At 42.1% G+C, this 113,284-nt stretch overlaps 7 protein-coding genes across 10 annotated transcripts; 4 read left to right on the top strand and 3 right to left on the bottom strand.

Annotated features, from left to right (window-relative positions):
• The first annotated feature begins 4,330 nt into the window (after window positions 1-4,330).
• On the top strand, window positions 4,331-29,898 carry pdgfrb (platelet-derived growth factor receptor, beta polypeptide). 3 transcript variants are annotated; one of them, XM_054597560.1, is made up of 23 exons: window positions 4,331-4,730; window positions 14,377-14,451; window positions 15,026-15,343; window positions 15,750-16,007; window positions 16,671-16,801; window positions 17,148-17,313; window positions 18,061-18,241; window positions 19,389-19,504; window positions 19,665-19,788; window positions 19,930-20,141; window positions 20,594-20,688; window positions 20,836-20,968; window positions 21,913-22,017; window positions 22,328-22,438; window positions 23,379-23,535; window positions 23,815-23,981; window positions 24,421-24,533; window positions 24,870-24,992; window positions 25,214-25,325; window positions 26,236-26,335; window positions 26,440-26,545; window positions 26,908-27,194; window positions 28,427-29,898. In XM_054597560.1, the coding sequence occupies exons 2-23, from the start codon at window positions 14,403-14,405 to the stop codon at window positions 28,572-28,574; spliced, it is 3,312 nt and encodes a 1,103-aa protein (XP_054453535.1). In that variant the 5' UTR covers window positions 4,331-4,730; window positions 14,377-14,402; the 3' UTR covers window positions 28,575-29,898. The 3 variants fall into 3 exon arrangements, with proteins under 3 accessions (XP_054453535.1, XP_054453536.1, XP_054453534.1); XM_054597561.1 differs by having other exon boundaries at window positions 15,023-15,343; window positions 20,839-20,968; XM_054597559.1 differs by having other exon boundaries at window positions 15,023-15,343.
• Window positions 29,899-30,211: 313 nt separating this feature from the next.
• On the top strand, window positions 30,212-39,394 carry LOC129090441 (macrophage colony-stimulating factor 1 receptor 1-like). The gene is made up of 22 exons (XM_054598092.1): window positions 30,212-30,358; window positions 30,693-30,762; window positions 32,325-32,606; window positions 32,792-33,079; window positions 33,189-33,325; window positions 33,414-33,579; window positions 33,678-33,879; window positions 34,255-34,370; window positions 34,473-34,584; window positions 34,704-34,903; window positions 35,200-35,291; window positions 35,442-35,568; window positions 35,775-35,879; window positions 36,053-36,163; window positions 36,337-36,499; window positions 36,606-36,688; window positions 36,794-36,897; window positions 37,371-37,493; window positions 37,596-37,707; window positions 37,796-37,895; window positions 38,824-38,935; window positions 39,248-39,394. The coding sequence occupies exons 2-22, from the start codon at window positions 30,711-30,713 to the stop codon at window positions 39,392-39,394; spliced, it is 2,934 nt and encodes a 977-aa protein (XP_054454067.1). The 5' UTR covers window positions 30,212-30,358; window positions 30,693-30,710.
• A 3,799-nt stretch (window positions 39,395-43,193) lies between these two features.
• hmgxb3 (HMG box domain containing 3) lies at window positions 43,194-53,849 on the bottom strand. The gene is made up of 21 exons (XM_054598091.1): window positions 53,759-53,849; window positions 53,086-53,248; window positions 52,749-52,923; window positions 52,044-52,553; window positions 51,812-51,919; window positions 51,504-51,638; window positions 51,120-51,364; window positions 50,394-50,503; window positions 50,213-50,293; window positions 49,929-50,011; window positions 49,708-49,815; window positions 49,468-49,608; window positions 48,371-48,678; window positions 48,015-48,142; window positions 47,053-47,184; window positions 46,768-46,952; window positions 46,342-46,564; window positions 45,825-45,958; window positions 44,741-44,860; window positions 44,231-44,440; window positions 43,194-43,785 (listed from the first exon to the last, which is right to left on the bottom strand). Exons 2-21 carry the CDS (start codon window positions 53,223-53,225, stop codon window positions 43,210-43,212), a joined length of 3,852 nt encoding a protein of 1,283 aa, XP_054454066.1. The 5' UTR covers window positions 53,226-53,248; window positions 53,759-53,849; the 3' UTR covers window positions 43,194-43,209.
• A 377-nt stretch (window positions 53,850-54,226) lies between these two features.
• LOC129090443 (SLC35A4 upstream open reading frame protein) lies at window positions 54,227-55,334 on the top strand. Its single transcript, XM_054598095.1, has 3 exons — window positions 54,227-54,314; window positions 54,619-54,717; window positions 55,113-55,334. The coding sequence occupies exons 1-3, from the start codon at window positions 54,300-54,302 to the stop codon at window positions 55,308-55,310; spliced, it is 312 nt and encodes a 103-aa protein (XP_054454070.1). The 5' UTR covers window positions 54,227-54,299; the 3' UTR covers window positions 55,311-55,334.
• Window positions 55,335-55,879: 545 nt separating this feature from the next.
• slc35a4 (solute carrier family 35 member A4) lies at window positions 55,880-57,276 on the top strand. Its single transcript, XM_054598093.1, has one exon. The coding sequence runs from the start codon at window positions 55,904-55,906 to the stop codon at window positions 56,873-56,875; it is 972 nt and encodes a 323-aa protein (XP_054454068.1). The 5' UTR covers window positions 55,880-55,903; the 3' UTR covers window positions 56,876-57,276.
• Window positions 57,277-66,279: 9,003 nt separating this feature from the next.
• LOC129089845 (H-2 class II histocompatibility antigen gamma chain-like) lies at window positions 66,280-71,561 on the bottom strand. The gene is made up of 9 exons (XM_054597223.1): window positions 71,385-71,561; window positions 69,984-70,153; window positions 69,285-69,370; window positions 69,069-69,122; window positions 68,906-68,989; window positions 68,731-68,809; window positions 67,618-67,818; window positions 67,453-67,509; window positions 66,280-66,801 (listed from the first exon to the last, which is right to left on the bottom strand). The coding sequence occupies exons 1-9, from the start codon at window positions 71,471-71,473 to the stop codon at window positions 66,794-66,796; spliced, it is 828 nt and encodes a 275-aa protein (XP_054453198.1). The 5' UTR covers window positions 71,474-71,561; the 3' UTR covers window positions 66,280-66,793.
• Window positions 71,562-72,585: 1,024 nt separating this feature from the next.
• ndst1b (N-deacetylase/N-sulfotransferase (heparan glucosaminyl) 1b) lies at window positions 72,586-113,055 on the bottom strand. 2 transcript variants are annotated; one of them, XM_054597653.1, is made up of 15 exons: window positions 112,845-113,055; window positions 85,379-86,396; window positions 82,997-83,479; window positions 82,102-82,189; window positions 81,556-81,710; window positions 80,594-80,779; window positions 79,227-79,355; window positions 77,847-78,029; window positions 77,374-77,470; window positions 77,016-77,139; window positions 76,074-76,248; window positions 75,800-75,970; window positions 75,319-75,428; window positions 74,750-74,852; window positions 72,586-74,625 (listed from the first exon to the last, which is right to left on the bottom strand). In XM_054597653.1, the coding sequence occupies exons 2-15, from the start codon at window positions 85,922-85,924 to the stop codon at window positions 74,506-74,508; spliced, it is 2,670 nt and encodes an 889-aa protein (XP_054453628.1). In that variant the 5' UTR covers window positions 85,925-86,396; window positions 112,845-113,055; the 3' UTR covers window positions 72,586-74,505. The 2 variants fall into 2 exon arrangements, with proteins under 2 accessions (XP_054453628.1, XP_054453629.1); XM_054597654.1 differs by lacking the exon at window positions 112,845-113,055 and adding an exon at window positions 112,592-112,732.
• Window positions 113,056-113,284: the final 229 nt, after the last annotated feature.

Here is a 113,284-nt window from a genome sequence, read left to right as displayed (position 1 = left end):
AAATAGAGTCTTTCCACATTAAGGTTTTAATTATTTATTTTACACTGTCAGATATGAACAGTAATTAATACATCTAAAATATTTACACAATTGAAACCAGCAATAAGAAATCCATGTATCATACCGGAAATACATGTAACCTCCTTGACCTTAATGGTCAACGGTAGCTATTGGCTGTCTGCCAGTGCTATATATATATATATATATATATATATATATATATATATATATATATATATATATATATATATAATAAACTTGAAACAACTTACAACCTAAAACAGCCACATGAGAGCAGCAAAATACTAAAAAAGCGAAGTAATTTACCAGGTCTGAAGTTCTGCAGATACACAAACAGGCAGTTTACATATGATCCTTATTTTCCACATTCAGTTGATGTACTGAGGAGATCATGGCATAACGTATATTTTGTATTCCACATGTTGTGCTGGTCTGTGGGTCCTTCTGCATCTGAGTCCACCAAGCATTCATAAAATATTTATATTTTGGTCAGAACAGCCATTATAAGTTGTAACAGATAAAAGCAGGCACATGTTAATGGAGAGAAAGTGCAACATCAAACGCATATCACAAAAAGCTTGAAATACAATAGATCCTAGCCAACTTGGCTATAAAAACAAGAAACGCGGTTTTAGCACTTACAAAATACATTAGAGCATGTGTTGATGTACAAACTTGACTGTTAGGCTTTAAGTGACCCCAAAACTAAAATGTTTACAATAATTCAGACATTTATTCAAAGGAGGTTTAGTTTCAATTTAAAGCCCCTTGATCTTGTTTCATGCAGTACAAATCTTTAATATTTATCTAAATGACGGGTTACTGTAAGGAATTAAACATGTATATGGATCCAGTTTAAACAGTGGAGCATAAACAATGTTCCAATTGGTCTCCTTGTAGTCATCCTGAAGTTCAAGTGCATCGAGGGAGAACTAATAAGAGGCTTGTAGACTCTTTTCGCCAGTTCTAAAAGTTGACATGTGTTAAAATGAGAGCTGCCGTAGGTGCCCAGACACACCCAGAGCTTTCATCTTCCACAGTCAGGCTTCCTCTGAAACGTATTACAGTCCACAAAAAGCCTGCAAACAGTACTTATCAAGTGCTAAAAACACCTACAGCATGTCATTAAGATCTGTTTACCGTGACAGAGAAAGATTGCAAACTGGACAATGGTTTTTAATGCTGTACAAGAAGCATCATCACCATTATCAAGATCAACTAAACAACTGAGTGAAGTGACGAATCAACAAGCGGTCAATACAAGCTGAGTACTTTACTAAGTATCACATCTCAGCACCACAGTTTCGGTATTCAGGAACTGCCTCATTATCAGTAAAACAGCATCCAAACTTTGGTTTAAGTTATGACTGTGGTAACATTGTGCAGGACTGCATCAGGCCACTGTTCTTGATGCAAACAAAAATTATACCTTTTCAGTGAATCTCTTAAAAAAGATAGCGAAAGTGATAAAAGATGAATCCTTTTCTGTTCAGTCTGAATGCAAAAGGACCATTGTGTCCAAACAAAAACAACAAAAAAAAGATGATCGAGTGAGAAAAAATGATCGAATTGTATACTTAACTAGTGCTTCTGTCCCCTATTTTCTCTTTTTTGAAGCTATGTATTTCTTTCCTGAATTTTATTAGACAGTATGCAGTAGAGAGCTGACAGGAAATGAGAGACAAAGAGAGGAATGACATGCAACAAAGGTCCTGAGCCGGACTTGAACCAAAAACGTTGTGATCACATACTCATTGTCTCACATGCAAAGGTCAACAGAACGTCTCTAGTTTTTATCTATTGAAGCTTTTAATCTATTTTATGATATACTGTATGTAATTGAGTTAATAACTTTGCATTGATGTTTAATCTGCCAATTATTTTCTGTATTAATTGATTAACAATTTATCAACACAATCTAAGAAAATAGGACTAATACCAAAAATAATTTATCGATAAAATGTGTCTATAAATGTCTAAAATGATGTCCTCAGATTTCTTTTTGTGTCTGACCACAGTCAAAACCCCAAATGTAGTTAGTTTACTATTACTTTAGACAAAGACTCGTAACAAAGCATCACATTGGAGAAAAACAAGGGAGTGATATCACTCAATTAATCAATTTTTGTAAAATTACAATTATCAAAATAGTTCCCAATTAATCTTCACTCTATAGGCTAGTCATTAACTTATTAAACTATTTTATAAGCTCTAAATTGAGTTTCTCCTGTGTAGGCTTGCTGCTTGAAATGTTTTTTTTGAGAGGCGATGAAATGTGATGAAAGTGAAGATTGTTGTTGTTGTTGTTGTTGTTGTTGTTGTTGTTGTTGTTGTTGTTATTGTTAGAAACTTTCCAGTGTTTTCTGATTTTCAGTTTTAGGCCTGAGTCTTTAAGAGCCTCTGACTATTATATCCCTATATCTGTACAACTCATTATGGATCTGTCTCCAGATCAATTCTTGAAAGGCGTCATCCATCTTCATCTATCAGAGCAGTGTTGGGTTCAGCTCAAGTTCTCCTCAGCCCCAGTGTTTCCTGCTTCTAACTCCTCCCTGCTCTGCACCTTTGTTTTCAAGCTTCTGTTACTCTGAAACCCATTTACATACACTTTATAGTATCTGCCTGTCTGGATGCACTTTTCCTTGCCATATTCCTGCTATTCCTGCTGTTTGTACATGGCCAATATTTTTTTTTTTATTTACCTATGAAATAAATCCCTAAACTGTTGCTGTTTGGGTCTTTCCCCTGGTGCCCCTTCACACCTGCTTGACAGGTTGCACTAGTTGCACTCCAGCGATGGAAACAACCCAGATTTGCAGTGAGAGAAACCCCGCTTTAGCTGCTCTGATAGGCTGAATAGGCTGAGTATTGTTGAAGCAGAATTATTCCGGGTCCAGTTCATCGTGTGGTTTGCGACTTTGTCAAGTTGCATGGATAAACAAGGACAGCTGCCAAATATAAAGCCACTGCCACCCCTTTGCGTTCTCTTTCTCCACCCATCACTCCATTGTAAACAACATACTGCAAATATAGAAAATAGCAAAGTGCCACATTAGACATATCTTTCTTGGTACGCTTAAAACTTGAGAGATTTACACCCAGTGTGTCCTGTTAGAGCTGCAGGATGCTTAGACATAGAGTGTGTCATTTCTCAAGCTGATAAAGGATTGTGTTGCTGCATTATTACACATTATCTCTTGTAAACATTTTAATTTACTTTGCAACCACTAAAACATACAAAAGTAGATTCATGGGGCAGTGGATTTGGGGAAAATTCATTGCAAGAAGGTGTTAATCACATAGTTATAAATAGATTGATGTTAAAGTGGCACAGTCCTTTGTGGTGTTGCTCCCCTCCTATCTAATAACTGGGGCTTCACTGGCTCTCTAATTACTGCTAGCAGGGCTTTTAGATTTACCCTCACAATTAGAGGAGAACATGGTGATTGTCCAATTTAGCCCCTGTTCCCCCCTCCCCCTGTCTGCCCTCCCTGCCCCTTGTAAGAGAGAAAAAGCCTTCGTCAGCTGTGAGGCTGCGTTATGAATCTCAAGCCATACGCTCATATCCTGGGAAAGGAAGAAATTAGGCTGAGAGCCAATATAGATGTACTTGCATGGCATGAGTTTGAATAAGAGAGAGGCTGAAAGGGAAGGGACAGAAAAGGGTGAGGAAAGAAGGAGGTGTTGAATTATGTTATGTGGGATGAATGGAAAAAGAGAGGAAAAAAAGAAAAAAGAAAAAGAAAAATGCCATGTGAGAAAAATGGGTACCACCAAAACTAAATGTATCCTATCTGTTTACCTCTTATACATCTGATTCTTCCAGTGTGATTATGTAAGTGAAGTTATTCTGCTGAGAAAGTGAGACTTCCATGTTTGTTTCCAAAGCAGGCCACCTTAAGCTCTGCCAAAACCTTTTTTTTCTCCCTGTTTGGACCTCTCACTCACTCTCTCACTCTTTCTCTTCCTTCTTATTGTGTTTGTTGTTTTATGAAGGGGTTAGATGCGGTCCAGATTTCTGTTGCCAATAGAGACTGTCTCAGTTTACCTCCAGTTGCTCGCCACTCCATTCATAAACAAATCACTCCAGCTCGGGACCTCTGAGCTGCCATCGTACAACAACAAGCAGAACCCAACCTGCGTTTTGGAGTTTTCTCTCTCTGTCTTTTCTCTTTCTCCCTTCACTTCTTTATTTTTTTTTTTTCAAACTTCCCTCTATTGCTTTTTGCTCAACTCCCACTCAAAATTCCGTCCCTCCTCTCTCTCTCTCCAACTCACTCTTACTCTAGCTCCAGCAGGGCCGGGCCACTCGTTCCCTCCTCTGTGTGAATCTGTCAGGAAAGCAATGTGTATGTGTGTGCGCATGTCTCCCATTGAGAACACTTCTTTTTAAACTTACGGCACTCTCTTGGAGCGGTGGGCAGGCTTTTTCAGAGTGTGGGAGAGGAGTGGAGACACCCGTGGTGCTGTGATTTGACTAAACAAACAGCCGAGCTCAGAGTGGTACCTCCTCCAGCAGACTCCCGGGACAGCAGAGATTAACCTCAGACTCTGAACATCTGAGGGATCTATACATCTGAGGCAGCAGCCCCTGTACACAACCAGCTGGACATCTCTCCTCTGATTTCAGAAGGAGGGCCGACTGCTGTCCAGCAACCTCCTCGGACAGAGAGGGAAGACTCATCTATGCTTCTAAGATCACCCTGAAGGTAAGATGTTTTACTTCTCTGACACTGTCAAGGATTTTACTTTTAGTCATGGCTGTTTGGCAGCTGTTGACGGAAGTGAAGATGAACTATACAACGCAGTGAATATTCACTTAGCCTGCATGGGAAGCCCACTGTGACAGATTCAATTTCATAGCTGTCTGTCAGAGACAAGATGCACCTCATCCTTGCAACACTGCACTAATGGGTCATATAACTTAAACGGATAAAAATAATCTGATTTAATACCTCAAGACAATGTCTGGTTTTAACACTTGGGTCTGTTTTGTTGTGTGTCGTTGCTAGTTAGAGGTAATGTGTCTCTGTTGGTGGTATTTGTTACCCACATACTTGTATGTGTACACACCAGGAATTACAATGTGAAAGAGTGTGAGCAACCTGTTCAAACATCAACATGGTGACCGCTTGCATCTCTGTACATAGACACCTTTTCATTCTTTCCAAAGCGCAACTTTAACAATGTTTATCTTCTCACTAAGAGAATGCGTTTGACAAGGTATCCCGGGGTATCTCACACACACACACACACACACACACACACACACACACACACACACACACACACACACACACACACACACACACACACACACACACACACACACACACACACACACACACACACACACACACACACACACACACACACACACACACACACACTGGGCTTTATAGTACAAGCTGTTTGTATGCGCTCCACTTTGTGCTTCACTGCTAAAGAGCTTGTTTAAACAGCTCTCTTCAGTCACCCTAAGTGAACCAGCGGTCCTCACCGCTAGACCATCATTCTCTTTCCTCCCCTGTGAATGGCCCTCACAGGATCAATCTTCTCTGCAATGCTAAATGGAGAAGCTCATTGAAAAGCCGCGGCTGTGCGGTGATACTGGACCTGGCATCAGTCACCGTCACCAGCATCCTTCGGATCTCCTTTTAGTGATAACACTACCAGTGTCAATTTAAAACGTAATGCCTTTGTCACCTTTTTGTAAATGTTAATCTCTCATAAAGCTGTGATTCGGTCTTGTGTGAGGAACGCAGAGCCGAGCAGGCATAAACAATCGGTTGAATCATCTCCTCTCATTCATCACAGGAGAAGGTTTAAGTATCTGGAATGAGTTGCATTACAGCAATGCATGCTATTTCATGGCAGACACATGTGGCATGCATGTCTTTTCCCTCTAATGCGCCATATGTTTTGCACCTGAAAGCCTCCCCATTTCCCTGCTACAAACGGCTGCTGTGATGTTAAGTTGTTGGGTTGGTTAACTGCACATCCATCTTCTTTATACAGATGACCTTTCTGATATGGGGGCATCTGATTTAGCGTAAGCTGTAATCAAAACAATGTTGGCATGTGTTTTGAGTCTGCTGCTCTCCTCCTCTACAGTTAGTTCCTTTTGAAGTTTTTTAATCTTCACTGGCTCTGTGGATATTTCAGTCCAGGCATTTTCTAGTGATGTTGTTGCAGATGAGCCGTTGGAAAAATTGCATGCATGTCATACTTTTACCATCAACGGTATTAGACTGTATTCCATAGTTTCGCCATCAGCTGGACGTCTCCTGCTGAACATTTCACAGCACCACCTTAAATAACAGAGGAGGGACTCTGACAGATCTTTATAGCGAGGATTTGTAAAACATAGTGAAGTTTCCTTCGTCTCCCGACCCGTGGGGATTTTTCTCCCCGTGCGTCAGGCTGCTGGTATGTACCGCAGCAGAGCTCCTCTCCGCGGCCCTGATGCAGCGAGGCCCAGTCGGCTCGACTCCCCTGGCCCAGACCTAATCCTTCGTCATCAGCTGTTTCCTGGCTCTCTGGGCTCTCCGCATGCCAGCCGCTCTGAGAAAATGTGCTTCACATTATGACCATGCAGAAAACATGCCAGGAGTCTGATTTGGTTCACATGTAACAGCCTGAGCTCGGCAGCAAGTTTTGAAACACATTGATCCCATTCTGTCCTCCCGTGATTTATCCCCTGTGAGCTGAACACACAGCTGTTCGGCCATCGTGCTCTGAGAACTAGTGAGACGTTGTTTAGAAATGGATGAATTTTGTGAGTACACCTTTTTTTTTAGATGTATCAGTCTCTGACTCAGTCACTTATCGTGTGACTCATAATTCAGCCTTAATTCTTTTGAGCTGAGCTGTTGTCTCTTTGGAAGTCCATCAGTCTCATGCCCTTGACTATGGACCACTGTACTTTGACACTCATCGTATAGCTTTAATGATCAGAACTAAGTGGTGCTGCGATACAGCATCCTGTACGGCTGCCCGTCCATCTGGCCTCCCCCCGTTCCCTCCTTCTCTCCCTCCCTCCCTCCCTCCCTCCCACTCACACAGAGCTGACAGGCAGCTGCATCTCATCTTCAGCCAGAGAGCAGAGCCACTCCTACAGGACGACTCCTGGAGGAAATCTTTCTTTTTGATACCAAAGTGGTGTAAAGTTATTTTACTCAAATAAAAGAGAGGGAAATAATGTGCTGTTAACTGTACAGGACGACAATAGCTGCTATTACTGTTCGTAAACAAAACCCACAAAAACAAAGCTCTTTTATGTTTACTGTCAAACACATCAAACCATAAATTAGTTTTTGAATGTTAAACTCTTTATAACTGATAGCTAATGATGTTGTTTTTCCAACCTTTAACTTGAGTGCTGCTCATTTAGTCATACATATTTAATGTCATAGAGAATAACATGCCTACCAGCACCTTTTAAACTAATTAACACGCTATTTCATTAATCTGTATAAAGACCTACATGTAAAAAATGACAATTCACCAAGAGTCCACAGCTAGCTGTTTCCCCCTGTTTCAAGTCCTTGTGCTAAACTAAGTTTACTGGTCGCTGGCTCCAGCTTCATTTTACCAATCAAACATGAGAGTATTGATCTTCTCATGCAAGAAAGCATATAATTGCCTTTCACAAAATGTCAAACTATTCCGAAGATTTAAAACCAAGTTAAAGTACAGTTTTGCTTATAATACACTGTTTTTATATGTTACATTACAACCTTCACTCAAGTCAAAGATTAGATTACGTCTTCCTCCCATGTATACATATAATATCAAAGGATACGACAACCTCCTCTATGAATTTACTACATAAGGAAAAATCTAGATTTTAAGCAGGAAGTTTTTGTCTCCATCAGATTATTTTTAAGCACCACTCTTTCTCTGGTGTTTGTGTTGTCCTGAGTCCAACAAAAACATGCTGGAATTGATGACACAGGGCAGTGAGACAGGAGGACAAAAGAAAAACAGCCTTTGCTTTTACAAGATACGAAAATTTCACAGAATGGAAAATGGGGCCTTTATTCGGATTTCTCTCAGTTTGTCTCATGGTTTTGTGTTGCTTTCAGAGAAAGTCTGAACATCATTGAGCTACAGTGATATTTATCAGTGGCTGCAAGTGTCAAAGATAACATAACTTAACTGCACAAGTTGCATAAATTATCCCCAAGATTGATGCTTCTCCCTCACTCTTTTCCGTCCTTTTTCGCCTTCCTTCCAACATTATCAAGTTTAGGGAAACGAGTGGAATTTAAAGCCAGTCTGGCCTAATTGAATTCAGCTGTTTCTGTTTCTGTTCTTTCAGGGGGGTGTGGGTGTGTCACAGTGGAGGCTGGAAGTGTGTGTAGGCGTCCGCCATTTCTCACGGGGAAGGTTGGGGGGCTTATACCCTCAAGTGTTAGTGTGACGGCCGGTGTGCAGGAAAAAGAGAGGTGCAGAGGTCTGAGAAGAAAAACGTGGGAGGATGTGGCGCTGCTTATGCCAGCAAATATATCTGATATCCCTGTATTCCCTATGAGCACTTTGAATTGGGGCAAAGCACCCAGATAATTAGAGCCTGTCTGGTAGTAAACCCAAGGTTTACTGCTCAAGAACATGGGCAAAATGGACAGGACTTCAATGACAACAGCTGCTTTAGTTTTTTGACATCTTAATCATTTTTCCCTCATTTAGATTCCCAAATCACTAGAGTAGAAAATTAGATCATTAAACTGAAGTCAAACACTAGCCACATCTGAAGCTGTCATTCTACAACAGTCAGTTTTACCCAGAAGCCCTTTACATCCCCCCACCACCACTACAAACAGCATTTACAACTCTGTTTGAAAGGGAGCAAACCGAAATCCACAGTTTCCCAAACATGTGTTGCCTTAGCATGAGCAGTAGAGTTTGGTTGCTGAGGTAAGACCACTCACAGTCACTGTGTCTCAATGCTGAACCAAATTAAACCAGAGGGGCATTAATGAACAAGAATAATGTTGTTGTTTTTTTAATGCACCAGAATCTGTTATTGTTAACTTGAGATGGCTTAAGTGCAGCTTCAAGCTCTAGAGTTACAGCATACAAGCTTTTTTTTTTTGCTGATACAGAAGTCCTGTGTTTTGCTGTGTAACTGCAACTTCTTGTTGGGGGTCAGCATAACTGAACCACATCTGACTAACTATAGCAATTTCTGTCAGTAACTGCAATATTTATAGCAATCACAATTTTTGGGGCGGCTGTGGCACATGAGGTAGAGCGCTTGACCCGCAACCACAAGGTCGGTGGTTCAAACCCCTCCACAGGCAACATGCTGAGGTGTCCTTGAGTGAGACACCTAATCCCAAAATTGCTCCCCGGGCGCTTCACTGCAGCCCACTGCTCCTCCGGGATGGGTCAAATGCAGAGAACTGAATTTCCCCATTGTGGGACTAATAAAGGCTTAATTAAGACCTAATTTCAGCCTCAATCTGTTCTCTTAAACAGTTACTCAACATTTGCCAAAACTATACTGACACAGACACATTTTCGCAGTGTCGAAATATGTGACAGGTTTCTATTTTGGTGATAGATATTTTTAATTTGCTTGTGCTGACAAAACCACCGAGAATTAACATCTGACTCTGCAGCTCTGACCATGGAAACGTACATGAAGCACGTGACTTAGACTTCACTGAAGTCACCCAAGCTGTCTGTAACGTTACCCCAAATAAATACATGAAATAAACAAAAATTCCATATTTCCATCACCTTCTCTATATACTTTTCAACTTTAATTAAATCGTCTATCTTCTTCTGCAATGGTTTAATGGCACCAGTTTTGGAGAATTATCATTCGTTACTGAAGCACTTAATTGCATTATCTTATTGCAATTTGGAAAAAGTGTAAAAGTATTTAATTCACAGCCTGCTTCCCCATCTTGCTTTAAACATGGCACACATGCAGCAGATAGTGTTTTAACAAAGCAGATAAAATCCAACAGATTTATGTGCCACGTTGTCTTTAGACAAAGATGTCTGAGAGCTCAGTATCTAGAAGTGCACCGGTCGTCCTCCCTCCTCTTACATATGAAAGATGGATTATTATGAAACAAACACAGGCTCTATAATCAGACTGCAGACATTTCCTGTTTACAGTAACTCACACATTCTGACAGCATGTTGATGACATGTGTGCCCTCCCAGCTTAAAGTGTCTTTTACTCATGAGCCTGCAGTTTATCCGTCGTTCTTACAGCTCTGGTAATGTACAGTACATGTATTAACCATGTTGGGGGACAGCAGGGCCATCTGGGGTCGATGCAGTGCATCGTGGGTCTGCTGCCAAGGGACCAGAAGGTTTTCCTCAAGGGGCTCGGGGAGGGGGGGGTCTGGTCTGTCAAAGACGGGTGATAAAAATGGAGGTTTGTTTTAACAAAGACACTCTGGGTCATTTTTTTCCCACAGAGCTCGCCAAAGTTCTGGCTGTTCAGAGATATGTCAAGAAAACCTGTCATCCTGCTAAAAACTAAAAAAGAAGAGTATGGCACGTACATTTATTTCGCGCTGCAGCTATTATTGTGACGTGATTTAGTACATGTCCTAATAGACTGTTCAGCGTCAGTGATAGTCTGTTTTATCTAAGCTATAATTGTTTGCATTGGAAAGAAGCGACTGCTAAATTTGAGATGTTTGTTTTGCAGATCACAGCTTCCTGTGCACCTCAGCAGAGTAAACATCACTGTCTGTGATGCACGATTCCCTCTGCTGTCTCACTCTGTGCTTTGATGTGGCTTTTCCTTTAAATTGTATTCCGTATGTGTGCATGCTCCCTTTGTTGTCTTTTCCACTGTCTGGCGCTTTGTGCAGTCTTCTTGTGGTGTGTCGATGGTTTGTCATGCTCTGTCATTGGTCTAATTGGTCTGTTTTTGCATGTTGATTGTTTTCTCTCTTTCGTTTTCTTGGTTTCCCTCATTCCTGATTGTGAGTATACACCTCTTCGGTGCAGCTTGTTATTTAAAGCTGTTTTTCTCTTTGTAGAAGTGTCATTATTTGCAGATTGTCCTCTTCTCATTGTGGCATCTCTTGTTGTCTCCATGAGTATTTGGTTAGTGTTTGTGGTGGTCTGCTGGGTCACTGATGAATCACAGCCTTACACCCACACAAGCCCATATTTTCCCATACAGGAAGTCGGAGCTCTCCAGCTGCACTCAGGCTTTTTGGACATATTTCGCTCTTTTGTTATAAATTACACTTTCCCCCCTTTTTCTAAATTCAAACCCCTTGGGACACATTCGAGCAAACAGTTTGATGTAAAAGTGGTTCACAAAGCAGTTCCCACCTCATCGAGGAGTGCTTCATCGCTGCCAGATGTTAAGATAAAACATGCAGCTACATTATATATAGATAATCCCAGAAGTGGGATTGCAGGCCGCTGTGGGGTTTTGCGTGGGCTGTGTGCGTCCCGCTGAGGTCGATTTTGGCATTCTTCCTCATTAGCCGGTGACACTTTGAGTGTAGCAGCGCTTTTTATGAAAACCAGCAAGGGTCAATCTGCCACCGAATTCCCAGCATCTGTGGGAAAACTTATACAGTGGGGTAAGAGTTTATCCGTCATGGTGATTACTGCGCCATCACTTACATAAACACTGTTTGTTTTTGACCTCCACGATCATTGCAGGACTGGAGTATCCCATTTCAAAGATAACGAAGACAACAATAACCATCTGTGTTAGAAAAATGTTTTCAGATCCTTTAAATCATCTTTAAGGTCCTCCACAAGATCCTCAGTTTGAGAGCCACTTTACTTGATTTATTGATATCAATAATGCTTCTTACTGTAAATTGCCTCAAACACCACTCTGTTGTTTCTTTGAAAGACCTACTTTTTTGTTTTAGTGGTTACTGCTACAGAGTGCTTTTAAAAAGTGGGAAAAAAGTCACTGAAATGCTGCCAAACCTTCTTGGCATGTTCACCAGTGTCCTGACCATTTTTAACACTTCAAATTGTGTTTATTCACTTTCTTGCACAAAGACCTGACCATGACAGAGCACAAAACAGCCGTGTTTACAAATGTGTGCACCAAGACTTTGACTCAAATTTGCATGATTTGCATGTTCTTAGATCTTGGAGAAAATCTTGCTATAGTGTTCACTCTCCAAACTCCCTTTGGCCCTTTGATCCTAGTCAGCACATCCTATTTTAAGGGTCAGATTCCTTCTCCCCATTCAAAGTCCCCCCCTGCCCATCGGTCAACATAAAACCTCATCGTGTTGCAGTAGCCAAACATTATTTTTCCGTCCTTTTCAAAGACCCCCAAATAAGATTTGAGGACACTGAGATTCTTGTTCAGTTTTCTGCTGATGTCGATTTATATCCTGCTGTTGCTCTCTAAAGTAGCTCTTTGGCTGGTTTTAGCAGAAAGCACTATTAGCCAGTTACGATAAGATTTGTTAGTCCTCACGCTGCCAAGTGACACATGCCTCTGGCGTCAATGCATTTGGCTGTTGTCGCTCAAAGTCATCATCCCTGACACTGAGGTTACTGGTTCTCATAAGCACTGATGTATGGCTTCCTCAGTGAACGTTCCCTCCGTGCTGGTTGCTCGGGCCCACAGGGATAAGGTGACCCCCCCCCCCCTGCCCCTGCCGTCATCACCAGCAGTGTCCCAAGTGTATCAGCGGTCCTGGGAAAGTACTGTGGGAACGTGAACTGTACACAAACACCAGTGACACTAAAGGAAGAGGGGGAGAGATCTGTGTGTGTGGATGCAGTGGGTGAAGAAGATGGTGGGGTTGAAGTGTAATACAGCGTATGCTATGTGTGTACAGTGGGTGTGCTTTAGCGTGTGCATTATGTGCCAGAAAGGATGTGTCTATGTGCGCATGTCTGTGAACTACGGCAGAAAGAAAAAAAGTATCCCTCTCTCTCTCTGTGTCTGACTGCCTCTCCTTCACCCCTTTTTATTAGAACCAGGAGGCCAGGGAGGAAATGGACCAGTCATGTTTTTAGAGCAACTCAAGAGCTTTTGGTTTTGGGAGCGGAAGTGCCAAAGGCAGTTAAGAGAGACGTGTATCTCTGGTTTGAGTAACTGGCTTTGGGTTAGTCATGGAACTTCTGGTTCTATGACTCTCCCACAACTGCCAAAATGATCTTTCTTCTTCTTTTTGTCTCAAAAATAGCCATTTAAAAATCTGTAACCTTGATACACTTTTATAAATACGCTCTTGAGGTGGTGTTGCCAGACATGTTCAATTGATAAATGACAACTGACAGAGCTCCTAAGAGATGTAGATAAGATGGAACATTTTAATCTTTAAAACACTTTTTACATAATGCATAAAAATAGTCCAATTTCTTAAAATAGAGATTGTAAAATTGGATTGCATTATCGTGAAAAAACGTTAAATGGGGTAAGATTTCTCAATATACATTTCGCAATATTTTCCACTGCCTCCCTCCCACACTTCGTCCTCCACCCTCGCTCTTCCCAAGCCACGCTCTTCCGCCCTCTCTCTCTTTCCCACCCTCTTGCGTACATGCCTGTGATCCATCCTTAACTGTTTCCAGACGTCTGTGTGCTGCAAGGCTTAACCCCCATCCCAAACATAAAAACAAACCATTCCTCCCCTCCTTAATCTTTCCTTCTGCCTTCTTACTTGCACTGGCTAACTGTGGTTAATTATCAGTATGGGAGGATGGTATAGTAAGTATAAGTCACCTTTGACCTTAAATAACAATAATATCATGTTGGTGGACAACTTGATATTAGTATTACAAAACCAGAGCAACCTTTCAAAATCCTGAGTACTCCTGTGTCAGCAGCCTATGTGAATGTCCTCATTTTCACTTTTGTTTACACCAAAACCAATTAATGGCTCAGCACGGCTCTAGAATAGTTTGGACGCAGCATTGTTGCCAGTGAGCGTGTTACAAAGCTGCACACAGTGACCCATTTGTTAGTGGGCTGAATGCTGGTGGACCAGGACAAAAAGAGCCAGACATTGTCGCTCTGTCCTGGTGCAGCGAGGCATCAAATACCTCCAGAGTAAGCTGCATCTGCACCTCCGTGTGCCGGCCAGAAACCATTAAAGAAAGCAGTTTGACAACACACTAAATAATATTTGTTTCCTTTAGTATGAGCAGAGCATTTTTCTTTGATTGGAAGCAGATTGTCCTGATGTGCAATGTCAGCTTCCAGCTGACCCGCTGGAGCTCATGAGTCTCTTGAAGTTAACACAAACCAGCTTTTTCTGCATTTATTTTTAATTTGTGGACAGGATGATGAAAAATTGACAGAGGCAATGTGCAATGCATGACATTTCCAAAAAGGGAACATGAAGTTAACCAACATTTTTATAACTCTTGTTTGTTCACCAGAATAAAGTGCATTGAAGGCTTCCACCATGAGAGGCGTGACGGCATCCACGCTCCATCTGACAGTAACAGTAACAGGTGAGAGCTCAATTTCAATAAACAAACTAAAAATGAAAATGTATAACACAGGTTATTTTGCAGGGAAGCAAAGAGGATGATGCCAAGCTTAGGGGGAGTATTTAAGTATTTTTGACAACGTATCCAAATTAAACTTTATATGATTGAAAGGGTCATAACTGCAAAAAATCTTATTTGCAGTTATGACAAAGTATGCTTACTGAGGTGGTAGACTATTTCAAACGGTGTTATTTAGTTTATATACAGTAAAACAGTCAATCCTTGAAATATCTTAAAAAAATGATGTATCTTTTTGGATTATTTATTAGCCGTCCAGCTGGTGAGATAACACAATAACACAATACTTTGATGTAAAGGACAACTGATGAAATCAAACTGACCTATGTCATTTAAAATACATCTGTCACTGACAAGGCATCATTATCCTCCCACATATCCACTCCAGACAACTCATATCCTTCATCATTCAGAGATAGAACAGGATCTGGCATGTATTGTTGATTTAACCTCTGACCTCATGTTGCTGCCTCTTTGACCTCCAATCTGACCTCCTTTTTTGTTTTGCCAACAGCAGCTCTCCTCTATTTCTGCACTGAGCTGCGTTGTCTGGAGATCACACCCGATGACAGAGAGCTTGTCCTGGCAGAGGGCTCCTCTCTCACCCTCACCTGCTCCGGCTCAGAGGACACTAGGTGGGAGTTCAAGAGGGATGATGTGCCTTACTTCCAAGTGGAACAAGTTCAGAGCGATGGCCAAAGCTACCAAATTGTGCAAAGCAGCGTCACATCCAGTGTTTTGACCTTGAGGAACGTGAGCTGGAAGCACACAGGGGTGTATCAGTGCACCGATCGACACACTGAAGAAACTAAGGATGTGGCTGTTTTTGTACCAGGTGAGGCCTCATGTAACCAGTTTAGTATAAAACCGGCCTGACATCAAAGACAAATTAAGGCTGACTCACATTGTTAAAGTGACAGAATAAAGTACACTTAGAGAAGTCATGAGGCATGCTTAAAAAACAGCTGGACGCACTGATATTTAAGTGTGCTGTTCATGCACATTATTACCCCACAATGCAATGCACAGGAAACAGCTAAGAATTAAATCATCTGAAAAAAACATTTTGCTCACAATTCAAATGAGCCCATTTCTATCATTCTCTGTTTGTAGAAAATGCTGATGTCATGTAATCTAACTGTAAAAACAGGATGCTATAAAGATGAGTTATAGAACTGTACACACATTATTTGTTTGATCCAGAATTTAGATAATCAAACGTGTGGTGTTTCTGTCCGTAGACCCTGATGTGTGGTTCATAGAGAGCTCACACGGCATGGTAACAAAGACCAGTGAGGAGAGCACCATCCCCTGTGTGATCACCAATCCCAACATCAATGTCACCCTGTACGAGAGGGACACTGATCTGCCCGTCAGGGGGCTTTATGTGCCTAGTGAGGGGTACAAGGCATCGCTGGAGGACAGGACCTATGTGTGTCGGGGGGAGCTGAACGACGAGGTTAAAGAGTCTCAGGCCTTCTACGTCTTCAGCATTGTCGGTAAGGGTTGAAGTTGAAGAGTTTGGTTAGAGAAACAACTTTTCCCAAAATGAATGTGGTCATTATTGATATCACCCTCTGTATGTGCTGAAACTCCAGAGAGCTTAAAAAAAACATGCAGAGGTGGCCCCTTTAATTTAATCTCAGCCTACACCCAAACTATTAAAGTTAATGAGTCTATCTTTTTAAAGAATAACCATGAAATGTCCATCACATTACTTCAAACATCTTATGCAGCATAATCTGCAAGTAGTGTAGCCAAAGTATTGTATAAGTCCGAAAGTATTATTCATTCCCATATTATCACATACACTCTGGTTACATTACAACTCTGGTGGAAGACTCGCTACTGGAGGGTGTGTTGTTGTTTTTTTATGAGGAAATAATGAGGTAAATACTTTGCAATACTTTGCCAAGAAAACACATTAAAAAGAGCAGCTCAAGCTGATTTTTTTTTTTAACTTTTGTGGAGGTGTAAAGTTTTTGTTCTCTATCAAAGCCAGCTGCAGTTCAGTTCTGACCAATACTGATGAGATAAACAACATAAATGTTAATTATTTAACTATTCTATAATTGATTAGTAGTGAAGGAGATTTTTCTACATTTTGTTTTAGTAAACCATAAACCTCATCCTCTCTACCACACTCTCTCTTCCCGTCCCAGTCCCTGAGGCCATCGACGCCTACATCAATGCGTCACAGACCATCCTGAAACAGGGCGAACCGCTGACAGTAAACTGCACAGTGCACGGAGTGGAGCTGGTGTTTTTTTCCTGGGATATCCCCAACAGAGAGGTGAGTAGGAGTGGACCAGAACAAGCGCTTTTGTTCAGCTTTCCCTTCATGATCACTCTTGGGCCTCATGACCGATCCCAAATCGCATCAAGATGTAGAGACACACCTTGATTTTCATCCCCCAGTGAAATTCTACTGATAACATGTGGTGTTGGTATTATAATAACCTGTTAAAATGTTCTCTTGGGTTCATTTATGGATCGTGTTGAAGATAGTCTATCTCCACATGGAAGTTTCAGCTTTCTAGATTTGTTTCAGATTTTTACTGAAAATAATAATACTTAAGAAGGGAGCAAAGCAATGTCAGGAAGCCTCGTTATTCAAATGTTGTTCCTCTCTCTTCAAGGTTGTTAAGGTCGATCCACTGACAGAATTCCTACCTGTCATGTACATGCGCTCCTGCCTGATCTTCCCTCAGGCCACGGTGGCCCACAGCGGAAACTACGTCTGCCATGTCCACGAGAGCATCCAAGACCAGAAGGCCTCTGCCAGCATCAACATCACTGTGCTCGGTTAGACTAAACCCAAACATGCACACAAAACTAAAACAAACTGATGCTGGACCGATTATTATTGTGTTTCGCTGACAGAGAGAAGACCGCTCGTTATGTAAACCTTTACAAGTCAAGGTGAAAGAGGTGCTTCTTTTAAGGGAAATGAAGAAGACCGCTATTTATTTCTGTTCAAAGTGTGAAATAAACCGCTCACATTGTGCGGATGCCTTGTGGGACGTCTTGAAAAACAGAGCTTCAAATCAGGGGGTACAGCAGCTCTATATTTAGACTTTTGGGAATAAACACCAAGTAATCAGGGATTCATCTTGCTGAACTTCTCCTACTTGTTCTCTCTTGACAGTAACTGCGTTACGGTCTGTGACTGCTTATTCTATCTGCAGCGAGGTGTGCTATGTTTATGAAATCCTTGAATAACTTGAACCGCCATGCTCCGTGGAGACTAAAACAGTTTAGTAGTGCTCGCTGGACATCTCAGTGGAAAAGACAGATAATGTCTGGCCACAGAAGGTCAGCAGTGAACAGCAGCAGTACGGTACTGTCTCTAGCCTGCCGTGAAGAGAAGTAACTTAAATATAATAAATTAAATAGCTAGGCTTTGATCAATGATTTTAAATCATAATCAACAAGAAAGAGATCGCTCATAGTGTTAAACCTACACTATATTATACAACAAACATCTTGTGCAGAAGATCAAGTGCAGGACATTTAAAGTATGTTACTAATGATATTATTTCCTTTCTTCAGAGCGAGGCTTTGTGGATGTGAAGGATGCTCAGCAAAAAAACATTTCAGCAAAGCTGCAAGAGAACGTGGAGTTGAGAGTGGAGGTTGAGGCCTACCCTCCCCCTCAGGTCCGCTGGAGCAAAGACGGCGCCTACATCAAGGGAGATAAAACCATCACAACCAGAAGAGAGGATGAGATCAGGTGAAACATTCAGCCAAAACTCACTAAAATAACCTACACACCTTGGAGCAATTGAGGATGTCATACAAGTTGATACGTTTAGATAATTAGCTCTGGACCTCTGTTCGGGTGGCAGCCTCCGGAGGCGTCCCGCTCCTGTCAGTCATCACCAGATAAGGCCTCCACAGAGAGAAACACAATACTCTCCAGAGGGCAGGACTCCAATCATTCATCACACAGGAACCATAAGGATACCTGTCACAACTTACAAATGTCTTTAAAATAAAATGCAAAACACTGTTGTAATTGCAGGACCATGTTTCCACATTTTTGTGCAACACACACCAAAAGTGAAACATCACAGATGGAGAAATAAGCCTTCTGTTAACAAACATTACTCTATTTTTTATAGTCAAGTTTACTGGATTCAAACCATAACTTACAACAAATAGAACAGTGTATAACAGCATTGTCCCTGGAGTTTCCTGGAAATAAATGTAGAAATTAGTTTGCAGTCCCAAAAGGAGTGGAAACATGACCCCATATGTGAATGGTACTTTATTAATAGAGAGAGCAGGAATCCATTTAACAAGATAAACAGGGTGAAGTGCAGCTGTCTGTTGCATGTAAAAGTAGATCTACCAAATCTTTCGTCTGTTGGCAATCATCATTGATATATTCCATCCATCCATCTTCCGTAACCGCTTATCCAGTTAAGGGTCGCGGGGGTGCTGGAGCCGATCCCAGCTGTCAATGGGCGAAGGCAGGGTTCACCCTGGACAGGTCGCCAGCCTATCACAGGGCAGACATATAGAGACAAACAACCATTCACACTCACATCCACACCTACGGGCAATTTCAGAGTCATCAATTAACCTAACCTGCATGTCTTTGGACTGTGGGAGGAAGCCGGAGAACCCGGAGAGAACCCACTCTGACACGGGGAGAACATGCAAACTCCACACAGAAGGTTGTCTGGCCCGGGAATTGAACCCGGGCCCCTCTTGCTGTGAGGCGACAGTGCTAACCACTACACCACCGTGCAGCCTATTGATATATTCATTAATCTAATTTATCATCCCTTTGTTACAAATATTTGGCAGATCATACATGTTGTAGGAAAAGAGTAGGGAATACTCATCTATTTTTTATTACCAAACTGTCTCAGGTATGTCACTATGCTCACCTTGGTGAGGGTGAGGAAGGAACAGAAAGGCCGCTACACTGTCCTCGTCACAAACGGAGATGACACAGAGGAAGTGACCTTTGACCTAGAGGTCCAAGGTAAGAGGCTGTTTTAAGAGTCATCACAGTGAACATGGTGCTCTTATAGAATATGAGTTCTTAGACCGACGATTTGAAAGTGCATACGAAAAATCGAGGACAGCCTTTGTTTTTATCCACGTCAGTAATGAGTAATGTCCGTTGCACCCCCTGTGTGTAGTCCCCTCTCAGATTAAAGACCTGACTGACCACCACCTCCCTGGGAAGAGACACTTGGTGACCTGTGTAGCTGAGGGGGTCCCAACCCCGACCATCCAGTGGTACAGCTGTGACAGCATGCACCAGTAAGTCCCCCATTCATCACTGAACTGTCACATAACAAACACCAGTGCTGATCATTCACAGATATTTATTCAACTTTCAAATTCTGTGCGTCTGCTTTGACTTCTTTTGACTCCGTCCGCTGATCTCGTGTCCTGTTGCAGGTGTAGCAACCAAACAACGGTGTGGCAGCCGCTGATACCAGACCCCGAGCTGCTGAGCATCCGGACCAATGTCAGCTACAGCGAGACTCGAAAAACCAGCCAGGTGCGGAGCCAGGTGACCTTCCACAAGCCTCAGCAGGTCACAGTGCGCTGTGAGACCAGCAACCAGGCAGGACTCATCGACAGGAGAGACGTCAAACTGGTGTCAAGCAGTAGGTGTCTCCACGAGAATTTTAGTGTGTTTTTATATTTTAGTGCACTTTGAAGGACCAAAGGATGTGTAAATTGCTTGAAGCTGATGCATGTTTATCAGCTTCACTGTTTAAATGTGCAGATTATAAGTTAAATATAAGATAATTAAAACATGATAATAATAAAACTTAAAATGATATCACAGTTGGTTCAACTAAACAAACATGGCGAACAAGAGCAAGTCTGAAAATCTACATTTAAGAGATACAGGAAAAGGTTTCACTAAACAGTAAATAATGTGTATTTGTACTTAAGCTTTTAGTAGCAGTCTAACTAAATCTTTATTTATAAAATCATTCCCAACATGATTATAAAGGGAAGTTTAGTTTATATATTTGAGACAACTTGGTTAAATGTTTTTGTATACGACCTTCTCTTCATCTAATGCTGTGTGGACTTTTTCCTGTTGCAGCACTTTACTCCCAGGTGGCAGTATTGGCTGCTGTTTTAGCCTTAGTGGTCATCATCATCATATCTATCATCATCCTCATTGCTGTGTGGAGAAAGGTGAGACACACAGTTACAAACTCAGTGATCCATATTTTTTTTGTCCTTCACAAATCATTTGGGATTTCAAAGTAGAAGCCTTTTTGTTTTGGTGTTTAAGTTTTGCTTGTGTGTGTGTGTGTTGTTCGTCTTTACGTGTGTTCTCAGAAGCCACGCTATGAGATCAGATGGAAGGTGATAGAGTCAGTGAGCCAGGACGGTCATGAGTACATCTATGTGGACCCCATCCACCTGCCCTATGACCTGGCCTGGGAGATGCCACGAGACAACCTGGTGCTGGGTGAGTCCTCATGAGGGACAGAATTTAGAGATGTGAAGCCCACTGAGACACTTTATGTCACATAAGCTGGATGTGCTGCCACTTTATGCATTTATCATTTCTACAGGCCAAGTCAAAAATCAAGACAATTTATTAATAGATAGATTTTTTTTAAAAATATTAGTGAAAACATATCCTTTTCAAATACTGACATAAAAAGCCATTCATAATTTGACACTGAATTCAACAACAAAAAGAAAAACTGCAAAATATGTGATCTTTACATAATTTAAACAATCATTAATATCTACATAAACATCTACATTTCAAGCCTGTGTTTGCATGCATTAAATAGATGAATTAATTAATTAATTTATGTATTAGATTACTGTTAATTAATTATTCATCATTTTTTGGTTTTGTTTGTTTGTTTTGCTTTGGCTAAATAGTGTTTTATTTGAAATATTTATAATTGATTTAATCATATTTGTTTTTCATTGCTTCCTCTTTTATTGGTCTTATAACCATTTACTAGGGTCTTGTAGTGGTTGTTAGTTTAAACAAAAAATATGTCCATTTCACTTCGTAATCTCAGACTTAACAGGTTTAAAGAGCAAAGAAACGAGTATGTAGCCACCACCGGGTGATTAGAGTGGTGTGGGTGGTTTGGGTTGTCTGGGCGTAGTTGAGGCTGGAATACTAAGTGAGGTTTGTTAAACTTGTCTTCTTGGCTCTAATCCTGCCTAATTTTTAAAGGTCTTTGTTTTTGAGGATGTGTTGTTGGTAGTCAGCTGCTCCGTAAAAAAACAGGAAACTTTGATGGTTGGACCTTCTGCTCAAGCCTGTGACCAGAGAAATGTATTTGCATTGATATTTAAATGAACAGAGAGGATGTGGCTTCTGTTTCAGGTCTGCCATGTGCCCCGTTCACATTCTGTCCTACTGAGCCTTTCTTTGTGTTTCAGGTCGCACTCTTGGATCAGGAGCCTTTGGCAGGGTGGTCGAGGCAACTGCGTATGGACTCACTCATTCCCAGTCCAGCACAAAAGTGGCCGTGAAAATGCTGAAATGTAAGACATACAATGTAAAAGCACAGTCTAAAGACATGTGTGTACTTGTGTGAACAATGTGGAGAACTTGGTAGAGACCCCTGCATACAGTAGCTGTCAAATATTGTAAAACCAGTGCCATATTCCTGCGAGCACAGAGAGAGCAGAAGCCTGCTGAGCTTTAGTTTGGTTGTCAGCCTGGTTAAAGTTTCAGCCAAAGGGTCATTGAGCAGTTTGGCCTCGGTGTCCTGGCCTCATTATGTTAAGTTCTACTGTTGTCATACCTTCCTCATACGGCCCTACTTTGATACGTCTCTCTCTCTCCATCCAGCTACAGCCAGGAGGAGTGAGACTCAGGCTCTGATGTCAGAGTTGAAGATCATGAGTCACCTGGGTCCTCACCTCAACATCGTCAACTTGCTGGGAGCTTGCACCAAACATGGTGAGTACCAGGGCTATACTGTGCTAACACACATGATAATTAGGTCATTTTATAGTCTGTCTAGGCATTAACAGTAACGAAGATCAGTTGTGAGCATTTTCTTCATGCAAAACCTTCCTGGGGGTTTTGTTGTGTCTCTTTTCTTTGTCTGTGAACTCTCTGTGAAATTTTCTCAAAGAGGGAATATCTCAATTAGTTTGAGCTCTTTCCATTCCCATAATTACAGATCTAAAGTTAAGTGTCTCATGAGATGAGTAAAAGAAGAGTATTGAGATTAACTAATAAACAAGATGTAACCAAATAAAATGTATTTCCATATAAAATCAAATAATAATAAAACATGCAGTGCTTTTTGCCTGTTTTTCTCCATCTGATTGAGTTACAGACATCCTTTTTGCACTGTGAGCGCAGCAGAGCATAACGCAAGACAGTTACAATTTCATGCTAAGGGTTCAAAAATTCATGTGGCTTCATAGGTTGTTGAAGAGAGAAGGAATCATTTCAACAGATGTAAACATGTTGTGGAAAAGCTGCCGTCTACGTTCTACTTGGACTGGTTATAGAACTAATTGCAACACAAAGAATGTTAACTTTAATATCCATTGTTCAATAATTCACAAATATTAACTCTCTATTATTAAATTAAATTATTTTTAACAGACAAAAGAAAATCACATATTATGATTTATATATCAAAATGTCAGAAATATAATTGAATAACATTAAAGTGACTAATGTAATATATAATTATTGACAAATTTTGACAATTTCATACATTGATGTATACTCAATTTGTTTTTCGTTCAAATTAAAACTTCATTTGGCTTAATATTTGCTTTTAATGTTTATTTTGTTGGTTGAAAAGTAAATATGCCCTGACTGTAGTGAAATTAAAGTTTGGTAAATGCTAAATTTTGATTTATCTTCCTCCACCAATCAGGCCCTCTGTATCTAGTGACTGAGTACTGTCGCTATGGCGACCTGGTGGACTACCTGCACAGGAACAAGCACACCCTCCTGCAGTACCAAGCAGAGAAGAACCAAGACGACGGCTGCCTCATCTCTGGAAGAAGCACTCCGCTCAGCCAGAGGAAAGGGTGAGAAGAAAAGATAACACCTTGTATAATGTGTGTGTGTGTGTGTGTGTGTGTGTGTGTGTGTGTGTGTGTGTGTGTGTGTGTGTGTGTGTGTGTGTGTGTGTGTGTGTGTGTGTGTGTGTGTGTGTGTGTGTGTGTGTGTACACCTGCTGTCACATAGACACATACGTCTTCCTCACATAAATGAAATAAAAATAAAATAACTAATGGAGACCCATAAGTAAAAAATTGATTTAGGTCAGTTTATCACATTGCATTGTTTCATAATTGTTTATCCAGCTACGTGTCCTTCGGAAGTGAGAGTGATGGAGGTTACATGGACATGAGTAAAGACGAGCCCACCATCTACGTGCCCATGCAGGAGCAGATGGACACCATCAAGTACGCGGACATCCAACCCTCTCCATATGAGTCGCCCTACCAGCAGGACATCTATCAGGAACAAGGTTTGATTTTTGTGTCTATGTTAATGTGATGAGCAATGCTAATAATATATTGCAAATTATTTAAGTGTAGGATGAAGAATCCAGCACTTTTAACCCAGGAAACAAGGAAGGATAATATGTAGTATAATGTGAGGCCAACCAGTAACCATCATCACCATTTATGTGTGAAAATCAGTGAGCTTGAAATAGTGCATTTCATGAACACATGAATTGTTTTTGCCCCATAAATCAATGAATGCAGCTTGAATTTTCTCCGGTCTTTGATCAGAAAGCACTTACAAAAGTTACAGCATATGAAGGGCATGAGCTTGATTTCAGGCCATGCAGTCACAGGACGGCCGGAGTTCCCCCAATAATAAGACAATGTCCTCATTCATGAGACGCTCCTCACCTACTCTTCTCCTCATTGTTTGTCTTCTCACCTTGTTATCATGTTAAGATGGCAGCAGATCGGACCTGGCCATCAGTGACTCTTCCATTCTCACCTACGATGATCTGTTGGGCTTCAGCTATCAAGTGGCAAAGGGGATGGAGTTTCTCGCCTCCAAGAATGTAGGATATGAGAAATAATGGTGCTTAATATGTAGCTGGTGATATTTGACTCAAGATGCCACTAGATTATGTGACTTTGTTTGTTTCCATTTAAAGGGATAGTTTTTACATTTTTACTGCATGAGATTTACAAGAGGAAATCAACACCACTCACATGCCTGTACTCCAAATATAAAGCTACAGCAAACAGCCGGTTAGCTTAGCTTAGCATAAAGACTGGAAACAAGGGGGAAGAGCTAGCGTGACTCTGTCTGAAGATAACAAAAAGCCACCAACCAATAGCTCTACAAGTCACAAATTAACACTTAAATTCAATTTTATTTTATTCCACCACAGTGTGTCCATCGTGACCTCGCAGCCAGGAATGTGCTGATCTGCGAGGGCAAACTGGTGAAGATCTGTGACTTTGGACTGGCCAGAGACATCATGCATGATTCCAACTACATCTCTAAAGGCAGCGTAAGTGGCAAAATCATAAAGTTTAATAAACAAAATACACATTGTGCCACCTGGCTCTTGTTCCTATCAAGTTTGAATGCACTTATAGAAAGTCAAACCAGAGAACTGCCAAATGAATGTAGTGTAATTGATATAGTTTAACCAAAATGAGCTAAATAAAATGCTTCATACTAGACTTTTTAACCTGTTCGACTGTCTAATGTCCAACTTCTTTCATTCAGACCTTCTTGCCGCTGAAATGGATGGCACCAGAAAGTATTTTCCATAATTTGTACACCACCCTGAGTGACGTGTGGTCATACGGCATTCTTCTTTGGGAGATTTTCACTATGGGTCAGTCCAAACACACACATACTTACGCACATAAACACACAAAAAAGCCATTAACCCAAATCCAAATCAGAACTGGTTATACACACAAGAGGGATTCATCTTCTTTCTTGCTTATGTAGGTCACATTTAAACAGTTTTCACCTCCTTGTGAATTATCAAAGCCACTTTTGGTAAACTGTAAATTTGAATAACATGTGTCTTAAATGACAATGAATGTATGCAAAGCAAATTTCAAATTCCATGTCTGATTGAAAGTACATACCATTTTGTTTGAAGACTCATATGAGGTCTAAACCTTATTAAGCACAGTCAAGCTTTGAAATCAGCATTTCCTCTGAAAAGGAAAAAAGAAAAGCCTCTTCCCACGATTTTGGAAACTACCATGAAAACAAAGGAGACAGTTTATTTATTATGCAGCTGAAGCCAAAGTGGTGGAAAACAAACTCACAATCCAGCCTCTGTAAAAATAAAAACCAACAATTCTCTGCACTTCCTCATCTGAATCTAACTTTTATCAGACTTTTTAGATCCATTTTCCTTACAGATCTGTGTCAGAATAACAAATAGAATCAATTGGCCTATTTCTTCTCAGAAAAGAAATGTGCATGACTTCAAAATGTATGATTTTACATTTATAGCCTGTGCATGACTTTTTTGACCATTACGTAACTAAACTCGTGCTGTTTTCTCCAGCTAAGAAATATCGCAAAAAGCTGAATGTTATTATTTTTTTAAAGGCGTCTAAAAACCTTTCATCTCATCCCTGACAAATATACATTTGTTTCGTTCCAGTTTGGCCTGTCTCTCATTGTATTGCATCTCTTTTTCATTTTTCATGTGTGATTTATAAAGTGCTATTTAAATACAGCTTTACCTAATTACATGCTTACCTCTGGAACGCTTTCTGCAGGAGGAACCCCCTACCCTGATTTGCCCATGAACGAGTTGTTCTACAGCGCTTTGAAAAGAGGCTACCGAATGGCCAAACCTGCACATGCCTCTGAAGAAGTGTGAGTCTCATTGTCATCCTGCCACATATGTCACCTCTCCAGTAACTCAGACATGAAAACGTAGAATAAACTTATTAAGTAACTGCATGTTGTCTCTGTTGCAGTTATGACATCATGAAGAAGTGCTGGGATGAGAAGTTTGAGAAAAGGCCAGACTTCTCCTTTCTGGTCCACAGTGTTGGGAACATGCTGGCAGACAGCTACAAAAAGGTGAATCTACAGCTTCTGAACTGTGATCTTGGACTTTTAACTGTACGCCACATATTCCTAATCTTTAAATATTATTTGGGTGACGTACCAACTCATCTACTCTGTCAGCCTATCTGCCTCCCAGTAGCTGGTTAGAGGAAAGAAAAAAAACTCCAGTTCAGGAAGTAGACAAACTGTCCACCAGTTTGATTCCTCACTGATTCTTAAAGTAGATAGCAAGTGAATAGTTTTGTCAGCTGTGATGTAAAATCCTTTGTGATCTCAACATCTCATATCTGCACTCTGCAACCTCAAGCTTACAAACTGTTGACTGATCGATTCATCGTTGCTGAAATAATCAAACTATTGTCCCCTGGCAACAGAAATACAGCCAAGTCAACGATAACTTCCTGAAGAGTGACCACCCGGCAGTCGCCCGCACCAAACCCAGACTCTCCTCCCCATTTCCGATCGCCAACCCAGCATTCGGCACCCCGTCCCCCCATTACATCCCCCCGGACCCCTACAACCATAGCCCGAGCCCTGGAGAATTCAGACAAGAGGCAGACACACAGGAAGTCATGACTTCATACAACGAATACATCATTCCCATCCCCGACCCCAAGCCGGAGGACGTTTTCACTGACGCGCCATCAGAAAGCCCTGCAAGGTACAGAACCGCTAAAAGAAAAAATTGCAGATGTATGCCAAATGCTGGGGTTGCAAGACGGATGATGATGATAAACAAAAGCAGTGTTTTTTTCCACCACACACCCACCCATCCAGATGTTGAGCTGAGACAATAGCTGTATTATGGCGGCAGATATAAACATACAGTCGAATAAAGGCCAAGTAAATGTTCGACTGCAAAAAAATCCAGATATATTTACATCATCCGTTTTTTCCCCATAACTCATAATTAACTTGGATTTAGTTGTTGTTTATTATGTGTTTTCAAAGAGTTTGGGAGCTTTAGCAGATTCCAACCCTGTCTTTTGGATTTGGGCAGTGTTTTGAGGTGTTTCGAAGCCGTGTTGGTGATGAGCCTCATGCAGACTGATGGTGAAGATGTCATGGACACATCAGGCAGCATCTTAAAATCAAAATAAGAAATGCTCCCTACATGGGCCAATCAATAACAAGATTATTCAACAGTCAGCTGTCTACTTTTACTAAAAATGTTAAGTTACACTTAATTATTATAACAGAGTAATTTGCTGATTCATTTTCTAACTCATTTTTAGCAACCATATCAAAATCAATTAGATGCAGGCCTATTTATGGCCTCTACAAGTTTAAGCAGCTGTATTTAACACTCAGAGCATTAATACGGCAGCAAACAACTTTACCTTTACCTGAGCAGGGAATGAAGTAAAATTACGCTATCAAAGCCTGCGTGTCACCTATGATTTTTTTCTGAGCTTTTCAGACCTGACTGTCACAAATAGTTCACAGATTAGAGCACTTTTTCATGTCTAGGAATAACACAAAGAAGGCCGATTCGTTTTTAGATATTTAAGAAACACGAGGTATTAAAACTTTTTATTTGAGTATATATCTTGCCAGTCAAATCATATTGTTATGGATCCCAGTAGTTTAGTGCATTTTTAGAAGAGTACATAGGAAGTACTCATCATTTGTCTATACAAAGAGCTGCATTGGAAAAACTTTTCTAACACTTGAAAATACAGAAGAACAAAGCATTTAAATGTTCTCAAAATGGTATGAGTATTTTGATTTTTTAGTTGTGACTTGTGGTTGCTGGAAGGAAGAGGAAAAAATGAAGGAAGATATCAGAATGTATTATTAACATTAATAAATACAGACAGTGGTGTGTCTTTCTATGACTCCTGTGAGACTGAGAGCACAATGTGAAGTTGTGTTTTGTCTTCCCACCCTAAGCTCTCTGGCTCTGGAGGAGGAGACCGACTCCATGTCGCAGGACACTGCTGACACTCTCCCAGAGGAGGACCGGCTGGAGGAGACCAGTGAGAGAGATGCTCTGCTGGGTTTCTCTGGGACGCCCGAGGTAGAAGACAGCTTCTTGTAGCCTGATAGTAACGAAAACATCCTCTTTTCTGGTATTGAAACCTGCTAGAAAAAGTGAACGTGACTAAACTAGAATGTAGCAAAATTGAGACTGAGAAGGAAATCTTTGTATCTCCACTAAGCACCCGAAAGGTTTTGCCCTTGTTTTGAGTTTTGTATCAAACTTAGTACCTCTGAAACTAAAATGGTTAGAAATAATGAGCATGATGTTATCATTTAGTCATTCATAAGACACTTGCCATACTATAAATACGGTACTCTCCTCACACTCGGTAGAGAATCACTTTCCAGTAATGTGTTTACTGTATTTTTTATTGTAGCCAGAGACTCATGAGGCCTTATAAGATATTTGGTTTTCTAATGAGTTGTTTAGTTTAGTTATTCACAAAATACTGTCCACTCAAGAACAATATGTAATTCCCACATTAGTGGGAATAATTGACATTATATAATAGACTACAAGCAACCATGGAAAGTACGAAATTGGATTTTAACTTTGTGTTGCATTTTTTTTTCTTAAGTATGACCTACAGCTGCATTCACGGTATTGTAATATTTTGCAAAAATCTTATTTCTAAGAGGTGAAATACAGACATGCACTGTTTTACTATGACATGTACTTTCTTTTTATTTACATATACCATAGTGCCAGACATTTTCAGTTCTCTTTATTTTTTTGAGAGAATTATATGAAATCTATATGTCATTTGTGAATTTTGAATACTTGTTTTGCATAGGTTTAATTCTTAGCTCTGTGCCACATTTGCACTTTATTTAGACAAATATGGATATCCATTATGGAGATATAAATATACTCTAAAATATAGATTTAATAGTTCAACTTAAACAACTCAATCAGTTTCTGTGGTAAAAAGTGACTATCTCAAGGGAAACACACTAAATACAGCGTATCACTGCCTTAGCATACGATGAGTGCCTTTGTACAGACTGACTGATGTTTGCCTTCCAGCTAATGTTGCTCGCCGATTATGGAGTTTTTTTTATGGAGGGTTTAGCCAACATGAAGAGATACTCTACTCAAGAAACCTAGATAGCCTTATGTATACGTGTTAAACTGATGCTTTTAGTCTTCTACTGCATTGTTTATCATTCACTCACACAATGTTTCAACTGTCAGTCCTGTAATACTGACAATAGTCCACCATTTAAAACAAACACGTTGTCATTTTCTGTAGCAATTAAAAATGCACAAGATCACTGTTTCACAAGCTATGGTACCAAAGCTCTTCTTAACGTTTACAAATGTATTTTTTATATGTGCCATTTTGTGTGTTGTAAATGTGACAATAAATGTGTATTATCATAGAAGCACTGGTCGTCTTAGTCTTTTTTGGATCAAGTTAACGGCTCTCTTTTAGCTGCTTTAAATTGTCTTCATCATTAATTTGTTGAGCGTGATGTGCTGATCCGCCTCCCCACACACACACACACACACACACACACACACACACACACACACACACACACACACACACACACACACACACACACACACACACACACACACACACACACACACACACACACACACACACACAGACAGTTCCCTCCACCCTCCACCACTTGCTGTGTGAAAAAAGAATCATGTTCGCTGTGAGACTTCAGTGGTGAAAAGGCTGTAAACAAGTAGAAGGGAGAGGAAGGGCAGAGGCAAACAGAAAGGGAAGAAGGGACTCGTGTGTCAGCTCTGGATGCTGGAAACATCAAACCCTGCTGGGGAGCACTCATAGCCCTACCCCTTTGTTAAACTGAAGACATCTACAGGTAAGTACTTTTGAAATAAATGAGTGATGCATAATATGTCTGCTGTATTTTGAGATGAAGGGACTCGTTATTCCATAATTGTAAACCTGGAACGCTTTGTCAAAGTATTCCATACATTAGTCTATTTCCTTATTTTAATGTACACTTAAGAAGACAAACATCGCAGAAGAATAGATTGCTGTTCAGCAGAGATTTGTGCAAAGCTGCTCTGCCATGTCAGAAAAGAGAAGTGGATGAGGTGGATGAGTTAGGGCACAACTTCAGAGGAGTTTTTCCAATTTTCTAATTTCTAAAAGTATTTGGTAGCACACAAACTTAAACATTCAAACTGCAGGTTTGGAGTTGAGCCAGGATGCAGTCCTACCTCGCTCTGCTGCTGGGGATCGTGGCCTCTGCTGCTTCAGGTAAGGCCACACAAACACTGATTGATGCATGACAAAGTGTCTTCTCTTCCCTTTCTGGTTGTTTTTTGACAGCTACTGTAGATTCAAACAATCAAAAATAAAACAATTTGATTGAAAGAGACTTACTCAAAGCATACAGAGGTGTTTTTTTGTTTATCATTGTCATATTGCTTTGAAAGATGTTAAGTCTTTGATATGTAAAAAAGGTTTGGATACGTTTTGCATGTATTCTTTAAAGGACATTTTTCTCTGCACTACAACTTACCACTTAATTATAAGAATCCATACTCTGCAGTTACATGACTTCTCGTGTTTTATGCTCTTATGATTTAATCGTTCATTTAATGGCATAAACTCGTGTTCAATGCAGAGGAGCTCAGAAACACTGCATGCGTCTCCATGTGAGATATAACACACACTTTCTTTCTCTTTTTTTTCCAATTTGGTTCGGCTCTGAACACAACATATGCCAAGCATGAAATTGCAATTTCATGTATTTGCATTTGAGCACATGAAAGCATCTGTTGTTTGATGTCATTATGGCTGAATGCATTAATTTTGCCTTCTGGGGCATTACAGTGTGAGGTGCCATTGGGGTCATTTTGAGGTTGGAAGAATAGTTAATTTAGAGTATTGAACAAGGTCTTTGAAGGAAGTGAAACATGTTGTACTGACAGCCAGGAGGTTCAGGGCTAAAAAGCTGATTTGTTACATTTCTAGTTCTCAACATTATCTTGTTAGTGGTGGTGTAAAGGAAAAAATGCTGAACATAGAGTCTCAGTTCTGCTTCAAGCTTCAAAACATATTGTCCAAACCTCTAGACACTTAATAACCTTTACCGAAAGTGTAGAGTGAACTCTAAATGAGAGGAAGCTTCAGGTTAACAGGAAGGACATGTCCGTCTCTCAAGTGTTTTAACAAAAGTGGTCCAACCCCCTCAAAATGTTATGAATTATGCAGCTGAGTTTCCAAAAACAAACAAAGTCATCCAAGAGAAAGAATGTAGGCAGTAATATTAACATTTAAGGTTTTTTTCAGCCTGTTTTTTCCCCCAGGTTGTCAAATACTGACACTTTGTGACACTGCTCCGCGTCTGACACCAACAAGGCACCCTTTGGTTTCTGTAAGAGACCTGAAGCCCATCCACATCATTATTAGACCCTCAGAGAAAATGCTATGGTAGAGTGATGACGTAGTATAATGACCAAAAAAACAGAGCAGTAAAAAAAGAGTAACAGATGTAAAAAGGAAGGAAGATTGAAAGAGGGAGTTTCTCAGGGTCCAAGTCTGATATTTGTTTCCTGAATTCATGGGATTACTCCCAAAATAGTTCTGAATCATGGCCCAGGCGAGACATCTCTGCGTTCTCAATTTTTTTTTTTAGATGAGCAAAACAGAAACAAAGTCTCTACTTATCATTACGGAAACACATAATACAACCAAAATACTGTCTGATAATTCTAAAAACTGAGTGTGTTTTGATTAATTTGTTCTAACTGTGCTTCCATTGCCTTAAAAGTCAATGAATTAATTTATTAATTAATGTTTTTGTTCCTTCTCAGCCGAATGGAGGCGTCCAGTGATCAAGTTCAACTCTAAGGTGTTGGAGAATTCTGAGTTGGTGGTCAGACCCGGGACCCCTTTGGATCTGAGGTGTGAGGGCGACGGGCCTGTAAACTGGCAAACGAGGCTAGCCAAACACAGACGCTTCGTGTCCAAGGGCAACGGGAGAGTCCGCACCTTAAAGGTGGAACGTCCCTCTGCAGAATTCACTGGAACATACAAGTGTGTTTACACTGCTGGTTCGCAGCAACTCAGCTCCTCAGTGCATGTGTACGTAAAAGGTGAGCACGGATGAATGAGAACAGAACAGTAGGACAAGCTTCCTAATGATGAGTTGGAAGTGCTTGGATTAAACATGTCCACACTGGTTATACGCTTCTGTGATTGTTTATTATATTCCCTCAGTGTAAATCTCACATTATTCCATTGCTCTAATGAATCGTCACCATGCCCTTTTCTTTACCAGAGTCAAACCGTGCATTCTGGACCAGCAGCACGTCCCTGCGGGTGGTGAAGAAGGAGGGTGAGGACTACCTGCTGCCCTGCCTGCTGACCAACCCGACAGCCACAGACCTGGGCCTCCGCATGGACAACGGCACCTCCGTGCCACCGGGCATGAACTTTACAGTTTACCGGCACCGTGGCATTCTCATCCACAGGCTCCACCCCAGCTTCAATGCCGACTATGTCTGCACAGCCAGGGTCAACGGAGTGGAAATGTTCTCCAAGGCCTTTTCCATCTATGTCATTCAGAGTGAGGCCACTTGGTTGTTGGGAAAGATCACCCAAAGCTGTCAAAGACTCATTTTTAAGTGATACATGCATCAAGTTTAATACTCATTTATGATTTCCTTTTGCTCTAGAGCTTCGTTTCCCTCCATACGTACTCTTGGAGACAGATGAATATGTGCGCATTGTTGGGGAGGAACTCAAGATTCGCTGCACAACACACAACCCCAACTTCAACTACAATGTCACTTGGAAGTACACCACCAAGTCGGTCCGTACGAGGCATTTGGAGGGTCTTCTTGATTGTTGCGGTAATCATGATTTTAACTCAGACTTTTATTTGCTCTTTTTGTCTTCAGAAACCAACCATAGAGGAGAAGGTTCGTTCCAGTGGAGAAAATCGCCTGGACATACAGAGCATACTGACCATCCTGACTGTGGACCTTACAGACACAGGAAACATTTCCTGCATTGGCACTAATGAAGCAGGGGTGAACAGTTCAACGACATACCTGCTGGTTGTAGGTAAGCTACAGAAACATCGCTCCTGCTATGCCTCATAATGAAAAGCCTTGAACATTTATCAACCACTAAAAACAAACTCTTCTGGTTCTTCTAAAAAGACAAGGCCTACATCAGGCTGTTGCCTCAGCTCTCCCCTAAACTAGCCCACAAGGGTCTTTCAGTGGAGGTGAACGAGGGAGAAGACCTGGAGCTGACCGTGCTCATCGAAGCGTACCCTCACATCACAGAGCACAGATGGCACACCCCAACATCTCCCAACACGTCCACACAGGAGCACAAGCTCATCAGATACAACAACAGGTAAAACACCAAGGCCGGTGACAATGAAGAGCAAAAAAAGTTTAAAAAAAAGCAGTCTCCAAAAGCTCCGGTATGTCAGCACAGTTTAAATGTAAAAAACAAACAATAACGAGTACAGTGGAAAGGGGAAGCTACTCAGTTTTTTAAAATATGCTGTCGGTGCATTTTGGGGGAATTTAATAGGGAACACCAAGGTCATTGTGATGCCTCAGGTCATGTTAGAGGGAAGAGTGTTGTTCTCTTTTTAATCTGTTTACATACTCAGCGATGATTCATTGGAAGTGTCTACATTTACACTGCAGAACTAGTCACTTCAGATTCCTCTTTTTCACAGTTAAAATATCCTTTTTTTTTTTTTTTTTTTTTTTTTTTTAGATACCATGCCACTCTGCAGCTGAAGAGAATGAATGCAAAGGAGCAGGGGAAATACACCTTCTACGCCGAGAGCAATTTGGCCAATGCATCCGTCACATTCCAAGTCCAAATGTATCGTAAGTAACACATTCATGGTGTTAAGTTCTCTGGACAGAGCAAAATAATAATTGATAATTGCTGTTGGTCTCTCTTTACATGTATTTTCTTCTCACTGGCAGAGAGACCGGTTGCTGTGGTGAGATGGGAAAACATAACCACGCTCACTTGCACCTCATTTGGCTATCCTGCCCCCAGAATCATCTGGTACCAGTGTTTTGGGATACGACCCACGTACGTATCACTGCTAAGGGAGAAAATGTCATCACATTTGATGTATTGTGCTTTAATTCACACTTCCACCCTTAACAGTGGGTCCTTAGCCTGACTGTATATGTTTTGCAATGAGGCAGGTGCAATGAAAACACCACTTGGCTGCAGCTGGCGATCCCTCTCACGGCTCCCACAGTGGAGGTCCAGAGGGAGGAGTACGGGGCTGTGGAGGTGGAGAGCGTCCTCACCGTGGGGCCGTCCAGCCGGAGGATGACGGTCGAGTGTGTGGCCTTCAACCTTGTGGGCGTCAGCAGCGACACTTTTGCCATGGAGGTTTCTGGTGAGCGTTGGATCGTTTGATTATCATTTATTCCTTTTCAGATGTGATCACATGGTGCTCAAACTAAATCTGATGTCTTGGTTTGTGAAATTGTGTCGACATGGTCAGCAGATCCCTTTGTTGTTGTTATGAAGCTGCATAGTTCTATTGTTTCATTTTGTGCCGCTCAACATTTCACAACACGATGCATCATCCACAACATCCACAGAGGAACATTAGAGAATATGAGCTTGTATGACCCACGTCAGTCCATGTTAGTTAAATAGTGAGTTCATGATCTTTTTCTGATTGTGCAGACAAACTCTTCACTTCCACCTTGACTGGAGCAGCAGGCATTCTGGCCATCCTCCTTGTGCTACTGGTTTTTCTATTATACAAATATAAGCAGGTAATGCGTACTTACATCCATTAAAACATACAGCAGTCTAAATTGTAGAGTATTGTTTAGACATTCAAATATTTCCAAAGAACAGGGCTACTCAGTTGCTGTTTTTTGTTGGTGTGGTTTACTTTCATTTGCTCCTGTTTTCCTCTTCAGAAACCCAGGTATGAGATCCGCTGGCAGATCATTGAGGCAAGAGATGGAAACAACTACACCTTCATTGACCCCACACAGCTGCCTTATAATGAGAAGTGGGAGTTCCCAAGAGACAAGTTGAAGCTAGGTCTGCACCATGTCATCATAAAATGACTCAAATGCACTTATTTTGAAATGTTTTTAAAACATTATTCTATAAAAATAGAGTATAGTAGTGAATATAAACCTAATAAGATTAGAAAAAAAAATATCAGAAATTTGATTGTGAATAACAGACTGATCTGGGCGGGTTTTACTCAAAATGTTTTCTTGTTGTATTGTCTGTCCCAACAGGGAAGATCCTGGGTGCAGGAGCTTTTGGAAAGGTCGTTGAGGCCACAGCTTATGGTCTGGGAATGGAAGACAATGCGTTGCGTGTAGCTGTGAAAATGTTAAAAGGTGAGCTGATCTTAAGACGTTTAAGATTAAACAGAGAGAGTGTTATTAACGTAAGCAAGTCAGAGTGACCAGGAAATCTGAAAATGCTCCATGGAAAATGTTACTGAGTGAAATCCGTTGTAGCGCATGATCAGATTGGATCAAAATGACAAATCTGTATTGTGTTTCTGCAGCCAGTGCCCATTCAGATGAACGGGAAGCTCTGATGTCTGAGCTGAAGATCCTAAGCCACCTGGGACACCACAAGAACATCGTCAATCTACTGGGAGCCTGCACTTATGGAGGTCAGACAGCAGCCTTTATTGCTCTGTATCATGTTTGATGAAACCAGAATACAGTAGAAATTTGCTTTTGAAAGTCATTCTGCTCACGGAAAATCTAGTTTATTCAAGGAATTTGCACGCAACTATGTTTTCCCTTGTTGAGAGGGTCATAACATGGTGTGTCTCCTCATCAGGACCAGTGCTTGTGATCACAGAGTACTGCAGCCTCGGCGACCTCCTGAACTTCCTTCGCCAGAAGGCAGAGACGTTTGAGAACTTTGTTATGAGCGTTCCCGACATTATGGAGGAATCAAATGACTACAAGAACGTCAGCAGTGAGAGACAGTTCATCAGAAGGTACGTCACCAGACATGGGCAGACGGATGACGGGGGAATTTGTGAAAAAACATTCACATTTCTGACACCACTCTGTGTTTCTTGTCTTGTTTTCTCCATCCAACAGTGACAGTGGGATCTCCAGTACATCTTCAAGCAGTTACTTAGAGATGAGACCCAGCAAGGTACCGAATGTGGAATCATCTCCAGGTAAAAAGATTCCCCCCAAAATCACAGATTAAATAAACACAAACACATCCATTATGCAGCATCATGTGTGTTACTAACAATGTTCCTGTCTAAATTCTTGCCTAGACTCTGTGTGTGAGGAAACTGGCGACTGGCCGCTTGACATTGACGACTTGCTGAGGTTTTCCTTTCAAGTGGCTCAGGGCCTTGACTTTCTGGCTGCCAAAAACGTAAGTAATTTTACCACAAAAAAAATTATCTAAATGATCACACATCGAAACCAGAAAACATTACTGTAAACATTTACAGCAGCAGCTGCTGTGTTGTCCCCCAACATGGATATTATCCCACACATCAAGCAAAGTCTTCAGGAAAAAAGAAACCACATTTTCATGCAAAAGTACCGCCTTTTATAGAATATGATTAATGACCTTTGAGATCATCCTTGAGGGGCCTGTAAGGGGTATTTCCCATTACATTCTTTGTATTTACTCATCGTCATAGTGACAATGTACAGATCGTTATTCTTCATGCTGCATTGAGATACACTGTTCTGTGAGCTTTCTGTCTTTTGATGTGTGAAAATACAACCCAAGACAAACTGTGTGTGTGTGTGTGTGTGTGTGTGTGTGTGTGTGTGTGTGTGTGTGTGTGTGTGTGTGTGTGTGTGTGTGTGTGTGTGTGTGTGTGTGTGTGTGTGTAGTGTATTCATAGAGACGTGGCTGCTAGGAATGTCCTCTTGACCGACCGAAGAGTGGCCAAGATTTGTGACTTTGGCCTGGCACGTGACATCATGAATGACTCCAACTACGTGGTGAAGGGCAATGTAAGTCCCTGAGTACAATAGAGCTAAAGTTAACCTACATTAACCAATTTATAGTCTATATTTAAAAAAACACTTTTTGTGCTTGCTATGTTGTTCGTGAAGGCCCGTCTGCCAGTGAAGTGGATGGCTCCAGAGAGCATCTTTGAATGTGTCTACACCATCCAGAGTGACGTCTGGTCCTACGGCATCCTCCTGTGGGAGATATTCTCTTTAGGTCAGAACATGTGCATATGTACCCTTCATTTACACACATTTATTTTATCATTTGTTTGCTAAACTTACTGTATATGATTATCTATCAGGCAAGAGCCCTTACCCCAGTGTGGCCGTGGACTCCAGGTTTTACAAGATGGTGAAGCGCGGCTACCAGATGTGCCAACCTAACTTTGCCCCGGCTGAGATGTAAGCTCGATCCCTCAGCAACATAAAGCCTGGTTCATTAAAAGATGAATCACTGCTGCTTTTTCTCACAGATCCCCTTTGAAACACTTTACTTTGTCCGGGCAATGTCACCTGATTATTAGTTGAGCTTCAGTAATAGTAGCCTTTTTATCCCCTTGTTAAAATGTTATCACATAGCTCAGCAGACTCTGAGGAACATGGCAACTAATAACATTTTAGTTGAAATAAGCTTTAACTATGACTGATCATAAAAAATTGTTGATCCCAAGTTGACTTCAACATTGAAAAGTTCAAGTTGCGTGCTTCACAAATGTTGATCACGACAGAACAAAGATCCCTTATTTCTTTGCCAGTCTTCTGCTCAAACATGTGAAATAACTGACACATGAGGTAACCTCATGAAGTACTTTCATTATTCCTATTATTTACTTGCTTCGGGTTATCTCCTAACCCCAAAACATAACAAGCCTAAAGTCCAGACTTAAAAAGCAATAATGAGAAAATAAAGAGAGTGTTTTTCCCAATATCTCAGAGGGCCCTTATATCTGTGTGTGCTGATTTGGCCGTGGCTGTCACACCACCCGGAATAATTGGGGAAACAGAGGCGACTGAATCTGAGTCAGGGCCTAATCATCTGTTGTTCTGCTGTGTGTCAGGCCTCAGTTCTGCCTGTTAGCCACATGATCTCAAAGCTAGGAAGCCATGTAACTGCTATTTCATGGCAGCAAAATGAGACTGGAGGGGCAGGGGTGCTTATGAACGAGTCTCTTATCCAACTGCGTCACCACCTCCATAAGCCTCTCCTTTTTGTCTAATTTGGTGTTATACAGTTTTCTTTATTTGAACAGTACACAGTTTGAGTTTCAAACCCCCCTTTAAAATGTGTACCATCAACTCCTCTGAAATCTGTTTTGACTTTTGTTTTCAGCTACATGATCATGAAGATGTGCTGGAATCTGGAGCCAACAGAGCGTCCGACGTTTAGCAAGATCAGTCAGATGATAGAAAGACTACTCGGGGAACAACCTGAGCAGGAAAAAGTGAGTTATTGTGACGCAGAGTTCAGCTTTGCGAAAAAAACTATAAATGTGACAAAACATGTCACACTACGGCCAAAATGTCGTCAGGAAACGTATTATTTTAAATTCAATTGTCCCTCAGAAACAACCGATTTAGCCGAAACTATTTTTTATTTTGTGATATCATTATGTGCTGTTCCAAAGGGAGATATGCACAATTATTATTATTTTTATGCAATAATTTGTTCCTTTATCACACCATAATATTCAGATGAAGCTGAGATTTGGCTTTGTTGGATCTAGTCTCACGCTCCCATTGCTGCCTCCCCACAGCTAATCTACCAGAATTTGCAGCAGCAAGTCACAGAGGGTGAAGAGTGTGACAAGCCCAAGTGCTGCGACGGCCCCTGTGACCAGTCTTGTGACCACCAGGAAGAGGAGCAGCCTCTGATGAAGACCAATAACTACCAGTTTTGTTGAAAGCCCTAGCCGCCAATCAATCAGTAAATTAATCATCAACAAGCATCAAGAAAGTGGGATCAGCTGTAGTTCGTGGCCGGAGTACCACAGTTTGTTCTAGCCGCCAGACAACCGCAGAGTCGCCATCACAGCTATTTTTTGCCTGCTGTGCCTGCTCGCCAGATAGACAAGCAGCTGCAGCAAGCATGTGACTTGCCTTCTTTGCAGACCATGACTAGTAATTACCACGTCTAGGAGGAAGAGGAGGAAACATGTCAACAAACTGCACAAGTATCCAAAGCTGTACCTTGTCCTAAACGCCGCTCCTTCTGATATGTATCTGAGGTATAATCTGTTATCCAAAGGAGAATTTGTGCGACCTTTCTTCTGAGTGTTCCTAATTATATATTATTATTTCATTCACTGAATGTCTTTGTAGAGATTTCAGTCATGTTTGTGAGCAGTATCACTTTTTTTTTGCATGTATGGTTTCTCAGAGGAAGCAACCCAACAGTCACAAACACTATGTGACTGCTCATCTTTGTGCTCTAGACAAGTAAGGTTTTATTCTCTGATCACCTTACAGTTATTAAACATCTAAACAGAGCGAGTGTGTTTCCCTGTTTTAACATTCCAAATCAACCATGGAGAAGGCAAAGAATGACCATGTTGTTTTCCTCTCTGTGCTTTGGTCATAGCTGTATTTCTTGTCACACACTTACAACGGCTGTCAGTTGGTGGCAACGTGATTGTTCCACTTCAATCTAATTAATTAAGCAGTGCTCAGTGTGATTTAGTAGCTGGGAATACAACTGAACTGAGCTGGGAAATCTGTGGATCCCTGATGGATCAGACGAACTATGTTACATGACAATGTGAAATCCTTTTTTTTTTTGCGTAGCACAACTTAATCTTTATTTCCTGTAGATTTAGGATGTGTTAGGATGTATGTTTCACTGATGTCTATATGTAGCAGTCAGCCTACACTGCCAGCTGTTTGAAGACTTTAGAATCACATATAAGCTACGTGAGAGATACACGCTGAGGATTTGGGTGGCTCCAGGCATTTCAGATGTGCTTGCATCGGAATGAATCACAAGTGAGATGCCTGATAATGTATATATATATCTCATGATTTAAATCAAGAATTATCTTTATATTCACTAGAATGTTGTTGAGTAGATGGTAGTTCATCAATATGTCATATATGTGTTGTGTGTTTTTTGTTTGCAAATATGACAATCAATGCAAAAGCTGGAAATTAAATCACTGAAAAACTGCAGAGGCTTTGAATGAAGCTTTATCATTTAAACTTCAGAATGTAACATTTTTATATACTACGAGATTATGATGTGGTGCCAGATATTTCAAGTTTTTCTTTGTTGTACCTCACTGAGCTGAAACTGCGCTGCCTTTATGTTTATCTCTCCTCACTTCCCATTTTTTATTGGAGAATGTCCAATCTGCATTTCCTCTGGTACATTTCCCACAGCATGTGTCTGCACTGCAACTCCGACATCTTTGTAGGGAAGTATTTCTCCCACCACTGAGACTTCTGAAAGTCTAAATGCTTTTTCTCCGTTGTGTTGTTCAGTTAAAATCATGTTTCTGTTTTAAAGTAGCCCAACACTTTTGGACAATTTATGGGCTGCCAGACTTTCTTTGCCTTTTTTGTCTTTCTTTTGTCTTTGTCCGGTTGTTTATCGAGAAACTGAGCTATTACAAAGTTTGAGTAAAGCATCATAATCTCCACAGTGCCGTTGTTGCTCTGTCAGTGCACTCCTCTATCTATTCCTTCAGTTGCCTCAGAATTAGGTATTTCTAATAACTGTGGCATTTTGTCCTCATCATTTCAATGATCTAATTAGCAACAGTACGAACAAATATTCCTGGGCTTTATGTTGATTTCTCCTCAATAATCCTTTTGTTATACTTTGAAACATTTTGTTTTTTGCACTGCTATAAAATAATTGAAGATTTAAACTGTAAAATGTGTGGTTTTTTTGGGTTGTTAACTGTTAACTGATATAAAATGCAATTAAGAAGACCTGTCGAAAACTGTATATTTAAAGCAGATTTTGTATGCAAAACATTATTCTACAAAGAACACCCGTGTTATTTAATACAAAAAAGTCCCATGAGCACTTTATACAGAAGTCCACTGTATCTACTATCCTGACAAGCCTGCGTGAGGAAAAAAAAGAAAATTGGAAGCGGTGTGATGTTAAAAAAAAAAAGGGGTTATTCAGGAAGTCCAAGCTTAAAAAAAAAGAAAGAAAATACTAAAAGTCTCTCTTACTCTTAAAACAATTTGGGGCTTTGACTTTGATGACGTTTGAAGACTCTTTTCATACCACATGACTGGCATGAAAATGAGTTAGTCTCGCGGGTAGTTTTGATGAAGACGCATGGATGCAAACCCTCACTGTTGTTTTCTTTTATTCTGCTTTAGTCTACATGAAATGTGGATCTCTCCACTGTCCACCACTTCTAAGGGTTATAAAGGCAGTTTTGTGGAAAAATCCCAGTTCAGAGAAGCTTCATCACTGTTTAATCACAGAAACATTGCTCCTCCATATTCTAAATGCCATGTGCTAGAGTAATGCTTTAACAGGCACTTATTTCTTATTATCTATTATCTTAATGACTCAGGTTTTACAACAGGTGATCATTTTTTCCACAGTGCAATTGACCATGGCTGCAAAATCAGCAGTTTCATTTACAAGATAATAAATGTTTCTACTATTTTCTTTATCTACATTATATACTTGGCTGCTGTGATGTCTTCAGGTGTCCCCTATTAAACACTTTAAGTCTGACCAACTTTAATGCTTCATGAAAGTCTGGTTATCCCAGAATTCATTTTAATTGTCAAGCAAAGCATTGGTGACAAAAAGTTATCTCTCTAAAGCACCTCATGCAGGCAGATCTTCTAATTACCTTCAGTTCATTCTTAAAAAGGCTGACTGTTGATTGGTCGACAGGAATTAGGACTATCAATTGCAAGCGTCCTTAACCCTAACCCATCGAGAAGAAAACTTAATCCAAAATAAAGCAAAGGCCACAAGGTCCATCACCACATTATGACTCAATACAATCGACACATTTATCTTCACTTCTCAAAAGGAAACGTCAGTCCAAAAGACAACAAGTGGCAGGGGTCGGAGATAAAAGCAGAAATGTCTCTGGACATAAAAGGGAAATAAATACAACGTACTATATTCATGGTTAAATAATAAATACATTCAGGTTTGAATTACCACAGTTATTAAAATCCTGTTTACAAATATTTGAGTCACAGGAAAAATCCCCTTTACACACACTTCCACTTCCTTTTACTCCCCTATTACCCTATCGGTAAAAGAAAACACAAGATATTGTTACATTCCTGTAGTCACTTGAAATAATCATTTTTACATTCAGTCTCCATCATCTTGACTTTAATTAACTCTCAAACTCACTGTTAGTTAAGTTTGAAATGTTTAAAAATATGATCTTATAACCTGTACTTTTTTTTTTTGGTTAGTATTTTCACAGTAAATACTACTGATTATTCTTCTCGGCATATTTCCTCACATCAGGAACACACTAAAGCTAATTAACTGTGCTGTTGTGCAGGCTAGTTTAAGAGAAAGTCATTTCCAACATTGTATTGTGGATAGCACCGGGTCGCTTCCAAATTCTTGGCTCTTTGTGGTAGCACTTGCTTCTCTCCTCGTGGCACCTCATTTTTCCTCATGTCTCTATTATAATCTGCACTCCTGTCTTTGCATGCAGCCATCTTTACATTCAGGCCATCCCTCTGCCTGCATGTTGATTGTCCATCCTGAACATTTCTATTCAGGAAGCACAACCTCATATGTCTCTGTCCCTACCTCTTGTGTCTGTCCCTCCACACCACTTCCTTCATCTTCCTCTCTCTCCGTGTTGATCTGTGCCACTCCCAGTCGGTACAGAGCATCTCTGATCACGACCTCCCCCGGTTGGCAGGCCTTTACCACCTGGTTGATCTGCTGGCTCACAACGTCTCTGCTGGTGAGGAAATCTACCAGACGGTTGTAAAGGTAGTAATAAGCTGTGTTGTTGAAAACCACAGGTTGGCGCCGCGCTACGCTAACAGAGTAACAGTCCTCCGAGCTCTCTGCGGAGTCATCCTCAGCTTGCTTTTCTGCAACCTCGTCATCCTCCTCTTTCTCCAGCTCAGCCATCAGTTGGACGTAGGGCTCCAGATCTCTGCAGAGGACCATTGAGTGGTGCTCTGACGGAAGAGCAGGAGGCTCCTGGGCTGCTTCAGGAGGGTGAACCAGCCAGCACCGAGATGATTTGGTGATGGGGTGGACCTGCTGGTTCTCTGCTACCAACGACAGGTCGGCGCTGTACGGCTGCTCCTCTAGCTCAGCACATGAAACAAACTAAAGACAGCAACACAGTATGAGGCTTTATCAAATAAACAAATATATGCATACAGTATGAGACAGTCTTCCTGATATGAATAGACAAACTCTATTACAGGCTTATTCTGTGATTTATTTTACTGTATGTTAAAGGCTAAACCCAAGCACAAAAATTCAGAAAACAAAATTGAAACCTGATTTTACTTGAGCTGAATTAACAGGTATAACTCGAAAAAACTTGAAAAAAAAATGTTTGTAAATACAGAGAAACTTTGGGCTATTTTTACACTAAAATCAATTGAGAAAAAAAGTCTATTTTTAAGTCCCTCTTCACTCATATATGTAAATATACCTGTTTTTACATTAAAATAAAACAGATTGGGTGATTCTCTTATTTTTGAGTTCTAACCAGCACACACGGGAGTTCCTCAATAGATAAATGGATTTAATATCAATCACTCACCTCTGGCTTTTCGAAAGGGTCAGAGAAGCAGCCTTGGTTCCTGCCCCACATCTGGGTTGCCTGTTCTGGGACCTGCACGTCAGCACAGAGCGCCACCTGTCGGGCACAGTCACTAACATAGACGGGGGGCCAGTAGCGGGAGGACAGTAGCAGGTCTACGTGGTCACGAGCCGTCTCTCCTCTCACCAAGTACTTAGAGCCGCACACCACCTGGAGACAGGTATGGGAGAGAAAAGGATGAGTAAGACTGAAAACCATTTAAATTACACAGGGGACATCTGAGTTTCAATTTTCTCTGCTTATCTGACTTTGGCCCTGTTCAGACCTGGCAGTATGTGTAGGTTGGCAGCTCAAAGTACAGGTGACAATTTAACTAAGACACATTGAGGATGCTTTGAGGTCCGATTGCTTTTGACCACATTTGCAGCTGGAGCTGTCCACCCGTGATCGGCTCACCCAGACGCATGTCAATGCCAGGTCTGAACAGGACCATATCTTTTTTTTTATTACCTTGTGGGGGCAGACCTTGGACAGCTTGCCGGCGGTGAGGTGTGGAGTGGGCTGTGGGGCCGTAGAGAGGCCACCATGAACGAGTGTGTACAAGGAGATCAGTGACGCAAGCAGCTCATTCTAAGACAGAAAGGAGGCTTTTATTCAAGCAAGCTCACCAGGGGAACAAGAGATAAGATGAACACATTCACAGAGTAAGGAAGAAGGAAATCATCTTTCAACCATCAAAGCAAGCAAACAACATGCTGAAATATCCTTGAGCAAGACATAAAATTTTACCAGCACCAGGGTGCAGGGGAGGGGTTTTCCGGTTCTTTAGGCCAAGAACTTATCACATGATTAGTGTATTTATACTTGTATTCTAGCTAGCATTTTACAGTCAACATGATGACTTCTAGTCATCTAAAGCAAGGATTCTGTGTCTGTCTGTCTGTCTGTCTGTCTGTCTGTCTGACTGTCTGTCTGACTGTCTGACTGTCTGACTGTCTGACTGTCTGACTGACTAGGGACCCATGGGAGTTTTTTGTAAAGTGTGGTGCAATTTGGACAAGCGACATGTTCAATATTAGTAAACTCTGAATAAAAAAGCAAACAGGGACCTGTGTAGCAGCGGTAGCAGAGCTTCAAGGCTCAGCAGGAAGACCGCATCTCATTGAATGCAGCTCATTTCGTCTGCTGGATAACTTTATAATTAAACTTTTCTTTACTTCCCTGGAGCCAACAAGCACTAGCAGATGGCCTACAGGCACAGTGCCACTCCGCCATTCTAATTTATAACACTCATAACGTTGCTGCTGGCAAAATAAACCCACAAAGCCAGGGGTATTGCTAAGGACCAAAAGATAGATGAGTGTTGAGTGTGAAGGTGCTTTTATGAGTGTTTCTCGAGAAATCTGCAAGCAGCAAAACACCACAGGCCGAGCATTCGGCTCGTTGTGGACAAGAATGTTTTTAACGGGAACTGCACAAGGTAACATACAACAGCAAAAACATACGAGCATGACACATTTGATTATCTCTTCTGTGTCTCACACACACACACACACACACACACACGCGCACACGCACACGCACACGCACACACCTTAGTGGAGTCTGGGGTGATGCTCGCCCCGCAGCGGTCCAGTATTGTTCTCAGCTCGTCCTCATTGTGATCTTCAATCTTGTCGAGTCTCAGCTGACCATCATGAATGAGACGTACCAAAACTGATGGATCTCCTAAAACAGACGTTGATCCATTATCTTAAAATATGTTTTGTTTTTTTATGGTCCACATTAGCAACTTGTTAAATATAAAAAATATTACTCACAGAAATCATTAAACAATGTTAATCTAACAGCATGGGAGAATAACTTGACAAGAATCACTCACATACAAAAAAATTGAATCTTTGCATGACATTTGCATCATCATACTATTATCTATTCATAACAAACATAGCATCCATCTGAATGGAATCGTCCTTTTTCCATCTCATTCTTTATGAAGCCACATTTTTTCAGACTTCAAAACATATACTTCACATTTGCTATTGAATATTTCACAGTCACAGGATTAACGCATGTAAAAGATTCAGCAGTGGTTTAGAAGAATCGTTTACCTGAGGGCGGCTGTGTAAGTGACAGGACCTTGTCCTTCTCTGTGTTGATGACAGTGGGACTCCTCATCAGCGGGGGAATGAAGGGAGCGATGATTGAAGCATCCACTCGTGTGATGGGAATGTCCGTGGGGAAAGTTGCTTGCTCGATAGCCTCACTTTCCATGGTCAGCCAGAAGTCGTCCACATGTACCTCATCTGAGACTGAAACCTCAGGCCAGGTAAACTGGGGACAGAATACAATGTGTGTAAGCTTGGGAAGAGGTCACTACAGAGAATATAGACACACACCTAACATCTTCACAAACTTATTTTCTGTATGTTTTACATGTGGAAGACATACTGTATGATACTGTCTCTCTAAGTATGTTGTCATGACTCTACTCTGGGCTTTAATTTAATACTTATTTTCTTGCATTAATCTCTCACCTCCACATTCTTTAGCTCCAGTACGTTGCTTGTGTATCGCTGTGCAATCTCCAGTTTGGGAGCAACACCGCAAATGCCGCAGATCATGTCGTTGTAATCACGCACGGTCAGACATTCAAAGGCCCAGTAGCCATTCAGGAGAAGCTCTTGAATTTGAGACATCTCCTCTGGACTCAGAGCGTGGACTGATGGAGGAATTGAAGACACAAAAGAAAGAAGATGGCAAAATGTTCAAAACAAAAAGACAGACATTAAACTAACACAGTTGCTGAATCCAGTGTTTACCAGGGTGATTGGGGGTGTGGTCTAGTACGGTCCTGGCTGCCTGAGGGGGGGCTTGGCCCTGTTTGATACAGGTCCTGATCTTCAGAAACAGGTCGATACTTACTAGCAGTCTGTTCCCAATGTTGAACAAACCTGTCACAAAATCAATCAACATTGAATTAATAGAGATATGAGACATCCGGCCATAACACAGATAAGTGTTGATACACTGTGACTGAGCATTGCTATTACCATGAATAAATGAGCAAAACTTATACTGTGGTCTTGCACGCAAATAAAAGAAAACCTCATGGAAAGCTGCAGCCAATACATACTTACTGAGTCTTATACTAAGCAACAGCAAGTTTCTAGTGAGAAATTATGATAATAACAGCAGCTTTGCATATATGTTTGCATTTTGATCTGAAAATGTGCCATAATGCTGGGTCTAAAATATTTACTCGTCATATTAAGAAGATAGATGTCATAATAAGTTGACATCTTCATCTTAAAAGTACAATTATTTTGCTGGTTTCATCATCACTCTCACAAAAACATGTAAAACATTTTGAAAACGTGTTCCTAATAAATGAGTCTTGGAGAGCAAAACACTAGAAAATGTGTGACAAAAGACTATAGCAAGAAAAAGGGGGCAAGTAACATTTACTGGAATCTTACTGTACACACATAGTTCATAGTTGTGGTGCCCTCTTTTGGTCAATCAGCAAAATACTGAATGAAAATGATTAAAAGCCTTAGCAACACGTTTGAATATAAGGAAGCTTCCACTATGAAGCAATCAGTGTATTTCTGAAAATTATGAAACAGCAGTGATACCCATAATTCACAGAAGTACAACCAGATATTCTGCACAAATCACTTCAAACATGACAGAGGACAATGAACCAAGAGTATGCAAAACTTGTGAGGCTTCAGTACTTGAGACTTGATGAAAAAGTGTTGTTTTAAGTGTTGTTGTTTACCTGGATGAAGGTCAGTGAAGCTGTGCAGAGCCAGACACTGAACGTTGAGACACACCTTCAGCTGAAGAGTGGCTGTCTGGATCAGTGTCTCAGTCAGCAGCCAGCAGTCCTCTTGTCCTGCGACAGTGCTAGGATGTACAAAAACAAACACACACACACACACACACACACACACACACACACACACACACACACACACACACACACACACACACACACACACACACACACACACGCACACACACACACACACACACACAAATGAGGATACATTACGGAGGAGAACGTCAACACAACAAGTTGGTATGAACTATCAAAAACCAGAGGCAGGTTGGTTAGAATATAGATCTTCTCACCTCTGACCTCCTTTAAAGAGAGGATAGTTACACAGGCCACAGTGAGTTGCTGCTGACTCGTAGAACTGAGGCCACCCAGACTCTACCAGCGTCTCCGTCTCCATGTTGTCATCATGCTCCTGTCCACACGGTTGGACCAGGACGATCTGGAGACTGTTGAGCTCCTGGATGAGGGTCAACGTTTCCTGCAGCTCAGTCTCGCTCTCAGGAATCTGCAGGGAACGGTGCAGTAACTGCAGGGTATTTTGGCGCTGGATTTCCTTCTGAGCAGGACTCAGGGCCTGGTACGGATCGAGCAGAGTCTCAGACTGAGAAAAGGAAAAAAAGAGATCGTCGTTAACCCTCTGAGACCCATGTGATGACCAATATCACTGGCTTTAAGAGGCTGTAGTGGGCTCAGTCTTAAAGCTGGAGAGAAGATACTGGTGTCATATGGAAACACACGACCCAATGAATCCGTTGGTACCAGCTGCTTCAAAGGGGGCTGAATAACGCTCCAAAGGCTAAATGTTGACGAGGGAAAACTGGTATTGCAATTACGATTGGGGAGTCAAACAAAGGACTTGGGGCATTCAGAACATGTATAGCTTTCCTAGGTATATTGACGATAAGGGCGTTTCTGAGCAGATACTAGAGCAAAATTGCTCCTCTCTAATTGCCGAAAAATGCAATTCCTGCAGGAATCTCCAAATGTCAAACCCTTCAAATAGAGATCATTTATATGAATTCTCAAGTGGTAAAAAAAAAGGTTAGATTTAGTACCAGATTTAGTTTTTTTTTTAATCAATTAATTCAACTTTATTTCTGATTTATGACTAGAACAACTTGACACACGGTGCTGAGATGCATCTCAAATTAATTTTCAGGATCCCAGCTATTAGATGATTTAGACCAGGTCTATGTAACCTACTTCTAGTGCAAAGATTAATGACTTAACATGAAAGGCCTGTTGTCATCATCCTTAAGTGGAGATTTATTGATGCTTAGAGGCAAGTGCTAAGGGATCCAAGGCTGTTCTGAGACTCATGAAGGGGGTCAAGGGCAAGAGATACAGCTGAAAACTAATCCTACACATTTTGGAGGATGTAAGCTTTCACCTTTGTTCCCTTGGCGTTCCTCTGGGTCAGCTCACAGCCACATTTAGGGCACACTGCAGGTTTGTGTCTGTTCTTGTACATATAGTCACAGGACGGGTTCTTACATCGACCCCTTCCTCGAGCTGTAGACAGTCCCAAATCCTAAAAGAGGAGAGCAAGAATTATCCACAAATAAAAAAAGGGGGATATCAGGAAACAAATATAATTTTTTTAAAAGATAGAAAATAAGATTGTACTTACAAAGCTGGAAACGGTGTGTTGTTTAAAAGGCACGAATGACACGATATTCACTCCCTTATCAACCAATGAACACACTGGCTGGCCTCCATCTGCTGGGACAGAAGAGTCCTACAAAGGACATTAAGAAAAAGACAAATAAATTGACCAAATCTGCATCTTTGCTGTCTGCATTTGTGTGTGTGTGTGTGTGTGTCAGTGTGTGTCTTTATGTGTTAGCTAACCTGCTTTGCTGCAGTTGTCTGGACTGCTTGGCCGAGCTGCTTTAAAGTGCTGGGTTTGAGACCTGTTAAACTCTCTCGAGGCGCTGTGGTGAGACAACGACCACATCAACTGAGAGCTGTGACCTCATAACCTATAGTATATCACTCCCTCTCTGTATAATACAGGTATATTATGCCAATAACAAGCACTGACTGAACATGCAATACAACTGTATCCATGCTATGAATTGAAAGAGTGCATTTAATCAAGTAAAAAACAAATAAAATCAAATGATGCACATTACCAGTGGATGATTTATTGTTGTTTGCACTCTGAAACTTTCCTTTGTCAGGTGGCACAGTTATGATCTGGAACAAAGCACGACCTAGTAACACAAACAACAAGCCAGTATGTAAATCCATATGATAACAGCTTAATTTAACACTGACAACAATATTGCCTGTGTGCTGTTTGTTTTATCGCACCTGTGTTGTAGTAGGCAGGAAGGATGGGTCTCACGGGCCTCTTTTGAACGGCAGCATTGCTTCTGTCTTGACCTTGGACAGTCGTGCTCTGAAGAATTTCTTTCATCTGTCTACTCAGCGACAGAGGGAAAGTTCATCAAGCAAGGTACACACAATCATCAAAACTAGGAATGAAAACAGCAGAAAAAGACTTTCGTTAGACATAAATATTTGTTTAAAAATACTTTTGGCTACAAGTAAGAAAACTATCACAAAAGAATGGTTGCAGTCTGAACCGCCGATTACAACACTTGTTCAATGTAACGGATAGAATTACCTTTTCTTTAATGCTGCAACAGAACAGATTTCAGTCATATCAGATGTGCTTGTATATTTGCAACACATATCTGAACGAGTAATTTTGAGAAAGATCTTTGGTGTAAAAACAAAATGCTTTTTTGAAATACTCTCATAAAATCTATGAGTGGGAAAAAAAAACTGCTGCAATAACAGCACACACAGGTCTCATTATAACCGTATTCCATCCATATATTTGGGTTAACTGAAGGTTTCAATCCCACACTTTTATCCAGTTCAGCATTTCAAATAAGCAACAATTAAAAACTATTTATCACACGTATAGCTTATCTGCATATAAAGCAGTCCACATGGTCAACATGCAAGCAGGATCCATGTGGCAAGTAGAACACAATTAAAAAACTCACATTAAAATGTCATGGGTCTTACTTTGTTTTTTCCTGCTCCTTGGTGCTGCTGCCCTCTGGTGGCTTATCAGCTGGAACTGCAGGCTGCTTTCTGGAGCGCCGTTGAACTTGCCCTACTTTTTTGCTCCCAGAGGCGGATGTTTCACTGACATCTGCATTCCCCTCCTGTGCCGAGGGAGGTGTGGCTTGGCAGTTTTCATTAGTCTTGGTTTCAGCTTTCTGTGGCAATTGTTTGGGCGCAGGTTCTTTCTCTTGTGTCTTCTTTGCCTAAAATATAAACGCAGAAAAAAGTTAACTGACTTGAGCCCCTTGTAAAAACTGGAGGCTGATTCTTTATACAACTCCTAGATGTTCGTATAAGATAGAGCATCCCAAACTGTTTGTGCAGATGTTGTTTGATACTCACAGCAGGTATCCATTTTCCACCCAAGTGGTTTCCACATTCAGGACACTTTGGTGGCTTGTGGCGGGTGACATACACAAACGAACATCCAGGATTTAGACACCTCCCTCGACCTCTTCGGGTGTATGTTTTGACAGCCTTCAAAAAAAGAGCAAATCATGGGGATTTGTGTCTCCGAGCTGCTACTGCCACCCCAATCATCTTAAATCTAAATAATGACATTCCTCATTTTCTTTTTCTATGTGTAGACTCTATGCTTGCCAATTTCAGTTTTGACATTTATAAGATGGATGAGTAATGCGGGTGCTTACCATTTTATAGGAAGATTTGGCACTTTGTTCTGTGCTGGCTCCTACAGAGACCATCATCATTGGGCCCACAGAGCTGACACCTGACAAAGACTTGGGCTCTAGCAGGTTCTGAAGTGACAGATAAATCACATCACTGCATTAGTTAAAACACTTTTTATGATTAAAATGATCAATAATTCTTGAATAAATTAAGCTCATTCTGCTAAGTGGAAGAAAGACATTTGAGTCTCACCTGTGTGGGTACGATGGCAACCACATGTGTCGTTTCCCCCTGTATCTGCTGCACCATCGCCCCACCATAACCACTGCCAGCAACTCCTGTCTCAATTCCTTTCAGAGTGACCCCATTTGCTGTAAGGTGACCTGAGCCCTGTGAGACGTGGGCGTCTGTCGAGGCCGGGGCTTTGCATGGCACAGAGGAGGACGAGCAGCGAGGCATGCCTTGGGGGTCTGTGGGATTAGACGCCACTTCTGTTTCCTCTGCTATGTCGTCGACAACAATGGGTTGCTCAGAAAGCTCCACCTCACCGTCCAACCCAAGAGGTGTGAACTGGGGCTCTTGGGGCAGAGAGACGGAAGCCAAGCCTCCCTCCACCGGAGAGTCCAGAGACTCCACGCTCACCTCTGACTGAGAGCCTCCCAGCTGCTGATTTGATGAGCAGCCTTTGGACAAGAGAAAGTAACTGGCTCTGGGGAGGATTTTGCGGAAGCCTGGCAGGTCTTTGGAGGGGCTGAGAGACATCTGAGGAAAAAGCACAATCGAGAATATTGTTCATAGCTATCTATAGATGCATCAAAATAAACATTTACATTTCCTTCAGAACAGGCAAGTTTATTCAGATGTTATTAACATGAGCAGGTTTTACTTAAAAAAAGGCTCCATGGATGCTTGGATGCACAACGTTGTTCATGAAAAGAAGGTGAGGATGCAGCTTACAGTGTCTATGCCCTCTTTCTCAGACTTGGCCTTCTCCAGATAGTAGCCTTTCTCAGCTACGCTGAGCCTTTTCCAGCTCTCACTGATTCTCTTGTTGATCTCTGACTGTGGTAGATTAGGGATTTCCTTTTGCATAATCTGATGAACATCAAAGTAGTATAGCAGGTAGGCAGACCTAAAACAGACACATTCCACATCTTCAATCAGTACATGACAATGGGGGAGACATTTTATTTGTATTATTAGCGGCCCCATCCATGTGTAAGACATGGATCATAATATGAGTCATGATATTGTAACAGCTGTGTGTGAAAATCCTTTGGACTATGTACATTACCTAGGCTTCTTAGGTTTCTCAACACTGTCTTCTTGAGTCTTGCTCTTCCTCTTTTTTGGAATAGTCACCTCCATTTGACTGTAGTAGCTCTCCACCTCCTCAGTCACTTTGACAACCTCATACATCTCCACTTTCTCCATGACCTTCAAAGATCTCGGGCCAACTTGAAAAATAGTAAGAGATGAGTTGTTTGTTAATGTTTTAGACTTCATGAAAGTAGAGCAGGGATGTTGTATTAGACTGCATTCATTTCAACTAAAGATAGGTTTATTAAATGTATTGCTTTGCATACTATGCTTTTAACCCCCTAATGTATGGATGATACCACTGGCACATCATTGAGCAGCGTCAATCATCTGTACTTTAATGACATAACTGGATTTATGAAGTTTATCATAGCTCAGTGGGTTGCTATAAGAGGCAAACAGAGATACTTTGTTTAATAAAAGCACAGAAAATAGGGCAGTTTGACTTCATACAGAGAAAACATAGCAGGACAGTGTCTTAGTCAGAATACAATATAATTAAACTTGTCATGCATGGGGCTCTTTGGAGACTAATAAAGCACAAACGTGTTAAATGCGCTGGTCCTTCCTGCTTTAATAGCGTGTGTTTATACTGCCTGCACAGCCAGCCAGTCGTCCAATGAGAAGCCTTCTTATTGAATCCTTACCTACGACGACCCGGAGCTCTACAAACACCGTGAACAACCTTTAGAGGACGCCGACAAAGTCATGCGTTGAGCCGACGGTAAACGACGCTGTAATCCGCCTGTGCTTCATGTTAAATCAATGTGTTGCGATGCATAATTGTCTGTAAAGTAACTTCCCTTTCTCGTCGACTTGTAAAAACATGGCGCTTTGTTGCCATGGCCTTCGTCCAATCAGAAGCCGGAATGAACAAGAACGGGCCAATCAGGGGCGACGTTTTTGACACGTGGAAGTAACGCGACGCGTGCGTCCCGGAGGCGTTGTAGGGGTTGTTTTTCACCTCAGCGGGTTTATATTACGTTAGCTGAAGCTTTTATAAAAATAAAAAAATTATAAAAAAAATAAAGACAGCAAGTCACAAACGAGGGAGCAGCTTTCCTCGGGATAAATACATTTTTTATTTTATTTTATAAAACGAAACTATAACCCAGGCCGAGTTAATCGAGCTTGAGGAATGCGAGTCCCAGGCTGATGAGTCGATCCCCGATCAGCCTCTGAGCAGACATGGCGGATGACAAGGTGAGATTCTGCTGCTTTCTGCTTTTTAAATGTTTTAACTTCATGTTTTGTCACATGCATCAGCTGCTTGAGGAGGACGAACAACGAGCCCTCTCTGCAGCAATTGGCTTTAAAATTAAATTAAATGATCGATTGTAAATTAACTTAATCGATCAATGAGATCAATTATGTTGCAATTATCTAACCAGCAAACTTCAAAAGCAATGTGTCGTTTTTGTAACAGAAGCTCTTCAATGCAAATTCTGTCAGTAAATGTAACTGAACTGTTTCCTTATTGAAATGTGGGTTATTGCTTTTATTATAGGATCCTCTGAAACAGTTAAAGGACCTGACGAAGCTCAAGAATCAGCTGGAGGAGATCCAGAGGCGAGTGGAGAACGAGGTGTCTGTAGGAATTCCTCAGGTAAGTTGTTAATTGTGCCCCTGATAATGGCCCCTAATAATTCAATTGTTTTCAGCTGAAATGTTTCCCCCTCGTCTACCAACAGTTTCACATACAGAACCAGTCAAACGTTTGGACACACCTTCTCATTCAATGGTTTTTCTACATTGTAGATTAATATTGAAGACATCCAAACTATGAAGGAACACATATGGAATTATGTGGTAAACAAACAAATGCTCAACAAACCAGAATATGTTTTATATTTTAGATTCTTCAAAGTAGTTGAATGAGAAGGTGTGTCCAAACTTTTGACCGATACTGTATATTTTGGATATTGAATGTATGTCTCATGGCAAATAAAAAACCAATATATTTTTGTGCTTTACTGTGCTATCTTTCCCTTACTCTTGTAGGGATCCTCAGTTTTGGGATCTCCCTTTCTGAAGGGCTTTCTGGCCGGCTATGTGGCGGCCAAGCTACGCTCGTCTGCCTTCCTGGGAGTTCTGCTGGGAACAATCACTGGCATTTACGCGGCACAGAACTATCAAGTGCCCAACATTGAAAGGACCGTTAAAGAATGTATGAACAGCTTTAAAAAAGGACCAAAATAATTCAGACTGACTGCTAGTCTGCTAGTCAGAGACATAAAGGGCACAAGATAATTAAATATTGTTGAAGCTGCTATTTTGTCAGTGGCTTGTGACGGATCAGCCTTCAAGATTTCTGCGTAGACTGGACTATGGATATAACGATGCAACTGGAATTTCATTGAGGAGTCAAAGGAAAAGCCTGAATTTTTTTTTATATGCATATTTTTTCTGGGTCAAGTTAAATACTGCTGTTTCATTTCCGTCTGTGTGATATTAACACAGAACGGAAGACTTTGTGCCTACAAGGCTTTAATGTTTGGTCCATCAGATTTCATAACTTGCCTGCTGTCTTTAGCAGTTCTCTAAGCATGTTAGATTTTGAATTGGTCATGTGCAAAACAGGCAAATGTCTCCTACACCCTTATTTTACTGTTCAGAATACATATACAAAGTTATACAGAGAATAATGCGTTAGTATTTTATCATAGATGTTTAAATTGTTGAGATTCATAGATATGTATTTAGAATAATAGCCCAAAGTGTTCTTTTTTTTTTTTGTTGCACTAAAACAAGTATTAAGATTGTGAGAAATTGTTTATTTTACATTATTGAGGATGATTGTGATCCCGAATGTGGGGCCCGGTTCCCCAGCAAGGATTAGGAGACAGTGGGTGAAAAGGATTCTGTGGGGTGTCCTCTTTGGGCTGATGGTGCTCATCTATGGCTCTCATGCACCACTCATCACTCTCACCAAAGTAGACGGTCAAGTCCCTTTCAACCCCTCTTCATGCGTTCTCATGATTGAGTTATTCAAACTGCTGATTTCTCTGGCTACTCTCGTTTTAACTGGGGGTGCCTCCGCCTTACGTGCTGCTCCACCTCTAGTCAGTGTGGCCCCCTATGGGGTCCCTGCGATACTCTACGCCCTCAACAACAACCTGGTAGTCCTCATGCAGGCCTACATGGACCCAAGCTCATACCAAGTCCTCTCCAACCTTAAAATTGCCTCCACGGCCCTGTTGTACTCCCTCTGCCTGGGCAAGAGGCTCCGTCCTTCCCAGTGGTTGGCTCTGGGGGTCCTCATGAGTGCAGGGGTGTGTCACAGCTACAGCAGCCTGGATCTAGGGGACCCTGAGAGGGCTGAAGCTGAAGTGAGGCTCCGTATCACAGCCTGGGGGCTTTTCCTTGTGCTGGTGTACTGCTGTGTTTCAGGGCTCGCAGCAGTTTACACAGAGAGGGTGCTGAAGAGCCAGAAGCTGCCCCTCAGCTTGCAGAATCTCTACCTCTATGTGTTTGGTGTGGCTATCAACGGGCTGTCCTCCTTCTCCTCTGTAGCAGGTGAAAAGAGCTTTCTGGAGGGATACTCTGGGGTGGTTTGGGTCATCATAGCAGGGCAGGCAGCTAACGGACTGCTGATGTCTGTGGTTCTCAAGCACGGCAGCGGGATCACCAGACTGTTTGTCATTTCCTGCTCCATGCTGGTTAACGCTCTGCTGTCTTGGGCCATGTTGGGGCTGCAGCTCACACCTTTTTTCCTCTTACCCGTTTCTATGATTGGACTGGCAGCTTTCATGTACTACAGATAGTAAATAACTGAACGACAAGGCTCACTGAACTCATCAGTCTGAACTACAGTCTGTACATTTGTTTACTAGTTTTTCAGATGTGATTTGTTTTCAGCCTTACAATCTATCGGCCTTCTGAAATCCAGAATCCAATGCATATTGTAATTTATAAAAATATACCATATCATGTGTGAACATTTGTCAGCTGAACCCTTCATTGACAATTAACATAATTTCTGAATTTAATTCAGAATTCTCTCACACCAATGCAAGTAAATTCAAATAAATCAGGATTATTATATCTTCAGTTCAACATTTTTGAGAGTGCTGCTAGTGTCATTTTGTTTTGTATTTCATTCTTTGCCAAGAGCAATGTCCAAGTCTATATCAAAGTGTGTTAATGATAACCAATAAACTGTCAAAACCCATTTTTATTTCTAATGGTTTACATTGAGCACACTGATTGATAAACATCTTTCTGTCATACATTTAATGTGGTTGGGATAACCGTTCAGCCATGGGATCACCTCGCACAGCTAGAGTGTCCTTTAACTCTCCCAGTGCTGTAAAAGAAAATTGCAGTGTGTTTGAGTGCTGGTGGGAGGAAGAATCATTTCTGGGCATCTGTGCAACATTTTACTTTAGAGGCTAGTGGAAGTTCTATCTACAACATAACAGCCACTCTGGCAGAGGTTAAGGAACATACACTGACCTTTACGGAGTTGTTTGTTGTCAGCCTGCAGCTCCTGGTTCTGGGCAGAGAGGTAGACGGCATCCTGCACAGCTTCCAGCAACACACTTCTGTATCTGCCCTCTGACATCCTCCTCTGCTCCTCACTAACCTGACGAAACACTCTGAACACCTGCAGTGAAACAGATAACACACAAAATGAATAATCTATACACCTGTTTTGTGAAGGAAACTATTAAACTAATTAATTGAGAATGTGACATTATTTGAATCGGTGTTCTCTCAGTGACAAAGTGAACCCGACCTGCAGGCTCTCTTCTCTCAGACAATGCAGCTCCATTTGGTGTTTATGATATTGATTCTGCAGGTCTCTCTCAGCCTGCTGGGCCTCAGCGCGCAGGGCCTCTATCTGCAGCACTAGGACCCGCCTCTCTCTGGTCAGCACCAGCAGCTCTCTCTGGGGGCCTTCTGTCTAGTGGAGGAATGGATGAAACCATAAAAAATGCAAGGGAATAACAGAATTATGTTGCAAATGCAGTAGTTTCCACTGCCCCACCGTAAATCCAGCCTTGCATTAATTCAAACTGACTCAGCATCCTCGGCTAAGACAGATCACAAACTGAATAATGTTAAACAACAGCGTATCTCATTATCTCACCGGTAGCTGCTCCTGTGCCAAGTCTCTCTCCATCTTCCCCACCTCCTCCTGAACTAATCTCCAGTGGTCCTCCTTTAGTTGCCTCCTCTGTTCCTGTGCTTTGCTGTATTCAAACTGAGACTTAAATTGACAAAATAAATGTCTGAGTATAGTTTTTTCCACTATCACACACATACATCTTGTTAATATGTGTAATGGGGTAGCCACAAAGCCTTGTAAACACATAATCCAATCAGATATACAGGCATACAGTATCACATTTAATTGATAGAGAGCATTACTTGTTGGCAGAGGTCAGATTTCTCAGTAGCAGCCCCATTCTTCAGTGTCTCCTCTCTGAGAGCCTCCCTCAACTGCTGGATTCTTCCTACTCTCTCCTGCACTTTCTCTACATCCCCTTTACCCTCTGTGGATTCTTCAGTGTCTCCTCTCTGAGAGCCTCCCTCAACTGCTGGATTCTTCCTACTCTCTCCTGCACTTTCTCTACATCCCCTTTACCCTCTGTGGATATGAGAAAAACACACGATATTGTTGGTGTCAATATATATATATATATATATATATATATATAATCATGTGTTATATCACAGCAAATTACCTCTGATATGTTCTTCCATTTCTTGTTTCAGTCGGGCTTGTAGGTATTTCATTGTGTCCGTACCCTCTCTGTGAACACTGCTGTGCAAATTGCTATTTGGTGTCCGACAACTCTGCCAAATCAATGCAAAACCCGGTACTCGTTTCATTATGTTGGGAGGACAAATAATCTGTTATCATTTTGTTCAACTTTGTGGCAATGTTTAAGAATTTAGGTAGGAACCTGAGTTTTGCCTTTTATCTTCTTTGACTCTTCCCTCCTCTTCTCCCAAGACTGATTTTTCACAATCTGTTCCAAAGATGACAGAATGTATTTCAGCTATGAACTCATTAAGTCTCTACTGATTACGGTGAGAAAGCACAATATGTTTATAGTTTTATGTAATGAATTACCTGCAGGTTTTGGGTCAGCTCTGCTAGCCTGAAGGTGTTGTGAACTTCACTTTCCCCGTGCGACATCATCACGTTTCTCTGGTCCTCGATGTTATCTCTGATCATTTGCTCGGTTGCCCTTGGACACCAGCGATTAACAGTAGCCTTGGTGACCAAACTTCTCGCTTTCTGGGCCAAAGTTAAAGCGGAGGGGGTCTCGTCATCTAGAAGACCTGATGGATAAAGACAAGTCATTTCTATGCTCAAAGGATTATCAGTAAATTGGTTTGGCCCAGAGGACCCCTTACCTTGAGGGTTGATGCAGTAAATGAGGACCGTCCTGGTGTTTCCTGTTAGGGCATCATTTAGGAGGAAAGGGAGGATCTTGTCACTTGTTGTGGCTTCACATTGGGTTTGGTCCACAACCTTCACCAGTGGGCTGACTCTGGAAAGTGTTTGTAGTAGAAAATGATTATACGTGTTGAGAGGCCTCAGAGTTTTACACACTTGGCATGCTTTATGTGAGGAGGCTCCAGGACCTTGTAGATGTTCCAGATTGCCATGATAAATAGTCTTGATACACATTGTTTAGCCTCCTCCCTGGCGGTGCGATTTTATGTGATAATGTATGATGCAGCGCATGCTTTATAAAGCTGACCAAAATAAATGTTACTTCAAGTTTTGTATGACTGTGTCCAAGCAAACATGCTGTATCTAAATCACGTTTGTGTTTCTTTCTAATATTCATCAATCTAAAGATTAACCAGAATTTTTCTACATCAGTATTCAACTATTACCTTTAACTTACATCACATTCTAATTGTATACAGTGTATTCTAAACTTTTTAGTTTGCTGTTTTCCGCCGGTAGTGTACAAGAAATCACTATACTTATACAAACAGGAAAAGTTGCAATATGTGCACAGTGCAAATGCAACTGTAAATCAAACTTCACAGAACAGTCAGCAAATATATATTCTACTTTAGCTTTTACCACCACCATCACGCTGCAAAGCTCATTTAATGGACTAGGAAAGTAGATATGAATTTCTATTGTAGATATACAATGTATATGAAATCTGGCTGAAATAAAGTATTTCCATGGCAGAAGATCCTGCACGGTTCTGATGATAACGTTGTTTACATGGGAAGCAAATGTCTTCCTTGTTGATTTGACTTGATTCATATTTATTTCTCACTGTAGACATTTTGATTTGTCGTAAATGAAAACTTGGCTTTATTCTATTCATGTGTCACAGTAAGCCAGTGTGACTGTGAGCCAGGATGCACAATACCGGGACCCTAAAACTTATTAACACATCGTTTTTCCTACTGCGACATGACAAAAAGGCCTGTTGTTGTTTCAGATACCTTTTAAAGGGCATATTGAAAACAAGGGTTAATAGGTTGTAACCAATGCTTTGGTTCCATTTTAAAGCATTTCCAACCCAAGCATAACTTGCCTTGCTACTTTCTTATACCTCTTTAATACACCAGTCAGAATAGTGCTTAAACACTTAGCTGAACATCAGCATATCATTTTCATTCCCTCTGGCCCATGTAACAGATAGCTCACTGTAATTGAGTACAGGACTGACCCTCTGAGGTCAGTCCTGCTGGCTCCTCCTGCCAGTCTGAACAGCTGCAGTCTGCTGCGGCAGACCTCCGACTCCACCTCCTCTGGATGAAGTTTCCACTCAACAGCCACTGAGAACAGGGAACTACATCTGAGGGAAGCACACGCACCACGATGAATATGTAGAGACAATAACAAGTCAATTCATTCATAAAGCCCAGGACTCAAAAGTGTACGACAAAGTCTTAATGAGAAAACACAGAGACAAATTTGCTCCGTGACAATCCAATCACTAATGCGACAGTAAGACACTTAGCTCCATTCAGACCGCCCACAGTAATTAATCCATTCAAAGTAATTCACTTAATGGATTACATGGCCAGAGTTTATTTAACCCGTGCTTTACCTGCTTGAAATGGAGCCTGCGTTGGCCTTCATGGACTCACTGCATGTTTCATACAGAGTATATGCTTCTTCCGCTGAGCCGACACACACCTCACATAAACCTCCTACAAGACTGAGAAAATAAACAAAGACTGATCCTTTGGTTTAAATGTCATACCATGTTAATGTACAAGTGGAGTGTACCTATGTGTTTGTTGTATTTTGATATATCAGTGGTCATCAGCTGCACTCACCTTCCGAGGACGGGGTGTACCACAAGTTTTAGAGTCTGTCTATTGGGGCTCAGGAGATCCACAGCATTGTCATCTGGGTAAAACTGACATTGACAAACAATCAGAAGTTTTTCTGCAGCATATTGTGTCTAATATGATTTATGGTGATGCCGCTAAATAGAAGGACAAACCTGAACAGATGACACAGAGATGAACAATTCCTCTTTCCCTTGTGACAACATACGACTAAACAGATCGGCCAAGACCTATGACAGAGTCAAGGGTAAGATATAGAAGAATAGTGATAGATAAAATCTGCCAATATTAAAAGTAGTGTTGTTTTGAGCTCCACCTGTTTGATGATGGTTTGGTCAATTTGAGTGCTAATCTTCTCTGTGGAGGCTCCACAAATCAGCAGCGCTCCATTGTAACCATCTGATATGGACTCAGTGAAAGGCTGCAGGAAGTCGGGGTGTAAACTCTGCAGATTTATATTCACACTTTTAGTTTCAAGTGATTCCAAAAAGTTTGGTGATAAAAAGCTTTAAAGAGGCTTAGCAGAGTGCAGCTCAAACACAGTCATTTTGATTTAAATCAGAGGTCAGAAGCCATTTTGTACCTGTATGTTGCCAAGAGTCACAACTTGGTCAAAGGAGAAGGATTTTGCTTCCTGGTTGAAAAACACATTACAACAGTAAGACTACGTCAAAGAGGTTTCAGAAAGCAAATTGCTGAATGTTGATCGAAGCAAATTCAAATGTTTTACTTTATCCTTTCCCGATTTATAGTCCACGCCAAGTCCTTCTTCACTAATAACTACATAGTCTTTACCCAAACACAAAAAACAAATATTTAAAACACAAATTTCCAACAACAGCATAGCAAATTTAGATTTTTTTTTGTCTTCACTTTACCTGAGAGTGCAGTCAGTACTACTCCCATTCTCACTGTTTCCCCTCCCTCACACAGCTGGAGTAACATGGAAATTGGTCAAAACTGATCTATCAAATCTAACACCAGTCTTAATCTTTCCCATCTGTACACACTAATGTGGTTGATAGAAGAAGGTACTTACAGGTGCGTTCATGTTCACAGTGGCCATCCCATGCGTATATGTAGCACAGCAACTGTTTCACCTGGATTTCATTACACTGCACTGAAATATTAATGAGCTGGAATCTACTTTCACTGGTCTGGTCACCAGACAGACAGGACACAACTGAGGGTATGAGCAGTAAAAATGACGAAATACCTTAAAACACTTAGTATACGATGTCATTTTGAAATAACAGAAAGAGATAAGATAAGATAATCCTTTATTAGTCCCGCAGCGGGGAAATTTGCAAGACTTATATGTTAATAACAGGTATGAATTTATCAAATGTACTTCATCTGTTTTGAATCATTTATATATACAAAGATATTGCAAACAATGGTGAGATTTTAAAAAGTGTGAGAATATGTTTTATCCTTTATTAATCTCACATTTTATCACTCACAAGGTTGTCACTTTCAATGGCACTCTTAAAATGTGGATATAGGTTGAAATAAAGGTTTTTAATGCTTGAATCATTTATAATGCTTTATAGATCAGTTATAAACCATCAATACAAGCTAATTATGGGTTGACAGGTTGTGAAAAAAGTATTTCCAGGTGGATACAGTGCAGTTATACATTTTGGAAAAAGCTATATATGACAGTCAGAGCAGCAGGAACATTGTTGTCATGTCATCAATATATATATCTATATATATATATATATATATATATATATAAATAAAAGTAAATTATAATATAAAACTGATAAATACATTTAGTAAATAGTCTATTAGCCAATAATAAAAAATAATCAGTTAAATCTTGTATGCCTTATTAGAAAGTGGTACCCAAACAAAGATGCTGTCTGCAAACAATCAACAAAAATAAATGAGGTATGACAATAAACCCATAGAGAGTGTCAGGCAGAGAGGAGAGTCGTTGCGTTGTGTCCCACCGGTCGGCTTCTCACTTGTTTCAAGAGACAAATTCATTATCTGAGTCACCTGCTGGTCCATTGCTGAGCCACACAGAGGCTTTTCAGGTAAGTCCACCACAGACACATTGTCTGTGTTGTTCAGGACGACAGCTCCCTCCTTTATCAAGATGTTGAATGGGTTACTGTCCACCTTTAGCTCCTGGAGCTGATACAGGTTACCAAGAGAAGGGAGACGTATGAGGCGGTTATTTGACAAATTTAGCCTTTTCAGGGTCAGTGGAGGGTTGTTGAATACCGCCAGAGAATTATAACTTAGATCCAGTTCTTCCAGAGAAGTAGTGTTTAGCAAGTTGATTTCTGTGATCCCTGAGTGGGACAGGTTGAGCCTCATGAGCGGCTTCAACTGGGGGCATTGCGGATAGTCGACGATTGAGAAATTGTTCCTGCTGACATCAAGTAGGGTGAGGGCTGGTGTGAGACTCAGGAGCGTGCAGAGAGACTGGAGGGAGGTGAGGTTGCTACGTCTCAGATGAAGAGATCTCAGAGAGTTGAATGAAAGAGAGGAGCAGTGTGAGATATTCTGCAGGCTAGTGAAAGAGATGGGGTTCTCTGACAGATCAAGCTGCTCCAGGTTTTCTACCATTTGAGCCCAGCTGCAGTCAATCTCAACCAGGCCGCAACGAACAAGGACAAGAGATTCCAGGGAGCCAAACAACCACTGCAGGAAGGAGGGCCGTAGAACGGGGTCCACTCGTACGTCTTTTAGTAGAAGTGTTTTTATTTGAGACGTTATCGGTAACTCTGTATACTCTAGAGGCTGGACACCTTTCAGAGTAGATGAAATTATGTGAATTTTGTTCAATTTTGAGAAGGACAGAAAAGGGATCACCTCACTGATGAATAAAGAGGAGATTGTGACGTTATTGAAAATGAGTTTATCTATCTGTTGTAGTGACAGAAAATTTAAATATATTAATGGATCCATCTCAGATAAGCTTAAATCCAGTTTGCCATCTCTTAGTTCAAGCTCAGAAGGATAGAAACAATTCAGACTTTGTGGGTTGCGGATAACCATAACGTCGCACACACACCGAGTTGTATCCGTTACACAAAGAGAAGTGCCCGCTTCAGGGACAGCGAGTCCCAACAGCAGGAACAGAATCAGTCTCTGATTCAGTGTCATGGTAGGCAGGAGGATGGTCAGCAACACCTAAAAATATCAAGATCCAGAATGGAGAGAATTTTATATTTTAGTTTTTCTAAAAATATTTTTTTTCATAGAACCAAACATGCTTTTTCATGATAGAAAGGCACCCATGTAACATTAAAACAGATCATAAAAGGCGTTCAATTTGACCTCCTGTAACCTAAAGAAACTGCTTGTATACAGGTTGTTGGGTAACGCAACATTTTATTTCAATGACTTTTATTATAGATGTGGTTTGTATTGTTTTCTCAATTCCAATTACATAATTGTTACAATGGTAATGTTATATATTGTTATAATAATTGTTTTGTCAGGGATGCCGTACATCCCAAGCAGTGTAAAAGCTGCTCAAAATGTCTTACTGAACCAGACAACTCTTCAGTAAAAAAAAAAAGTATGAAAGGTCTATGATCTCCAATAATCTACAACTGGACCTCAAAATGCATTGAGAGAACATTAACACAACAAGTCAAGTAAAGCACTTACCCTCTGGTCAGTTTAGCTGTAGGTGTTGACCACCAACTGGAGATGCATTCAGTGCCTTTATTCTCTCCTGACTTCTGATTTTCTGCCGCTCCCCTCCCTCTTCAACCTCCCTCTTCCTATTCCTCTTCCTCACACCTCTCGAGAAAAGGAAGACCTCTAATCTAGGACATATAGCACTTCCTCAAAACTGGAATAAATACCCACAAATGAATCATACCAGTGCGATATTTGCATGTCAACAACACAATGGTTTTATTCTTTTCTCAACACATCCTGTTAATTTATTTGCATGGATTTGATGATAAGAACTACCTCCTTTAACTGGCCATTTTGTTAACTTTGTGCAGTAAGGGGATTTAAAGCGATCCAGTTAATTATAGGGAATTGACAGATGAGGAAGTAGGAACAGGTGTGTCAGTGGGAGGTGCTTAGGAAAGAAAGTGTAGCTTAAAGTGTTTGCTTCTTTGTCTTTCACATCTTGTTTGAGTCAGACACTGAGTTCTAGGGTAAGAGACATGCTGTGATTTTTAAGGGCCATATATGGAGTCAGACAGGAAATTGAAATATCTGTACTTTTCTTAGGAAAGCTGATTTAACACAGGCCTCCTCGCTCAGATAAACAATTGTGGTAATTTATAGTACCTTTATAGTAACTCATGACTTTATGCTATAATGTCAGTGTGCAAACGTGTCACTATATTTGATGACTACATATAAATGTTTTTTCCTGATGATGAATTCCATGAAAAGGGTCAGACAGTATATATTTATTACGATTGTTCCGTTTGTATAGTGAGTATAGCTTTTTTGGTTGTAGTGATTATTCTTTTACCATCTTTCTTTGGTGCACCTTGTGCTGCCCTCCTCTTCTTCAGGCTCTCCTTTAGCGGGACCAGTAGTCTTGTTAATTTTATGAATTACAATTAACAGTGCTTGAACTGGTGGTTTGGACTGCTGTGTTGGGGAAAGAGGAAGTGGTAGGTAGTTGTAACTTCATGTACAAAGGAGTGATAATCAGTGGACTAAATGATGATTAAATCAATAACTGCTTCATGTTTAAAGCTCTTGAACAGCAAATGTCTAAAACTAAATGAGTCAAGTCTGCGCCTATGAAAAGTGAAACTTTAAATAGAAACGGATGGAAGAAGTAAGTGAGCAGTTAATTCAGGCCTTATTTTGGCTGTAGCTTTAACAGTTATTTAATAAACATAACATCACTAGAGGTTGAAGATAACAAGTCAAACAGTGTAGTCAGGAAAACTTTATTGAACCTTCTTATCACAAACATCTTCATTAGTCACTATCTCTTACGCGCACAACCAAATTGCAAAATACATATTCTCACTGAACTCTATCTAGCCATGCAGATAGTTTTGGTTTTTTGGTTTTTTTTTTGGTTTTCTTTTCAGAAGATCCCTTAAAAACTGAACTACCTCCATGTCTCCATGGTAGAGGTCAGGGAGAAATGTGTGATTATATGAACATCAAGATTAAAATGTCGAGAACACCCCCAAAATGTTTTTGTTATATAAGATAAAGAAATAAATCATAAAAAGCATTACGCTGTAACAGGCCTCTATTGATTTGATTTCAAGCAGCCAGCAAAATTGTAAAAGTCAGAAGTTACATGGGAGTGCAATATCTGATCAGCAATTAAAACAATAACTGTAGGCGGATCGGCATCCAGCTTAAAATAGCTTTTTTCTAATATCAGTGGAGCTTGAATTAAAATAAACTGCAAACCCTCTGCTTCATTTGTTTCACTCATCTGGAAAAAAAGAACACAACATGTGATGACGTTTAGTAACTAGAGCTTGTGAATAAACATTTAAACTGTATTTTTTTTTCCAATCGCTAAAACAATTTCTGAAACTAGAGGCCAAAAACACCCAAAAACATAAACACAAAATATCTTACAATTCTAGCAAAACCAATACAATGTGTTTACTTAAAAACTTTAACTGAAGATCTGTCTGTTACTGTAAACAACATACAGTATATTGCAGGTACAGTCCTCTAACTGTTTCTCCAAAGTTAGCCTCCCTTGTTGTGCACACCAGACACCTATTTATAGTGTTCAAGCTCTAAGTGTTCTAATTGGTTACAGGTGCATTCTGGGTGCAGGTAATTGATATTTGAGTGTGTTTTTTTCCAACGGTAGTGTTTTGCACACAGGCTTTTAGTTTTAAAATAATGTGTCTGATGCAGATAACCGTATGTAGTTGTATAAAAAAGTGTGTTTTAGATTTTTTTTGACTCGATGTAAAGCAGACAAAGCGATTATGGTTAAGCACACCTGGTCAATTTAGTTGATGAGTTAAAGGTTTTAATAACTCTGCCACGTGTACCAGTTTTCGTGTCTTGGCAATTGCAAAAAAAGTAATGTAATCCACTAAAAAACCTAATATGAGGCACTCACCAACACTGAGGGTCTTCTGCATCAGCATGGGTGCTAACATCCTGCGGCCAAATGGAGCTGAGGCAAAGAAAACGGGGCAGTTAATTTCATCATTCATGACAGCCTCGCATGAAAAGCTACAGATGTAGAGTTGAATTTAAAAGTCCTTTAATCTGCGTCTTCTACCTCTCTGACAGTCGGGGCGACCGCGCATGCTGGTGCCCTCGATGGGTGTGCCAGTCTTGTCCACACACCAGCAGTAGCCGGTTGGGGGCCAGCACTGCATGGGCTTGTAGCGACCCTGCTCGTCACACTGGGGCTTGTAGTAACCGATCTGGGTGACTCCGGATGCTGCCTCAGTCTGGCATTTGGTCTTGATCACAGAGGCTGAGGGATTTAAATAGTAGGGGACATTTAAATAGTTAATAAATAATTACTAGTGACTGCAGCAAAGTTAAAGTAATAGTGATTTGGGGGAAATGCATGTATTTGCTTTCTTGACGAAAGTTAAAAGATCGATACCATCATTCAATCTATCCATTTAACATGAAGCTACAGCCAGCAGCTGGTTAGCTTAGCATAGCACAAACACTGGAACAGATTAGAGTGGTATTGATCTTTTCATGTAACTCTCATTCAGGGAGCAAATTAGCATTTTTGTCAAACTATTCCTTGAAGGCAAGGCTAAATCTTTGCTTCAAGTTTCCCCATGAGCAGTGCAGGAAATAACACGTATTACACTTTGCCTGACATAACAACCTCTACACCTAGAAACTCAGTGACAGTAACAAAAATATTATCTAGCATGCAATTTGTAAGCTTTTTGCCCCCCAAAAAATGTTTATGATTGTAAATTGTATCTTAATCAAGCCACTGATTTGCATGTTGTCATCTACTGGCAGCAAAATAACTTCTCCAGAACTGTAACTATGACAGTAACTAGTCATTATTTATACTTGTGTTGATTCTAGAAATGATCTGCATCTGTTTGTTTTGAATGTTTGTTTGAATGTTACATCATTATTATATGAACAGATTTTAAGATTTTAAACTGTAACATGGAATTTTAGTGATTACTTAAACTATCCTTGCCCATCAAATGACACATGTTTGAAGTTAGCTTCAGCTATATACACATGTACAGTATATTGGCAACTGTCAGTGTTTCTCTGTACTTGTCCCTTACACATAAACAATTCAAATACTATTGCCACAGTAATATATTACAAACACAGGCCTTAAACTCCCTACTGGACCAATCATCTACTGTCACAGGAAAGGAAAGAAAGTTGCAGTAACCTGACTGAGGTGTTGGGGTTACAGGATTCTGCTGGGCCATCTGGAAGATCAACCAGTAGCGCATCCAAGACTCAAAGCTCTGCGTGGCACAAAATGTATAAATTCATGCAAGATTAGTTTATTCATGCCTATATTTGTTTTAGTAGTCTCCATGTTAATGTGTGTAGGGCTTTACCTTCCACTCGCTCTCATTCACGTGCTGCTTCATGCCCTGCAGGTTGGTCATGAAGGTCTCATTGAACTGCGGCAGCTGGGGGTCCTGCTCAAAACATGACCAGAGCTTAGAGACAACACAACATCAGCAACATGAAGACACACAGGACACGAGTGCAACATACCTGCAGGAGATCCTTCAGCTGTGTCTCCACGCTGACAACAGTGTCCTTCACTTTCTGATGGGAGGGAAGAGAGGAGTCAAATGATGTTTGTTTGAGTTTATGTTAAAACATATTCATTCATTTGAAATAATCCAGGTCAATATCTTTTAACAAGTTGGTTGCCCCCTCGATAGAATTAAATTTATTTTATTTTATGGGTAGCAGGTGTTAACCTACAGCCATGGGTGTTGTGGCGTCCTCATCTAAAGTGAAGTCCATCAGCAGAGGCAAACTCTTCATGGGCATCTGCATCCTCGCTGGAGCTGTAAACAAACAAACAAACAAACAAAGTTATTAGCTAGCAAAGAAAAACAAAAAAAAAAAAAAATGTAAAATATGATAAAAATATGTTTGTACTGAACGCTAATGAACAACTGATTTGTTGTTTGTGTTATAAACACACACAAATACCTGATCTAAATTACGATACACAAGATGAAAGCTCAACAGAATAAATAAATACATAAATAACTTGAACTAAAAAATATAAATAGAAAATTTAAACTGAATAAAATGAAGGCAACACAATCAATTCTCTAAAAAATGATTTTCATCACAGCAACAAAGCATGTGTTGAGTAATAGATAAGTATGGTAACTCCATATGATGCTGCTCGACATGATAAAATCCACATAAGTGTACCACACAGCTGATTACCAAATGTTCATTTCTCTATCCAGGTTTCATATCAAGTTCCTTAAAGAAAACTTTCGCTTCCTTTTCCACCTCCTCATTCCTACAGCCTCCTACAGCCTCCTCCTGCTCCTCCTCCTCCTACAGCCTCCTCTTCCTCCTCCTCCTGTCTGACAAAGACTTTTTACTGATAAGTGACACTATCCTGCTCGGACCACCCTGTCTGATCATGGGGACTTTTACCTTGGTATGAGCGGGACACCTGTTTGCCCAATCTGTCTGAGTTCTTCTGCAGCGAGTGGATCTGCTGCTTCTGATCAAACACCATATAGGCAGTGAAGACCTGGCTGGCCAGCAGCAGACATGCAAGGGTTGTCAGGCCTGCAATCTTAAAGGCCCGGCTGTTGGAGCCCCTGTGAGAGAGAAATAGAAAGATATGTGAGGATAAAGCAGAAGGGGAGAGGGGAGAACATGAAAATGAAACACACTCAAATACAGATTTTTACCAAATGATTCCTCCCCGAAGTATAAAAGTCACTTTGAGGGGGGGGTTTCCCAAAGTGCTGTATGTGGCATTTTTCTGGCACACAAAAAAACCCAGTATGTAAACAAACAATCTTGGTATTATCCATATTCTAAAAAAAAGTCAAATCAACATAATCTATTTTGTTACTGTTACCTTAAGTAACATGATATAATAATATGGGAATCTCCATCTCTCATAATCAGCCAATAGAAAGTGAGCATCACTTGTTACCAGGCAGACACATTTCTTGTGTCATAAGGAAGTACACATACAACAACTATGTACACCTATTAAAAAAAGTATAAACTGGAGTAAAATATAGTTTTTTTTATCATAAAAAGGTCACAACAACTGTATATTTTGTTATTTCATTTCAAGTGAAACTACAACCCTGAAGCTCATTGTACAGTATTATGTAAATAATGGTGTCATATCTAATTGGGCACAGTTATTAGGATGTTTGCCTGTTAGTTCTAATTTATCTTAAGATAATGTTATTATAACTGAATACATAACAGGCATGAGAGGGAAAGTATACGCCTTATGTATCCTTCACAAATAAAAATAATTTCTCAAACATTACAAACAATTTTAATCTGTAACACTTTTTGGTAAATTTGGTATTATTATTTGCTGTGGTAAATTATGAACCAATAGTATTATTGGTTCATAATTTACCAAAAAAAACATTGGCCAACGTTTTGCGGCGTCACCAGTTACTAGGCAGACGGCTTTTGTGAAGTGGCCGAACTCCGATTCAAAGTTAAAGATGCTTTAAAAAATATGTTTAGTGTGAAAAGCAAAACATATAAAGTGTTCAAAAGAAATAACAAAATCCACTTATTAAGGAACTAATCTGATGCAAAGAAAATATATATTGTATATATATTTGATATCAACCTATTCAGGCAAAACAGAATATATATGCACATTTTAACAAGATAATTAATAATTCATTCCTGTTAGACACATTAGCTGGGCTTCTAATTTAAAGTGTAATTTTGTTAATCGTGATTTATATTTTAATTCAGCTATACAAAGAGAAAAAAAAAACACTGTTACTCCTGAGCAAACAGCTGTGGATATGAATATAAGTTGATATGACAGGTTTCACTCACCCAGCGGGTCTGACAGCGAGAACAAGGGCTTCTTCACTGCCCGCCAGACTGCCACTGGACAGGGGAGCATTTTCTGCATTGTCGGCCATCTGTCTTGGAAGATTGTCTCAACGTCTTCTGCTAAACTCAGAGAGAAACTGGAGAGAGTCCGGCAAGTGTAGCCGATAAATGGTGCAAGAAATGAGGAAGGAGCGCATAAAGGTGAATGTTGTGGAAAGTCCCCCCCCTTGAACGCGCTGGTGGATGGCTCAGTGGAGCTGTGAGAGCTGCGAGCTGTGATTGGTCAATTAATATCGCCATCACTAGTTGATAGAGGCAGACAATAGACAACAAAATAGTACATTTCACTCAACTTGTTTTACTGAATATTAGCTATTTTTTTTGCGTTAATAATTAAGTTCACATGGGCTATTCAATAAATTTAGGTTTAATAAAAATATATATATATATTTTTTAATATATTACTACTTATATTATTACTTAGATATATTTTACTCGTGAACAGGCTACTTATAATACACGTTATCTGTGAAGAATATATCCTTTTAGCAAGGTTACAAAGTGTTGTACAGTAAAAGGAAATAGGCAAACAATGAAGGCAAAAATCAAATAAAAGTAAAAGTACTACCTTCAATACCATCAATAAAAGAGCAACAATACCTATAATAATACTTAATGCACTATTATCAGTAGTGACCATGCAAACATTATTAAGCAAGTGTTACTTATTTGAAACTTTATCAATTATTATTCTTAAATGAAGCAATTCAACTTTATGTTACCATATCTTCCTTGAGCAACAGAGGAAGACTGTTTATTTGGTACATACTTTGTGCTTTTTCAAAGTAGGAATAAAAATTAAAATAACATGAGCCACATTTTAATCTACCCATGGTTTGGTTGAACATCAGAAGGACAATACATAAGCATATTTTGTTTTTGAACAGGCCTATGCTTTGTGTAATTCGATATGCGTCACAACAGCACAAGATGAAGTGAAACCAAAAGACACACCTTGTTTTCAGCAGAATTCAAGCCAGACAGTGATGTCAATTTCTAGAAATCTCTGCAGTATAGCAGACACCATCATCCTGCTTGGACTTAAGATAGAGCTCAATTATTATTTTATTTTTTTATGTAAACATGTAGGAATTAAACTGAGAAATGAGGGGAAAACAGATCCAACTATTGAAAAATACAGTGGTGTTTTATTTGCAAATTAAAAAGCACCGACAATATTAGTTACAATGTAAAAATTATTGACAACAATTACAAATCTTTATCATACAGTCCAGGAGATTAGTACCATCATTGCTGTTATGTGTTATCACTTAATACTTTATATGGAGAGACTCAGTACCTGTGTACAATAGTTGGCAGTGAGAGGAATGAGTGGAAACAATCTCAGCGACACACCTCTGCACGTTGAAGTGATCCAAACTCCCCTCAGCACAGCACTGACATTTCACACTATGGGAATGGGCTGATGGAGATGTGTAAACCCAAACACATTCAATAATTTAGGTCTACCAAGGGTTGCGTATTATGTACATTACAAAGTCGGGAAATGAAAGGACCAACATGTGCATTGTTATTACATCAGAACATTGTACAAAACTATTGCAATAAGAGCAGCTTTTTGTTATCTATGCTTGACATCTAGTTGCAGTGGTAACACCTTAACCGACAACCAAACGTCTGTATGGTCTCACTGGGCATACTGTTGTTCTGCCAGGCAACTTTTTACGTTTTTCCCAGAGACAGCTTCTCTCCAATCCCCCCCCAAAAAAAACTTAAAATGATCTAATAAATGAAATAAAAATAAAACTTACAGTTCTGACAACAACAAAAAAGAATCCAATACTGAAAACAGATTTGAAATGCCCAATCTTGTTATGTACACTATCTGAAACTCTCTGACCACAATGTGTAATTAAACATACAGTAGATAGCTTATGATCTTCTTCACAGACTGTAGTAGGATCCTTTTTGTTAGTGTGCTTTCCAGTAACCTATATGCTCAGAAGGGATGTTTACTTGAGTGCCTTAAATATTGTGCTTTCAACATATAACCTACTGCTCCTGCTTGAGCCAATTTAAATGTCTAAACTGACTACACAAGGAGGCTGAGCCGAACAGTTTATCGAACCAGTCTTCTGTACATCCGGCCTATATGAGAAAACTGAGCTAAAAGGTTTAGTTTTGGTACATTCTACAATAATGCATTGCAGTCAGCATTATAGAAACGTTAAAAACAAAATCTGAGGAAAGTAAAGAAAACATAAAACTTAAAAAAAAAAAAATGGACACCCTCAAAAGTCAACGTGGTAATATTTCAATGAAGATTCTGTCCTGGCACTTGTAAATGCGATAACTAGATACTACCAAGGCCTATTGAGTAAGGCTACAACATGCAGCCTGAGTCAAGACTCCAGATGTCTCATTCTCCTCTCATACAAACACTTATAAACACTTACTTATGTCAAAGGCATTTGCCACCATTGTCTCTCTGTCAATCAGGCTGTCATCCATTTAAGTCAATGTTAAGTTGCCTGTTTTCATGTGCTCCAAACACAACAACTCATAGCTGGAGACACAGGTGATGTTGTGTTCATCTGTTCAACTTCTTTTCCAAAGCTGAAACCGTGAAGACTGCTCAAGCTTCAGACCGTTTGTTTTTTTATCCTTCCATTGATTTTTCAAGATGAAGTCCATGCGAAGAAGAGAAGGTGTGATTAAGGAGAGCAGGGATGTGATTATCAAACACTGACTGAAGGTCCCTCCAATGCACCGCTGAGCCCTTCCTTCTTCTGCGGGACACAGCGGAGGCCATCACGAGGACATCTTTGGTCCTGGTTTGTCCTGCAGGGGAGTAACAGCATCTGGAAGCTCAGGGAGAGAGGGGAGCGCTACCAGCTGCTGAAAGCAACTACGCTCCACTGCTGTCCTGCTCGTTTGGGAAGATCACAGTTAAGTTTTGAGTTCTGGTTGGGCATCCCATCCTCAATTTTTGATATATATCAGTCCCTTTCAAAACTTATTGGGGATCTTCAACATTTCCGGCCACCCCAGGCAGGGTGGAGTTCAGTGTGTGGAGCTGTGGTCTCCCCCTGTGGTGCTGCTACCTGGTGTGGACCAGCTCTTCTCTGAGCCAGCTGGGCAGGGGTTGACCCATCCTGTAGAGCAGCTTGGACAACTCAATGTTGTGATCCCTATAGTACTCCCTGAGGAAGCCCTGGGACTTAAGGAGACAAGGAGATGTAATCAAATAACCTCTAAAACATATTATGAAAAATAGAAAAAAAAATGAAAGGTTAAATATTAATAGCTGGTCAAATGTGTTTCTTAAAGCCAAAGTCACATACCTCAGGGTCCATGTCAGGGTACCTGCGCCCTTTACTCTTTCCCAAACACTTAGTCTTCCCTCCCTCCAGCAGCTGACACCAGAACCCTTTCTTAGGGTCGAACCTGTACATAAAACATGCAGAAAAGAATTGTGAACTACAGAGTGCTTAATTTAGATATCAAAGCTACTGTTACCGATCACAACATCCCTAAAGGTACATCAAAAAACCAACAACATAATTTTAAGTAATTTTGGGCAATTTTACTAGACAGCACCAGTAGAAGGATGAGAGGAAACAGGGGATGATGCCGTTCATGATCGGCATCTTTACTCCAAGTCTAAAAAATGCTCTATAGTAAGACTTGCTTTCTGCCGGATGAACAAAATAAAGTCTTACATATCTGCTTTGTTTTATTTGCACTTGAAACTTAAGTTGTTGGGAACACATTTGGTGTAATTTGACAAACAACAACTAAATGTAAGCTGCGTCTGAGTCTAAAGCCATGAATCAATCTGTAAATGAATTTGTAAACATGGCAGTTAAAGAAATGACTCTGCAAGTGATTTAAAGTGAAAGACGATACTCACGCTAGGATCTTGTGGTAGTTGATGACGTTGACCAGGGCCAGATACTTCTGGATTTTATCCATGATTGAAGCAGGCTCAGTCTTCAGCATCTGTCCATCCAAGACTAACAACTGGGTGAGACACACAAACCGCAACCAAACGTCAGAACAGGAGCAGAACAGTCTTGTATGTTAACATCATCACTGAAATAATTTCATACATTTTGTCATTATGGGGCAACAAGAGCTTGTTTTTCTGAATATGTCCCTAAAAGGGGCAGCTCCCTTCTCTAATGGTCCAGAAGATTTAACACACTTCCCATCAGAACTGTGCAAAAGAGTCAACAAGCCTCCTGTAACCCCAAACCTTTCAGGAAACAAAATTACCTGCCAACCAGCCACAAAGTTTGATTTACACAGAGGGGAAAGTTTTCACATGCCGACTAACTTGGCTTGTAACTGCATGCTGCCCACCACTATGTGCATGAATACACCCACGGTACCTGGCTGGAGTGGTAGAAGTGGAGCCAACGCTCCAGGTGGATGGCGTACCAGCCTGGCACCAGACAGCGATTCTGGAGGACCCGTAGTTTGATCGGAGCGTCGTGGCCTGCGGTGATGACGTCATGGAAGGAGTACTTCAACGCCACCGGGTCATCGTGGGCTCTTTGGTGCTGTGGGCAGACAGAGAAGTGATTAAAATAAATTTAATTATATCACGGTGGCTTTTGTTTAAAAGGTGCTTGTGTTATTAGTTAAGGGTTGCCTGGGACTGACCTGGTACCAAGAGTAAGCTCTGTCTGCTGGGTTGATGAGGATGGTGATGATCTTGGCTTTGGGAAGGAGAGCCGCAGCCCTCTGAGCAGCAACCTCAGAGTCAAAGTAGTTGGCACTCTTCTCAAAGTAGTAGTCTGAACTGGTGTTGGAGGGCAGGGGGAAGTACTCCATATACCTACACACAGCAAACACAAACACACTAAGTGTTACAAGCAGCCGTAGTTGATCTGGCCTGAATTGCACTCCGTAGATAAGAATAATTTCCTTGAATGCTACGTGGGTGATCGACCATGTGCAACAGCTTGTCACCACGTATACAGGAAAAAACATGTAGCAGCACTTACGATATTAGTGTTTGGGCTCACATAAATATCAAGCCTGCCAAGTGAATTTTGTGTTGGACTCTTTGTGCTGTGCGGCATTAAGCTTCTCGTTGATGCAGGTTTCACATCAATTAAAACAGTGAAAGTCTAACTAAATAGGTGTTGACTGTGCGGCCGGTCTTGCCCTTAGGGATTTCACTAATGAGTATATTTGTTGTTGAGTGGGGTCTTAGCATAATTTGCATTTTGATTCTTGATTTCATTTGCATTAAACAGAAACACTCCTACCACCTTGGGCTTTGAAATTTAATGAGAAAGTCAGAATTAAATCTGACATTCTTCAACTGTTTTTTCATGTTTTTGTAACTTGAAATGCTTCGCACAACATTTCACCTGCATATCTAGAGAAATGCAAAATTCTGAAGTTTCCTGTATATTTTAAGTTTTACTGGTGCATCTGTACTTTGCCACAGAGTTGCGTAATGTCAAAAACAACAAGTAGACACCCAAACTAAAGGAAAAAATACACATAACTTCCTGAAGCTAGTTAAATGTGTTGGTAGCTGGTAACCGCTGCCATGCACTGCTACGTTATGTTAAGTCTGTGAGGTTTTCTTACCAGTCAATGCCTCTGTGGTAGTTGTGCCCATTGAAGAACTGGATCTCCTCAAAGGTCTCCTTGCTGGGGTAGTTACTGGTCAGGTCCGGGTGCATGCCAAGAAACAAGTAGAGCGCTGTCGTCCCTGAGAGGAGAAAGAAAGAACAAGTGACAAAGACAAGACAAAGAGGAAAAGAAAAGACACAGAGGTTTAATGGAGTGTATATTCCATCATTAGATGAACACTAAATGTAAACAATAACAGCATTTAAAACCACTCTGAGCATGATCAGTGTTCTGCTTCTAACTGATTGATGAACTTCTGATGTAATAATTTCCTGATTCATCCTGTAGGTGGTGTTGAAGCACTGTGTCTCACCCGTCTTCTGAGGCCCGATGACGAGCAGTTTGGGGAAGCGGTCACATGTTTTCTCTTTGGACCAGATGTCCTTGTGCCTTTTGTCCTCACAAGGATCCTGTAGCCACACAGAGATAAACAATTAGAGTTCTAACAAATGCATCAATTTAACATTACAAGAGAAAGCAGGATAATATTTGTTCTACAGGCACTACAAATGAGATGCATTTAATAAAACATGTTATGAGTAACAACTTTGCTCTCCATCCATCCATAAAACCATGTATTACTCATTACCAAAGTCATTATTGCAAAGTATTCAAGCTATTACTGTTTAATGTCATATTTTAAGGGATACAATGTGTTTTGTACAGTACCGTCACCTGCTATATTGTGTCATTAGTGCAGCATTCAATTGAAAGCTGTCAAAAAAATGTGCTACTGGATGCAAATTTAATATGCATAAATATATAAATAAATGATATCGCCATCACCTGCCAGAGTGGATCTCTCTCCGAGGGGAAGAGGCTGAAGTACTTCTGAGCCAGCTGAATGGGTGGCAGGGTCTGCATCTTCAGGTTGGTCCACGTGTGGAGGAACGCCACCAGGCTTTTAAAGGTGTACAGGCCGAGGCGATCGTTCCCATAGTTGGACAGATGGGTCATGAAGATACTGATCTGTGATGGGAAGGAACAAGCAGAGTACGACTTAAAGGGGATGAAGGTAAACTCAATATGCCATAAATTGGGGATGGGTGGTATGAATTGTGTCAGTGGCACATTATCATTACTGTGTGCTATATTATCTTAGCTAAAGCTGAAACAGTTAGTTGACAAATCAATTCATCAACTGACGGAAAATGCCAAACGTTTTGTTGTATTTTTCTGGCTTCTAAAATGTGAGAATTTTATTTATGATGTAATTCGTAGTTTATGACAAATATCATTTGTCATTTCTATGTATTATATTAGATTTTCTACAGTTGGTTCAGATAAACAAGTAGTTGAAGATGTCACATTGAGATCAAGGTAAGCGCATTTCATATTTTTTGCAATGTTATGACAGACAACAAGTCACAGTTTTTAATCGAGAAAATACAAAGCAGATTAATCATAAATAAATTGTTACTTGCCCACCTAAATGTGAAATATTTAACAAATTCTCATCAGAATAAGGAGAGCACATCTACTAAAGGTTAAGATAACCTTAATAAAAATGTTTAAGTCTGTCTGAAAACAATACTCTGGTGCTTACATGGACATTGCATTAAGAGATCCCTTGTGAATAATGTCCCCCATCACGGACGCTGAAATTGCTTTAGAAACTGATCCTGAAGAGCCGGTATGAACAGGAGGAAGGATTACATTAAGGAAGACCGGTTGCAATGTTCATATCTAACTATTGTTTAAGAACTTTAACTGAGCCAGTGTCACTGACAAGCCACTAAAAACACAAGAGTAAACACAAGAATTGCTCCCTTTCATGCTTATACAAATGCACTTTAATATAAAGTTGTGGAGAAATTGATGTAGGGAAATACCAAACAATAATAAAATTGTTTGAAAAAAGGGGCTTATTTCAGTTTGAACATAGTTTTTAAAAGTAATTGAGAGGAATACAATCATCTGAAGACTTTTCAGGGTGACGTTTGTGACGGATATTGTAATAAAAGTAACCTTTTTTTTTACATCTCAAAAATGCAGCTCAAATAAAAGAAGCTTTTACAGAAGCGTAAATAGAGAAAGCACGATGCAGACATCACTGCCTAGTCATTGTCCCATCCCTCATTTAGATTTCAATTTACACCGCCAGTTAAATGGGTTTCCTAGTGTGAAAGACAATAGCTGTGCCTTGTGGATGTGCATTTGACTCACAGGGTTCAGCAGAACGGTGAGGAAGAGTTCTCCTCCATTGATGAGCTTGTCCAGTTCATTCGGACTGCCTGGGTAGTCTTTATAGAAGATGGTGTGTGTGAAAAGACCACACGTCTGCCTGGGAAGCACCTGTGGCATAAACACAAAGTCACCAAAAGAAAAGAATGAAAAGTCTCACACACACACACACACACACACACACACACACACACACACACACACACACACACACACACACACACACACACACACACACACACACACACACACACACACACACACACACACACACACACACACACACACACACACACACACACACACACACAGAATCGCAAAGAAATGCATTCACACAAATCAACACAAACACCATCAGCCCTCCGCTGAGAGCGGAGCTGTCAGGACTCCAGGCGGTTACCCCACACATTGTTTGCTCTCAATAACATTCATATTATGCAGCTCATCTAGCCAAAGCAAACCCCTTATTCACTCCGAGTCTATATGGAAATTCATGGAAAGGAGTTTACAGTTTAGAGTGTCAGGGGAACTGAATATCAATCATCAGTAAGCAGTGGAGACTGTCCATTCAGACTGCGGCGCTATCTGAAGGGCGGTTGTAGAGCTCTGAGACCACACGGGCCGACTGAATGCCAACGCTACAAAGGAACTGGATTGAGGCTGCACTGTTTCCTATCAGCGCTGAAGGTCAACCTGAGAAAGAAGGATAAGATTTCTTCTTCTTTTTTTTTGAACCTCTTTAATGTTATCCATTCAACTTTTATTCTGCTCTCATGACTATATTATTTAGACCCAGCTGGCGCTGTGAAGTTGAATGGAGTGCAGTTTTTTTTTTTTTGGGGGGGGGGGGGGTTATGTGCAGACACTTGCTATGCTGTGTTATGGTGCTGAGGCCTGCTGGGAAGCACTACTCAGACAGGTGTCTCATGCAAGACTGGTTCACTTGACTACACGATCATCTCACACTTAGTGGAATAATACAACAGCCCAGCTAGACTAATGAGAATATCGCCTCAGTGCTATAACGTAGACGACAATAAGATTCTGCTCAGTATCTTTGGGGACAAGACTCAAGAAAAGCAGAGGCGGAGAGGAACGGAGGATGACGGAGAGTAGCCGCTGGTCATGAGAGAAGAATAAGTACAAAACTACCAGAGGAGGTGGAGATGGCACGATAACTAATGAATGAAGCATAGCATATGTAAATGGAGAAAGAGAACCCTGAAAGGCATTATTAGCTGAAACCATAGTGGATGATGGGAGGACAAGTGGAGGGAAAAGCAACGGGCCAGAGGTAATAAGATAATGAGGCCTCATGGATGCTCAGTGTGGATGAAGAGTGGTCTTACGCTAATGCCGCTGTGGATGAAACCTCGTCGGAAGCGGGCAGGCTTCAGGTGTGGGTATTCCTCCGTGCTGGTCACCTTGATGCCCCACACCTTCTTCCAGGCGTCGTACAGCTGTATGTGGACAGGGTAGACGCCAGAGTGGTGGGGCGCCACCGCGTAGCCCATGTTAGTGGGGATCCCATGCTCCTAGAGGGTGAAGACACGAGTGAGAGTTAGGAGGCAAGAAGAGAGGATGAAAAGGTCAATTGATAATGTCCCCAACCTATGAAAGATATAATATAATCATTAAGATTTTCATGATATCAAACCCCCGAATTATTTATGGTCAGCATGTTTCCTGCAATAGCCACTTTATGCATTAACATTCAGTAATTCTCTCTCTCTATATAGTGGTTTTTATTAGTGTTGGTGGAGTCCAGCACTCCCACACTGGATTCCGATGACTACATTCACAGGGGGGATTCACAGGAAAATGCCAAATTTTCACACTGTTTACTGCCGTTTCTAATGCTAATTCTGGTATGTCATTTACGTTAACTCCCTGTCTGTTTTTATTTTTAAAAGGGAGATATGGAACCAGAAGGAGGCGCCCCAGTGAGCTGTTAGAGCTCACATCTCCAATCTGAGCAAGCTGACAAACTCTACTGTGACCTACTGTTGCGTGCAACTGAAATCTGATAGCATTTGCAGATATTGCTGACTGGAAACAGACTTTGTTTGGCTGCACAGCAAACAGATAGACCAGTTGCTCTTCCTGTATTCCTGACAAAGTAGTAGTGTTTGCTGTAGTTTTAAACTTGCCGTTACCTCGGTAACCACACGTATTGTGAAATACAGATTATAGCTTGTAAAAAGCATTAACAGCTTGCCTAATATCGCCATTTGAAGAAGGACGATGAGATATGCAAGTACAGCTCTGACCACCCAAAGCTGTGATCTGACCTTGGACCCCGGTGACTCACCATGGCAAATTTCTTGTTGAGCAACATCTGCTCGGCCAGCACGGACTGGTTGTGGAATAGATGGGGCTGCATGTGGCTCCACATGTGAGGGAACCACCAAAACTCCTTCACGTAGGAAAGCAGCAGGTCGTCTCCCAGGTCCTCCTCATCAGATCCTGGACATGACAGAGGGGGTGTGAAAGAGGGAGGAGATGGGAGGGAGACAATGGAGGTTAACAGAAAAAACAAGAGGAGATGGGTGAAAAGGAAATGGAGGAAATAAAAAAAAATGGACAATGACAAAGAAGAGGCAGAGGTGAAATGGGGTCAGGGAGGAAATGAAAGTCAGAGAGGCCGAGGGAGAAGTTCAAAATATTGGTGAGAAGCATGTGGGAGATTAATAGCAGAAGAAGTAAAGTCAGGGTATGAAGGAGAAGAAGTGGAGTAGAGAAATGAAAACAGTGTGAATCAAAACACAGAGGTGTTATCGCTTATGGTTTTAGTACGTGTTCTTATCTGTGCCTGAATTAACAGTAGCAAAGGCTCTCTTCACGGTCGGCATCTTACCAGCGTGAAAGAATTTCCCTGAGAAGCCCAGATTGAAGGTGAAGTTGGGCACATGGGTGCGCAGCTCCCTTTGCGTCTCCAGCAGGGCCTGAAACGGTGGGAGGAAAGCGGAGTGAGTCAATACACGTTTTGCTCACACTGGTGCACGAGTGCATTAATGAGGAAGCGTGAACACCCGCGTGCCCACATACATATTTCATCCTGCAAGTTTCTCTCGGTAAACATCCAACATTCGGTCCCGGTTGCCTCACTCCTCTCCTTCATTCCGTTTGATATTTTCCTCTCCTCTGATTCGGGTGTTTGTTTCATTTGATCTCCACGCTGGAGGAGACTCCCGGCACACACCCTCTCTCTCTCACGCTCACTGATTTCTCCGTCTTGTCAGGGTGTGATTTGTTCCTAAAAGCTCGCTGTTTCTCTGCCAGGGAGACGGCTTGATGCTTCCTCCATATATATATATAAATATATAAATATATAAATATATATATAAATATATAAATATATATATATATATATATATATTTTTCTTCTTATACCCTCGGCCTCCAGATGTGAGGGGGTCTGTTCTACTCTGAGGGGACGCAAACAAGGAGCTTTTCAACATTCTTTGTATGTCTCTGGGCCCCTGAAATATTCATTGCTGTGGAGCTTCTGTGACAGTGTGAGCAGTGGGGCCTGTCAGCTTTGAGCGGCCTACTGGGACGAACGCATTCAAAGGGAGAAGAGGAGCGAGAAGACGGGTTTTTTTTCTGTCTGACTGGCACAGGGTACCACATGCTATGTGTGAGGCAATTTTTATATTTCAGCAAAGAGCTGTTGAAAAATACATAAATGGATTCAGTTTTTACTCTCATAAAGTTTTTGGTTTCACTCTGAAACTCATGCACAAACTCACCTTTACATCAGGCACCTTCATGCGTGTGCCCTCTTTCCCCACAAAGATGTCATCTATGTCCACCAGGATGAAGCGCTCCAGGGACAGCGAGAGCCTCTTCCCTGTCAGAAAGGCCACAGCGTCCACAAACACCAGCTTGTGCAACCAGAAGACCAAGTTGTTGCCGAACAGGACCCTCTGGATGCCATCATGGAGCCCCAAGTCCTGCACCACCGACGGGAGCAGAGCAGCGTTCTGCCCCATCGACGCGACGCTCTCAGCTGACTGGGTTTTGGCCAGCAACACGGGCTCGTACGTGGAGTGGTTGGACTGGAAAACGGTCCAGTCGTCCCCGGGGAGCGGACCTGGCAGGGGCTGCCCGGATCGAGTGATAAAGAGCAGGGGGGACTTGGGGTTGACGGTGCAGTCCTTCAGACCCAAGTTAGAGTGCAGAAAGAGAGGGAAGCCTTTCAGCTGTGCACTGAGCAGACTGTTTTCATTGGCCTGATCAACAGAGAGACAGAGACAAGAGAGAGAAAAATCACACAGAGTCATCATACACCAGATTGATGAAGATGGAAATGTATTGGATATAATTCCCCAATTTCTCCAATCATGTGTGAAATGAGGAATGTCAGGCCTAGTCAAACGTGAAGCCATGAGGCGGCTTCTACCTGCTTTGCTCAATCTGCTGTGCTCCGAGATTGCAGTCAAAATGAATAACCTCCCGCTGTGCCCTCCAAAATTCAGAAGTCTGAGGGTTCAGTGATTATTCATTGAAATTTCTCCTCTATAATGTGTCATCTCCACTGCCACAAGGATACACAAGTCCTACATTCTCCTGCACTTTTACTCAAAAAGATACCTGTGTGGTGGGTGTATGATGAAGGATCATAAAGTTAACACTGTCATACAGTGTGTAGCATTCACATCTATTAACTACAGCCTGACAGACACCGATATATGAAAAATGAAAGAACAATATATCAGAAATTGTTTAATCAGGCCCCACAGTAGAGTTTGTCAGCTTTCTTTTCATTACTTTCAACCTTGTTAAAACCTAATGTAGAAAGGTGAAGGTGTCAAAATGTGTACATGAACATAATGTATTGTTTATCCTCCAAATAAGGGAGTATTTCATTTATTTGTTATGTTTCATGGCTGTTAACTTATATTCCTTTTGTTTGCTGAATGTAATCCTACACAGTGATTCTCTAACTCTTACTAACAAACAGTAAAACACCAATAACAGAAACCCAAATGGACTTAGTAAGGAACAGATAGAGAGCATTTGAGAACCTGTTGCATTGAACCGTGTTTCATAACTAAGGTCTCAATAAAACAGAAGTAATTCGCTAAAACAATTTCTATTGTGAACTTGTTATATGTGTCACCAGTGAAATATCATGTTTTTAAGCAATTCTAATAAAATGAGGACGGGTCATGAAGTACGAAGCTGATTACCTCAGTGTCCCAGTACAGAATACAAGAGTCAACATAAACACGGTACATAAAGTAAACTATTTCTTTTAATATGGATCCTTTAAATTTGGTGGAAAATAATTTTGACCAAGCAATATACCAAAGGCAGCATTTTACAGTTGAAAAACTATACTTGTCACGGCGATACTGTCTATTAATAACCTCAAAATTGTCTTCTGCATTTTTGCATTGCATATATGTCGATGCAGATTTGTAATAGGCTAAAATCTGCCATCCAGACATCAGTTGAGCGCTACTGCAAACAGATCGGTTCAGATAGCTGAGCAGCGGCGTTGTGTGTCCAGGTCATTGGGATGCACACCCTCGCTCTACTTCCTCCTCTCCCAATAGATGGCAAATCCCACCAACCTTTCGTTTCTAACATTCACCTACACCCATAATATCACTGCACCACCATCCATGCCTCCACATATCTTTCTATATTCTTTCCACGGCTCAGAGATGGTGATTAAAACCATAAGACCTGAAAACAGGCCTCAGGCAAACAGGCTCAGCTAGGGATTACTGGGAGGGAAAGAGAGAGAGAGAGAGAGAGAGAGAGAGAGAGAGAGAGAGAGAGAAGGAGAGACAGAGAGACTAATAGAGATATAGAGGAAAATAGAGGTTTAGAGAACTTTAGAGAAACTAAAACAAAGGAGAGAAGACAAGAAAAGAGAAACGAGACTGGGCAAGAAGAGCGAAGGAGACCAGATTGCAGAATAAAGATGAACAAGGAATAGAGAGAGCATGAGAGAAAAAGTGCAACAGGACTGAGTGATACTGAACCAGCCAGGTCTTTCCAACCCTGTGAATCCCATCTCCTTAGAGACGGAGGAGCCAGATGGACAGGGCAGAAGGTGTGAGTGAAAGGAGGGAGGAGAGGGAGGAGAGGGAGGAGAGGGAGTGTGGTGTTGTCCTAACCTTGAAGAAGCCAATGATGCCCACTCCATATTCCACACAGTATTTGTCCAGCAGCTCTCGGTTCCAGGCGTCCAAGTTAACATACTTGAGAATGTTCTCATAAATCACCAGAGTGAAACGCCCTCTGTCTTTGTCCGTCAACGTGGGCATGTCCCCTTTACCGGGAGAGATCTCAGTCCGGTACTTGAAGCGGCCAGACTCCAAGATGGCCACAATCTCCTGACCCAGTTGAGAATACTGGCTTTCCACAAACACCAGAACCACAGGATCTGTCCTGGCCCCTCCGGGATCCACCCCGGGGCCCCCCGGGACGCCCCGCAGAGGCAGCAGCCGGGACGGAGTGACCCTCGGGTCATCGGAGTCTGCGGACGCTCCCTCGGCCCCGGACACGCCCCCTCCCGAAGGCTCCAGCTCCCGTTTGACGCCATAGAGGAAGTAGGCCGAGATGAAGACGCTGACGGTGCAGAAGAGGAAGAGGAGGAGCAGGGAGGTCTGCAGGGGGAGGAGACGGACCAGCCGACGGAGGCGTGTCACGCATCCCAGCATCGTCTCGGGCCACACCGCTCCGCCCCAGCAGCCCAGCGACACAGGGACAGTCCCTCTCGGTGTGGGTAGAAAACGGCGAGCAGGGATTATTTACAACGGAGTCAGTCTTGTTATCGAGTTAAACACAAACGGCGTTAAAGCAGCAGCTGCAGCAGCTACTGGAGAAAGAAATGAGACGGTCTCACGTTGGCTCTCCCTCATATTGCAGCACCGCTTATGTCACCATGGCAGTGAAATAGGGGGCCTTGGACCGCTGGTACACACTTATGCCTCAGAGGGAGGGCTGGCAGTCCGAGTCACTGGGGGAGAAAGATGATGGAAGACTCCATCACCTGTCCATCATGTGAACCTGCCAACCATGTCCCGGTTAGATTTCGCTCCGCTCTTTTGATTGGAGAATGATCTCTTGAGAAATGCAATGTCACGCAGGTCATCTCCGCAGCACCATTCCCTCAGGATCGAATCTCCTCACCTAGAAAAACAGCAAGACGGAAGAAAAAAGTCAAAATTTGAAAGCACAGCAGCTCCTATAGAAACAAAGGACATATTGCTTTCTGTTGTTATATGGGTTCAGCTGTGTGTGGGAGATGTGTGCTTGCTGCCAGTGCCAACACTCCAAAAGTTCACTCCAAAGTAGTCCTTGCATTCACCTACACAGAGTAAGAGCTGCCAATTTCCCACACACACACACACACACACACACACACACACACACACACACACACACACACACACACACACACACACACACACACACACACACACACACACACACACACACACACACACACACACACACACACACACACACACACACACACACAACCCATGTGTGCGCAAACATTTACACACGCACACAAATAAAAATAAATAAAACAATTGCTCACGCAGCCTCCACACAATCAATAGGCAGAAAGTGAGTGACAACAAAGCCTTGAGGCGAGCCAATCCCCGCTTCAGTCCAGTCGGACTGTGTGACTGCATACAAGTGTAGCCATCACCCGCGGGGACACTCGCCTTCTATTTCCCATCAAATCCTGAACAGTATCCAATCCAAAATGGAGTGCAGGAGAAGGGAGAAAAGAACGCCGATGGAAGGGAAGCGATCCAAGAGCAGAGGCGTGGATGACAGTGACAGACAGACCTGGCAGCAGTAGGATCCATTACTCCGGGAGGGAAAAGTCCTTATCAGACTCTATATACATCCCCATACCCTCTGCAGACGCATCACAACGTACCAGCCCTTTAGCCAATCTCCATCAAGCCGAGTGAGAAAAGTACACAATGCGGCATGAGAACGGTGTGAACTCGCCGCTCACAAATACATCATTTCTCCATTTGGAGGTCTGGTGGATAAAACGACACGGAGCATCATTACCTTTGCATGGAAATGCTTCGTCCATTAAGCTGGAGAGCTATCGAGGTGCACACGCACACGCACACACACAACCCTTTATAAAACCCTAGATACCACATTAGAGTACAGTCACAACCCAAAGACATCAAACAGTGACCACCAAACCCATCAAGACTCCGACACAAATCAGACATCAAATGGATTCGATAATGCCATCAGAGGGTTTATTAGTAACACTATAAAACAAGGTTTAATTAAAGGAGAGTAACATTAAAAATACAAGAGGGGGCATCTCTTGTATTTTTAGTGGATCCTATGGGCTGCAACCATCTATCTGATAGCATTACAACCTTTTTTTTTTTTTTTTTTTTTTCCACAAAAGGAGATGAACTTAAAGTCATTCCATACATAGTTTCTAACAGCTTTCCCTATTAGGTGATCCTTTGATTATCGGAGTTATCGTTCATGTAAACACATTATTACTTGTGGAGAATACAGCCCATATCCTGTCCCTTTAATGTTATCAGGGTCGGCATTCTGTCGAGTAGCTCTGCCCCCTCTAGCCTTCCTTCTAAGCTTACCAGGACGCCTTAAATCTCCGTGCAACTGCAGTGGAAGAAATCACACTTTTCTCTGAGTCGCGTCCAAGTTCCCTCTTTACGGGGGGTTAATGCAAAGAGAGGCCGTGAAAAAAAACAGTGGGCGTTCAGAGAATGTGTCCCAGCCGAGCAGAAAAAAAGCCAACAGCTCTGGTGGCTTGAAGATCCTCACGATGCCTTGCTTGTTTGTTTCTGAGGGAGCCAGGGGTTTGTGTCATGGCATATCAAAGAATGATTAGCCACAGGAAGTGACTACTGCTGGAAACAGCGAAGCAGAAGAGGAGACACGGGAGACAACTTTAAACACGACACCAAGGCCTAGCAGTTCTTTCAGGTCTTTCGGGAAAAGTTTGTCAAAATAGAAATGATATAAATAAACTAAAACTTCCAATGATGAGATTTCTCATCACCAAATTGTAGTTAGGAGGGCTGGGCAATAATGTTTCCAAATTTTTCAAATTGTTGAAATATGTTAATTAAAGGTGCCCTGTTTATTTAGCGGACAAAGTTTTTGATTAGATTCAGTGTTTCTTACAAAAGCACAGTTTGCATTTTTTTACATGTTTTTTTTAAAAGAAATTTACATTGCATAACCTGCATTGTTTACTCTCTCGCTAGCTTCATTTTCTTCACCGTCTGGCTTCATTTCTCGGCACATCTCTACTGCCACCTGCACATCAGTGAAAGGGTGTAAAACCATCCGAAAAATGAATAAGTAACTTCTCCGTTGTGCACATGTATGAGATGTGTTGTATATTGATATAGTAAAATAACTTTATTAATAATTCAATAATGATTTCAAACAAATATCACCCAGCTCCAGTCTTTGGGAAAGAGGCAATCTTGAAGTCATTTTCTGTTAATGATTAATCCGAATGAAGACACGTTATCTCCGTCTGCAGCGAGACAATGAGCTCTGCCGTGACTCTAACTACACCGCTGACGAGGCTCGAGAGCAGATTAAACGGGGACACAACGCAAACATGGCAGAGGCGCAGAAAACCTCGCTTCTTGCCCAATTCGCAGCAGTGATGACCGCCTCCCAATGTTGACCTTCAGACCGAGACACAGGGAGCTACAACCGAAGGAAGGAAGGACAGGAGAGAGAGAGAGAGAGAGAACGTGACAGCCTGAGAGGGGGAGTAAGAGAGCCGTTAACACAAATAGATGGAAAGTTCAAGGTCTCGAGTGTGAAACTACAGCTTTGAGATCAGGCCAGCTAAATAGAGCACAATACATTAGACTATAATGGAGACCAGGATATAGAACTGACTAAAGAGAATAATGGCTAATGGATCTCAAATGTGTGCACTATCTTACCTAATGTATCTTCTACTTTCTGTGCCATGTATACCTTAGAAGAAGCCAAGATACGGCCGCAAACATCTCCCCCCCCGCCTTCCTCCACAGTAATTGATGCAAAAATGTAGAGGAGGAAGAAAAGAGGACATGAATATTTCATGTTCAGCTGATGAGAGGTGTAGCCAGCAGACATATAGGCAAGGTATAGAGCAGCCGAAAGGTGCGTAGAGACCCGAGTCTGCCAAAGAGAGTCAGTGTCTTAACTCATGCATAAAGGGAGAGGCAGATGGAGACTAATGCGTATCTGGTAGCCGGTCTTTTCGTTCTCAATGGTGGAAAGAGCTCAGACTGAATATGAGCTCAGTATCTGCACATGTGGACTAAATGGAGGTGGCAGACAGAGCAATAAGAGAGAGAGAGAAAAAAAAGAGTAGTAACATGATTGGAAAGGGAGAAACAAGCATAAGGGAAAGACAAGATGATCAACTACCAAAACCTTGAGAATAAAACAGATTGGTGGGAGAAATGAGCAAGAAATTCACCCCTAAGGCGACCATCAATCTCAAGGCCTTGAAGACATCAATTAAAATAGTCCCCTCGTTATTTTATAGCAGCGGAAAGATGGTGACAGGATGAAGTGCAGGCATAAACAATGGCAGGTGACGGTCGAGAGGACAGACTAATGCTTTTCCTCAGGGTGGGTGGTCACTAAAAACCTGCTCCCTCTACATCATGGGAAGCAGGCCAGAACCATACTGCTAGATTAATGAGAAGTGAGGAACGGGGGGGGGAGAAGCCTGGTCCTCAGCTGTAACAACTCTCCGGATAAACAACGCTAAGGTTGGCCATATGCAGCCTCACACGTCCTGTTCACTCGCCCCCCTCGCCCCCCTCCCCGACACTGCTGTTGCACTTCTTTTAAAGTGTGAATAAGACCAAGTGTCCCAGGGCTTGTGAGGAGAGTCGGTACATTAACACTGTTGACCGGAGTCAAACTAGCCGTGGGTGATCCCTTTCGACAAATAAACTTTTTAAAAAGGAGCCCCTCAGGACCCAACAGTATCCCCTTCTCCCCCCCCCTCCCCCCTCTCCCCGTTACATCCCCTCGTCACTGACCGACAGAAATAAACGATGGCCCTCTGTGTTCAATCACCGCAGATCTTGGCAACCGCACGCTCGCCATGGAAACGCTGGAGGAACTGTGCGACAGGAAATGGAGGGAGGGCGGTAAATCCATAGGACGCTCATCAAAAGGCTACTGTTGTTGTCACTTTTCTGTCTGTGTCTGTGTATCGATGCGCATTTAACCACAGAGGCTCCGTCACAGCGGAGACGGAGCCGAGAGACTCATTAGAAGAGTCCAAATTATCTCACGACAAAAGCATCCGTGTTTTGTTTTATTCCTGAACAAATATGACTGAGCTTTTGTGCAAACACTCAGGCCTCACAAAAAGGACAAAAACAACTTTAGTCCGACCGTTCGAATCGTACACGGGGGCACGGGTCAAGGTTAAGGGTGGGTAAGAATGACGCTGGCGTAATCCCCAATCTGTAATCCTGTTAATCCCGACACTGCAAACAGTACCAAATGTGCTTATGCCAGCTCTGTTACTGTGTGATGCCTTGAAGGGATTAAGAAACTAGACACAATAGAGAGAGAGATGAAGGCGAGGAGTGAACACTGCATTGAGAGAAAAGGTCGAAACTCGATGCATCTCTACTCCTCGCCTCGTTACAAAATGGTGCGACGAGACCACGGTGCTGGAATTCTCCACCACGTGCAGCACGAAGCAACGCTAAAGCCAATTTCTGTATTTGCATTCAGCCTCCTACCCTTTCATGCCAGAGATTAAACTTCAAAAAAGCACACATTTTCATATTTCTTTTGAAGCCCATCTAAAGCAACAAACAGGCACATGAGAGAGAGGGAGCTCTTCTTAAAAAGGTTACATTTACTTTTTTCCTTCCCTTTCCTTAAGCCAGCCTTGGCATTCATCAATATAGAATCAATCAATCTGAAATTTGAATTCCATTTTATGCATCCATTGTGGCTGCTGCTGCGATTAAAGGCTTAGGCCGTGAAATAGCGTGGAGCGCAGCGCCATATTTTCACTCCAGCTTCAGCCTCCCACCCCTCAGCCAATCTGAATGCGCAAGCAGGCAGCTTCATTTTAGCTGCAAACATTTACAGCGACACTTCCCTCTCCCTCTGTCTCATCAATTCATTTCATGCCGCTGCGTGAAGGACAGAGGACTCGGGAGGGAAATGTAGTTTTGCCGTCTAATTCTCTAGAAAGTGACTTTCAGACCATTCCCTGTACCGAACCATGCGGCTGAATTATCACATCATTTTTCACCGCCTCAATTTACTGTCCCCAAGACTGAGGCAATTTCACAGAAGAAAAATGCCTTCCCTCCATTCGCCCGTGCCCCTCCAATTACATCTCAAGGCCCTACTTGGAGATCTCGGCCCCAGCGCTGTCGTAATTGAAATGATTGCGATGTTATTCGTTGACACAGTAATGGGACAAAAGAGGCAGAGACTCATCCTCAAATCCAGACAGGGGAGTGAAATCTTTTCCTAAGAGCAATTATGAACAGAATGGGACGACAGCTAAAGTGTGTTCAGTGACAATTAGAGAGGATTGCGGCATTTCTGTACCACTGCTGTACTTTATATTGACAGAGCAAGATCCAACCCTTAGACATCCATTAAAAAGGAGATCATGTCAGATCCCATCAACACTGATGTCATCCTCCGCGAAGATAACCCGAGCAAGCACAGGCATAATGGCATGATTACACATTCATATTATGTGTCGACGATTAGGACCAAGATGAGTAAAAACACATGGGCAGAGAATAAAATATACATGACGCTCTCCGAGTCTTTTTCATCTTAGAACAGGCTCCCATACATCCCGTCCGCTTTAGATCGCTGGATCTCTCACGCGGGAGCGTTCTGAGAGCGGCAGGAACTGTAAAATGGATTACCTCGCAGTGTGAAAAGCAGTGTGGATGAGCTGTGGGAGGGAGCCATGGGGAAAACTGTGGCGGGGCGGAGACAAAGCAAGGAAGGGTCATTAGGGAACGGTGCAGAGATGGGAAACGGAGACTTTTCCTGACTGGTATTACTCCTCTGGGCGGTGGGGTAGAGTGGCGAGAGCGGAACCAACACCTTCATCAATAGCCTCGATCACCTCGACGCAGCACATAAAAAAAGCACTGCATGCACATATACACCCCACCCCACCCCCCCCCCCCCCCCCCCCAGCCCCTCCTGCTGATAACCACCGGCAGCTCACTACCACAGTATATCTATTTATAGACACTCTGTGCCCCATTTACAAGCATGGGGACACTGGATCTGTACAATAAATAAAAAAATTAAAAAAACAACAGTGAAGACATCATTTGCAGACCTGTTCATAGGAAATACTGCGGGAAGCAAAGACTCCATGAGGACAGAAAGTGGAACAGTTATCGTTCACAAATGACGACGGATCCAAACCAGAACGGTTTCATGTCTAAATGAAATGCAATCTCATCCATGCGACTACACGGTGGACAGATTAATCAAAGAAAGAGGAATGATTGACCCCACTTTAGAGACTCTGCATATGATTTCATCTTTGAGTGGCATCGCAGACTATTAGCCAGAAGCCAGAAGCCACAGGAGAGAAGATCCTACGGTGTGCTCAATGGAAATACATAATCATTTCCTTCACTGGTCTTTTTTTGATGGGTTGACATCATGCATATGGATGTCGTGCAGGCTTGAAATTACGGCAGTGGCGTGTTTTGTCTGGGAATTATAGAAAGGACCTGAGGCAATGAATAACCCCAAACCTCTTCCCTCAAATAAAAAAAAAATACACTCCGGAGGAACAGGGGGGGCCCCTCAGACTATTGGATCTGCGAGAGGAGAAATAGGCTTGTAGTGCGTCGGACAGCTGACGCGAGGCACAGGGAGGTGGCGGCAGAGGGAGGAAGGAGTTGGTCATTTATCATTTTTGTCAGTCCTGGAAGAAAAGGGAGGTGGGGCACGGGGGCTTTCATATAAATTGAGTGTAGGTGGAATCAATGTGGCGTTGTTGGCGAGAGGAGGGAGGGGCGAGGGAGCCAGATCAATGCTGGTGGGAGGGACTGTTTGTTCACATTGTTTATCTACTGTCATCTCAGGACGCTGCTGAAGGACAAGGGAGCATGGCGGGCAGCACAATGTCTCCATTGGGACCCGGGATCCGTAATGGGTCTCTCCTTATTGGGACAATGGACATCACTCAGAGGTGAAAGCCATAGTGCTTGTGGATGAGGCACATCTGTGTGTGTGTGTGAGTGAAAGTGTGAGTGAGCATGGGAGTTCGTGGGGTTCGGAGGGGGAAAGTAGAGATAACCGTACTTGTCGGTGCGGTTTTAATACTGCAGGGTCGGCTGATCAAATCAACTGCCTATTCAGCTGAGAAAAGCTCTCCTGAGCTGCACAGGATCTCTGACTAAAGCACAACAGTTTTATTAAGACATTTACACCTGCAGCGGAACAGCAATAACGGATTCGCTGACCTGTCTTGAACCAGAGATGCAATCAAAACAACAACAACAAACAACAACAACAACAACAACAACAACAACAGTGCTTGTGAATAAGAGAAAACTATCAAAACTAATCATAAAATCCCCAGGCATGCTGTAACAGGCTGTGGCACACACATAAACAATATAACGGTCTAATCTGCTCAATCAATCTGAGGGAGACTGAGTGGAAACTGCCGAGCTGGGCATGTATCTGGGAGTGTAATAGGGATAAGTACAATACCTGCTCATGAAAAGATGATGAGCTAGATCCAGAGGCCGCCCAGTGAATTTCAGGTATTATCATTCCCAGGGGGCCCTGCCTCTCGCCTCCTCTCCCCCCGTTTTTTTTGTTTTTTTTTAAACACCTCCCTCTTCCATCTTCCCTTCTTTCATGTCCAGATAAGAAACGGCCCGCACTGATCTGACTGTGATTAGCGCAGCAGAAATGCGTTCCCATGGGAATATCACGGTGCGGAAGAATAGCTGACACAAGAGATGAGATTCTGTTGTGCCGTCCATATTTTTGCCTGTGAGATCAAACAGATAGGATTGTTCCTCCTGCATGAAGAACGTGCTCATAATCAGCAGCTTCCTTTCAAAGACCAATCAGGAACAAGCGATAAATGGATTGCAGAAGAAATGTGTCTGGAGGGCTGTATACTCTATGTTTTACATAAACAAACAGTGCACACTTGACACGTGGCCCCATCGCGGTAATTGCAGGCAATAAATGTGCGAACATCTCCGACTGCAGAGAAATACCCAGCCTCATGATTGGTTTATCGCAATAACAATAATTACTCTCCCAATTGTAGCCCTGGTCATGAATCCTATTACAAACCGTGTGTGTTTTTTGAAACTGAAGCTAAGCTCCGGCTTTTCTCTTCTCTCTTTCTCTCTCTCTCTCTCTGTCTCTCGCATACTTTCTGCCTCAGTCGCCGTCTTTAAAAACAAAACCACAGTGAAGTGCCTCTACACTCCGCAGTAATCCAACGTGGCAGTATTCACCCCCTTAAGACTGTCTTTGCTGTTTGTAGACCATTCATTCAACAGATTGTCTTCAAAAGAACTACAAATTGATCAACAAATATAAGATGGTTTAACACAGATGTAATTCAATGACAAACTCAACTATGGGAAGGCATTTGTTATGTACAATATTAGCTCTACATGTGGTATGATGTTAATAACAGAAAATAGTTCAAATGATGACTGATTTAACAACACATAACCAGTGCATACAGTTTTCAGAGGTGCCATAATAAGCTGAGAGCAGAGCTGTGTGAAAAAGTTTAACACACTTGTATCTGGATGGTGTAACAGCTGACATTACTCTGTCAAAAATACTTTACGGGGTCAAAGAAATATCCTAAATAAATACACGAAAAAAGATGTTGAATTATCCCTCGTAGTACAGTAAGGTCAGTCATTAAAGACGGACTGAATCTGGCACAGCTGTTCTACTGCCAAGAGAAGGCCGTCCTGAAAACAAACAAACTGAGCATCTCTCTGCATTAAAGGAGTGTGAAGGCCATGGAGAGGCCACTGTGCATTCAGAAACTGCTGCCTGGGGGATTCAGCAGTCACAGTTTTAAAGCAAACTGGTAAAGAGAAAGCCACTGTTTTATAAAAGAAAAAAAAAGAAAAAACTCACACATGACACCTCAGCTAGTGTTTGCCAGAAGGCATGTGGGAGAATTTGTAACAATTGGATTATTTGCAGGACGACCTGGAGGAGTTAAAGAGGAAGACGGTAAAATAAAATACAGCACAAACCAATGGGATAAACTTGCTTAAGTTTGACAGAAGACTGACATAAGAGAAGATTTATGTTTCAGCAAGACGTCAATCCCAAGCAAAGGCCTAAAGCAACACAGCTAATGGCTTTAGCACAAAAATGTTAACATCCTGAAGTGACAGGGTCCAGACCTCAACCCAATATAGAATTAGCGGCAGGACTTTAGTCTTGCAGTTCATGAAACGTGACAGAGCCTGTTAATGTAAGTGCTGATATACTGACCTATCGCCACAGCCATAAGCCTGTAATTGCTGCTAACTACTAATTATTAACCTGAAAGGGATAAAATACTTATGCAATCACTGTCTTGTGTTATATCTTTTTCTGATCATTGTTATAAAATAATCTTTTTACAATATATTCACTATGAAAAGTCAAAGAAATTGGGAATACTTTCTTATGCATTGTACCTGCCAAGTCTCCCTGTGTTTTAAAATAAACACGTCTCACTGTTATCCCTTTTTCCTGCTCTAGTCCTAACTCTGCAGCAGGTCGAGACTCCGTGTCTCTTTCAGCCCCTCGCTGAAGCTCGCTGTACCTGTCTCTATCCACGCTGCTTTCTTCTTCCCCTGTTCTCGTCCTGGACCAGAGGTTGAGGCATGTGTGGGTGTCACGGAGCTGACAGGTCTATCTGGGCTCTGTCTACTGTGCTGGCTCTTCCCATTTCCTCTCTTCACTGCCGCCTCTACAGCTGCTGTGTAGCGTACCGTGACACCACACACACACACACACACACAGACACACACACACACACACACATATATATCAGTTTACAGGAGGGGGTAGCTGGGCCTGAGCACAGGGTCAAGCCTCTACAGGGCTGCATGCATGGTGCATCCTGGAACACAACAATTTGAGGAGAAAACAATATTACATAATTTTTTTAGAGAGCAGGAGAGAGAGAGAGAGAGAGGAGGTGTATTTATGTGGAAAGAGAGCTATGCTTTTCCCTGTCAGTTCAAGGAAAGCCTGTCAGAGTTATGGATTAAATATCACTGTGCAGCATTGTGCACACACACACACACACACACACACACACACACACACACACACACACACACACACACACACACACACACACACACACACACACACACACACACACACACACACACACACACACACACACACACACACACACACACACACACACACACACACACACACACACACACACAGTCTCATGGTGTGTATACGGGTTCTCAGTGTGTGTAGACGTGTGCACATTAGCTTGTTGCTGGATGCAATGCGGCCCGGCGGTGGTCTATGGGTCCAAACACCCAAACTGAAAAGCAGACTGTCATGTAGCGCCTTAGCCATATAAAATCTAAACTCCATCTCCCGCCACCCATCTATAACCAGCCAGCAGCTGCCAAAGTCAATGTGGTTCAGCCACACGCCGTCACCATAAACCCTATGTAACACATTTCTCATTCGCTACGCCTCTCAGCCATTTGCTCTCCTGAGCACACAAACTGCCGTTTCCACTCTCTCTCTCACACACACACACACACACACACACACACACACACACACACACACACACACACACACACACACACACACACACACACACACACACACACACACACACACACACACACACACACACACACACACACACACACACACACTCAATTCTTACACACACACAGAGATACCCACTACCACACACAGATTGATGGGGTGTTTTTTTCCCCCCGTTGGCAGTAACAGGTGTGTGTGGGGGGTAGGAAGTAGTAAGCTGATCCAGCCATGAAGACCCACTCCTTCTCCTCTCTTGCCAAAACACCCTCAGTCCCACCGCTATCCTTCACCTCCTGAAGGGAAACTTCCAATCGGACCAGCAGATCAATACACCCTAGCCTCAGGATATGAGGCCCTGAAGTTAACTAGAAGCACTTAAGGAGGGGGAATCTGTATTGATCACAAAGGGTTAATGAGACCTTGTGTGCTGGCTACGCTTTTTCTTTTGTGATTGAAAATGCACGACTCAGTCGGTTAATTGACACAAATTGGTAACACACTTATACAAACTTGACTGCTGTTGAGGATTTAATACGACTATTGTACGATTTTCCACTGCTTTGTGTTTTGACACTTCGCAGTGTACACACAGGTGAAATAAGGACGAACGAAATAATGATAAGAGCTCCTCTGTCGGAGGAGAGGGCACGGTGCCACGATGAATCAGTGCAGACTGAACTAGATGACCAGAAAGAAAAGCAATCTAGTAAATCTTTTATCTGCGCTGCACGTGAAAATACCGAGTACGATAAAGTTCAGGATGCCAAGACATCTTTGCTCCAATATCAATTATTCAGCATCGCCTTTTCTAACCCTTTAATTATACATCAGTGTTAGAATAACAAAGGCTGGGGACGCTCACTGTGTTCCTGCTCACAAAGGCCGTGACAATGAGACCGGATGGGGGAACTTTAGCCTTTAGGTAGAGGTCGGAGGAAGACGGAAGCAAAAAGGCCTTCGGGCTGCTTCGGCCTGCTGTCGAGCTGTCATTTATGATGTGTCCGCCTCACCCACTGTGTGATCAGAGATCAAAGGGTTAACTGAAACTCTGGCCTATAGCCCTGCACTGCTTACATTATTCAACAGCTTGTTACAACAGCCTGCTCCCTGATCTCACACACAGGGAGACAGAGCTGGAAACTCCAGGGAGGGGAACGCTAGGGACGAATAGCCGGATTAAGAAAAAGGGATGACAGAGAGACCGGGAGGCTGGAGAGAAGAAAGATAAGAGAGAATGAGGGGTGGAACTGCGGGAGGTTGGGGGGAAAATGGGGATTCAATAGGATGAAAAGAGGTACTGAGAAAAGGAAAGGATGAGAAAGTGGTGAAAGATAGTGAGAGAGCACAGGTGGACAAAAGAGGGGGCCTGTCTGTCCAAATCTGCCTGTTGCCATGGGAGACTGATCAGAAACACTGAATATGGACGTTTAACCTTTGACCACGCCACATACCTAGTTTGTAAGCTCTGCTCCACATTTCGTCTGAGGGAAGCAGAGGTTTTTATTTCCTGCCTTTTCACAACACAGCGGCAGAAAATGCCACAGTCCATTTACTCACATCTCAATTAAGATGAAACATTATGATAATAATTACACATTTTCCAATCCATCTTTTTTTCTTTCACGGTTAATTCTCTTTTTTTGTGCAGATTGTGCAGACGTTTGACAATTAAGTGGGGGTTAACAAGCGAAGCTTTTGTAGGCTATACAATCTTCAGACACAATCGCTCTGAGGTGGGAGCAAGAACCAAAGATATAAAAAAGTGGGCAGACAATAAGCGAGGGTTTTACTAAAAAAATAAAAATGAAATAATAAAAAAAAAAAGATCAGACTGGAGCTCTGTGACAGTGTCCCAATGGTCCTCCAGACCCTTTTCAAAGTATTTTAACAGGCAGGCTGCCCGTTCCATGTTCAGTACTTTTCTTTAGTTCTTTCACTACTAATTGTCCATAAGAGACACCTGAATATTGCCTGGTCGTGTGCTTGTACAGGTAACTCAGTAGTATCCACCGACTTTAGGGCTCTTCTGAAAGCTTGCTCATAGACCGGCGCAAAACAACAAAGCAAAACAACATCCGTCAGATGAGCACTAAACTGACAGCGACCATGTTTTGGGAGCGCCCCGTTTATAGTCCCAGACTCAAACCGCTTCTCAGCGAGCGGGCTCCTTTGTTCATTAATTGATTGGCCTCCCCTGCTGGGCCTCAGTAACTAGGTTACACAGATCCATGAAAAGAAGAGCATTGGCCCCCCTGGTGAAAGACGGGGAGGATAGATCGACGACTCCGGGGCAGGAATCCGAGTGTTAATATAACTAATGGAGTGAGGACGACAGTAGCTTTATTGAAAATCACCCTCATCTAATTAGAGCAAGCAGCTGATGAGAGCAATGAGTTGGATCACATGATGAACGGGCGAAGTCACCGTCGTATCAACCGAACGGGCGAGGCCGCGGATAAAGGTGGCGTGTTGGCAGAGAGAGACGGCGTGATGTGCATTATCCAGCTGCCGCAGGCGGATCTCACACCGACGGGAACTTGTAACCTCCCATTACTTTGCTCACTGTCACAGGCTAATATAATGGAAGCAGGTGAGGGACAGTGCGGAGGCGGTTGTGAACATCATGCTGAGGTCACCGAGGCGGTCGCTCTATCTGAAGCACTAGTCTTCTAGTACCACACCACTTGATGAGAGCAAGTGACCTGAGTGGAGGGGGAAAGCTCAGCAGCTAGAAACACCATGTGATAGCTTTGCCGTAATGAAAGGCAGTAAAGGCAACCCATTTCATCATTACTAGAATGTAACCTTTCTTCTCTAAGGGATCAGGGGAAAAGGGCCTTTAAAAGTTCCTGAAACACCAGTTTAAAATTGTTGCCAATAATTTGTAGTTTCTTCGTTTGATCCTGTTTAGTTTTAGCACAGTTTGTTTAAGTACAGTATAACTTGGATTACTGTGACTCCTGGGATCTTATTGTTGGCTCAGTTTGTTCAATGTGTGTGGCCAAAAAAACTATTTTGCAAATTACTTTTTGGTCAAAAAAACAAGTGTCAGTTGTTTTGAGAGCTTTGTGCAGTGGAAAAGAAAAATTGGCACCCTGCCGCTAGCAATTCAAGTTGGCTGACCTCAAGCCACTATGTCCAACAAAACCATAACCACCAACCAGAGTCTTAGAAAACATGTCATACAAGAGGTTAAAGACCTACTGCTGGGGAAGAACATGTTGTTGTCCGGGATAGACGACACAACAAGTCCTAGAGGTTGAAATTAGATGTTATAAGGAACACAAATGAATTAAAGTCACCCCTGCAAAAAAAAAAAAAAAAAAAAAGGACCACCATGACTCTTAATTCTGATTTAAAGAGGCATGAAAAGCTCACAGCAAAGCAAACCATTAATATCTCGCCTTGCTTTACAACGCCTCCAACAACAGAGACGGAGACAAGCTGTGGCCTTGCTGTCGGCACAGGGCACAACAGCTGAACCAGCGGAGGGGTCTGCATCTGCCCCGCATACCTCAGAGGATACAAGTTTCCACCACACACTTTATCCCTCAGGTGACAGGACTGAGCTCCTTTCCACCAACAGAGATGGACCGAGCATTTGGGCAATGTGGCAAACAGTGTCACTATCAGTCTGACGGATATGGGTACTGTGTGTGCTAATGGTCAATATGGGGCATGAGCGGTGTGGGTGTCATCGGCAATAGGTCGGAATATAAAACTAAATCAAACAAGGCTTCAGGGGGTGCTTTGGAAAGGGAAAATAAAAAAAATCTAGAAAATATCAGTATGACTTCGCAAAAAAATATATGTTGCTGGCATTGTACTTCTCAATTAAAGTGAGACCTGACAGCACGCAACATAATCTTAATATATTATTGGATCCTCCCACACCGAGCAATGGAGTAACAGCGTATTACGAGCTCCACCAATCTTGAGGCCCTGAGCGGTAGAACAGTTGACCACTCCTCACAAGAGGGGCCTTCTAGGTCACATGAGGACAGTGCAGCAGGGATGAGGTTAATATTACTGTCACTGGTAGCCAGAGGGAGAGAGAAGAAGACGCAGAGGAGTAAGGGAGAGGAAACGAAAAAGAATTCTAAAGCATTCCACTTGTCTTCCTTTAGACTGCAAATTACCTACTCTGCAAATTGCAGGGAAGAAGGAGTCCACCTCCCCCGACAGACCCTCTAACGGTGTTGTCTTTAAAACCTTTATCACTAATTCATTGCACCTGATTTTCCAGCAGCAAGGGTTGAAGCTTTGTCTTCTGTCTAATTGAGAGTCGGTCGCTTCAGGCCCTAATCAGTCAAAACTACTAACAGCTTTCCTCTGGGGGGGGTAGTCAAAAACAGCATTATTGTACCAGTAGGCCATTTGCTCTGTGTGCGACTTCAAATGACTTTAATTTCAGACTCTCCATGATGGTGTTTTGTAGAGTGGGTAAAATGTCAGGCTGTAATGAATGTTGAGGTTTCCCCCGGTCGTCCCTCGTCAGAAAGAGGATGCTGTCATTAAGCGGCATGACATTCAATGGTTTACGACACAGGCAAGACAGGTTTTTGAAGTAACTTTCAGTGCCCATTCAATGAATAAAAAATAAAAAAAACATTCAGAAAAGGAGAAAAAAGCCATTTTCCTTTCTCGCTCCATCTCACATCACCCCCACCTCACACATGGAAGCGTACACAAGTCTAATTAGCTGTGTCGCATCCCTTGATGGCTTCGCCATTTCCTCTCACCGGGAAAATTAACCACCACCACACTAACATCAGCCTCCACATCAACACAATTAGGTGAAGAGTGAAATGCGCGGCATGTCGTCACATCTCCCCGGCTTCATTAGGGCACACAAAAGACAGCCTGCCGACAGACAGGCCGCTGCGTCTGCAGGTTGGGGAGGCTCTGAGCAGGTGTTCTTGGCAACCCAGACCGTGAGATGTTTAGAGGTTATAAAAAGAGTTTAGAGGCCACTTCATATTAAAGACGCTTGGCTTATCTGTTGATTAGAGCAGAGCAGTGACCAACTATAAAACTAAATATACTGTCGGCCCCAATGGTGACAATAACTTGTGTATGTTGTATTTCATTTTATTAAAACCTATTTTTTATTTAATTTAGCCTTTAAAGGAGTATATGAATCTTTGCTATCAGGGTTAGACCTTTATACTGTATGTAACAGTGATATTCAGTAAAAATCCATCATTAAGCCAAGGCTATCCACAGCTGACATGACTGGAATGAGGAAATGATTTAACCTCATTCTGCCATTCCAACAAAAGTTTTTCAGTATGTGCGGGTTCAGGGCTGAGTTTTAAGATGAATATCAAATCAAAGAATGCAAAGTCAAACTCTCTGTGTCATCCAACTCCTTCCCGAGTTTGTCTCAGGAGGTCGAAACTCAAGGAAGTCAGGAAGGAGAAGCATCCATATAGTTCGACATGCAGCCTGCTTAAGACAATCCATTGTTTCAGATTGTTTCCAGATGCTCCATACTTTAAACTGTTGCATATTCTGGCCAAGGCTTGTCATTCTTTCAGTCAATCTTTGAGCTTCTTATTAGTTCCCATCAGCCGAGCCACCACCCAATGCATCCTTCATGAGGAATTGAACTTCTGGGCGTTTTGGGTGCATTCTGTTAAGTTACGAGAAATCCTTCAGCAAATACTGGAAATCATTTCCTCAGAGACACAACATAAGAAAAACCCTAAATTCCTTATGGCCTGAATGTTGTTTATTAAACAGGTTGTTTATGCCAAGAATAAATTGTAGAAGAATACTTAGTTCAAGGATTAGCTTTTGGCAGGTTAATCAACAAAATTGAATATGAGGCTTGGAAAGAATAATATTTCAAAATAATCCAAAAGCTACCTCAGCTGCATAATATTTCACCCTGATCAGCTTGATACATTACCAAATATGACCAGGTGTACTAATGATGTAATTTATTAAAAGGCAGAATTTGTCCTCCAAAAGTAAACCACAGACTAGCAGTCCATCATTAAACAGAGCTGGAAACTAGAACTCATTAACACTCGACAGCCACTCTTTGAAGTGATTCATATTTAGTGATTCAAATTTGGTTAACATGATAAAGTATTGGACATTACTACTGTGTATTAAATGAGTTGCTAACAAGAAATAACGACAGCAAACAGTTCATAGTTCCAGCTTCTTAAATATGAAATATGCGTCACATATTAAAGTCACTTAAACATTTGGAGGTTTTGAACTTGTGATTGGAAATAGTTGACAATTTCGACTTGGGGTTAGGAAGAATGTGATAGGCGCTTTAGCAACCAAACAAATAATTGATTCATTTAGAAAATGATGATCAGATTAATTAATAATCAAAATAATTGTTAGTTGCAGCCACAATATTCTATATTTTTAATCACAACCACTAGAGAAACATAAAAGTAATTGTTTTCATCCAAATGTTAATTTTATTTACTATACTGATTATACCTATCAAGCATATTATCCAAAATCAAATACTCACTGGGTCTTTAAGAAATTGGCAGACTTAGTATAAAGTTTGTTCCTTAAAGCACCAAATGATTAAATCTAAATATATGCATCAAGGTGCTCTAAGATGAAATCAAGTCATCCATCTATCTCTATACAGGGGGGACCTACGGCGTCTCTCATGTCTTGTTTTTCAGCCAAGTGACAGAAGCAGATGCCACCATGACAAGATTAAGTCCTGCTATGTTCTATGATGTGTACACAAATATATCTGGATCATCTTCAATAGTAGATGTTTTCATTTAGGCCTTCAGACCACCTCAAAAGGTTTTCTGGCAAGGAAAACTCTTTTTCTTTACCCTGCATGAAGAACAGCCAGGGACAGAAAGACATAGATATCCTTATCACCGGATATGCTGTCAACTAACATTAGAGAACACATCAGATATTTTACAGCTTTTTTGAAACATCTGTAGAATCATAGAGGACTGTCAGGCAGGCAGGGTAAACAACATGCTTACTACAATCTCACACCCCCATGCTAACCAGGCCTGTCAATCACAAGAATCAAGCTTAGTGGCTGCATTTCAGATGTGGATGAAAGAAGACAGCTGCGCAACGGGTTTGGTACAGCAGCCCGGCAAACGTTTACACGTCATGAGCAAAACAAAAATAAAAAAATTGTGGCAAAGTTATTGCAAAAGACATAAGAGAGAGTTTAAGACACAAACAAAAAACACAACAAATGTTCAGCTAATTGAGATGTTTTGCGCAAAAGAACCGCCGCAGATTATTTAGTGATAGCTAGAGCAGCGAGTTCAAAAATATGCCACAGAAGAAAAAGAAGAGATCTGCCACTGTGAACGCGAGCGCACACAACAGAGCAGAGAGGGAAAACAAGGGAGGTAGAACTGAGGAAATCTAACAAAAGACATCAGAACATAGTCGGAACACAGTGGAGCCGAGCACAACACATCAGAACAGGCTGTAATTGTGTTGTGCGGGACTGACCCCAGCGCATCCCAGCAGGCATTGCATGATGAATGGGCCTGGCGATGACTACATCCCACATCCCTCCTCCTCCCTCTCACATGCTCTTTTCTCTCCCTCTCCTCTCTGTCGCCACTGTTAGCCCTCCTTCTGTCCCTCCCTTTGCTCCCCTCCTCTCCCCCAAAACCACACTCTATTCAGCTGCTGCCATCCCACAAGATTAATTTGCATTCAGTGCACTTAGTCCTCGTATTGTACTCTGACACAATGACATATTACAGTGCACGGCGCACCTATTAAACATATAGTCTAGCTTGAGGGTCGATGCTTCTCTTTTTTGCAAGATGGTTATGATAGAGTACAAACGTGTAGAACAAGAAGCAGGAGGCTTGATCGGTTGTGAACGCACACAGAGGCTCCGACACACGATACACAACGGAATCATTACAGGAACAGTTAGATAACCTCGATTAATGATTCACTAGACCCAAACTAATAAACTGGGTCAGATTGTGTTAGCAGTAGTAGCAAGAGCAGTGAGACCTTCAGGTTAGGCTGCATGAGAAGGAGAAGCAGCCGCGAGAGCGAGACAGGGAGGGAGCAAGAAAAAGAAAATTAAAGGCAGGAGAAAAAAAGCGATAGAGGTGTTGGTGTTACTCCACTATAGACCCCGAGGATATGGACAGTAATGCATGGGAAATGGGCTTTTTCCCCCAGATTGCCTTGCTCCCGTTCTCCTTCGACTGTTCTATCATGCCCACGTCCGAGGGGAGCAAAAGAGGGAGACCAAATTTAATTTGCTACACCGTCTCTAGACTTCACCCGTTGTGCCTGGGGACAACAAAAAAAAAGATTTTGGAATTTAAAAAAGATGTGCGAAATGAGGAAATAAAACAAGGTACTCAGGAGAAGGCAGACAATAGCACAGAGGGTGGCAGCGAGAAATGAGAGCAGCAGAGTCTGTGGGGAGTGGAGGGAGGGGTGTGGGGGGGGGGGGAAGCTAGGAGAGCTTTATGTGGGCCAGATATTAACTGTATGGTCATCATGAACCGGCTCAGAGGCCTGGCCATCTGGAGGGGCCACAGGTTTACTCACACAATCAGATCAGGGCGGTGATAGTGGCCACTGCTGATGGCTGGAGGTCCAAACACGGAGGTGGCTGAGGGGTTAACAGCCCATTACCTCACCCTGCTGCGCTGCCCCGGGGAGGCACAATGTGGTGTTGTGGTGGCGGTGTGTGTGTGTGTGTGTGTGTGTGTGTGTGTGTGTGTGTGTGTGTGTGTGTGTGTGTGTGTGTGTGTGTGTGTGTGTGTGTGTGTGCATCTCCCTCATAACCCATGGCGCACCTCTAGGCTGTTACTCAACAAAAGAGGGAACTCAGTGCAGTGACATCACCACGGAGACTACGCCTGTGTGCGGGAGGCAGGTGGGAGAGAGACGAGGATGGAGACTGTGTAGGCTGTGCACTATGTGGGAGTCGCATTACTCCCCTCCAGCTCTTCTTTACCTGTCACCCAAGCACTTGGAGGACTCAACGGTAAAGCCGGAGTCTTGACAACTTCAAACGCCTACTTTGCTGGAGCAGATCAGAGGAGACGGAGGGATAAAGGGAAGAATAAAGGAAGAAAGACGACTCTAAAAATCACCCGGCCTGCTCAGTGTGGAGCCTCAGCATTGTGTTGTGGGATGTCTTGAATTCCATTATCAAATTGGTGACTCAAGTTCATCCACTGCTCGGTCCCACAGTAGAAAGAAAAAAAAATAAAAGAGGGGGGGGCCTCCACCCCGGCCCTTTGAGATCCGATGAGCTCTGGTGGAGCTGCAGCAGAGAGTTGGGGGCCATTACGGAGATAAAACAAACACAGACCTCTGGCCAGCCTCACACTGCGTGGCCCAGACACCTGTGTCCCATTCGACCAACATATCCGGCCACTTAACACTTCACATAGGGGGTAGGGTGGTGTTTGTGTTTGCAGCCTTTCGCGCCCCACTATGGCTACTTTGGTTTAGCTTCTTTATGCAAGCAGCCTGCGAGCCTCCCTGTAGGGACCAAATGCTTGCGGGTGTAGCACGTCCCGCTGAGAGCAGCCAGCCGTTACACCACCTGACCATCACAACTGAACCCCGTCCGAAGCTGCACACTCTGAATAATACGGGCCAAAACAAAGCTCATTCATCCTGCTGTCATTTGCAGTCTCCAGCCGTCCTCCTGTCTAGGTGCCCCAGCTGCATCTGGACTGACCTCGGGGTTGCCAACACCTGTCTTGCACAAACCGCGACAGGCACAAACACACACACACACACACACACACACACACACACACACACACACACACACACACACACACACACACACACACACACACACACACACACACACACACACACACACACACACACACACACACACACACACACACACACACACACACACCTCCCTACCACCCAGGATGGATGAGAGACAGCAGGCTGGGCCGACACGGCAGCGCCTCGGATCAGTGGAGGGGTACGCTTGGCGCTGCCAGCAGCTAAACCTCAGGTCGGCACCATTACAATTCTTTCCACCTCAGCAATTCAAAATGGAGAAGAGGTATGCCATCAGCTGTGGTCAGTTTGTTACGGTGGATTCTGAATGGCTCGATGCAATTCAATGAATTGAAATGGAGATGACCCATAACCCTGGCAATGCACTCATAGTTTCCACCTAAATATTGAGCTAGATAGCTGAGCTGTTTAGATGTAGCGGAGGCCGCTTGCAGGCCACATTGCTTTGTTTGCAGCGAAGCCAAATGCACTCACAGATTGGAGCCGACTGGACACCAGATGACTCGCTTTGGTGTGGTGGCTCGGTCTGCTCTGAGGCAAACAGACAGGGGAGAGAGGGAAGAGTGAGGAGAAGAGAGGCACTGGGCACCAAATGTCCTTCTAAAGTTTACTCAGTCCTGCTGTCCTGGTGGGACGCCAGGTCTGATCTCAAGGCCGTGTCACAGACGTGCCCGTTTCTATGTTGCGCTGTTGTCTTGCTCAACAACACTCTCTATCAACATAGCAGGCTAACAGAAGAGAACCGAAACCTCCACGTTGACCTTGTGTAGGTGTGCACTCCTCACTTTCCTACAATATCCCTGCACACCATGACATCCCTGTAAACAAAAACTCTGGTTGGTAAACACAGAACACGGTCTTCCTGACAGCATCGGGCCGCGGCTCTGGTCTTGTATAAGCTTTTAGAAAAAACAGCAGAAGCAAAGACAGCTACACTTGTTTAGGAGATAAGGACACTGACTAAACACTAAACTTTCTGTTAATAGGTACACCTAACTAACAAGCTATGCAATTGAATTTGTCTGAAGGTTTTGTAACATCCATTTTTAGCTAGGTGAACCTCATGAAGATAGTTTATATTTTGATCAGTGTTGATTTGATACTGATAATAAAAAACACATTATTTTGCATTGTTAGTCAAGTGTTTTTCAGCAAGGTAGCATTCATAATGTGCAATAAAACTGACTAAAAGTTTAGTATTGCTTTTGTACGTCTCCAGGTAGCAGTTTAAATATTACACTTTAAGTAACCCGATTTAGTGCAGCGTCTTTCTTTACAGTTTACAGTGACTGTGGCCGTTCACACGTCGGCTCTGAAGTAGGTGAGAGTCTGTGTGTGAGCTCTGTGGTGCAGCCGGTCCCATTCAGGCCACCAGACAACTGGGTAAACATACGAAGCCCCCTCCCCTCCACCTGTCTGCCCTCCGTGCTCACGTCATTGAGCCTTTAGCAGAAAGCCGTAGGTCCAATGATTTACGCACTAACATTTACACAGCACAGTGTATATCACAGACTTCCTGTTCTCCCAGTAATAGTGCGAAGCCTTGACCCCGATACTGCACGCTCAAACTTCCTCTTTATAAATTATAAGCATGCCTCAATGCAACACAAACTCATCTCTCTGAAAAAGAGCCCTACAACTTGGCTAAATGGATAGAAAAGAAAACAAATCTAATCGCATCCGATGACTGATAGCACTTATGGTGAGTACAGGGTTAGAATATCCCTCAGTGAAGAGGTGCGTTCCCATTACTGCATCTCTCCATCTCTGGAAACGGCTTCATTAACAGGCCAGCGCCGAGAGCTCCCTCGTCGAGTGCATGAACGCGCTGTACCCCGAGGGTCCGCCGGAATGGCTGAGGTGAAGTCCATTAACACCCAACAGCTTGTTTTTTGACCACTAAATAAAACAGGGTATTTTTCTGCGTCTGCAATATAAATAGCCTTTAGCTAAGGAGCTGGCAAGACACATATTTCTGGGGCTGGAAACTGTGCTATGAGGAGAAAAACTGATTTGGTTTCTTGATACTGTGTCATCACAGGTGTTGGTATAGACTTTGAATTTGTCTTACATGAAGAGCAATGTCACACAATGTTTTAGGGAAACGACTTCATGCCGTAACTTGTCCCGAGAGTAGCTGAGCAGGATCTAATGACTTTTTGGTCAGAAGTCATTTAAGAACCAGTTTAGCTTGCATTACGGGCCTAATCAGAATATAACAGAGTTTAATTTACAAAAGACAATTAGAGCTTTCCTACGGAGTGTTGCCTTAAAGCCTAAAATGATTAAAGGGTCTACGTCAAAAACGGTGGCGAGTGGGTGTGGGTGTGATAACTAGAGGAGCTATTTAAAAAAAAAAAAAAAAAAAAAAAAAAAAAGAAAGCTGTCTTGTGTTTTGGATAAATCCATATCTCACATAACCTGTCCTGTTCTTTGGGCTGATACCTGATCCCTCAGGCAACCAGAGCCGGCTAGCTCTCAGCCTATGACATAGCTCTCTTCTTTCCCAGCACTTACTCTCCCATCATGTGTCATCTGATGAAACGCTACACCCTAGTCACCATTATTCGTCTGGATACAAGAACCTCTGGAATGTATCGGATTCCTGCCTCAGGGGGTAAGCACCTTGGAAACACAGACCTACCTCCCCAGCTAGCCTCTCCCACTTTTCTTTTCCTCTCCTCTCCTCTCCCCTCTCTCTATCTCTTCGCCTATCTTTCCGTTCAGCAAAATTCCACTAGAGGCCTGCATGATTTACACCGGCTCATCGCCCATCTGACATGTGCTCACATTTTTGATGCACGACTCACAATAGAATGATGTGTGAGGGACGGTTGTACAGTTTTGGGACTGTTTTCCAGCTTTCGGCCGCCTCTTCCATGTCTAGGGCCTAACCAAACGGTAAACATCACAATCACGCCGACCCTCTGCTACATTTGAAGCTGGGTCACACTTCTTACTATGCTTGAGCACACCTAGACATTCCAATTAGATAACTATTTTGTCCTCCAGTGCAACAATAGTAGCACCACATCTCTTCTCTCCAGAGAGCAACAGTTATGCAGAGCAGTACTCGGGCCTGTAGTATTGAGTATCTCTGAGTCACTGGCCTGCGTAATTCAGTCTAGGGAATTATGACAGAGGAAAATCATTTCCCTGGGCCAGGGATAGGAGGCCATGGCTAATCGTTCAGTAATCTGATCTGCCTGCATACTGTAGCGTTCAGCCGCGCCGCTAGCCTAGCCCGCCACACAGTCACACATGTGGACACCCCCAGTGCCTGCCAACTATCTGATGGAGGCTAACACTATTCAAAAAAACAACTCTCCAGGTTTTCCTGAGGATTACAGATGCTATCGGATCATTTGCTAATACTCGGTTGTGCCGTGCCATTTGAAATGTATTTACTCTGCTCCTGCTCTCCAATACCCCTCACGATAGCACAGCCTAAGCCAACAAATGCCGCAGCCACATTCCAGGCAGGAACAGGCACTTCAATACATAATCTTACAGGCTACAGTAGTAAAATCGTCCTCCTGCATTCTGGTGTATTAATCCAAAAGCTTGACTTAATGAGGAAACATCTGAGTTTGTCTGTCAAACAGCAGGCTATTTTGGGTACACTTCCAAATGTAGATTCCAGTATCTAGTGGAGCCAGTGGTGTTGTAGTAGTATATGAATAAGAACCATAGGGAGCAGTGCTGTGGCACAAAGCAGTGCTTATGCCCAGCAGAGAGGGCTGGGGGGACTAGAGCTTTGGAAAGATGCCTGGCTTCAGCCCCACTCTAAAGAGAGGTCGGCCCCCCACACACACACACTGAGTGTGGATACAAGGGGCACTGACATGGAAAAATACGAGCAATGGCAAGTTGTTGGGCACTGAAGCTCCCAACAGTTACCTTGTGTAAAGCATGGTTACTTTACTAAAATTAAAAACATATATCCTCCTCAATGTGGAGATAAATAGCAGCAAAGCAGTCACAGCTATGACTGACAGCAACATTCCTCTTACTCCCCCATTCAAGCCTAAAATCTAAAATGACAAATTGTCTGTGATCATGTCTCATTCTGATAAACGGCCAAACACCATTTGGTGACGGGATCTGTCACATACTGTCAGGCCCACAGTATTTATCAACCTCCGTATGTAGGCATTGTAACCCAGTCGCAGCTTTTCGCAGGCATATCTAAGCGTAGAGATGTTGATATATGATCAAATGGCTGCGGCAGCAGTGGCAGCCTTCATCAACTGAAAGCGCTAGATCACAGCATGTTTGGCAGCCAGTGGGAGCAGTCAGATGGAGGGTTAGAACAACCAGACAAACAGTTGGCACAGAAAAATAGAGCGCAACTTAAGATACAGCTCTCCACAAATTTGACAAACAAGTGACGGCAACCACACACTCTTTTTTTTTTTTTTTATCTAATCTGCAAATGGAATAAGCCCTACATTTTTTTTTTTTAAATGACGGGTGGAACATGTGGTAAACAACTCATGGCTTGGGGAATAGCAAAAATTTGAAGCATTGGTCAAATACATCTCACCATACAACAAACCAGAAGGACAGCACTTTTCAGTTACAAGAATGTCTCCTGCAGCTGAGACGAAACGCAGGGAAAGTCCTTATGACATTGCCAAATACATTCTGAACGTGAGTCACTCTCCTTTAGTAATCTCTTACTCACATAGGTGCACGCTTGCACGCGCACAAACCCTAAGGCAACAGATTTCAGGCAGGTCTGGACTGCCCCCTTTTTTTGCTACAGAGCAGAGTCAAGTGGTTTTTAGTATTTTATAGATGCAGCCATCACGGTGTAGCTGCACAATAAAAGGGCAACAAAGCATCCTCAGCTAGTAAAAGACAGATATTGTTTAAGAAAGGACACTCTAGAATCAGTGTATAGTGCAACAGCCACTATCCACTTATAAACAACATATCAAAACACTTCAAACTGGGTGCATATTTGTTGACAGTGCATCCCAAACTGCCCTACTTTTTCTGGAAACTAAAACTAGAGAATGATATGGCAAAGTCAGCATTATCATTTTTGTTCTCCCCCCACAAACAGACTTCAAGGTTAGGAAAGATTGTTTTGAAATCTTACTGAGGAGCAATATTAGTAGCAATCGGCCTGCATGATTCCTACAGGTAGCTCCATAATAGCCTGATGCATCATCTGTCATAACACAGAGCCCCTAATCACTGCTGATAATTAACCCAAGTTCCCCGAAATCATTTGGACAAATTGAATAATGTTAAAGCGGTCACCGCATTCCCATGGTGATCCTTTATCCACCTCGGTCATGTGCACTGCTATTAGATTAGGTGGCAGGCAGTCGTATCGACCTTTGATTACAATTTGCACACAAAAATCATTTGGCCTTTTTTCCCCCTCCATTGCAAGAGACACATTTGACTGTAACATGTGTGGTTGCATGTGCTACATTGATGCCAAATAGTAACAAAAAAGAAATTAAAAAAAAAAAAAAAAAAGAAGATAACTTGAAGCGAGAGCATTTGATAAATACTGTGTCCATCTGAGCGGCTACAAAGTTACAAAAACAAGTTGCTGGCTGAGCTGGTGCCGGGGCTGCATCGCGGTCTCCGGCTGGATAAAGGAATTCCGATAATAAATCACAGACCGAAGCAGCCGGACACAGCTCTCATCCTGGGCACAAACTTCACCCCGACCCGCTCCACAACAAAATAAATAAATAAATAACCTCCTTTTCTCTGCCGCCATTCACACGGGCTGAAAACCCCCGATCCTCCGCTGTAGCGCCGGGGCTTTTTACGTTTCCACCCGGGAGACAGTCGGGCCGAAAAACTGGCCTCATTCTCCGTCTGCGCCAGACTGCGTTCCCGAGCCGGGCCTGGGAGACCGAGCGGCGGGGCTCTCGGTCGGTACGATAGCCGAACAAAAACGTGCACGAACAAACGCCCGCGATGAGGCTCGCGTTGTGCCGATGCACTCACCTTGTTTTTTGGGGGGGTTAGGAGGATTTGGCACAACGCGGTCCAGTTTGGGTTGATTGCAGGATTGAAGCGCGGCGCGCGGGGCGCATGTCGTCGTCGTCGTCTCGGGCTGCTGGCGGCCGTGATGTGGAAGCGGCACAGCGGACTCGGCTGGGAGAAATCGGGAAATCTGAGAATGCCCCTCTCTTTCTGCAGCTCAGTGCACCGGCAGTGGCCCATAACTGTCGACAGGAGGCGCCAGCACAGCACCTTTTTCCTTTTTTTTTTTTTTTTTTTTTTGTGTCTGTGATATGCGCATACATGCACAACACGCAACTCCTTTAAAGAAATCACCGCGCGATCATAGTCGGGGTTATCTGCATCCGTGCGTGCGCGCGAGCAGTGAGATTACTGCAATGATGAAATGTAGTCTGTGTGGCAATACTTCTGGGATTATCCTG

Source organism: Anoplopoma fimbria, chromosome 4 (assembly GCF_027596085.1).
Source record: "Anoplopoma fimbria isolate UVic2021 breed Golden Eagle Sablefish chromosome 4, Afim_UVic_2022, whole genome shotgun sequence".
Taxonomy (NCBI): Eukaryota; Metazoa; Chordata; class Actinopteri; order Perciformes; family Anoplopomatidae; genus Anoplopoma; species Anoplopoma fimbria.
Note: the sequence above shows the minus strand (reverse complement) of the source record. Positions and strands in the feature narration are given on the sequence as shown.

Excerpts from the sequence above, each read along its gene's own strand:
- pdgfrb (XM_054597559.1), top strand. The coding sequence starts at position 14,403 with ATGAGAGGCGTGACGGCATCCACGCTCCATCTGACAGTAACAGTAACA. Across the intron at positions 20,142-20,593 it reads CGTCAAACTGGTGTCAAGCA|CACTTTACTCCCAGGTGGCA; the intron begins GTAGGTGTCTCC and ends TTCCTGTTGCAG. Across the intron at positions 22,439-23,378 it reads GGGAGCTTGCACCAAACATG|GCCCTCTGTATCTAGTGACT; the intron begins GTGAGTACCAGG and ends TCCACCAATCAG.
- LOC129090441 (XM_054598092.1), top strand. The coding sequence starts at position 30,711 with ATGCAGTCCTACCTCGCTCTGCTGCTGGGGATCGTGGCCTCTGCTGCT. Across the intron at positions 33,880-34,254 it reads CTCATCAGATACAACAACAG|ATACCATGCCACTCTGCAGC; the intron begins GTAAAACACCAA and ends TTTTTTTTTTAG. Across the intron at positions 34,904-35,199 it reads TTTTGCCATGGAGGTTTCTG|ACAAACTCTTCACTTCCACC; the intron begins GTGAGCGTTGGA and ends CTGATTGTGCAG.
- hmgxb3 (XM_054598091.1), bottom strand. The coding sequence starts at position 53,225 with ATGGAGAAAGTGGAGATGTATGAGGTTGTCAAAGTGACTGAGGAGGTG. Across the intron at positions 48,679-49,467 it reads GGAACGCCAAGGGAACAAAG|TCTGAGACTCTGCTCGATCC; the intron begins GTGAAAGCTTAC and ends TCCTTTTCTCAG. Across the intron at positions 46,953-47,052 it reads CCACACCCCCAATCACCCTG|TCCACGCTCTGAGTCCAGAG; the intron begins GTAAACACTGGA and ends TTCCTCCATCAG.
- LOC129090443 (XM_054598095.1), top strand. Across the intron at positions 54,718-55,112 it reads TGTCTGTAGGAATTCCTCAG|GGATCCTCAGTTTTGGGATC; the intron begins GTAAGTTGTTAA and ends TTACTCTTGTAG.
- slc35a4 (XM_054598093.1), top strand. The coding sequence starts at position 55,904 with ATGATTGTGATCCCGAATGTGGGGCCCGGTTCCCCAGCAAGGATTAGG.
- LOC129089845 (XM_054597223.1), bottom strand. The coding sequence starts at position 71,473 with ATGGCCGACAATGCAGAAAATGCTCCCCTGTCCAGTGGCAGTCTGGCG. Across the intron at positions 70,154-71,384 it reads CTCGCTGTCAGACCCGCTGG|GGGCTCCAACAGCCGGGCCT; the intron begins GTGAGTGAAACC and ends TCTCTCTCACAG. Across the intron at positions 69,123-69,284 it reads ACGCCACAACACCCATGGCT|AAAGTGAAGGACACTGTTGT; the intron begins GTAGGTTAACAC and ends CCCTCCCATCAG.
- ndst1b (XM_054597653.1), bottom strand. The coding sequence starts at position 85,924 with ATGCTGGGATGCGTGACACGCCTCCGTCGGCTGGTCCGTCTCCTCCCC. Across the intron at positions 75,971-76,073 it reads GAGCTTACTCTTGGTACCAG|CACCAAAGAGCCCACGATGA; the intron begins GTCAGTCCCAGG and ends GTCTGCCCACAG. Across the intron at positions 74,626-74,749 it reads ACCCTGACATGGACCCTGAG|TCCCAGGGCTTCCTCAGGGA; the intron begins GTATGTGACTTT and ends TGTCTCCTTAAG.